The sequence below is a fragment of the Hemitrygon akajei genome, unplaced genomic scaffold, assembly GCF_048418815.1.
Source record: "Hemitrygon akajei unplaced genomic scaffold, sHemAka1.3 Scf000057, whole genome shotgun sequence".
NCBI classification, from domain to species: domain Eukaryota; kingdom Metazoa; phylum Chordata; class Chondrichthyes; order Myliobatiformes; family Dasyatidae; genus Hemitrygon; species Hemitrygon akajei.
The window spans coordinates 257,600-401,778 of record NW_027331943.1 but is presented as its reverse complement, the minus strand read 5'-3'; the positions used below and the strand labels follow the sequence as shown (position 1 = coordinate 401,778).

Sequence of the window (144,179 nt, the reverse complement as noted above, 5' to 3'; positions counted from 1 at the left end):
CCATGGGGATGAATAAAGTATCTATCTATCTATCTATCTATCTATCTATCTATCTATCTATCTATCTATCTATCTATCTATCTATCTATCTATCTATCTATCTATCTAACAGACAGGAGAGATTCCATCGCATAATATGTGTGTTCTATTGTCTACCTACTTGTCGCCGCTATGGTGTAAAGAGGGGTGGTTCATTCTGTACCCACCAATCTCCGGTGCGATGTGAGAGTGGGGAGCGAGTTCATTTTGTAGAAATCAGTCCCTGGTACAGGCTGAGAGTGTGGGCTTCTGTAGGTGTCACTCTCGGGTAAACTGTGAGAGTGTGGGTTTCATTCTTTTGCTGTCAGTCTCTGTTACAGTGTGAGATTGTGGGTTTCATTTTGTGTCTGCCAGTCTCTGTTACGGCGTGAGAGTGCGAGTTTCATTCTTTAGCAGTCAGTCTCTCTTACAGTGTGAGAGTGTAGGTTTTTATTTTGTATCTGTCATTCTCTGCTACAGGGTCAGAGTTTAGGTATCACCTTGTATCTTTCAGGCTCTGCTACAGTGTGAGAGTGTGGGTTTTATTCTGTATCTGTCGGTCTCTGCTACAGTATGAGAGTGTGTGTTTCATTGTTTATCTGTCAGTCTCTGTTACAGTGTGATAGTGTGGGTTTCATTCTGTATCAGTCAGTCTCTGCTACAGTGTGAGAGTGTGGGTTTCATTCTGTATCTGTCAGTCTCCGCTACAGGGTGAGAGTGTGGGTTTCATTCTGTATCATTCGGTCTATGTTACAGTGTGATAGTGTGGGTTTTTATTTTATATCTGTCAGTCTCTGCTACAGTGTGAGAGTGTGGGTTTCATTCTGGATCTGTCAGTCTCTGTTACAGTGTGAGAGTATGGGTTTCATTCTGTATCTGTCAGTCTCTGTTGCAGTGTGAGCGTGTGGGTTTCATTCTGTATCTGTCAGTCTCTGCTACAGTGTGAGAGTGTGGGTTTCATTCTGTATCTGTCAGTCTCTGTTACAGTGTGAAAGTGTCGGTTTCATTCTGTATCTGTCAGTCTCTGCTACAGTGTGAGAGTGTGGGTTTCATTCTGTATCTGTCAGTCTCTGCTACAGGGTGAGAGTGGGGGTTTCATTCTGTATCTGTCAGTCTCTACTACAGTGTGAGAGTGTGGGTTTCATTCTGTATCTATCTGTCTCTGTTACAGTGTGAGAGTGTATAAGTGAGAGTGAGATTATAGAAGTGCGTAAGTAAATTCATGAACTGATAGAAACAGAACCCATAGATGCGGAATGTTTCATGTTCCAGCACCATGTATACAAATAAGTTTGCCTCAACTATTCTAAATTGCTACCTTCACCGAGTATCTCTGCTCTCTTGTTTGCCAGTTATTTTGCACAATTCGTGTGCGCAACTGCATTAGATTATTCGAGTGATGTCCCACTCGTAAATAATGCAATATTAATTTTGATTCTCTTGTGAGCTTCAGACTCGTCTGCATCATGCCTTCCATGTTTTATTGACAAAATAGTTACGGCCTTGTCCTGTGTATTAGTGAGGAGGTTTGTGAGTAGGGTGTGAGGGAAGGTCAGGTTCCACATTTGGAATAATCCAATGAGGTAGGGTGTTATATGGGAGGCAGGGCTTGAGGGTCGGCACAACATTGTGGGCCGAAGGGCCTGTACTGTGCTGTACTGTTCTATGTTCTATGTTCAATGTTCTAAATTGTTTCATGCAGAAATAACACCAGATCCTACTAGGTGCCACCAGATATAAAACATACCAGCTGTGTACACAGACACTCTGTCCAGTTCTCCATCAGCCCTGGGCGACATCAATGTTTACCTCATTTTCATCAGCTTCCCTAGTATAATATTTACTTCCGATACTTTGAATTCCAGAGCTGTCTACATTTCCTTCTATCTTTTAAACTATGTTCTCCATATCTGTAGTATCTGTGTGTACGTGTATTTGTCTTTGTGTGTTTATTTGTTTGTTCGTGTGTCCATGTGTGTGTGTGAGAGTGCATATGTATATGCGGTTGTGGGTACTGAAATACCTGTTATACAGGGCATCGTATAAAGTACATGAATACAATTTCCTATTCGTGCTGTGGATGTTGAAACGGTAAGGTGACGGTCAAAGCCGCTGTTGAATCCACCTGACCAACAGTAAGATGTAGAAATATTATGGTGTTCAGTTAGCTGTAGGAGTATAATGCTCTGGTATGGCTGTCATTCACTGCCCTGTGGGTTACGAGCGCAACCACCAACACGTTTGACTCTGGTGTAAATACCGGCATAATAGTTTCTGTCATTTATAGATTCAACTCCGTAAACAGATGTCATCATCTCCTGCTTTAACATAATATACCAGTGTGTTTGGGATTATCTGCGCTGTGCCCTGGTAGAAATAAATACAGGATCGCCAAATAAGGTCACACATGAAGTACATTCAATTTCGAAACCATAATAAACAGTGACATACACACATACACACATAGACTTTCTCTATCTCTCTCGCTCACATACACTTCTTCCATCTGTCTCTCTATCTCGTTGACTCTCTATCCCTCACCCCTCTCACTCCTTCTCTCCATCTCTTACTGCGAATGTATTTAATTCTTCACTGATGTCCCTGTTCATGTCTTTCTCTTCCTTCACTGAACACGTTAAGCAAGATATTTTACGGCAGAGTCTGCAGACAGATTAAGGGACAGAAAAAAAGAGAAACGACTTGTTGCAGAAAGCGATATTGAAAGGAGCATGAAAGAAAAATGAACAGTAAATAGAGAACAGAGGGTAGTAGCTCAGTCTGCAGGAGAGCAGAGGGTTCAGGATGCAGTAGGTTTCAAACCGAAAATGAAGTGAAGGTTGAATTGCAATTCACATAAAATACAGAGGAGAGACAGAGAACGACAGCAGTGCAGAGACATTGGAAAAAAGGTTGAATTTCCCCATGGGGATGAATAAAGTATCTATCTATCTATCTATCTATCTATCTATCTATCTATCTATCTATCTATCTATCTATCTATCTATCTATCTATCTATCTATCTATCTATCTATCTATCTAACAGACAGGAGAGATTCCATCGCATAATATGTGTGTTCTATTGTCTACCTACTTGTCGCCGCTATGGTGTAAAGAGGGGTGGTTCATTCTGTACCCACCAATCTCCGGTGCGATGTGAGAGTGGGGAGCGAGTTCATTTTGTAGAAATCAGTCCCTGGTACAGGCTGAGAGTGTGGGCTTCTGTAGGTGTCACTCTCGGGTAAACTGTGAGAGTGTGGGTTTCATTCTTTTGCTGTCAGTCTCTGTTACAGTGTGAGATTGTGGGTTTCATTTTGTGTCTGCCAGTCTCTGTTACGGCGTGAGAGTGCGAGTTTCATTCTTTAGCAGTCAGTCTCTCTTACAGTGTGAGAGTGTAGGTTTTTATTTTGTATCTGTCATTCTCTGCTACAGGGTCAGAGTTTAGGTATCACCTTGTATCTTTCAGGCTCTGCTACAGTGTGAGAGTGTGGGTTTTATTCTGTATCTGTCGGTCTCTGCTACAGTATGAGAGTGTGTGTTTCATTGTTTATCTGTCAGTCTCTGTTACAGTGTGATAGTGTGGGTTTCATTCTGTATCAGTCAGTCTCTGCTACAGTGTGAGAGTGTGGGTTTCATTCTGTATCTGTCAGTCTCTGCTACAGTGTGAGTGTGTGGGTTTCATTCTGTATCTGTCAGTCTCTGTTACAGTGTGAGAGTGTGGGTTTCATTCTGTATCTGTCCGTCTCTGTTACAGTGTGAGAGTGTGGGTTTCATTCTGTATCTGTCCGTCTCTGATACAGTGTGAGAATGTGGGTTTCATTCTGTATCTGACAGTCTCTGCTACAGTGTGAGAGTGTGGGTTTCATTCTGTATCTGACCGTCTCTGCTACAGTGTGAGAGTGTGGGTTTCATTCTGTATCTGTCAGTTTCTGCTACAGTGTGAAAGTGCGGGTTTCATTCTGTATCTGTCTGTCTCTGCTACAGTGTGAGTGTGTGGGTTTCATTCTGTATCTGTCAGTCTCTGTTACAGTGTGAGAGTGTGGGTTTCATTCTGTATCTGTCAGTCTCTGATACAGTGTGAGAGTGTGGGTTTCATTCTGTATCTGACAGTCTCTGCTACAGTGTGAGAGTGTGGGTTTCATTCTGTATCTGACAGTCTCTGCTACAGTGTGAGAGTGTGGGTTTCATTCTGTATCTGACAGTCTCTGCTACAGTGTGAGAGTGTGGGTTTCATTCTGTATCTGTCAGTCTCTACTGCAGTGTGAGAGTGTGGGTTTCATTCTGTATCTATCTGTCTCTGTTGCAGTGTGAGAGTGTGGGTTTCATTCTGTATCTGACAGTCTCTGCTACAGTGTGAGAGAGTGGGTTTCATTCTGTATCTGACAGTCTCCGTTACAGTGTGAGAGTCTGGGTTTCCTTCTGTATCTGTCAGTTTCTGTTACAGTGTGAGAGTGTGGGTTTCATTCTGTATCTGTCAGTCTCTGCTACAGTGTGAGAGTGGGGGTTTCATTCTGTATCTGTCAGTCTCTGTTACAGTGTGAAAGTGTCGGTTTCATTCTGTATCTGTCAGTCTCTGCTACAGTGTGAGAGTGTGGGTTTCATTCTGTATCTGTCAGTCTCTGCTACAGGGTGAGAGTGGGGGTTTCATTCTGTATCTGTCAGTCTCTACTACAGTGTGAGAGTGTAGGTTTCATTCTGTATCTATCTGTCTCTGTTACAGTGTGAGAGTGTATAAGTGAGAGTGAGATTATAGAAGTGCGTAAGTAAATTCATGAACTGATAGAAACAGAACCCATAGATGCGGAATGTTTCATGTTCCAGCACCATGTATACAAATAAGTTTGCCTCAACTATTCTAAATTGCTACCTTCACCGAGTATCTCTGCTCTCTTGTTTGCCAGTTATTTTGCACAATTCGTGTGCGCAACTGCATTAGATTATTCGAGTGATGTCCCACTCGTAAATAATGCAATATTAATTTTGATTCTCTTGTGAGCTTCAGACTCGTCTGCATCATGCCTTCCATGTTTTATTGACAAAATAGTTACGGCCTTGTCCTGTGTATTAGTGAGGAGGTTTGTGAGTAGGGTGTGAGGGAAGGTCAGGTTCCACATTTGGAATAATCCAATGAGGTAGGGTGTTATATGGGAGGCAGGGCTTGAGGGTCGGCACAACATTGTGGGCCGAAGGGCCTGTACTGTGCTGTACTGTTCTATGTTCTATGTTCAATGTTCTAAATTGTTTCATGCAGAAATAACACCAGATCCTACTAGGTGCCACCAGATATAAAACATACCAGCTGTGTACACAGACACTCTGTCCAGTTCTCCATCAGCCCTGGGCGACATCAATGTTTACCTCATTTTCATCAGCTTCCCTAGTATAATATTTACTTCCGATACTTTGAATTCCAGAGCTGTCTACATTTCCTTCTATCTTTTAAACTATGTTCTCCATATCTGTAGTATCTGTGTGTACGTGTATTTGTCTTTGTGTGTTTATTTGTTTGTTCGTGTGTCCATGTGTGTGTGTGAGAGTGCATATGTATATGCGGTTGTGGGTACTGAAATACCTGTTATACAGGGCATCGTATAAAGTACATGAATACAAATTCCTATTCGTGCTGTGGATGCTAAAACGGTAAGGTGACGGTCAAAGCCGCTGTTGAATCCACCTGACCAACAGTAAGATGTAGAAATATTATGGTGTTCAGTTAGCTGTAGGAGTATAATGCTCTGGTATGGCTGTCATTCACTGCCCTGTGGGTTACGAGCGCAACCACCAACACGTTTGACTCTGGTGTAAATACCGGCATAATAGTTTCTGTCATTTATAGATTCAACTCCGTAAACAGATGTCATCATCTCCTGCTTTAACATAATATACCAGTGTGTTTGGGATTATCTGCGCTGTGCCCTGGTAGAAATAAATACAGGATCGCCAAATAAGGTCACACATAAAGTACATTCAATTTCGAAACCATAATAAACAGTGACATACACACATACACACATAGACTTTCTCTATCTCTCTCGCTCACATACACTTCTTCCATCTGTCTCTCTATCTCGTTGACTCTCTATCCCTCACCCCTCTCACTCCTTCTCTCCATCTCTTACTGCGAATGTATTTAATTCTTCACTGATGTCCCTGTTCATGTCTTTCTCTTCCTTCACTGAACACGTTAAGCAAGATATTTTACGGCAGAGTCTGCAGACAGATTAAGGGACAGAAAAAAAGAGAAACGACTTGTTGCAGAAAGCGATATTGAAAGGAGCATGAAAGAAAAATGAACAGTAAATAGAGAACAGAGGGTAGTAGCTCAGTCTGCAGGAGAGCAGAGGGTTCAGGATGCAGTAGGTTTCAAACCGAAAATGAAGTGAAGGTTGAATTGCAATTCACATAAAATACAGAGGAGAGACAGAGAACGACAGCAGTGCAGAGACATTGGAAAAAAGGTTGAATTTCCCCATGGGGATGAATAAAGTATCTATCTATCTATCTATCTATCTATCTATCTATCTATCTATCTATCTATCTATCTATCTATCTATCTATCTATCTATCTATCTATCTAACAGACAGGAGAGATTCCATCGCATAATATGTGTGTTCTATTGTCTACCTACTTGTCGCCGCTATGGTGTAAAGAGGGGTGGTTCATTCTGTACCCACCAATCTCCGGTGCGATGTGAGAGTGGGGAGCGAGTTCATTTTGTAGAAATCAGTCCCTGGTACAGGCTGAGAGTGTGGGCTTCTGTAGGTGTCACTCTCGGGTAAACTGTGAGAGTGTGGGTTTCATTCTTTTGCTGTCAGTCTCTGTTACAGTGTGAGATTGTGGGTTTCATTTTGTGTCTGCCAGTCTCTGTTACGGCGTGAGAGTGCGAGTTTCATTCTTTAGAAGTCAGTCTCTCTTACAGTGTGAGAGTGTAGGTTTTTATTTTGTATCTGTCATTCTCTGCTACAGGGTCAGAGTTTAGGTATCACCTTGTATCTTTCAGGCTCTGCTACAGTGTGAGAGTGTGGGTTTTATTCTGTATCTGTCGGTCTCTGCTACAGTATGAGAGTGTGTGTTTCATTGTTTATCTGTCAGTCTCTGTTACAGTGTGATAGTGTGGGTTTCATTCTGTATCAGTCAGTCTCTGCTACAGTGTGAGAGTGTGGGTTTCATTCTGTATCTGTCAGTCTCCGCTACAGGGTGAGAGTGTGGGTTTCATTCTGTATCATTCGGTCTATGTTACAGTGTGATAGTGTGGGTTTTTATTTTATATCTGTCAGTCTCTGCTACAGTGTGAGAGTGTCGGTTTCATTCTGTATCTGTCAGTCTCTGCTACAGTGTGAGAGTGTGGGTTTCATTCTGTATCTGTCAGTCTCTGCTACAGGGTGAGAGTGGGGGTTTCATTCTGTATCTGTCAGTCTCTACTACAGTGTGAGAGTGTGGGTTTCATTCTGTATCTATCTGTCTCTGTTACAGTGTGAGAGTGTATAAGTGAGAGTGAGATTATAGAAGTGCGTAAGTAAATTCATGAACTGATAGAAACAGAACCCATAGATGCGGAATGTTTCATGTTCCAGCACCATGTATACAAATAAGTTTGCCTCAACTATTCTAAATTGCTACCTTCACCGAGTATCTCTGCTCTCTTGTTTGCCAGTTATTTTGCACAATTCGTGTGCGCAACTGCATTAGATTATTCGAGTGATGTCCCACTCGTAAATAATGCAATATTAATTTTGATTCTCTTGTGAGCTTCAGACTCGTCTGCATCATGCCTTCCATGTTTTATTGACAAAATAGTTACGGCCTTGTCCTGTGTATTAGTGAGGAGGTTTGTGAGTAGGGTGTGAGGGAAGGTCAGGTTCCACATTTGGAATAATCCAATGAGGTAGGGTGTTATATGGGAGGCAGGGCTTGAGGGTCGGCACAACATTGTGGGCCGAAGGGCCTGTACTGTGCTGTACTGTTCTATGTTCTATGTTCAATGTTCTAAATTGTTTCATGCAGAAATAACACCAGATCCTACTAGGTGCCACCAGATATAAAACATACCAGCTGTGTACACAGACACTCTGTCCAGTTCTCCATCAGCCCTGGGCGACATCAATGTTTACCTCATTTTCATCAGCTTCCCTAGTATAATATTTACTTCCGATACTTTGAATTCCAGAGCTGTCTACATTTCCTTCTATCTTTTAAACTATGTTCTCCATATCTGTAGTATCTGTGTGTACGTGTATTTGTCTTTGTGTGTTTATTTGTTTGTTCGTGTGTCCATGTGTGTGTGTGAGAGTGCATATGTATATGCGGTTGTGGGTACTGAAATACCTGTTATACAGGGCATCGTATAAAGTACATGAATACAATTTCCTATTCGTGCTGTGGATGTTGAAACGGTGAGGTGACGGTCAAAGCCGCTGTTGAATCCACCTGACCAACAGTAAGATGTAGAAATATTATGGTGTTCAGTTAGCTGTAGGAGTATAATGCTCTGGTATGGCTGTCATTCACTGCCCTGTGGGTTACGAGCGCAACCACCAACACGTTTGACTCTGGTGTAAATACCGGCATAATAGTTTCTGTCATTTATAGATTCAACTCCGTAAACAGATGTCATCATCTCCTGCTTTAACATAATATACCAGTGTGTTTGGGATTATCTGCGCTGTGCCCTGGTAGAAATAAATACAGGATCGCCAAATAAGGTCACACATGAAGTACATTCAATTTCGAAACCATAATAAACAGTGACATACACACATACACACATAGACTTTCTCTATCTCTCTCGCTCACATACACTTCTTCCATCTGTCTCTCTATCTCGTTGACTCTCTATCCCTCACCCCTCTCACTCCTTCTCTCCATCTCTTACTGCGAATGTATTTAATTCTTCACTGATGTCCCTGTTCATGTCTTTCTCTTCCTTCACTGAACACGTTAAGCAAGATATTTTACGGCAGAGTCTGCAGACAGATTAAGGGACAGAAAAAAAGAGAAACGACTTGTTGCAGAAAGCGATATTGAAAGGAGCATGAAAGAAAAATGAACAGTAAATAGAGAACAGAGGGTAGTAGCTCAGTCTGCAGGAGAGCAGAGGGTTCAGGATGCAGTAGGTTTCAAACCGAAAATGAAGTGAAGGTTGAATTGCAATTCACATAAAATACAGAGGAGAGACAGAGAACGACAGCAGTGCAGAGACATTGGAAAAAAGGTTGAATTTCCCCATGGGGATGAATAAAGTATCTATCTATCTATCTATCTATCTATCTATCTATCTATCTATCTATCTATCTATCTATCTATCTATCTAACAGACAGGAGAGATTCCATCGCATAATATGTGTGTTCTATTGTCTACCTACTTGTCGCCGCTATGGTGTAAAGAGGGGTGGTTCATTCTGTACCCACCAATCTCCGGTGCGATGTGAGAGTGGGGAGCGAGTTCATTTTGTAGAAATTAGTCCCTGGTACAGGCTGAGAGTGTGGGCTTCTGTAGGTGTCACTCTCGGGTAAACTGTGAGAGTGTGGGTTTCATTCTTTTGCTGTCAGTCTCTGTTACAGTGTGAGATTGTGGGTTTCATTTTGTGTCTGCCAGTCTCTGTTACGGCGTGAGAGTGCGAGTTTCATTCTTTAGCAGTCAGTCTCTCTTACAGTGTGAGAGTGTAGGTTTTTATTTTGTATCTGTCATTCTCTGCTACAGGGTCAGAGTTTAGGTATCACCTTGTATCTTTCAGGCTCTGCTACAGTGTGAGAGTGTGGGTTTTATTCTGTATCTGTCGGTCTCTGCTACAGTATGAGAGTGTGTGTTTCATTGTTTATCTGTCAGTCTCTGTTACAGTGTGATAGTGTGGGTTTCATTCTGTATCAGTCAGTCTCTGCTACAGTGTGAGAGTGTGGGTTTCATTCTGTATCTGTCAGTCTCCGCTACAGGGTGAGAGTGTGGGTTTCATTCTGTATCATTCGGTCTATGTTACAGTGTGATAGTGTGGGTTTTTATTTTATATCTGTCAGTCTCTGCTACAGTGTGAGAGTGTGGGTTTCATTCTGGATCTGTCAGTCTCTGTTACAGTGTGAGAGTATGGGTTTCATTCTGTATCTGTCAGTCTCTGTTGCAGTGTGAGCGTGTGGGTTTCATTCTGTATCTGTCAGTCTCTGCTACAGTGTGAGAGTGTGGGTTTCATTCTGTATCTGTCATTCTCTGTTGCAGTGTGAGTGTGTGGGTTTCATTCTGTATCTGTCATTCTCCGCTACAGGGTGAGTGTGTGGGTTTCATTCTGTATCTGCCAGTCTCTGCTACAGTGTGAGAGTGTGGGTTTCATTCTGTATCATTCGGTCTATGTTACAGTGTGAGAGTCTGGGTTTCATTCTGTATCTGTCAGTTTCTGCTACAGTGTGAGAGTGGGGGTTTCATTCTGTATCTGTCAGTCTCTGTTACAGTGTGAAAGTGTGGGTTTCATTCTGTATCTGTCTGTCTCTGCTACAGTGTGAGTGTATGGGTTTCATTCTGTATCTGTCAGTCTCTGTTACAGTGTGAGAGTGTGGGTTTCATTCTGTATCTGTCCGTCTCTGATACAGTGTGAGAATGTGGGTTTCATTCTGTATCTGACAGTCTCTGCTACAGTGTGAGAGTGTGGGTTTCATTCTGTATCTGACAGTCTCTGCTACAGTGTGAGAGTGTGGGTTTCATTCTGTATCTGTCAGTTTCTGCTACAGTGTGAAAGTGTGGGTTTCATTCTGTATCTGTCTGTCTCTGCTACAGTGTGAGTGTGTGGGTTTCATTCTGTATCTGTCAGTCTCTGTTACAGTGTGAGAGTGTGGGTTTCATTCTGTATCTGACAGTCTCTGCTACAGTGTGAGAGTGTGGGTTTCATTCTGTATCTGTCAGTGTCTGGTACAGTGTGAGAGTGTGGGTTTCATTCTGTATCTGACAGTCTCTGCTACAGTGTGAGAGTGTGGGTTTCATTCTGTATCTGACAGTCTCTGCTACAGTGTGAGAGTGTGGGTTTCATTCTGTATCTGTCAGTCTCTACTACAGTGTGAGAGTGTGGGTTTCATTCTGTATCTGTCAGTCTCTACTACAGTGTGAGAGTGTGGGTTTCATTCTGTATCTATCTGTCTCTGTTACAGTGTGAGAGTGTATAAGTGAGAGTGAGATTATATAAGTGCGTAAGTAAATTCATGAACTGATAGAAATAGAAGCCATAGATGCAGAATATTTCATGTTCCAGCAGCATGTATACAAATAGGTTTCCCTCAACTATTCAAAATTGCTACCTTCACCGAGTATCTCTGCTCTCTTGTTTGCCAGTTCTTTTGCACAATTCTTGTGCGCAACTGCATTAGATTATTCGAGTGATGTCCCACTCGTAAATAATGCAATATTAATATTGATTCTCTTGTGTGAGCTTCAGACTGGTCTGTATCTTGCCTTCTATGTTTTATTGACAAAATAGTTACGGCCTTGCGCTGTGTAGTAGTGAGGAATTTTGTGCGTAGGGTATGAGGAAAGGTCAGCTTCCACATTTGGAATAATCCAATGAGGTAGGGGCTTATATGGGAGGCAGGGTTTGAGGGTCGGCACAACATTGTGGGCCGAAGGGCCTGTACTGTGCTGTACTGTTCTATGTTCTATGTTCAATGTTCTAAATTGTTTCATGCAGAAAGAACACCAGATCCTACTCGGTGCCACCAGATATAAAACATACCCGCTGTGTCAACAGACACTCTGTCCAGTTCTCCATCAGCCCTGGGAGACATCAATGTTTACCTCTTTTTGATCAGCTTCCCTAAAATAATATTTACTTTCGATACCTTGAATTCCAGAGCTGTCTACCGTTCCTTCTATCTTTTAAACCATCTTCTCCATATCTGTAGTATCTGTGTGTATGTGTATTTGTCTTTGTGTGTTTATTTGTTTGTTCGTGTGTGCATGTGTGTGTGAGAGAGTGTATATGTATATGCGGTTGTGTGTACTGAAATACCTGTTATACAGAGTATCTTATAAAGTACATGAATACAATTTCCTATTCGTGCTGCGGATGTTGAAACGGTAAGGTGACGGTCAAAGCCGCTGTTGAATCCACCTGACCAACAGTAAGATGTAGAAATATTATGGTGTTCAATTAGCTGTAGGAGTATAATACTCTGGTAAGGCTGTCATTCACTGCCCTGTGGGTTACGAGCACAACCACCAACACGTTTGACTCTGGTGTAAATACCGGCATAATAGTGTCTGTCATTTATAGATTCAACTCCGTAAAGAGATGTCATCATCTCCTGCTTTAACATAATATACCAGTGTATTTGGGATTATCTGCGCTGTGTCCTGGTAGAAAGAAATACAGGATCGCCAAATAAGGTCACACATGAAGTAAATTCAATTTAGAAACCATAATAAACACAGACACACACACACACACACACACACACACACACACACACACACACACACACACACACATAGACTTTCTCTAACTCTCTCGCTCACATACACTTCCTCCATCTGTCTCTCTATCTCGTTGAATCTCTATCCCTCCCCCCTCTCAGTCCTCTCCATCTCTTACTGCGAATGTATTAAATTCTTCACTGATGTCCCTGTTCATATCTTTATCTTTCGTCACTGAACACGTTAAGCAACATATTTTACGGCAGAGTCTGCAGATAGATTAAGGGACACAACAAAAGAGAAACGACTTGTTGCAGAAAGCGATATTCAAAAGAGCGTGAAAGAAAAATGAACAGTAAATAGAGAACAGAGGGTAGTAGCTCAGTCTACCGGAGAGCAGAGGGTTCAGGATGCAGTAGGTTTCAAGCCGAAAATGAAGTGAAGATTGAATTGCAATTCACATAAAATACAGAGGAGAGACAGAGAACGACAGCAGTGCAGAGACAATCAACAAACAGGAGAGATTCCATCGCATAATATGTGTGTTCTATTGTCTACCTACTTGTCGCCGCTATGGTGTAAAGAGGGATGGTTCATTGTGTACCCACCAGTCACCGGTGCAATGTGAGAGTGGCGAGCGGGTTCATTTTGTAGAAATCAGTCCCTGGTACAGACTGAGAGTGTGGGCTTCTGTAGGTGTCACTCTCGGGTTCAGTGAGAGCGAGTGGGTTTCATTCTGTATCTGTCAGTCTCTGCTACAATGTGAGAGTGTGGGTTTCATTCTGTATCTGTCAGTCTCTGCTACAGTGTGAGAGTGTGGGTTTCATTCTGTATCTGTCAGTCTCCGCTACAGTGTGAGAGTGTGGGTTTCATTCTGTATCTGTCAGTCTCCGCTACAGTGTGAGAGTGTGGGTTTCATTCTGTACCTGTCAGTCTCTGTTCGAGTATTTCTTGTGTCGGCTCAGTCCTACACCTGTGAGACTCTGACTCAGTGTGAGCGGGTCTATTTATCCTCCTTCTTTCTCGCTATTTCTCAAATTCAGAATATACTCTTAAAATAGATTCTGTATTCACAGAGCTATTTTTAGAACAAGAGTCTCCTGCATTTGGTTTATGTTAAAATTGTGAGAGAGACAGTGCACTGATGAATGATCACGGCTGTATGGAGCATGACATCCTGTGTAATAGAGTCATACGGCAAACAGACCATTCGGCCCGGCATCATTCTGCTTGCATCTCTTGATAACACATAGAACCAATTGAACAGCAGCCGATCCGTAAAATTTCTGTGGTTTGAGAAAACAATCCCTGAAATGTTGAATGAATATATGGAAAATAAATATTTTAATTAATTTAATCAAACAAGTGCATAACTAACTTAATAAACAGATCGAAATAAAACCCATAGAGGCATCGAGCTTTTTGTTTGATCAGGATTTATGAGGGGTGATTCATAAGTTCGTGGCTAAGATAGAAGGAGTGAACTTTAGAAAACCAAACACGTTTATTTTTCAACATAGTTCCCTCCTACATTGACACACTTAGTCCAGCGGTCGTGAAGCGTACGGATTCCTTCTTTGTAGAAGTCGCCGTCCTGGACCTCCAGAAGTGGTCCTCAGCAGGGGTGATTGATAAGTTCGAAGGAGATGAATTATACAGTTCACGTTACATGCACGTGGATTTCAGCTCTTTGAGTGATTATGCAGAAAGTTTGAAGTTAATAACTCATCATAACTCATTGAAAAATAAATGCACCAGGTTTCTAAAGTTGACACCTTCTACATCAGGCCACGAACTTATCAATCACCCCCGCTAAAGACATTTCTCTCACAGTTCTAAATTGCTCCTTCGCCGTGTATTCGCAACTCTTATATTTGCCGATTCTATCACATATTCCTCAATGTGCACCTGACCATGAATTATCCAGAGTTATTTCCCACTGATAAATAATATAATATTCATTTCGATTTTCTTATGACAGCTTCAGACTGCTCTGCAATATGCCATGCATTTTTCATTGATAAAATTGTGTCAGCCTTGTTCCGTGCAGCACTGAAAGCGTTTGTGAGTTGGGATGCGAGGGGAGATCAAGTTTCACATTTGGAATCATCCAAAGCTGCTCACTGCAGCACGCGATTGATAGAAGAATCCTGAGAATTTGGCGTCACTGATTACGTCACTGCACAGCCGGGAATATTTCCACCGTCAGGGACATGATGCGCGGAAGAGTTACTCCTGTGTTGCAGGATACAGTGTCCTATATTACACCCATCAGTGCAGAAGAACGAGATGAATGGGGGTGAATGGACAGAAGATGGTGAACAGACTGATATCACAATGTGAACACATCACCTGGACATGTTGGGATCATGAAACAGTAGAGAACAGGAACAAGCCCTGTGACTCACTATTCCTGCGCTGAACAAGATACCGAATGAGATTAAACTCTGTTGACTGTACATGACCCATCTCCATTCAATCACTGCATGCTCATGTGCTACGCCAACAACGTAATAAACAACAATAAACAACAATGTATTACCGACTGCCACACTTGACAGATTTTCCAGGCACCCACCATTATCTGTGAAACAAACAAACTTGCCCCGCACATCTCCTCTAAGCTACTCTCCTCTCGTGTTAAATACAGACCATCGCCCAGTTGATATTTCCACCTTGGTGTGGAAGAACTTAAGACTCTTTGGATATGCAGGGGTTAACCTATTCGCTTATGAATGCTCTTAAAATTTAGCTGAGCTCTGAGTTGCAAGTCTTAGAATCCAGTCCTTGCTAAAGTGTAAACAAGAATGCTATGGCACCATATTGACGTCATGCTCTTGGTTGTTGAAAATTAGTCCGAAGTTCAAAGTCACGTTGTTTGTTACAATCTAGTACTAAGTTCACAGTCAACCAATGTTATTCGTAAGTGTTGTTAGTCACCTACGCTGTGTCTATATAATGAGCTGGGTCTGCCAGAGAAGCAGAGCCCCTAAGCACCGCTTTTAGGTGGAAGGTGGCTCTCCATCATATAATGCAATAAAGACCTTTAGTCTGAAACAATTCTCTGAGTCGGCCGGATTTATTCTATTTGCTGCTCCTGAGATTTTTCCGCAACATTTGGCCACAACAATTCACCTTCCAGGCCTCTCATAACTCTACCAGGTTCTGCCAGATCTCCCCCAGCCTCAACCTCTGTGTTCAGGAAGGGGAGGTCGAGGGACCAGCCAACAGTCCTCTCGTTGACGGACCGGAAGTGGAAGGAGTGAGCAGTTTCAATTTCATTGGTGTTAGCCTCTTTGAGGATCCATCCCGGCCCAATATATTGATGCAATCTCAAAGAGAGCACGACTGCGGCGATAGTACATTCAGAGTTTGAGAGGAATCGGTTTGTCATGGAGGACTCTCGCACATTTCGACAGACAAGCACCCAAGACACCTTCAAAAGGCGATGCCTCAAAATGCTGTATCCATCAGTAAGGAGTTCACCCCACTCCCCTCGCTCGCCCAGAGGGCACAGGGACCCGACCACACACACTCAGGAGCAGCTTCCTCCATCCACAATCAGATTTGAGAATGGAGATCGATTCGGTGACGAAATTTTCCTCTGTATTTTTCTCTTTCGTTCTGCATGGTATATTTAATTTATTTCTGTACATACTGTAGTTATTGTAATTTACAGCTGTGTTATTCTGTAATGCAATGCTCGGATACCGCATGACGACAAAAGCACGTGACACGCATACGGGTCCTGTCTGACTGCAGCTGTGACAGACAGAATGACCTAAATGACGGGACCTTTGATGACGACGTCACTTTCTTGAGGAGGCGCCTCCTGTAGATACTGCTCACTCCGAGAAGCGATGTGCTTGTGATGAGTTGGTCAGCTTCACTACTTCGTTGAGAGAGTGGGGAGTGAGGGACATCGGGCACTTCGAAGCCCAGAGGCAGAAGCAGGAAGATGTTGGAGCAGGGCTGGGCACAGCTGGACTGTGGCTCCCAATTCTGGTTCCGGCAATTTAGGATGGATGTGGACCTCTCCGTCATGTAGCCGAGAATATTCCTGGGAATAGTTCCACCGGTAAGGGACCTCAGACCCAGATAAGACCGGAAAAGCTGTTATTACTCGTCCTGCAGCAGAGAAGCCGAAAAAGTGTACAAAGGCTGTGGTAAATCTAGTCAAGAAGAAAGGAAGAGCTTACGAAAGGTTCAAAAAGCTACGTAATGATAGAGAGCTGGAAGATTATAACGTTAGCATGAAGGAGCTCAAGACAGAAATTAGGAGAGCCGGAAGGGGCCATGAGAAGGCATTGGTGGACAGGATTAAGGAAAACCCCAAGGCATTCTACAAGTATGTGAAGAGAAAGAGGATAAGAAATGAGAGAATAGAACCAATCATGTGTGACAGTGTAAAAAAGTGTATGGAACCGGGGGAGATAGCGGAGGTACTTAATGAGTACGTTGCTTCAGTATTCACTACGGAGAAAGGATCTTGTCGATTGTAGGGACAACTTAGAGCGGACTGAAAAGCCCGAGCATGTAAATATTAAGGACGAAGATGTGCAGGAGCTTTTGGAAAGCATCAATTTGGATAAGTCACCAGGACTTATTCGAAACGTACAACAGCAACGTTCCCCGAATCATCCAACGCTACATCGACGATTGCATAGTTGCTGCTTCCCGCACTCGTGCTGAGCTGGTCGATGTATTCAACTTTGCCTCCGACTTCCACCCTGGCCTTAAGATTACCAGGTCCACTTCCGACACCTCCCTTCTCTTTCTCCATTTCTGCCTCCACCTCTGGGGACAGTCTATCCACTGGTATATTTAATAAACCTACTGCCTCACAGCAGTCCGGACTGTACCTCTTTCCACCCTGTCATTTGTAAACAATGCCACCCCTTCTTTCAGCTCCTCCGCCCCCTCTGTATCTGCTCACAGGCTGAGCCTTTTCATTCCAGAGCAACTGAGATCTCCTTCTTCTTCAAAGAAAGGGGCTTCTTCTTCCCCAACATGAACGCTGCCTCACCCGCATCTCTTCCATTTCACACACATCTGCCCTTACACCATCCTCCCGCCGCCCCATCATGGATAGTGTTCCTCTTGTCCTCACTTACCGCACCACAATGCACATTCTGCACATAATTACAGATAACTTCCACCACCTCCAACGGGATCCCACCACCGAGCACATCTTCCCATCCTCATACAACTCCCGACCATTTCTGCTTTCTGCAGGGATGACTCCCTGTGTGACTCCCTTGTCCCTCCCCACTGATCTTCCTCCTGGCACTTATCATTACAATTGGAACAAGCACAACATCTGCCCTTACACCCCCCTCCCTCAGGCCCCAAACAGTCCTTCCAGGTGTGGCGACACTTCACCTGCGAGTCTGTTGGGGTCATCTACAGTATCCGGTCGTTGAGAGCTCCTATATATCAGTGAGACCCAACGTAGGTCGGAAGACCCCTCCCCCTCGTCGAGCACCTGCCACAAAAAGCGGTGGCCTCCCATTTCAATTCTGCTTCCCGTTCCCATTCTGACATGCCCGTCCGCGGCCTCCTCTACTGCCAAGGCGGCGACACACAGGTTCGAGTACTGACTCCTTGTATTCCGTCAGGGTAGCCTCCAATATTATGGCATGAACATTGATTCCTCTAACATCTGGTCACTACCCACACTCACCCCCACAACCTCTTCACCATTCTGTATTCATGTCTCCCTTTCAGAACTTCTCTTCTCACCTGATGATCCCCACCCTCTGGTGCTCTCCCCTAACCACCACCACCCCACAAACTTTCCTTTTTCCATGGACTTCTCTCTGTTCGATTCTGATTCCCCCTTCTCCAGACCTTTATACCTGTCACCAATCAACCTCCCAGCTCTTTATGTCACCCCTCCCTCCCTCCACGCACCTCCACGGAGCCGACAAAAAGGCAGACATAGCTGGGCCACCTTGCGAGTGCTCATGGGTACACCTTTTGTTGTAAGGGAGTGGGAGGATCTAAAGGAGAAATTATTGAGAGTGAGGACAAGCTCCGCTAGACGGAGGAGAGTGATGGTGGAATGGAAGTCGTTGGTCTGGTGTCCAAATAGAAATGAGGAGCTTTGGGAACTTCCTTGTGAGGGATGGGGGTGTATAGGGACTGGGCATCGATGGTATATATAATATGATATGGTTCAGGGAACCAGACAACATTGAGATGATCCAAAGCGTGTGAGCTGTCATGGATGTGTATAGGAAGGGAATGAACTACGGGGGTGAAACTGAGAGTGTATACAGATATGAGTTCAGTGGGGCAGAACTATCTGTAACAATGGGTCTACCTGAACAGGCAGGATTGTGGGTCTTGAGTACGAGTTAGAAGCTGGAGACGCCGGGTGCGGGAGCTATGAAGGCGTTGCAGTGGAAGTTGATACCCAGAGCTAATAAGATCAGTGCTGGTGTGGTGGACAATGGCCTGGTGCTCCGCGGTGGGGACCTGTTGGAGGAGTAATCTGGACAAGATGCCTGAGAGCTGACGCTGGGCTTCCGTAAGGTAGATCTGTCTGAACGAAAATTAATATGTCTGAATTTTTAAGCAATTATCAAGATCTGATCGCGCCTAATATTAGAAGTGAATTCCTGATTTCACTACACCTCAAGTTATAAACATACTAGCGATAACTGAACTGAAATTACAGTTAATCTGAACTTTTTGCAACTTTGTTTTTGGATAGGGCAACGTGAAGCAAAGTGGCACGGCATATTGAGAAATTTCGAGATAAGTTTCCTATTCAGGAAATTGTTAACGACTCGTTACTAGTTCAATGTTTTTGAAGTGAGATAGCAACTCTGTATTGTACAGTATGTTTCCAGAAATGCCGAATTAAACCAAGGGGCAATTTTACCGTTGGGGCTCGATACATAATATGCTGCTCTACTGATTGGGATGTGTGTGTAAAGTGATTTGGAATGACATTAAATTGTCCGTTTAAGTGGACACTGTTCACTGTCAGCGCGTCACTTTAATTTTGAGTTACTACTGGGTAGATAGCCTTAAGAAAAGTTAACTGAATTGAATTGAATATATTTGAAAGGCAGAACTGCTGGGAACAACAACGTTTTCAGGAAGTTCAATTCATTCATGTGCTTGTAGAGCAGGTGTGGATTTATATTCGGAATGCGAAAAATATTTGACCCTTTCGACTGAGCGGTATAGACATCCAAAATGTTTCAAAAGTGAAATAGCGGTGGAGGGCAGAAGAGCTTTCAACTGCTCTCTGAATCTGGTCTGGGTCACTCCGTAGATAAATGTATTCGTGCAGCTGCTGAAATTCTGAATCACAGAACCCCAAAACTGTGCCTGAAAAAGCCGAATGGACATTTCCAGGTCTGTGTAGAGGCATCGCATGAGAATGAAGACCAGAGTGGTTGTCGCCCAACAGAGAAGGAAACTCGCCGACAGGATGAAGAGCAGAATGATGGATTGTCTCCGACTCTCTATCCCCAGATCTCGCTGTTTCCCGCAACTTCCCCGTCCCTTCAGCCCCCTGCGGACTCTGCTCGCCGCCAGTATCTGTCTGACGGTCAGAGCATTGAGGGTCAAAATGAGGAAGAAAGGAAGTAGCGGATTCAACAGACGGTCCGCCCAATAAAACCACTCAAACGATTCTGTGAAACTAAGTGCGGGCCTATTGGTTCAGACCCAGTCACCATTTTCCAACAACGCTTCTCCATTCATATACAGGAAATAAAATGCGATGTTTTTTGAACAGAAAACGACAGATACTGCGCCTATCACCAATCCTGCAACTTTGGATATTAGTACTTCGTTTTAAAATTAGCGGAGCAAATGACCACAAAGCCATCGAAAGTGAAAGCGACAGTAAACCACACGGAACAGTCAACGGCCACGTGATACAGGACGTAGTGGACAAGGCAGAACGGAGCGTTGTCCAGGAATCTGTAAAGTCCATATGCTTGATCCATCTGGTAGAACAGGACTTCAATAGTCACCACCATTAGATCCGCCGCGGCCATCGCCACCAGGTACCGCGTGACACATTTGGAGAGACCGCAGTTTCCTCGGCAGAGAACGATAATTGCCACAAGGTTAACTGCAGTGAAAAAATAGACCAAAACTAAGAATAAAGAAAATCAAACGCATTTCTTTTTTTTGGTAGAAATACAGTTATCGTTTGCTCCCTTGAAATAAAACCCATCGTTCATCTCTGCCGGACATTATCGATGGAAGTAAAAAGATACATTGTTCGTTTGAGCGCGTGACCGCAGCATAAAGCGTTTTACAGTAGCGCATGCTCACATTAATCTCTTCACGTTCACCGATGCAGCAGCGATGAGCAGAGTCCAAGAATGATAAATCACAGAAACGGGTCCTTCGGCCCAATATCTTCATGCCGATCGATATGGCCATCTGATACCGGTGTCCGTGATTGGATCACATTCGTCAAACTGTCCATGTGTACTTCAAATATTGTTAACGACTCTGTAGGACCCATTTCCTTTGTCTGGCTGTTCAATATACAGAGCAACTTCTACGTGAGGAAACGTTGCTCGGAATTCAACTGCATTTCTGCCCTCTGATCATAAATTCACCCCCTTTTGTTCACGATACCTATCCCACGGAGAGGAATGACTGTATCTATACATTGTCATGGTTTTATGCACCTCATCCGCCGGTCACCTGCCTTTTGCAATAAAATGCCACTCGGCCGAACCTGTCCCTGTAACTGAATCCCGAGAGTCCCTGCAGCATCTTTGTGAATCCTGTCTGCACTCTTTTCAGTGGACCTCTGCCTTTCCTATAACAGGGCGACCAAAGCTGTTCACAGAACTCCAAGCGCGCTATCTCCAAGGAGAGAGGGAGTGTAATTGACGTGCGCATCTACACTTCCTTCCGAAGGTTAAACTGAACTTACAGCAAACGCACCCCTTCCGCAACTTTTCCTCGGAAAGAGTAACGGTAAACAAAGCGGCACAACATAGGCAGGAATTTCGAGACAATTCTGATATTTCAGTAAGTGGAGACAACTTGTCAAGAACTTAACGTTTCAAAAGTGATATAGCAATTCCGGATTCCGCAATATGTTTCCAGAAGTTCCGAATAAGAGGAAAGAGCAACTTCAAAGTGGGGGCTCAATCAGTAGATGATGTTGCTGCACTGGGGCGTTTTCCATAAAGTGTTTTTCAATGCTATTACATCATTCAGTTAACTGGGCAGAGTTGACAAACAGCAGGTCAGTTTTATTTTGAGATAATTCTGGGCAGGTCGAGGTAAGAACAGTTAATTGATTACTATTTCTCAGATCCATTGTGCTGTACACGCATATTTTAATATAATGGCGGTCAATGTCTTACGAGGGCGCGGGCAGACGGCTGGTTTTCCAGTCGTATTCGCGATAGCCTGTTGATGCGTGGAACATGACGCATAGTGACCGGAGAGAATGTGATTGGTTGAGCGGGAGGCATAGGGCCTTGGAACATGCATGATGTAGTTTATGTCTCACACTAACACACATGGATATTTAATTAATTTGTTAACGAAAAAATCGTGCAAGAATTGGAGTATGTATATCTTCAGTTCAGGTGGAACGTCAGATAGGAGGACACCAGGCGTTTGTGATTTTGGATTTACAGCTTAAAATCTGGAGCAGGTGTTGAAGACTCGAGAAACTGAAGTGATGTGTTGTTAAGTGAGAACGAATTCCATAAACCAGAAGACGCTAGAAGAGGAATTAGGTCATTCGGTCAGTCGATGCCGCCATCGTGGCTGATTTATTATCCCTTTCAACGCTATTCTCCTGCTCTTCCATAACCTTTGAAGCCCTGATTAACCAGAATGCTCTAAAACTTGGCCTTAAATGCAGCCAATGACTTTAGCTACACAACCCACTGTGCCTATCATGTCTACAGATTTACCGTCCCCTGGTTAAAGATTTTTTCCCTCTCGTCTGTGTTCCAAAGGGGCATCGCTTAATTCTGAGGCTGTCATCTCTGTTTCTACACTCCTTCACTACAGGAAACGTCCTCTGTACATCCGCTTTATGCAGACCTTCCGAAGTTTTAGATCTCCACTCATTATTTTAAACTGCCGCGATTACAGATTCGGAGCTATCATTTCACAGTCATTGGTCACAAAGCAGCTCCTTGTGACACGTGACACGGTAGAGAGGCCGCAGTTCAATCCCATCACGCGCAACACCCTGGAAAAAATAATAAAAAACGGGAATGTATAAAACAGGAATATAGCTTCCATGACCGGCATTGTAATGGCTCGCACTCAATGTAGGAATTGAGAAAATACATACTATGAAATTAGTTGAATATATAAAATGGTAAATCTAAATTGCTTATAGCTTTCCTCAAGTTCGACATTATTACCGTGAAGGGGCTGAAATCGTGCTATTTCAAGGGCAATATGTATTTACTATATGAAGTTGGGAAGGTGAACTGATGTGACGTCAAAGCAGAGCGAAGTTGGGCCGAAACAAAATTATAACTCATCTATATTGTGGGCTTCCATTTGCGCTGAAACCAGTAAGCTTCCGCTAGACAGAACAAGGACAACAAACTTCCCAGTAACATGCTGGTACAGCAGCCGAACTGGAACATTAATTAGAGTGAAAACACGGACCAAGGGGGAAAGGGAATGGATGTCGGGATCGGCTGCCATTGCATTATCGCTCCAAAGGTGGAGGTAATGGACAATTAGAGAATGGATCTCGATACTCGGGTGATTTAAAGTGCAAGGTAAAACACATTTTACAGAGGGAAAATTACCAAACAATTTAACAGGAAAGCAGAGTATTTTACTGAAAGAAAGGGAAAGGAATCTGGTAGAAACACAGGTACTACTTGAAAATGGAAAAGTTTTCAGGGAGTTTCGTTTATTAATTTTCTCGGAAAGCAATTGTGGGTTTATTTCCATAATTGTAAATTTATTCGACGCTTTCATCTGAGCTGAATAGTTTTCTAAAACATTTCAAAACTAAGGTAGCGGGGGAGAGCAGAAGAACTTTCACCTGCTCTTTGAATCTGGTCTGGGTCACTCCGTAGATAAAAGTATTTGTGCAGCTGCTGAAATTCTGAATCACAGAACCCCAAAACTGTGCCTGAAAAAGCCGGATAGACATTTCCAGGTCTGTGTAGAGGCATCGCATGAGAATGAAGACCAGAGTGGTTGTCGCCCAACAGAGAAGGAAACTCGCCGACAGGCTGAAGAGCAGAATGATGGATTGTCTCCGACTCTCCATCTCCGGATCTCGCTGTTTCCCGCAATTTCCCCATCCCTTCAGCCCCCTGCGGACTCTGCTCGCCACCAGTATCTGTCTGACGGTCAGAGCATTGAGGGTCAAAATGAGGGAAAAAGGAAGTAGCGGATTCAACAGACGGTCCACCCAATAAAACCACTCAAACGATCTCTTAAAAGGAAGTACGGGCCTATTGAAACAGACCCAGTTACCCTTCATCAAAAATGCTACTCTTTCAATATACAGGAAATAAAATGGTACGTTTTTTAAACAGAAACCGATAAATACTGCGCCAATCACCAAACCTGCAATTTTGGGGATGCAGTATTTCGTTTTAAACTTAGCGGAGCAAATGGCCACAAAGCGATCGAAAGTGAAAGCGACAGTAAACCACACGGAACAGTCAACGGCCACGTGACACAGGACGTAGTGGACAAGGCAGAACGGAGCTTTGTCCAGGACTCCGTAATTAAATCCGTATGCTTGACTCATCTGGTAGAACAGGACTTCGATAATCACCACCATTAGATCCGCCGCAGCCATCGCCACCAGGTACCGCGTGACACATTTGGAGAGACCGCAGTTTCCTCGGCTGAGAATGATGATTGCCACAAGGTTAACTGCAGTGAGACAAAAATGACCAAAAATAAGAATAAACAATCTCAAACGCTGTTTTGCGTGGAAATACAGCCATGATTTGTTCACTTGAAATAAAATCCATCGTTCATCTCTGCTGGACATTATCAGAGGAAATAAAAACAAATACCTGTGTTATGCGGTTTGTTTGAAAACCTGACGGCAGAATCAAGCGCTTTGCAGGAGCACCTGCTACATTCTCTCCTCACGTTCACCGATGCAGCAGCGATGAGTAGAGTCCAGGAATGATAGAGCACAGAAACGCGCCCTTCGGCCCATAATTCCATGCCGACCGCCACGTCCATCTGAGCTGGTCCCGTCTATTCACGTCTGGATCACATCTCCCTAAGGCTTTCACATTTGTCAAACTGCCCAGGTGTATTTTAAATATTGTTAATGTTTCTCTATCGTCCATTTCCTTTGTTAAGCTGTTCAACACACAGAGCAACTTCTATGTGAGAAAACGTCTCTCAGAATCCAACTACATTTCTGCTTTCTGATCGTAAAGTTACCCCCTTTTGCTCACGATTACCCAACCCCGGGGAGATGAATGACAGTATCTATACATTATCATCCGCCAATCACCTGCCTGAAGGAATAAAATGCCACTCGGCCGAACCTCTCCCTGTAACTCAGGTCCTGGAGTCCCTGCAGCATCTTTGTAAATACTGTCTGCACTCTTTTCAAGTCAAGTCGCTTTTATTGTCATTTCGACCATAACTGCTGGTACAGTGCATAGTAAAAATGAGACAACGTTTTTCAGGACCATGGTGTTACATGACACAGTACAAAAACTAGACTGAGCTACGATATAAAATAAAATCACAGAGAAGGCTATACTAGACTACAGACCTACACTGGACTGCATAAAGTGCACAAAACAGTACCGGCATTACAATAAATAATAAACAGGACAGTAGGGCAAGGTGTCAGTCCAGGTTTCGGGTATTGAGGAGGCTGATAGCTTGGGGGCAGAAATTGTTACATAGTCTGGTCGTGAGAGCCTGGAATGCTTCGGTGCCTTTTCCCAGACGGCAGGAGGGAGAAGAGTTTGTAGGAGGGGTGCGTCGGGTCTTTCATAATGCTGTTTCCTTAGCGGATGCAGCGTGTAGAGTAAATGTCCGTGATGGCAGGAAGAGAGACCCCGATGATCTTCTCAGCTGACCTCACTATCCGCTGCAGGGTCTTGCGATCCGAGATGGTGCAATTTCCGAACCAGGCAGTGATGCAGCTGCTCAGGATGCTCTCAATACAACCCCTGTAGAATGTGATGAAGATGGGGGGTTGGAGATGGACTTTCCTCAGCCTTTGCAAAAAGTAGAAACGCTGCTGGGCTTTCTTTGCTATGGAGCTGGTGTTGAGGACCAGGTGAGATTCTCCGTCAGGTGAACCCCAATATCAGCGTACTTCTGCCTTTCCTATAACACGGCGAGCAAAACTGTTCACAGAACTCCAAGCACGGTATCTCCAAGGAGAGAGGTAGTGTAATTGAAGTGCGCGTCTACGCTTCTTTCCGAAAATCTGAGTTACTATTCGATTACAAGGTCAGATTCTGAAACCAAGATCTCGCACCCCAGCCACCTTCCATCCGTTTTATTTTACTGATTCGGGTACAAACCATTGCTTTGAGCAGAACATTGTTACACGGTTTGGAAAGTGTGCGGTACTTTAAGTGTGTTTTTTTTCTTTTTTCATCTATAACATGCATGTCGAACAATGACAAAATATAACACACAACACAAGTAAACGCTGCTAGGCAGTCACCTCTGACAGGGAGTATTCCGAAGTAAAATGTTCTGACTGAACGGCGTTGGTAGCTTCTGTCTTTATTGTTACCACTTTTGACAGTGTTGTAACTTGAAACAATGACGATTCAAATATGTTGAAGCTCTATAAATGTTTCAATGTAAATGTGGTACGTTTAGTATTTAGCACATTTATGGATTATATTCAGTAATACAGTTAACTTCGGTGTATTTCATAATCAAATTAACAAAGATTTGAAAAACAATATTTACCGAGTGACCCATTTCAGTTCTGGCGCATCTGAGAAGGAACAGTGCTGACACCAAGAAACATAGATCCGAATTTATGACTGGAAAAACTTGGGAATTGTCAAAGAGTAGAAAATCTCATAAACGTCCTATAATTGAACAGTGCTGGGAGGGGAAAAATAGAAGGGGAACCTTTCAGAAGGATGGGAGAGAATTTTTTGCTGGAAATTGGTAAATTTGCACTTGGGCGCTCAGCCGCTGGAAGATGCGTGCGGGAGTGTTTGAGGAGCGACAGGAGTCTCTGGATCACAGCCGTGGCGGCGCATCGTTTATGGTGAAATGGAACCCTACCGCACGGCCGCGACATTGGAATTCCTGTCTTTAGACGAGTCTCTTTCACCCTTCCCTAACAAGCCGGCCTCGGTGACGAAGCACACGGCACTACCAAGTTGCTGTAAAGCCTCATTTGTTTCACAAATGTCCTTCATGGATGGAGAATATTCGCCTTTATCTGGATCTTATGTGACTGTAGACACAAGAATCCCGTGGATTGTCACGTTAATCCTCTGTACGGGAAACCCAGGGGGGCCGTAATAATATCAGAATTGCCTGTGATACCCACTTACCGTGAGTCCGAACAGGAAAAGGGAACAGAATTTCACAAGTTGAAATCAAAGCTATTCACTGTGAGTATAAACGCCAATCTACTGCTCACGTGACAGGGTTGGAAGGAACCTCATGACGGGAGGTTTCGATAGACATGGACTGTGTGTGTTACGTCCGTGCAGGTCGAGGTCTCACGTTACAACTGAGAAGACTACAGGCAGTTCCAGTGACAAGTCTGCATGAACCAGGTTAAAATATTAACAGGGCGCAGGAGATTGAGAGGAACGAGGCGGCATTTTAGGGATTTTTAATAAACACCGATTAAAATCACATCAGCAGTAGCTGAGAGCGGCGTGAGGTCTCTGCTTCCGTATAAGTAATTGAAAGGCACTTACCCGGGATGCCGACAATTACAACCACTGTGTAACAAATAGCCCACTCTTCAAGCATTGTTAATCCAGGACTGTGAGTATTTACAGTTCTGTGCCGAGTGTTCCCAATTACTAAATGTCATAAAAGTTGTAAACAGCCAGTAAATAAACTCAAACAGTTATAACAAAGCCCAGAGAGCAAATTTCTTTTACGCCTGTAGAGTAAAACTCTTCACGGATCACACGTTGTTGAGAGTCCACCGCGTCTGGATGTTTCCGTCCTCAATGTAGCTGAAGCACAGAATGACGTACTTTTATAGAGCAATCGGTCACCAATAATGAAAACAACTTGTACAGTGACTGATGCTAATTACCGCTAATTAGTAAAAATATCTCTGGTCTAACGAACCGTAATGCCAGTGGGAAAATAACACGCCTGATTTCATTGAACTGAATGCAACACCTGTCATGAAGCCTCAAGAGACGGCCGATGCTGGGATGGCAACACCACATGCGATGTTGTCAAACTACTCCGTGTAATGACAGGACATTATCTGCGCATCGCTGGTGACGACAGGAGTCTGTAATCCTGTGGGTGAGTCCACCTCATCAGCGCTGATTCCACTCTCACATTGCGAGTGGAGTCTCTGCCTTGTCACTTCGCCGTGATGATACACCTTTCATGTGATTCACTGTCACTTTGCTTGCGGGGATTTATTTTTTACTGGACATTAACATGAATGATTTCTGGCGCAAACCCTCACTGCTTGCACTGTTAGCGGAGTCAGTCGCAAACACAGATGTTGGCGAGTATGCGGCGCGAAATGCAAACCAATGATTCCAGCATTACAGACATTGTCCGCTGCTGTACCAGACAGAGAAAAACAGAAAATATTGTGTCAACATCGGGTTTTATGCAAATAAGTACCAGTAACGATATTACAGAGGCACCAGATGATTTTGGAAGTTAGATTTCAGAAAGAAATTAATTCAGGGAAAACGTACATATTCAGGTGCTAAACAGAGATGAACTGCGCAGTGGAACATCGATACGCGTGCACAGCGAAGAATCAGGATATAGAAAGAGAGCTGTTCCTGAAACACGCTGTTCTCGTATTTAGATAGAGAAACATGGAGAAGCAGGGGACAGGGGTTCTTTGACATTTCATGAAACATAATTTACAACAGGCCAATTGCGTCACTTCCGCTACAGCACATCAGGAATAGAGTGACGGTCCAAGGAGAGACGCTTTTGAAAGAACGCAGCATTATCAACCAGCATCAATAACTGAGCTTTCGGGCGTGCACTGGCTTCAGATTAGATCTGCGCAAATATCTGAGTGCCGGGGAAAGCGGATTGATGGCAAATCAGGGAGGATTCTGGCACTAATTGTCTAACCCCTTTCTATGTGCATGAGAATAAAATTCTGCGTCAATTCAGCCACCGGACATTAGGAACATCCAGGGAGACGCTTTCGAAAGAAAGCAACATTCTGAAACCAGCATCACTAACTGAGATTTTGGCCGTACAGTGGCTTGGAATTCCAGCTGTTTCTATATCTGAGTGCCGGGGAAAGGGGATTAATGGTATATCAGGGAGCCTTCTGGCACTAACTGTCGAACCCCTCTGCATGTGCATGAGAATGAAATGGTTAATTGTGTGCAGCGCTCTCCTCCTCGAGGACAGGTATACTATGGATTCAATGAAAACGAAGATAAGGTGCCTCCACCCAAAAGGTCATCTGTCCATATTCCTCCACTGACACTGTCCACATGACAAGTTCCTCCAGCATCGTGCAGGTTCCTCATAGATTCTTTTACAGGAGTTTCTCAGCTTGTTCAAGGCCAAGTCAGGAGCCGCCGAATTCAAAAGTTAATTCCAAGTAGCTTTGTGGAATAAAATGTTGTTTTGCCCATTCATTGCTTAATTCATTGGCTAGAGTTGCACAAAAATGCGGTAATTATTTCTGGCTACAGCAGACTATGAGAGAAATGGTTAGTGTCCCATACTGATGCCACGCCACACCCAGACTGATGGAAGTACCCTTACCCCGCTGGGGAACATCCCGCAGTTGTATTCGGTAACCGAGTCACAAAGCACAGAATCATGGAGAAGTCCGGCACTGAAACGGGCTGCTCTGCTCATCCGCCAGTGCGGAACTGATACTCTCCCTAGTCCCGTGGACATTGCACCTGGACCACGCCGTCCATTCATGTCGGATCCAATTTACTCTTCAATGTTGAAATCGGTCCCGCATCCGCCATTTCCGTTGGAAGCCCGTTCCACACTCTCGCTGCCTCAAGAAGATGTCCCGCCGCATATTGCCCTGATATATTTCACCTTTCACCCGTAGCTCACTACTCTAGTCAAACCTCAGTGAAATACGCCTGCTTATGTTTACGCTATCCATACACTTCATAAACTGGAACTTCTCTTCCAAAACGTTCCCTCTTCCTCCAACGCTTGAGGGAACCCGAACCTGTTCCTAACCTACTTAATCTTTAGCTCTAACTCCGGCCCTCCAGTCCCGGCATCATCCATCTAACTTCTCTATGTACATTGATGTCGTCCATGCGAGTACGTGTCTAGAACACACATTCAATACTCGATATAGGACATTGCCAACGCCTTAAACAACTTCAACATAGCATCACAGCTCCTGTACACATTACTTTGATGTTTGAAATCAAATGTGTCAGCAGTTCTCTTTACAACCCGATCTGCCTGTGAAGCCACTTTCAGGGAATTATGAATCGGTCTTCCCAGGTCTCTCTGTTATACCACACTACTCAATGCCCTACTTTTTACTGCGTAAGACCTACCACGGTTTGTCTCTCCACCCTCCCCCCCCCCCAAACTGATACACCACACATTTACCTGTATTCAAGACCATTAGCTGCTCTTGCTGTTTACTGCTCATCCAATATTTGTGTCATTTTCAAAGCTGCAGATTCAGTTTATCATCTCATGAGTCAGATCACTGATACATATGACACACAACAATGGACCCAGTGCAACACCTGCGGTACACCAGTAACTACAGGACCAGTTAGAGAGGCCACCGTCTCCCACCACTCTCTGGATTCTGCGTCGAAGACAGGGGTTCCCATTGTTTTTATTGCATGGAGTTCTTTCACCATCGTGCCGGTTGCTCATAGATTCAGTCACCGGAGTTTCTGAGCTTTCTCAAGGCCAGATCAAGAGTCGCCAAATTCAGAGGTTAAATCCAAGTTGCTTTTTGGAATATAATATGTTGTTTTGCCAAATCATTGCTTAAGACTGAATAGAATTGCACAAAAATGCGGTAATTATTTCTGCCTACAGCAGACTATGAGAGAAATGGTCAGTGGTCCCATATTGATGCCTCGCCACACCCAGCCTGACGGGAGTACTCTTACCCCGCTGGGGAACATCCCGCAGTGGCATTTGGTCACAGAGTCATCGAGCAGTACGGCACTGAAACAGGCTCTTCTGCTCATCCTCCAGCGCCGAACTGATCCTCTCCCTAGTCCCATGGACACTGCACCTGGACCATGCCGTCCATATCCCTCCCATTCATGTCGGATCCAATCTCCTCTTCAATGTTGAAATCGGTCCTGCATCCGCCATTTCCGTTGGAAGCCCGTTCCACACTCTCGCTGCCTCAAGATGATGTCCCGCCGCACATTGCCCGAATATATTTCACCTTTTACCCGTAGCTCACTACTCTAGTCAAACCTCAGTGGAAAATGTCTGCTTGTATCTACGCTATCTACACCCTTCATAAATTGGAACATCTCTTAAAAACCTTCCCTCTCACTCCAACGCTTGGGTGAATGCGAACCTCTTCCTAACCTACTCAAACCTTCCCTCCAACTCCCCTCCTCATGTCCCGGCACCATCCTTCTAATTTTTCTATGTACTCCGTCAAAATTATTGATATCGTTCATGCAGGTTGGTGACCAGAACACATACAATACTCGATATTAGGCATTACCAACGTCTTATACAGCTTCATCATAGCATCACAGCCCTTGTACTCGTCGCTTCGATGTCTGAAGGCTGATGTGCCTATAGTTCTCTTTACAACCCTATCTGCCTGCGACGCCACCTTCAAGGGATTATGGGTCAGTCTTCCCAGGTCCCCCGCAATACTGCAGTACTCAATGCCCCCCCCCCCACCTTTTACACTGTAAGTCCTATCACGGTTTATCCTCCCAAAGTGATACACCACACACTGACCTGTATTCAAGACTCTCAGCCACTCTCGCTGTCTACCACTCATCCAATTTTGCGATCATTCTCAAATCTGCAGTGTGAATTTATCAGACTGTCGGTCAGATTGTTGATCTATATAACACACAACAATGGACCCAGAGCAGCACCTGCGGTACACCAGTAACTACAGGCCTCCAGTTAGAGAGGTCACTACCTACTACCACACTCTGGATTCTGTCTCTAGGACAGGGTTTCCAATATTTTTATTGCACGGAGCCCTACGATTAACCGAGGGGTCATTGGATACAAGAAAGGGAACCCCTGTTGTAAGCCAATGTTGCATCAAATTTACTACCGCTTCCACAGTGCCAAAAGACGGAACACTCCGGACCAACCTCTCAGGCCGGAATTGACAAAGGCTTTTTCTAAAATCTAGGCGGACATACACCACCGCCATTCCTTCATCAGCTTTCCTGGTCAGCTCCGCGAAAAACCTTGTAAGATTGGTGAGGAATGACTTCACACGCAGAGACCTATTGAGACCCGGTCTAACCAAATATTTACATCTTTGATCTCGTTGAATATTTGCTAATAATGTACCCACTTCTGACGCCGCGTTCAAGGACTTAGTCCCAGAAACTTTCTTAAGTAACAGAATTCATTTGCAACCATCCAGTTCTCAGACACCTGACCCGTGACAGACCTCGGCAGACGCAAATGCGGTGGAACCAACACGCCGGCAGATTGTGAGAATGAAAGCATGTTGAAATTTGATTTTGAGTTTTACAATAATGAACCGTAAGACGAGGGAAAGCGCACCAATCATCATAGAGAGATCAGATGTAGAAAGAGTGAGCAGCTTTAAGTTCCTGGGTGCCAAGATATTTGAGGATCAAACCTGGTCCCAGCATTTTGATGTAGTCATTAAAAAGGCAAGACAGCGGCTGTACTTTATTAGGAGTTTGCAGCGATTTGGCATGACAGGCTGCATCACTGTCTGGTGTGGAGGGGCTTCTGCCCAGGACCGTAAGAAGCTGCAGGAGGTTGTAAATCTAGTCAGCTCCATCTTGTGTACTAGCCTACAAAGTATCCAGGACATCTTTAGGGAGCGGTGTCTCAGAAAGGCAGCGTCCATTATTAAAGACCTCCAGCACCCAGGGCATGCCCTTTTCTCACTGTTACCTTCAGGGAGGAGATACAGAAGCCTGAAGGCACACACTCAGCGATTCAGGAACAGCTTCTTCCCCTCTGCCATCCGATTCCTAAATGGACTTTGAAAGCTTTGGACACTACCTCACCTTTTAATATACAGCATTTCTGTTCTTTTTTAACAAATTTTTGATGATCCTTTCACTTGTTTATTATTATGTTTTAATTTATTTATTATTTTTATTATTATCTCTGCTAGATTATGTATTGCATTGAACTGCTGCTGTTAAGTTAACAGATTTCACGTCACATGCCGGTGATAATAAACCTGATTCTGATTCTGGTTTGCTAAGCTGGGCTTGGACTGCGCTATAAATCTCCGCACTGAGTGCAGTATTGATCCGGTTGCATGGCGGCCCGGTATGGGAACACCGATGTCGCAGAACGGCAACACCTGCACAAGGTAATGGATGCGTCCCATCCCATCACAGGAAAAGCCACACACACCCGACAGGTGAAAACACAGGAAACTAGCGACACATCTACAACGTGTGACGTCACAATGAAGCAGATGGCGTAAGCAGGAGCGCCCACCTTCCAGGTGATTCTCTTCTACCCCGGCTTCCATCGGAAAGAGACACAAGACCAGGTTTAGGAACAGTTCTTCACTCCGACCATCAGGCACCTGAAACAACGCGGATTACTGATGTGATGTATTCATCTATCAAGTTATCTATTTTTCTGTCTGTCTAATTTTCTATTTACCTATATCTATCTATCTATCTATCTATCTATCTATCTATCTATCTATCTATCTATCTATCTATCTATCTATCTATCTATCTATCTATCTATCTATCTATCTATCTATCTATCTACCTATCTATCTCTCTCTATATCTATCTATCTATCTATCTATCTATCTATCTATCTATCTATCTATCTATCTATCTATCTATCTATTTATTCATTCATTCACCCATTAATTTACTTACTTACTTACTTAAGGTTTTGCATTATTATTGACTCCCTCCGTTGGCCAGTGTGAACCATGGATGATGCGACCGAGTTGTCTCCCTGATACGCAAGCCAATATGCAAAGCCATTGCAACAGGACATGCAGAGCACGTTGTTGCCCCGTAGCTGTTGCGCCGGACTTTTCCTCGTAGTTTGCCACCGAAGCTTTCCCCAGGACTGGGTTTTGTCGTAGGTTTGAGAACAGCATTTTCCATCTACGTGATGTGTGCCAACCCCGGCTGACAAGCCCCATCCGTCCGAAGCCATGGTGAGCCGCCTCTGCTCTTCATCCTGTCAATAGAAATGGTTCCGCTGGGTTTAGTAGTTAAACTTCATGTGATGGTCAGGAGCTGGACTGGTTTAGACGGTGTAGACAACTCAGAGGTTGCTTGGGAAACACACCATTGAGAGAATTTTTATGTACTGGTAGTTAATCAGCATTACCAACCCCGTCTATCTCAAGCATAATGAACTCTTTCATTCTGATTTTTATTTAGTTTTTTTTTCAGCTCAAGCTGGTCCAACTTGCTGTATGTGCAGAGCCGAGGACACTTATTCTGGAGTTGTTTAGTATTGTGGCTTTCTGGAGATTTACATGTCTATTGCTGTGTAAGTCTAACTGTTTAATACTAATGCATGGTGTCATTGGGATGAGACCAGTGATGAATATTACAATTGGACAATGTATACTAGACAATGTCTGTTCGGGAGGGTCTAAGATAATCTGGCGGAGGATTGGAACCGGATTGGTCGTGTAGATGATGGACTGGTCGGTTTACAGAGCCAGTGGGTAGAGAGACTTATCAACAAAGGCTGATCATGGGGCAAAATTGCAGACAACTGGATGTTGCAATGCAGAAGTTGGACAAAATCGAAAAGGGTGAATGCAGGACTAAAGGTGTTATACTTGAAAGCGCACAGTATATGGAATAAGGGAGATGAACTTGTAGCAGAGTTACAGATCGGCATGTAAGGAGTTGTGGGCATCACTGAACAATGGCTGAGAGAAATTTTTAACTGGAAGCTTAACGTCCCAGGATTCATATTGTATTTGGAGGACAGGCAGATAGACGGATGGGTTGGTGTGGCTGTTGGTAAAAACAAAATGAAATCAAATCATTAAAAAAATAGGTGACATAATGTTGAATCATTGTGGGTAGAGCTAACAAACTGCGAAAATAAAGAAAAGACCCTGATGGGGGTTATATACAGACGTCCAAACCAGAGTAAAGATGTGGTTTGTAAATTACAACGGGAGATAGAAAATACATGCCAAGCGGGCAATGTTCCGATCATCTTGAGCGATTTCAATATACAGGTAGATTGGGAAAATGAGGTTGGTGCCAGATCCAAACAGGGGGAATTTCTGGAATGGCTCCGAGATGGCTTTTCGACCAGTTCTGGTTGAGTCTACTGCGGGATCAGCTGTTGTCGATTCGGTGTTGTGCAATGAACGGAAGTACTGTGGTATACCTGTAACTGCAGACCTCCAGTTAGAGAGGCCACTACCTACTACCACCCTCTGGTAAATCCAACCACATGATAGAATTCACCCTGCAGTTTTGTCTTATGCTCTTATACCCTGATCAGTTTCAATAGCATTTCAATCTTCTCCTTTAAGTCAGCACATTGCCGGTGTTTTTACGAAAGTTGTGTGTGTCTGAAATGGCTATAAGTTGTTGTTGGATCAGGTTCTCTCTGTAGTAACGTACGCTGCCTTTTATGGGTTAGCATTTTAAAGCAAGAACTTGGTGAATGACGCTTGCCACCTGATTTCACCTGTATCGGTAATCAAACTGGGTTAATCTGCTGCAGGATCCTCTGCTGCGTTTGATTGTTTCTGCTTTCGCGTGACATTGTCGGCTTGAACTTGTTGTTCTTTTCTTCTGTATTTTATATTGGTTCAGAGTTCACCACCTTGTGTTGCACCGTTCCTGGGAAAGACTCCAACTCTGAGCCAAACCTTCGACGTTTCCTTGTCGACATCGACTCTGTTCAAATCGTGGGGATGTCTTCCACAGAGGGTCATGTTCTTCCATTGGCTAACTCTTTCTTCCGAAGTGATAATTCGTTCATTTTTTTTCTAAATTGTACTTTTATTTAAGTTTATTGATCTGGTATCCATATCAGAATTCCACATGCTCACTAAATCCTGTCTTCCTTGATGAAAAGTTATCTTTCGAGGTTTCATCTGACTAGTGTGTAAACTTATTACGTCTGTTATTCCTCTTCCGCCTCTGCCCGAGGTAAGTGCGCTCAAGTGTATGTAGTGTTTTCTAAAATTTGCATTTCAGTTGTTATTTTTCTTTATCTATTTTTCCAGATCGGTTTTGGAAAAAATATATATAATGTATTTGCAGCAAATCTGTTTGTTGCCTTTGTTATATGTTCACTATTGAGCTCTTTCTGGCACATTTTTTTTAAGTCCTGAAGTGATTTATTTCCATTCATCACACTATGATCCAATTCGTTTGCATTTTGATATCCCAGGTGTTTATCTGTTTCATTTCCATCCATCGGGAGTATCGGACCTTGCTGCTCTACTCGCTCTATTGCACCTTTCACTGTCTTTAATGTTCTGTGGTTGTCCAGTCCAAATGACACGTTTCTCTAGTGTGGGACAGAATTGAAAGATTTTTGGTAGTCAACATAACAACATGAAAGCTTTCAGATATTCATTCGGGCTTCATTTAGAATTACAGAATCTATTATCAGTTATCTTTACATATTTTGACACCGTCACGGCATACTTTCTGCTCTTCTGAAATTATATTGTGATTATCTCAGTGAGTGTCGAATAGCTGTGGGACGCATGATGCTACAATTTTATATCCTGTTTGTAAACAGGTAAATTATTATCAATGGTATTATTGCTGCTGCACGTTTTTATTTCCTTTTGCTCTCAGCTCCGGCTGCTAAACCCTGAGGCACGAGCAAACCTCACACACCTACTTCTCAATTCGTGTGAACTTTCCAGCCACTCTATTCGTGTAAACTATCAAGGCGTTCTGGAGACTGACATCAGTATTGCTGTGTCGGCCTAATTGTTTAATGCTACTGTGTGCTGACTTTTGGATGATGCAGATGTAGCTTTCACAATTGAGACAATGCGTTACAGGTATTACCCATCATCAATAACGATCAGTTAGTTACAGAAGGAGTTTGTATTTATTGACAAGTACCTTTACTGTCTGAGCTAAATCAGCACGTGAATGTGCACAGCCGACTAAGTTTCCATGAACCTGGGTAAACTGTCAAATAAGCGAAACAATGATTGCCGGTGAAGAGTGGGGTTCCACAGGGCCCCATGTTGGAACTGATTCTTCTTACGTTTCATGTCAATGATTTCAGTGATGGAATTCATCGCCTTTACTTACAATGTTTGCAGGCGATTTGAAGACAGGTGGATGGGCAGGGAGCTTTGTGTAAGTAGAGAGGCGACAGAAGCACCGACATAGATTAGGAGAATTGGGTAAAGAAATGGCAGATGGAGGGTAGTACCGTCAGAATTATATAAGCGAAGTCAGAATTAGATCCTGGTTTTCACTGTTGAAAAATTATGATTGACACAACCAAGATAATCCGGACGTGGATTATCCCGTGCGAAGTTCGGGCTATGGGACAAATTTGTGAAAGATAGGTGGAGGCGTTGGTAGTGCTGAGGAAGCAATGTGATTGCAGCAGGACACAGGCAAATTTGAAGAATGAGCAAACATGTGGCAGATGGAATACAATATTGGGAAATATACCATGGTGCTTTTTGGCAAAAGGAACAATAGTGAACTATTATCTGATTGGGGAGAAGGTTCTAACAACAGAAGTACAGAAGGAAATATGAGTCCTCGGGCAAGACTCCCAGAAGGGTAATTTACAGGACGAGCCTCTGTAAAGAAGGCAAATGTAATGCTGGCATTTATTTAGAGTAAAGTAGAAGATATAAGCAAGGAGATAATGCCGGCAGTTTATAAGACCCTATTAGGCCATACTTAAAGCATTTAGGATCCATATCTCGGAAAAAGTGTGCTGTCGTTGGAGAGAGTCCAGAGGATGTTCAAGATGATGATTCCGGGAATGAAGGGGTTAAGTTATGAGGAGCGTTTGCCATCCTTGGGCCTGTACTCCTGCACTGACCTAAGTTTATTGAATGCGGGTGGTGGGGCGGCACATCTCACTGAAACCCACTCAACTCGCCTGTCTTTTACTATTTATATATATGAACAGCTCTTGATATTATTGGCTCACTTACCTTAATTATTCATCTTGTCTCTCCTGTGTGTGTTTTTTTTTTGGTTATGTAAAAGCTTTCCAATGTTCTAGGTTCCCACTGTTTTCTTGCTATTTTACGTGACCCCGCTTTTGTTTTTATCAAAAAACAGGAGAAAATCTGTGGATGCTGGAAATCCGAGCAACACAGACACAAAATGCTGGAGGAACCTCGGAGGCCAGGCAGCATAAATGGGAAATAGTAAATAGTCGTAACCCTAGGTGATTTCTAAAGTAAGGACATGTTCGACACAGCTTTGTGGGCTGAAGGGCCTGTATTGTGCTGTTGACTTTCTTCGTTTCGATGAGAGAGAAGGGCAGTGAGGAGGTATGGATGAGTGAGAGAGGTGCTGTGACTGGTCGGAAAAATTAGACTAACTGTATATTCATCCACAGTGCAAAGGTTGTTAGACGTGGCTAATCACAAATCACTGAGCAAATCCAGGGTGAGATTTCAGTTTTTGGTCTCTGTATTCCACACCAGGAGTTTCACCAGCGTCGGGTGTAAGCGGCTGTCTGGCCTTGCACATTCCACATTCCAGTGAGTGGTCGCTCTGCGAAAATGAAATCCAACCGGTTCAGCATTTCACTCTCATTCCGATGTGACAGCATTCACATTAGTATTCTGATTAACTATTTCTGCTGCAGGGAAGGTCAGCGAATCTGAAAACTGATATGAAGAACAGTACCAATGGTCTCGAAACTGCAACGTTACCAATTACCAGCTTGCTGTGAGTTTCCAGAATTTTCCTACTTTTTCCTTCAGACTCACATTAGCTACAGTTGTCTCTAAAAAATTATTTCATGATTCCTTAAAAAAAACGAGGTTCTGACATTCAGCAGACCATATGACTTGGAGCAGAATTCAGCCTATTGATTCAGCTCCGCCATCCCATCATGGCTGACCCCTGATCCCACTCAACCCCGTACATCTGCCTTCTCACCATATCCTTTGATGCCCTGACCGATCAGGAGACTGTCAACCTCTGCCTTAAATATACCCACAGACTTCACCTCCACTACAGTCTGTGGCAGAGCATTCCACAGATTCACTACTCTCTGTCTAAAGAAAAAAATCCTTTTTTCATTTTTTCTAAACAGTTACCCCTCAATTTTGAGGCTGCACCCTCTAGGTTTGGATACACCCACCATCTTCTCCACATCTACCCTCACCGGTCCTTTCAACATTCCGTAGGTTTCAATGAGATTCCCCAGCATTCTTCTAATTCCAGTCAGTACAGGCCCAAAGCTGCCACATGCTCCTCATATGTGAACCCCTTCATTGCTGGAATCATCCTCATGAACCTCCTGTGGTCACTCAACAATGACAACACATGGTTTCTGAGATATTGGGCCCAAAACTGTTGACAATACTGAAAGTATGGCCCGATTAGTGTCTCATAAAAACTCAGAATTTTCTCCTTGTTGTTATATTCTATTCCCTTTGAAATAAAGGACAGCATTGCATTTGCCTTCTTCACCACAAACTCAACCTGTAAATTAACCTGCAGGGAGTCTTACCCGAGTACTCATGATCTTTTCTACACCTGTGATGTTTGAATCTTCTCCCCATCTAGATGACGGTCCGCACTATTGTTCGTTTTACCAAAATGTGTTATCATACATTTCCCAACACTGTATTCCCTTTGACACTTTTTATCCATTCTTCCAATTTGTCTGAGTCATTGCTTCATCCGCACTACCTATTGCTCCACCTGTCTTCGTATCATCCACAAACTTTGCCACAAAGCCATCCATTCCATTATCTAAATCACTGACAAATAATGTGAAGAACTGTGGTCCTAATACAGACCACTGAGGAACACCACCAGTCACCGGCAGCCAACGAGAAAAGGCCTCTTTTATTCCCACTGACAGCCTTCTGCCTGTCAGCCATTCCACTATTCCAGTAATGCCATAGGATTTTAGCTTGTTAAGCAGCCTCATGTGTGGCACCTTACCAAACGTCTTCTGAGAATGTAAGCAAATTACATCCACTGTCTCCCCTTTGTCCACCCTGCTTGTTACTTCCTCAAAGAACTCTAGTAGATTTATCGGGCAAGATTTCTCTTCACAAAAACCATGATGACTTTGACTTATTTTATCATTAGTCTGCAAGTACCCCGAAACCTCATTCTTAATAATAGACCCCAACTCCTTCCCAACCAATAACATTAGGATAACTGGCCTATAATTTCCTTTCTTTTACAGTCCTCGCTTCTTTTTTTTTTTTTTTTTTTTCTAAATTTTATTTAATTAAATTTTTAAATGATTACAAGTGAAGAAAAAAGGATATGTGACCCTTCCCCCCTCCCCTTAATCCCTCCCCCCTAACTACCCTATATAAAAAAAAACTAAGAAAGAAAGAAAAAAAAGAAAGAAAGAGTGCCTGGTTGTTGGAAGGTCTCCACATGCTCCATGGAGTTCTTAATAACTTTAGTATATGTATTTATTTCTTTCCCCAAGTAGCCATTAATTTTCTCTTCAGAGCACCTATATATTTAATCCTGTCTTTTGTAAATAAGGGCCCCAGATTTTCAAAAATGTTTCATATTTATCTCTTAAGTTATAAGTAATTTTTTCTAATGGAATACAGCCATAGATTTCTTTTTTCCAACAATCTATACTTAAATATGTATCTGATTTCCAAGTAATTGCAATAGCCTTTTTGGCTACAGCCAGCGCAATTTTTATAAATTCTTTCTGATATTTATTAAGTTTGAGTTTTGGTTTTGTCCCTTCAATATCACCTAGTAAAAGTAATATTGGATTATGAGGAAGTTTTATTCCCGTAATTTGTTCCAATAAAAGTCTTAAATTTGTCCAAAAAGGTTGAATTTTAGAGCAAGACCATGTAGAATGTAAAAATGTACCAGTTTCTTGGTTACATCGGAAACACTGATCAGATAAACTTGGATTTAATTTATTTATTTTTTGTGGTGTAATATATAATTGATGTAAAAAATTATATTGCACTAATCTTAACCGAACATTTATTGTATTTGTCATACTGTCAAGACACAGTCTTGACCAATTTGTTTCTTCAATTTTAATATTCAAATCACTTTCCCATTTTTGTCTTGACTTATGGACTCCTTGTTTAGTTGCCTGGTTTTGAATCAAATTATACATACAAGATATAAATTTTTTAATATTTCCTTTTTGAATTAAAATTTCTATTTCTTTAGATTTCGGCAATAACATTGTTTGACCTAGTTTTTCTCTTATATAAGCCCTTAATTGAAAGTAACAAAATAAAGTGTTATTTGATATTTTATATTTATTCTTTAGTTGATCAAATGACATTAATATACCTCCTTCAAAACAATCTCCTATATATTTAATCCCTTGTTGAAACCAATTACATAAAAGTTGATTGTCCATTGTAAAAGGAATAAGTCTATTTTGGATTAAAGATCTCTTTGCTAATAAAGATTTTTTTGTCTCCTCATCAACATTTATCTTATTCCATAAATCAATCAAATGTTTTAATATAGGAGATTCTTTCTTTTCCCGTATCCATTTAGATTCCCATTTATATATAAAATCTTCTGGTACGTTTTCTCCTATTTTGTCCAGTTCTATTCTAATCCATGCCGGTTTATCTTTCTCAAAAAAAGATGCAATAAATCTAAGTTGATTTGCTTTATAATAGTTCTTAAAATTTGGAAGTTGTAACCCTCCTAGATCAAATTTCCATGTCAATTTTTCCAACGATATTCTTGACATCTTACCTTTCCAAAGAAACTTCCTCACATATTTATTTATCTCTTGAAAAAACTTCTGGGGTAATTGTATTGGTAATGATTGAAATAAATATTGTAGTCTAGGGAATATATTCATTTTTATAGTATTTACTCTACCTACTAATGTTATTGGTAATGCCATCCATTTATCAAGATCCTCCTGAATTTTTTTTAAAAGTGGTAAATAGTTTAATTTATATAAGTTTTTTATGTCATTATCAATTCTTATACCTAAATATTTTATACCATTTGCCGGCCATCTAAATTGAGTTATTAATCGACATTGACTATAGTCTCCATTAGTAAGAGGTAAAATTTCGCTTTTATCCCAATTTACTTTATAACCTGATATTTTCCCATATTCTTCTAGTCTATAAGATAATTTACCCAATGAGTGTAATGGATCTGTTAAATAAAGTAGAACATCATCAGCAAATAAATTAATCTTATATTCTTCCTGATTAACTCTAAAACCCTTAATATCTGGATCCATTCTAATTAATTCAGCTAATGGCTCTATTGCCAACACAAACAAAGCAGGTGATAATGGACAACCTTGCCTAGTTGATCTTGTTAACTGAAATGGTGTCGAAATTTGACCATTCGTCACTACTTTAGCTTTGGGATTAGTATTCAAGGCATTAATCCATCTTATAAATGGTGTTCCTAATCCATATTTTTCCAATACCTTGAATAAAAAATCCCATTCCAATCTATCAAACGCTTTTTCTGCATCTAAAGCAACTGCCACACTCATTTCCTCCCTCTTTTGCGCTAAATGGATTATACTAATTAATCGGGTTACATTATCTGCCGATTGTCTATTTTTGATAAATCCTGTTTGATCCATATGCACTAATTTTGGTAAACATTTAGATAATCTATTAGATAAGACTTTTGCTATTATTTTATAATCAGTATTTAATAAAGAAATAGGTCTATATGATGCTGGTTTTAGAAGATCTCTATCTTTTTTTGGCAACACTATTAAAACAGCTGTTGAAAAAGATTCTGGAAGTCTATGTGTTCTTTCCGCTTGATGTATTAACTCCATAAAAGGAGAAATTAATAAATCTTTAAACTTTTTATAAAATTCAGGCGGAAAACCATCTTCTCCTGGGGATTTATTACTTTGAAGTGATCCTAGAGCTTCTTCAACTTCCTTCACTGTAAAAGGCATACCTAATCCCTTCTGTTCTTCCATATCTAATTTTGGAAGAGTTATTTGTGCTAAAAATCTTTCTATCTTAGCATCATCGTTTTTTGATTCTGATTTATACAACTCAGAATAAAAGTTCTTAAAAGCCTCATTAATTTCTAGAGGCTTATAAGTAACCTCATTCACTTTTGTTCGAATTGCATTTATTGTTTTGGAAACCTGATCTGTTTTTAATTGCCATGCAAGGACCTTATGTGATCTTTCACCTAGTTCATAATATCTCTGTTTAGTTCTCATAATTGCTTTTTCTGTTCGATATGTCTGGAGTGTATTGTATTTTAACTTCTTATTGATAAGTTGTCTTCGTTTTTCTTCTGTCATATTTCTTTGAGATTCTTTTTCTAATTTTATAATCTCTTTTTCCAATTGATCTATTTCTATCATATATTCCTTCTTAATTTTAGAAGTATAACTTATTATCTGACCTCTCAAATATGCCTTCATTGTTTCCCACAGTATGAATTTATCATCAACTGAATGTAAATTTGTATCTAAAAAGAACTGAATCTGTTTTTTCATAAAATCACAAAAATCCTGTCGTTTTAGTAAAATTGAATTAAATCTCCATCTATAAATTGATTCCTCTTTATCTATCATAATCATTGTCATTATTAAAGGAGAGTGATCAGACAATATTCTTGCTTTATATTCCACATTTTTCACTCTATCTTGAATATTCGTTGATAATAAGAAAAAATCTATCCTTGAATATGTTTTATGTCTATTTGAATAAAATGAATAATCTCTTTCTTTTGGATTGATTCTTCTCCATATATCAATCAAATTTAAATCTTTCATCAATGATAGAGTTAATTTTACTACTTTTGATTTTGTAGTAGCCTTTATTGATCTATCTAAAACTGGATCTAGACAAAAATTAAAATCTCCACCTATTAATATTTTATCATGTGCATTAGCCAAATTCAGAAAAACCTCCTGTATAAATTTTACATCGTTTTCATTTGGTGCATAAATATTCATAAGTGTCCATAGTTCTGAAAAAATTTGACAATGTATAATTAAATATCTTCCTGCCGAATCAATTAATACATTTTGTATTTTAATTGGTAAGTTTTTATTAACCAATATTGCAACTCCTCTCGCCTTTGAATTAAATGAAGCTGCAATAACATTTCCGACCCAGTCTCTTTTTAATTTCTGATGTTCTATGTCCGTTAAATGAGTTTCTTGTAAGAAAGCTATGTCTATTTTCATTTTTTTAATATATGTTAAAATTCTTTTTCTTTTTACTGGTCCATTAAGCCCATTTACATTAAAACTTAAAAAATTCAATAAGTTAGTCATTATTTTTAATTATGTTACTCCAATCTATAATAATACCTAATCTTTCAACTTTCATGGTATCTTGGGAAATCCTTTTAGAAGTCTCCATGTTGCTATGTGTGTCCCCACCAATCATCCAGGCAAAAAAGTAAAAGAAAAATAGAGTATAAGGAAAAAAACAAAAAACCCCCCTACTAATGTTGTGAAAGAAAAAAAACACAACATTACCCCCCTCTGTTGTACGGGTCATGGCAATCGCCATGATTACACACGTGAATCCCGTAGTAACCGATTCAAAGCTCCCCATCCCCCCCGCAACGTAAAAAGTGTATATATAAGAAAAGGAAAGAAAAAAAAACACATTCTTCTCAATTAACATTTCTAAAATTTTACTTTTCTCCCTTGAATCGTCCTTAAATGTCCATCAATTCCATTCGCTGTCTCTATCTTCGTCTTTAACCATTACATTTATAAGTCTCTACGTTGAATTAGCAAGTAGATGGAAGTTTTTGTGCGAACACCTCCGCATCTCGATAATCGGAAAAAAAAATTTTTCCCTCTTCCAGAAAAACTATCAGTGTTGCTGGGTGGCGCATTAAAAATTTATAACCTTTTTCCCATAAAATTTTTTTTGCTGAATTAAATTCTTTCTTTCTCTTCAAAAGGTTATAACTTATATCAGGATAAAAAAGAACTGGTTTCTCTGCTATCATCAATGGACCCTTTCTTCTTTTGGCACCTTGGGCAGCCGCCCTCAAAATCTTTTCTTTATCCTGGTATCTTAAACATCTTATCAAAATTGATCGCGGATTTTGTTCATCTTGAGATCTTGGTCTTAAAGCTCTGTGTGCCCTTTCAATCTCAATTGAAAATTCTTCCCCCATTTCCAATTTTTCAGGAATCCATTTTTGAAAAAATTTTATTGGGTCTTCTCCTTCGATGCCTTCTTTAAGTCCAACAATTTTAATATTGTTGCGTCTATTAAAATTTTCAAGTTTATCCATTTTTTCCACGAGTTGTTTTCTTTCTGATGTCCAGGCAATATTATCTACTTCCATTTCCTTCATTCTTCCATCCATGTCTTCCATTTTCATTTCCAAATCTGTAATTTTCTTTTCCATTTTTTCTTGTTTCTTTGTCATATTATCAAACATAGCCTCCATACTCATCATTTTTTCTTTCATTACTTTTTGGTTACTTTTAATTACTTTTAATGCATTCAATTTATGCATTATTTGCCTCAAAATCTTGTATATATTTTCAAAGGACTTCTCATCTCCATCTTTACCTGGTTGTTCCAGAGAGTCTGATTCTCTCTCAGAGTCGCTGTCACTTTCAGTTGAAGTCGCTATTGGGATTTGTAGTTTTTGCTGTTGTCGTTCGCGCATGCTCACTCCTGTAAGCTTGCGCAGTTCTCGTTGATCTTTTCCTTTCGAAATGGCCGATGTTGCTGCAGTTTCCTGTTCCATTTCGCCAGTAGCGTATTGTACCTGAGTCCGCGGTTCTTCGGTAGAAGTAGGCCTTGATTCTTTTCGAACTTCAGCTGTCTTCGCGGTAGTATTTTTCTTCGTCCTCTGTCTATGAGGCATAGCTTGAAACAATCCAGAGTAATTTATAAGTAACCTTTTGAAAGTATTGGCTAGTTCTTCTTCATTTAAGTATTAATTTATTGATTTTTTACGGGAGGGCTGGGTTCCAGCGTCTCGATCCTACGTCATCACGTGACGTCCCCTCCAGTCCTCGCTTCTTAAAGAGCGGAGTGACATTTGCAATCTTTCAGTCCAACAGATTTGCAGGTGAAGTGTTGCCTCTCTCTTGGAAGGACTGGCAGGTGTACTATTCTGGCCACCTACAGAGATAAGTGCCAGGAGGCAGATTAGTGGAGAAGGGTCCCTGCAGAAAGCAGAGTGTGTGTGTGGGGGCTGGGAGTGATGGAGGAGTTAAAGATGTGTTTAGTGGTAGGATCCCTTTGGAGATGACCGAAGTTGTGGAGAATGTTGTGTTGATACAGAACCTGGCTGGGTGGTAGTTTATGACAAGAGGAACACTATCACTGTTAAGGCAGAAGGAAATGGAGGAGATTCGGGTGAGAGCAGCATCAGTGGTAGAGGACGGGAAACGACATTCTTTGAAGAAGAACATCCCTGATGTCCTGAAGTGAAAATCCTCACCCTGGGAACAAATCTCAACACCCCCCTCTCAGCACCTCCTTCCCCACGCACACCCCGTCTCTCAGCACCCCTCTCCCCAAGCACACACCCTCTCTCCTAGCACCCCTCTCTCTCCACACCCCCTCTCTCAGCACACACCCCCCTCCCTCCACCCTCTCTCAACACCCCCCTCAGCACCCCTCTACCCGCGCACACGCCCCTCCCTGCGCATCCCCTCTCTCCGCACTCCCCTCTCTCAGCACACCCCCTCTCTCAACACAGCCCCCTCTCTCAACACCACCCTCCCTACATCCATCTCCCTCTGCTACGCACCATCTCCCTGCAAATGTTGCTCTACTATTTCCCCCTGCCGTCCCACTCCCTGCTCTTCCCCTCCCTCACCAGGAGGGGCGGATAGAAAGTGGGGAAAGAGAAGAGGGGTGCGAATGGGATAGACGGGCGGTACCTGGACAGGAAAGAGAAAACGAGGGGTAAAGGCGCGAGAGAGCGGGGAAGGGTGTGGGGAAAGAAGGAAGGGGAGAGTAGGGAAATGGGAAGTAGAGTCCAGCGGGGAGGAGAGAGCATGGGATGAGGAGAGAGCGGGAGGGGGAGGAGAGAACGGGGGTACGTGGGGAAGAGAGAGCATGGGATGAGGAGAGAGCGGGAGGGGGAGGAGAGAACGGGGGTACGTGGGGAAGAGAGAGCATGGGATGAGGAGAGAGCGGGAGGGGGAGGAGAGAACGGGGGTACGTGGGGAAGAGAGAGCATGGGATGAGGAGGGAGCGGGAGGGGGAGGAGAGCTGGGGTAGGTGGGGAAGAGAGAGCGGGGAGAGGAGAGGGCGGGAGGAAAAGTAGACGGGGGGGGGGGTTGGGAGGAGAGCACAGCGGGGATGGGGCGGGTGGGAGGACAGCGAGTGTTTTTGTAATGAGCGACAGACACTATATAACCAAATGATCTCGGGTGTAGCGGCTCAGCATGAAATCTCCATGCACGGTGAGCACACCGTTCACCCGGGAACGCGCTGACTGAAATCCGTCCGGTTTCAACAACACAGTAAGTGTTGTCTCCGATTCTCCAGAATCAGGGAACGTTTTCAACGGCGTTCGGCTTCTGTCGAGATCGGGAGGGAATTCAGTGGGAGAAGGGAACTCTGAAATCTTCAAATTAACGAATTAATTATTGACCAAATGGATTAAAAGAAACGATTGCCTTCAATTACAAACATTCTCCAGTTGTTTTCGACGCTGCAGAAAAGCCTTTCGCACCGACAATGATATGCGAAATGTCGCCACGGGGCAGGGAAATAGTTTCTCTCCCTCTTCTCCCTCTCACCTCTGTCACTCACTCACTGACATACACACGAAATACTATTCGGAATGCAGAGCTACTGTAAGATTTTGCCGTTCGGAACGTCGCAGTGAACAATGCCAGATATATTTATTTAATTAAATTGTGTATATAATATTGTATATATAATATAATATGTATAAGCTCTCGAAGTCTGATCGCAATTCTAACAAGTCGACATTCAGATTGCAGACACTGGTGAACTGGTGTTTTTTTTGGCCTGTAACAGAAATATTTAAATACAGTTAAATGAGCTTTGTTCACAGTTGAAGGTGAGCGCGGAAAGTCGAACTGGTTTGTTTGGTTTCAGCAGAGAAGCCGCTCCCTGCTCTGAGGGATGTCTGTGTGTTGGAATTCGCCCTGTGGACACAGAGAGTCGCGCTGTGAGTTTTCACAGATCAGCAACACCCCCCTTCCCCTCCTCCCCGGTAGCTACTAAATGACCCTCGCCTGACTCTGCTGTAAAGTTAGAATCTACCCACACGGAGAATTAAGGTGAGAATAATTCAGCTTCTGATATTGATTTCTGATCTTTATTTCCAATCGACACGTTCCCTGTGTTTTGGATTAGTGATCAAGAAGTTACTCCCAAACAAGAGAAAATTTACAGATGCCGGAGCAACACACACAAATTGTTGGAGAAACTCAGCAGGCCAGACAGCATCTAGGAAAAGAGTGAACAGACGACGTTTTGGGCCGAAATCCTTCGATAGGACTCCTTTCGGAGATGCAACCTGGCCTGCTGAGTTCCTCCGGGATTTTGAGTGCATTGCAAGAAGTTATTCGCTCTGTTTCAAGTCACTTCTGGCGGTCGTGGTATTTGTGTCCCTGCATTATCCTGTCTGCACGGTTGAGTTTCTCCACAGTTTACGTCAAGGTTAAAAACAGTTCCCGAATTAGGGGTTACGATTCCAAAGCAAGCGTAAGAAAAGCTGTTTAGCCACCACGGCTTCTAATAATAGAAAACAGAACTGTATTACAATAAGTATCTGTTACTAAAAGGTAAATTAAATAAGTATTGCAAAAATGAATTCAGTGAAGTAGGTTCATGGGTTCCATGTCAATTCAGAAATTGGATGGCAGAGGGAAAGAAGCAGTTCCTGACTAGTTGAGTGTGTGCCCTCTATCTCCTGTACCACCTTCCTGGTGATACCAATGAGAAGAGGGCATCTCCTTGGTGAAGCAGATCCCTAATGACTGATGCCGCCATTTTGAGGCATCGCTCCATGACGATGTCCTGGATGCTACGGAGGATATTGCCCATGATGGGGCTGACTGAATTGACAACATTGCTGAGAGTATTTCGATCCTTTGCAGTAGCTTCACCACTTCCCCCACCCCATCATATCAAGCGATGTGCAGCCAGTTAGAACAATTTTTACGGTACAGCTGTAGAAATCTGTGAGTCTTTGGTCACATCCATAATCTCGTCAAGCTCTGAATGAAATGTAATGGCTGCCGTGCATTCTTGGTAACTGCATCGATATGCTGGGCCTTGGATAGATCCTCGGAGATGCTGACACACAGGAACATGAAGTTGCTCACTCTTTTCACTGCTAACCGATCAATGACGATTGGTGTGTGTGTGACCTCATCTTACACAATCAGAAGTCCACAATTAGACCATTGGTCCTACCAATGTTGAGTGCAAGATTGTTGCTGCAACACCACTGATCCAGGTGATATATGTCGCTCCTGTTTGCCTTCTCCTCACCATCTGAAAATCTGCCAACAACAGCAAATTTGTCACTGGCATTTGAGCTGTGCCAAGCTGCACAGCCATGGGTGCAGAGAGAGTAGGGCAGTGGGCAAAGTACATATCCTTGTGGTGCACCAGTATCGATGGCGATGTGCAGGCGTTATATTCAAACTGCACAGATTGTAGTTTACTGTTCAGGATATTGAGGATCCGGTTGCAGAGGGAGGTAGAAAGGCCCAGAGGTTCGAGCCTTTTGATCAGAACTGTAGGGATAATTGCTTTACATGCTGAGCTCTGGTTGAGAAACAGCATTCTGATGTAAGTATTCGTATTGTCAAGGTAATCCAAAGCCGCGTGAGGAGCCGATGAGATTGCATTGTGACCTATTGTGGATACAGATAAATTACAGTGAAGTGGAGAGTGAGAGGTTGAGTAGGGAGAGGGGAAAAGGTCAGGGTGAGGTGGAGAGGGAGCAGCTATGATGAGGGTGTGACAGTGGAGAAGTAGATGGGGTGTGGATAATGGAACAGAATGGGGAGACAGTGGGAGGGAATATGATTGGAGAGAAAGGGACAGGGAGGGACTGGGGAGGAGAGAGTGAGCGAGAGTGAGGGGCTCAAAAGGGGTAGAAAGGGGAGAGAGATCTGGAGAGGGGGTAGGTGAGAGGTGGGAATGGAAAGAAGAGTGAGAAAGGGTAAGACGGAGTGGGAGATGCAGGATGAGAGAGGGAGAGACTGTGAGAAAGGGTGCGAGGGAGGTGGTGAGGGGGTATAGCGTTGGTGAGATAGGAGAAAAAGGTGGACAGGTTGATGGACAGTGGGAGTAAACAAAGGGAGTAATAGGCAGAGAGAGGATGAGGGAGACTGTGAGGGAGTAGAGCGGGAGTGATAGTGACAGTGAGGTTTTGGAGAGGGGAGAGTTGTGATTGGAGATGAGGGCAGGAGGATGAGGAAGGAGAGGCATGGACAAGGGGCCAAGGAGGGATGGGTGAACGAGAGCAGCTACGAGCAAGCAGGGGTCAGTAACGGGATTTGCGGGAGAGGGATGAGCAGGAGAGCCGGCGAGGAGGGAGCGGAGCTGGACGTTCAGTGAGGAGGGAGGGGTGACCGAGTTGTGTGGCACAGAAAGACGAGTGATTGAGAATGTAATCAATGAGGGGGGGTGAGGGAAACGGGTTTCAGGCAGAAGTGGTTTCGAGTGTGGGGTGAGCACGAGGGTTGGTGGGAAAGGATGAGTGAGGGTGATGTGTGGGGAACAGAATGAGGCAAGTGCAGGGGTTGGAGGAGAGAGATGTAGAAGAAAGCATTGGCTCACTACAGGAATGATGTGGAAACCATAGAAAGGGTGACAGGAGATTTACAAGGATGTTGTTTGGATTGGGGACCGGGCCTTATGAGAATAGGCTGAGTGAACTCGGCCTTTTCTCCTTGGAGCGTCAGAGGATGAGAGGTGGCCTGACAGAGGTGTCCAAGATGATGAGAGGCATTGATCGTGTGGATAGTCAGAATCTTTTTCCCCAGGGCAGAAATGGCTAGCATGAGAGGGCACAGTTTTTAAGTGCTTGGAAGTAGCTACAGAGGAGATGTCAGGAGTAGGTACAGAGAGTCGTGAGGGCGTGGAATGGGCTGCTGGTGAGTGGTGGAGGTGGATATGACAGGGTCATTTAAGAGGCTCCTAGATAGGTACATGGAGCTGAGAAAAATAGAGGGCTATGAGTAACCCTAGGTGATTTCTAAAGTAAGGACATGTTCGACACAGCTTTGTGGGCTGAAGGCCTGTATTGTGCTGTAGACCTTCTTTGTTTCTATGAAAGAGAACGGTAGTGAGGAGGTATGGATGAGTGAGAGAGGTGCTGTGACTGGTCGGAATAATTAGACTAACTGTTTATTCATCCACAGCGCAAAGGTTGTTAGACGTGGCTAATCACTGAGCAAATCCAGGGTGAGATTACAGTTTTTGGTCTCTGTATTCCACACCCGGAGTTTCACCAGGGTCTGGTGTAAGCGGCTGCCTGGCCTTGCACATTCCACATTCCAGTGAATGGTCACTCTGCGAAAATGAAATCCAACCGGTTCAACATTTCTCTCTCATTCAGATGTGAAAGCATTCACATTAGTATTCTGCTTAACTATTTCTGCTGCAGGGAAGGTCAGCGAATCTGAAAACTGATATAAAGAACAATACCAATGGTCTCAATACTGCAACGTTACCAATTACCTGCTTGCTGTGAGTTTCCGGAATTTTACTACTTTTTCCTTCAGACTCACATTATCTACATTATCTACAGTTGTCTCTAAAAAATTATTTCATGATTCCTTAAAAAAATCAGGTTCTGACATTCACCAGACCATATGACTTGGAGCAGAATTCAGCCTATTGATTCAGCTCCGCCATTCCATCATGGCTGACCCCTGATCCCACTCAACCCCATACATCTGCCTTCTCACCATATCCTTTGATGCCCTGACCGATCAGGAGACTGTCAAACTCTGCCTTAAATATACCCACGGACTTGGCCTCCACTACAGTCTCGGGCAGAGCATTCCACAGATTCACTACTCTCTGTATAAAGAAAAAATCCTTTTTTCATCTTTTCTAAACAGTTACCCCTCAATTTTGAGGCTGCACCCTGTAGGTTTGGATACACACACCATCCTCTCCACATCTACCCTCACCGGTCCTTTCAACATTCGGTAGGTCCCCCAGCATTCTTCTAATTCCAGTCAGTCCAGGCCCAAAGCTGCCACATGCTCCTCATATGTGAACCCCTTCATTGCTGGAATCATCCTCATGAACCTCCTGCGGTCACTCAACAATGACAACACATGCTTTCTGAGATATTGGGCCCAAAACTGTTGACAATACTGAAAGTATGGCCCGATTAGTGTCTCATAAAGACTCAGAATTTTCTCCTTGTTGTTATATTCTATTCCCTTTGAAATAAAGGACCGCATTGCATTTGCCTTCTTCACCACAGACTCAACCTGTAAATTAACCTGCAGGGAGTCTTACCCGAGTACTCATGATCTTTTCTACACCTGTGATGTTTGAATCTTCTCCCCATCTAGATGACGGTCCGCAGTATTTTCGTTTTACCAAAATGTGTTATCATACATTTCCCAACACTGTATTCCCTTTGACGCTTTTGCCCATTCTTCCAATTTGTCTGAGTCATTGCTTCATCCGTGTAACGTTCTCGCTCGGGTGTGACGTAACGCCGAGGTAAACGTCGAGATAAACCAGAATCAATGCAACGAGGCCGCAGTAAGATTAACCATTTACTGTTTACTCTTCACATTAACGCATGGTGAAAACTGTTGAAAAACAATACAAGATTGGTACAGTGTTTGTTTCCTTCTAAATATCACATTTACATTGTGAATACTTGCAAAGGTAAAACTACAATAACTACATTACATTAAAGTGCAGCATACAATCAGAATCTAGCTGCTCCATTGGCTGCTTTAGATACACTTCAATACAAACTATCCCGACTCTTTAACTGGCGAAAAGGTAAACCTTACCGACCGTCGTTACTTTTAACAGAATCGGTGTTAACATTTTAACTCAAAATATCGATTATCTAATGACTTACAGCGTTGCTTTCACTGTGTCTTTGGTGCATAGAGAGACGCTAGTCGGCGTTATGGCGGCACATGTGAGTGACCCCCACCCTTGCGTGAATCTCGAACCGGTAATTTCCCACAAGACACGGCGAACCCGGATGTGACATCATCGCAGCCGTGATGTATTACAGACAAATCAATTGATTTAAACAATCCTAACTTTAACTAAAAAAATGCTAACAAATTACTACGTGAAAATATTATAAACTAAATAACTGCCATAAAGGCAGCACACTCCCCACTTGACCTTCGTAAGGTCACAATGAACATAATACAAACTTCAGTCTCTAAATCAGTCATTAGGTAGAAGTAGAATGACTTCTGTAACGGGCCTTTGGTAAATTGTCACATCGCCTTGGTCGGTAGTTTTCAACTCGACTTTCCTGACATGTCCATCCCTACTAGGGAATGTGGCAGTGATTCTGGCCATTGGCCAGCAGTTGCCGGCGATTTGCTTGTCCCTGAGCAGGACTAAATCTCCAACTTGAAGGTTCCTTCTCCATTGCTTTGTGTACAGGTCCTTATCGGAGAAGTCCCCTGGTGGAGGGGCAGCTCCTGCCTTCTGCATAAGGAGCATTGATGGCGACAGTATGAAGGGGTTTCCCGGGTCGGAAGACATTGGTAGGAGTGGTCGTGCATTCATAATGGCTGTGACCTCTGCCATTCGTGTGCCCAGTACCTCGTGGGTCGATCGGATGCTTTGCTGCATCTCAGGTCTCCTTTCCGTGGTTTTTTGCAAGGGCGTGAACTGCTTGACTGCCTGCTCTTTGTTGTTTGGCAAGCACTGGCGTGGTTCTCTGAAAGGTAGTGGGGCGACCCCACTATTTGCTTTGTCTCTGAAGACCTTGGTGTCCTCCGTTTTTAAGATGATGGCGTCTTGAGCCGATGGAGCAAGTTTATTATCATGCTCCTTTTGAGCAAAGACAAACTGACCCAGCGTCTCGTCAGTTACTTTGAGCTTGTTAAAGCCTTGTGGTGCTTCCTGGGCGCACATGGAACTTGTGCGGGGTTGAAGAATCATATGGCGGCTACTCTCTAGCGCATTGTTCTTGAGTGTGTTAACCGTTGATTTGTGTTCGTTGGCAGGGCACACCTCTCCTATCAGCACCCAGCCCAGATCCAGGCGTTGGGCAAAGGGGGCGTCGTGTGGTCCATTGATCTGCTGCCTAACCTTGTGTACCCGGAGAACATCCCTCCCTAATAGCAGGAGTATTTCTGCTTCTGGATCCAGCTCTGGGATGTGTTTGGCGATGTGGTGGAGATGTGGTTGGTGTAGCACCGCACTTGGCGTCGGGATCTCAGTGCGGTTATTCAAGATTTTCTCGCACTCTACGAGTGGGGGGAGACAGATGAGGACTTTACCATCCAGGGACTCGATCTGGAAGCCTTCGGCCCTCCTTCCGTAAGTTTTCATGTTGCCTGAGCAAGTTCTAAGGTAGTATGGGAACTGCTCACTCTCAATGTTGAACAAGTTAAAGAACTCTGGACTGACTAGCGAGCGGTTGCTCTGATCGTCCAGAATTACGTAGGCTTTGATGGCCTTGTCTTTGGCTCCCTTAGGGTACACCTTAGTGAGACAGATCTTTGAACAAGAACGGCTTGCCTGAGCTTGACCGCAAACTTCCGTACAGCTTGAGCTGACAACAGTTGTCCTGGAGTGAGCTTCTCCCTCCCCGCCGTCCTGTTGTGGGGGTGAAGGAGCATTGTCGGTTTGCGGTAACGGGCCAGGATGCATGGCCCAGTCGTGATTAGTGCTATTACATTCCAGGCACTTCACGGCGATCGTACACTCTCTCGCACAGTGAGAGGTCGAGGAACAGCATCTAAAGCATATTCCTTTCTCCTCGAGGAGGGCCTTCCTCTCTTCAAGGGGTTTTTCCCTAAACGTTCTGCATCTTTTGAGGGGATGGGGTTTGTTATGCAATGGGCAATTCTTGCTAGAGTCGTTGTTAGTTGTAAGGACTTCAGTCTTAAGCGCTGAGACTGGTTTAGTAATGTTGGAATTATTCGAAGTGGATTTATCTGGCTTGGTGTAAATTGTACTGCTTCCTGGACCTATGAGGCTAGGATCGTTTCGCTTCTTCGCCTCCTTGCACACAAACCTGGTGAAATACTCGAAGGGAGGGAATCGACCTTCGTGTTCTTCCTTGTAATCTGAGGCAACGGACAACCACCTGTCCTGCAGCCCAAATGGAAGTTTGTCCACGAGTTGTCTAATCCCGGTTGGAGTGTCTAGGTATACTAGACCAGCTGAGTGGCCATCTTCTTTGGCGCCTTGAATCTCCATGAGTAAATCTCCGAATTCTCTTAGCTTGGTGTGGTCCTTGGCTGACACCTTAGGAAAATTTCCCAAACGTTGGCATAGCGCCGCCTCAATAATTTCGGGGGCTCCGTAGCCCTCCTGAAGTCTCTCCCATGCTTTCTTCAATGCTAGCTCGGGTTTGTTGATGTACACTGAACGCATGCGTCTCACCTGTTCGCATGATTCTTTTCCCAGCCATTTTGCCATAAGATCCAACTCCTGGGTTGCTCTGAGCTGGACTCCGTCGATAGCGTTGGTGAAAGTGGAGTGCCATGCACGGTAATTTTCAGGTTTATCGTCGAACTGGTATAGTCCTGAAGTGACGAGATCCCGTCGTGCGAATACCGTGCTACGGATTCATCTGCAAGTGGCGTGCGGGCTGAGGGAACACATCTTTGGGTACGCGACTGAGGGCGTACATCTGTTATGGAATTTGCTGGTCTGGACTCAGTCTTTGCCTCTCTTCTCCCCAAATCCGGTAAGTTCGGTGCCGAGAAGTACTTGTCGTGAGCCCTTGCATTCCTGGGTTCATCGCGGAGTTGCGAGGGTAAATTATCTTCCTCGGATGGACGTGATGCCGTCGGGCCTCCCCAAGACTCCTCATGAAGTGGGACGTTATCGAATAAGTAAGGAGAGGAAGAAAGAGTCTTCCATTCTATTTGAGATTGGACATAGTCACTTGTGCGTTCCAATCTGATCTTTTCTGAGGTAGATTTTCCGTCATTCGGATCATGCATTTCTTTGGCATCTTCTATTAACTCTGCTTCCACCTCGGCAGCTGCTGCTTCTCGTTCTAGCTTCAGCGCTTCTAACCGTGCCTCTACCCTTTTCCTTTCCAATTCGTTTTCGGCTTCTCTGGCAGCCGCTTCCTTCTGGTTTTCGGCTTCTCTGGCAGCCGCTTTCATCTTTACTTCTAATTCTTCTTTGGCAAAGCGCGCTCGCACCTTGGCGGCTTCTGCTTTAGCTCTTGCTTGGGTGGCCTTACTTGATGCCCTACTGCCCCTGTCGCAGGATGACGACGACTTTGACAACGACTTGATGCTGGGTCGGGTTGACATGGCTGCACTTTAAACACCTGATAATGCCGCTTTTTCACTGTAATGTTCTCGCTCGGGTGTGACGTAACGCCGAGGTAAACGTTGAGATAAACCAGAATCAATGCAACGAGGCCGCAGTAAGATTAACCATTTACTGTTTACTCTTCACATTAACGCATGGTGAAAACTGTTGAAAAACAATACAAGATTGGTACAGTGTTTGTTTCCTTCTAAATATCACATTTACATTGTGAATACTTGCAAAGGTAAAACTACAATAACTACATCACATTAAAGTGCAGCATACCGTCAGAATCTAGCTGCTCCATTGGCTGCTTTAGATACACTTCAATACAAACTATCCCGACTCTTTAACTGGCGAAAAGGTAAACCTTACCGACCGTCGTTACTTTTAACAGAATCGGCGTTAACATTTTAACTCAAAATATCGATTGTCTAATGACTTACAGCGTTGCTTTCACTGTGTCTTTGGTGCATAGAGAGACCCTAGTCGGCGTTATGGCGGCACATGTGAGTGACCCCCACCCTTGCGTGAATCTCGAACCGGTAATTTCCCACAAGACGTGGCGAACCCGGATGTGACGTCATCGCAGCCGCGATGTATTACAGACAAATCAATTGATTTAAACAATCCTAACTTTAACTAAAAAAAATGCTAACAAATTACTACGCGAAAATATTATAAACTAAATAACTGCCATAAAGGCAGCACAATCCGCACTACCTATTGTTCCAACTGTCTTTGTATCATCCACAAACTTTGCCACAAAGCCATCCATTCCATTATCTAAATCACTGACAAATAATGTGAAGAACTGTGGTCCTAATACAGACCACTGAGGAACACCACCAGTCACCGGCAGCCAACGAGAAAAGGCCTCTTTTATTCCCACTGACAGCCTTCTGCCTGTCAGCCATTCCACTATTCCAGTAATGCCATAGGATTTTAGCTTGTTAAGCAGCCTCATGTGTGGCACCTTACCAAACGTCTTCTGAGAATGTAAGCAAATTACATCCACTGTCTCCCCTTTGTCCACCCTGCTTGTTACTTCCTCAAAGAACTCTAGTAGATTTATCGGGCAAGATTTCTCTTCACAAAAACCATGATGACTTTGACTTATTTTATCATTAGTCTGCAAGAACCCCGAAACCTTATTCTTAATAATAGACCCCAACTCCTTCCCAACCAATAACATTAGGATAACTGGCCTATAATTTCCTCTCTTTTACAGTCCTCGCTTCTTAAAGAGCGGAGTGACATTTGCAATCTTTCAGTCCAACAGATCTGCAGGTGAAGTGTTGCCTCTCTCTTGGAAGGACTGGCAGGTGTACTATTCTGGCCACCTACAGAGATAAGTGCCAGGAGGCAGATTAGTGGAGAAGGGTCCCTGCAGAAAGCAGAGTGTGTGTGTGGGGGCTGGGAGTGATGGAGGAGTTAAAGATGTGTTTAGTGGTAGGATCCCTTTGGAGATGACCGAAGTTGTGGAGAATGTTGTGTTGATACAGAACCTGGCTGGGTGGTAGTTTATGACAAGAGGAACACTATCACTGTTAAGGCAGAAGGAAATGGAGGAGATTCGGGTGAGAGCAGCATCAGTGGTAGAGGACGGGAAACGACATTCTTTGAAGAAGAACATCCCTGATGTCCTGAAGTGAAAATCCTCACCCTGGGAACAAATCTCAACACCCCCCTCTCAGCACCTCCTTCCCCACGCACACCCCGTCTCTCAGCACCCCTCTCCCCAAGCACACACCCTCTCTCCTAGCACCCCTCTCTCTCCACACCCCCTCTCTCAGCACACACCCCCCTCCCTCCACCCTCTCTCAACACCCCCCTCAGCACCCCACTACCCGCGCACACGCCCCTCCCTGCGCATCCCCTCTCTCCGCACTCCCCTCTCTCAGCACACCCCCTCTCTCAACACAGCCCCCTCTCTCAACACCACCCTCCCTACATCCATCTCCCTCTGCTACGCACCATCTCCCTGCAAATGTTGCTCTACTATTTCCCCCTGCCGTCCCACTCCCTACTCTTCCCCTCCCTCACCAGGAGGGGCGGATAGAAAGTGGGGAAAGAGAAGAGGGGTGCGAATGGGATAGACGGGCGGTACCTGGACAGGAAAGAGAAAATGAGGGGTAAAGGCGCGAGAGAGCGGGGAAGGGTGTGGGGAAAGAAGGAAGGGGAGAGTAGGGAAATGGGAAGTAGAGTCCAGCGGGGAGGAGAGAGCATGGGATGAGGAGAGAGCGGGAGGGGGAGGAGAGAACGGGGTGTACGTGGGGAAGAGAGAGCGGGGAGAGGACAGGGCGGGAGGAAAAGTAGACGGGGGGGGGGGTTGGGAGGAGAGCACAGCGGGGATGGGGAAGTGCTTGGAAGTAGCTACAGAGGAGATGTCAGGAGTAGGTACAGAGAGTAGTGAGTGCGTGCAATGGGCTGCTGGTGAGTGGTGGAGGTGGATATGACAGGGTCATTTAAGAGGCTCCTAGATAGGTACATGGAGCTTAGAAAAATAGAGGGCTATGGGTAACCCTAGGTGATTTCTAAAGTAAGGACATGTTCGACACAGCTTTGTGGGCCGAATTGTGCTGTAGACTTTCTTTGTTTCTATGAGAGAGAACAGCAGTGAGGAGGTATGGATCAGTGAGAGAGGTGCTGTGACTGGTCAGAAAAATTAGACTAACTGTTTATTCATCTACAGTGGCAAGGTTGTTAGAAGTGGCTAATCACAAATCACTGAGCAAATCCAGGGTGAGATTACAGTTTTTGGTCTCTGTATTCCACACCAGGAGTTTCACCAGGGTCTGGTGTAAGCGGCTGTCTGGCCTTGCACATTCCACATTCCAGTGAATGGTCACTCTGCGAAAATGAAATCCAACCGGTTCAACATTTCACTCTCATTCCGATGTGAAAGCATTCACATTAGTATTCTGTTTAACGATTTCTGCTGCAGGGAAAGTCAGTGAATCTGAAAACTGATATAAAGAACAATACCAATGGTCTCAAAACGGCAACGTTACCAATTACCTGCTTGCTGTGAGTTTCTGGAATTTTACTACTTTTTCCTTCAGACTCACACTATCTACATTATCTACAGCTGTTCTAAAAAATTATTTCATGATTCCTTAAAAAAAAAAATCAGGTTCTGACATTCACCAGACCATATCAGAATTCAGCCTATCGATTCAGCTCCGCCATCCCATCATGGCTGACCCCTGATCCCACTCAACCCCGTACATCTGCCTTCTCACCATATCCTTTAATGCCCTGACCAATCAGGAGACTGTCAACCTCTGCCTTAAATATACCCACGGACTTGGCCTCCACTACAGTCTGTGGCAGACCATTCCAGAGATTCACTACTCTCTGGCTAAAAAAAAATCCTTCTTTCATCTTTTCTAAACAATTACCCCTCAATTTTGAGGCTGCGCCCTCCAGGTTTGGATACACCCACCATCTTCTCCACATCTACCCGAGCCGGTCCTTTCAACATTCGGTAGGTTTCAATGAGATCCCCCAGCATTCTTCTAATTCCAGTCAGTACAGACCCAAAGCTGCCACATGCTCCTCATATGTGAACCCCTTCATTGCTGGAATCATCCTCATGAACCTCCTGCGGTCACTCAACGATGACAACACATGGTTTCTGAGATATTGGGCCCAAAACTGTTGACAATACTGAAAGTATGGCCCGATTAGTGTCTCATAAAGACTCAGAATTTTCTCCTTGCTTATATATTCTATTCCCTTTGAAATAAAGGACAGCATTGCATTTGCCTTCTTCACCACAGACTCAACCTGTAAATTAACCTTCAGGGAGTCTCCGAGTACTCATCATCTTTTCTGCATCTTTGATGTTTGAAACTTCTCCCCATCTAGATGATAGTCTGCACTATTGTCCCTTTTACCAGAATGTGTTATCATACATTTCCCAACACTGTATTCCCTTTGACACTTTTTATCCATTCTTCCAATTTGTCTGAGTCATTGCTTCATCCGCACTACCTATTGCTCCACCTATCTTCGTATCATCCACAAACTTTGCCACAAAGCCATCAATTCCATTATCTAAATCACTGACAAATAATGTGAAGAGCTATGGTCCCAATACTGACCCCTGAGGATCACAACTAGTCACCGGCAGCCAACGAGAAAAGGCCCCTTTCATTCCCACTGACAGCCTTCTGCCTGTCAACCATTCCACTATTCCAGTAATGCCATAGGATTTTAGATGTTAAGCAGCCTCATGTGTGACACCTAATCAAACATCTTCTGAAAATGTAAGCAAATTATATCCACTGTCTCCCCTTTGTCCATCCTGCTTGTTACTTCCTCAAAGAACTCTAGTAGATTTATCGGGCAAGATTTCCCTTCACAGAAACCATGATGACTTTGACTTATTTTATCATTTGTCTCCAGGTACCCCGAAACCTCATTCTTAATAATAGACCCCAACACCTTCCCAACCACTAACATTAGGGTAACTGGCCTATAATTTCCTTTCTTTTACGGTCCTCGCTTCTTAAAGAGCGGAGTGACATTTACAATCTTTCAGTCCGACAGATTTGCAGGTGAAGTGTTGCCTCTCTTGGAAGAATTGGCTGGTGTAGCATTCTGGCCACTCACAGAGATAAGTGCCAGGAGGCAGATTAGTGGGGAAGGATCACTGCGGAACGGTAGGTGAGTTAGCATTAGTGTTAGGATCCTTTTTGAGATGACTGAAGTTGTGGAGAATGTTGTGTTGATGCAGAACCTGACTGGGTGGTAGTTTATGACAAGAGGAACACTATCACTGTTAAGGCAGAAGGAAATGGAGGAGATTCGGGTGAGAGCAGCATCAGTGGTAGAGGATGGGAAACGACATTCTTTGAGGAAGAACATCCCTGATGTCCTGAAGTGAAAATCCTCACCCTGGGAACAAATCTCAACACCCCCCTCTCAGCACCTCCTTCCCCACGCACACCCCGTCTCTCAGCACCCCTCTCCCCAAGCACACACCCTCTCTCCTAGCACCCCTCTCTCTCCACACCCCCTCTCTCAGCACACACCCCCCTCCCTCCACCCTCTCTCAACACCCCCCTCAGCACCCCTCTACCCGCGCACACGCCCCTCCTTGCGCATCCCCTCTCTCCGCACTCCCCTCTCTCAGCACACCCCCTCTCTCAACACAGCCCCCTCTCTCAACACCACCCTCCCTACATCCATCTCCCTCTGCTACGCACCATCTCCCTGCAAATGTTGCTCTACTATTTCCCCCTGCCGTCCCACTCCCTACTCTTCCCCTCCCTCACCAGGAGGGGCGGATAGAAAGTGGGGAAAGAGAAGAGGGGTGCGAATGGGATAGACGGGCGGTACCTGGACAGGAAAGAGAAAATGAGGGGTAAAGGCGCGAGAGAGCGGGGAAGGGTGTGGGGAAAGAAGGAAGGGGAGAGTAGGGAAATGGGAAGTAGAGTCCAGCGGGGAGGAGAGAGCATGGGATGAGGAGAGAGCGGGAGGGGGAGGAGAGAACGGGGTGTACGTGGGGAAGAGAGAGCGGGGAGAGGACAGGGCGGGAGGAAAAGTAGACGGGGGGGGGGTTGGGAGGAGAGCACAGCGGGGATGGGGAAGTGCTTGGAAGTAGCTACATAGGAGATGTCAGGAGTAGGTACAGAGAGTAGTGAGTGCGTGCAATGGGCTGCTGGTGAGTGGTGGAGGTGGATATGACAGGGTCATTTAAGAGGCTCCTAGATAGGTACATGGAGCTTAGAAAAATAGAGGGCTATGGGTAACCCTAGGTGATTTCTAAAGTAAGGACATGTTCGACACAGCTTTGTGGGCCGAATTGTGCTGTAGACTTTCTTTGTTTCTATGAGAGAGAACAGCAGTGAGGAGGTATGGATCAGTGAGAGAGGTGCTGTGACTGGTCAGAAAAATTAGACTAACTGTTTATTCATCCACAGTGGCAAGGTTGTTAGAAGTGGCTAATCACAAATCACTGAGCAAATCCAGGGTGAGATTACAGTTTTTGGTCTCTGTATTCCACACCAGGAGTTTCACCAGGGTCTGGTGTAAGCGGCTGTCTGGCCTTGCACATTCCACATTCCAGTGAATGGTCACTCTGCGAAAATGAAATCCAACCGGTTCAACATTTCACTCTCATTCCGATGTGAAAGCATTCACATTAGTATTCTGTTTAACGATTTCTGCTGCAGGGAAAGTCAGTGAATCTGAAAACTGATATAAAGAACAATACCAATGGTCTCAAAACGGCAACGTTACCAATTACCTGCTTGCTGTGAGTTTCTGGAATTTTACTACTTTTTCCTTCAGACTCACACTATCTACATTATCTACAGCTGTTCTAAAAAATTATTTCATGATTCCTTAAAAAAAAAAAATCAGGTTCTGACATTCACCAGACCATATCAGAATTCAGCCTATCGATTCAGCTCCGCCATCCCATCATGGCTGACCCCTGATCCCACTCAACCCCGTACATCTGCCTTCTCACCATATCCTTTAATGCCCTGACCAATCAGGAGACTGTCAACCTCTGCCTTAAATATACCCACGGACTTGGCCTCCACTACAGTCTGTGGCAGACCATTCCAGAGATTCACTACTCTCTGGCTAAAAAAAAATCCTTCTTTCATCTTTTCTAAACAATTACCCCTCAATTTTGAGGCTGCGCCCTCCAGGTTTGGATACACCCACCATCTTCTCCACATCTACCCGAGCCGGTCCTTTCAACATTCGGTAGGTTTCAATGAGATCCCCCAGCATTCTTCTAATTCCAGTCAGTACAGACCCAAAGCTGCCACATGCTCCTCATATGTGAACCCCTTCATTGCTGGAATCATCCTCATGAACCTCCTGCGGTCACTCAACGATGACAACACATGGTTTCTGAGATATTGGGCCCAAAACTGTTGACAATACTGAAAGTATGGCCCGATTAGTGTCTCATAAAGACTCAGAATTTTCTCCTTGCTTATATATTCTATTCCCTTTGAAATAAAGGACAGCATTGCATTTGCCTTCTTCACCACAGACTCAACCTGTAAATTAACCTTCAGGGAGTCTCCGAGTACTCATCATCTTTTCTGCATCTTTGATGTTTGAAACTTCTCCCCATCTAGATGATAGTCTGCACTATTGTCCCTTTTACCAGAATGTGTTATCATACATTTCCCAACACTGTATTCCCTTTGACACTTTTTATCCATTCTTCCAATTTGTCTGAGTCATTGCTTCATCCGCACTACCTATTGCTCCACCTATCTTCGTATCATCCACAAACTTTGCCACAAAGCCATCAATTCCATTATCTAAATCACTGACAAATAATGTGAAGAGCTATGGTCCCAATACTGACCCCTGAGGATCACCACTAGTCACCGGCAGCCAACGAGAAAAGGCCCCTTTCATTCCCACTGACAGCCTTCTGCCTGTCAACCATTCCACTATTTCAGTAATGCCATAGGATTTTAGATGTTAAGCAGCCTCATGTGTGACACCTAATCAAACATCTTCTGAAAATGTAAGCAAATTATATCCACTGTCTCCCCTTTGTCCATCCTGCTTGTTACTTCCTCAAAGAACTCTAGTAGATTTATCGGGCAAGATTTCCCTTCACAGAAACCATGATGACTTTGACTTATTTTATCATTTGTCTCCAGGTACCCCGAAACCTCATTCTTAATAATAGACCCCAACACCTTCCCAACCACTAACATTAGGGTAACTGGCCTATAATTTCCTTTCTTTTACGGTCCTCGCTTCTTAAAGAGCGGAGTGACATTTACAATCTTTCAGTCCGACAGATTTGCAGGTGAAGTGTTGCCTCTCTTGGAAGAATTGGCTGGTGTAGCATTCTGGCCACTCACAGAGATAAGTGCCAGGAGGCAGATTAGTGGGGAAGGATCACTGCGGAACGGTAGGTGAGTTAGCGTTAGTGTTAGGATCCTTTTTGAGATGACTGAAGTTGTGGAGAATGTTGTGTTGATGCAGAACCTGACTGGGTGGTAGTTTATGACAAGAGGAACACTATCACTGTTAAGGCAGAAGGAAATGGAGGAGATTCGGGTGAGAGCAGCATCAGTGGTAGAGGATGGGAAACAACATTCTTTGAAGAAGAACATCTCTGATGTCCTGAAGTGAAAATCCTCACCCTGGGAACAAATCTCAACACCACTCTTTCTCAACACCCCCCTCTCAGCACAAATCCCCTCTCAACACAACTGCCTCCCTCAACACCCCACCCCTCCCTCCACCTTCTCTCAACACCCCCCTCTCAACACAAATCCCCTCTCAACACACTGCCTCCCTCAACACCCCACCGCTCCCTCCACCTTCTCTCAACACCCCCTTCTCAGCACCCCCTCCCCACACACACCCCCTCCCTCAACACCACCCCCACTTAGTTACCCTCCTGTCGGCACCCCCCTCTCAGCTCCTCCTCTCTCAACAACCACCCACTCAGCCACCCCCATCTCAGCACTCCCTCTCCCCGCACACCCTTCTCTCAGCACCCCCTCTCCCCGCTCACCCCTCTTTCAGCACCCCCCTCTCAGCACTCCCCTCTCAGCTACCCCCATCTCAGCAACCCCCTCTCAACAACCCCCACTCAGCTACCCCCTCTTGGCACCCCCTGCCACTCATTTTCTCCTCTCAGCACCCCCTCTCTCAACACACCCCATACAGTTACCCCCTCTCAGCTGCCGCTCAACATCCCCCTCAGCACCCACCTCTCGACAATGCCCCTCTCCCCGCGCACCCCCCACAGCTACCCACATGTCAGCAATCCACACTTAGCTCCCCACTCTTAGCACCACCTCTCTCAACACACCCCTCTCAGCAGCCCCCACAGCTACCCCCTCTCAGCACTCACCTCTCAACAACAACCGTCTCAGCACCGCCCTCACTCAGCACCCCCTCTCCCCACGTACACCCTTTCTCTGCGCACCCCACCTCTCCCCGCGCACACCTCCTCTCTCCACATCTCCCTCTCAACACCTCCCTTCCGTCAACACCCCACCCCTCTCTCAATACCACCCACCCTCTCTACCTCCATCTCCGTCTGCTACGTACCATCTCCCTGCAAAAGGTGCTCTACTATATCCCCCTCCCCCCCTTCCCCTGCCTTGTCCCACTCCCTACTCTTCCCCTCCCTCTCACCTCCCCTCACCCGACGGGGAGGATAGAAATTGGGGAAAGAGAAGGATTGTGAAAAGGTTGAGAGAGATGGGTGAAGGGAAGAGGGGTGCAAAGGGGATAGACAGGCGGTGGCGGGGCAGGAAAGAGAAGAAGAGGGGTGAAGGCACCAGAGAGAGGGGAAGGGTGTGGGGAAAGAAGGAAGGGGAGAGAGTAGGGAAAGAGTCTAGCGGGGAGGAGAGTGCATGGGATGAGGAGGGAGCGGGAGGAGGAGGAGAGAGCTGGGGTAGGTGGGGGAGGAAAGCGGGGTGAGGAGAGGGCGGGAGGAAAAGTAGACGGGGGGGGGTTGGGAGGAGAGCACAACGGGGAGGGGCTGGTGGGAGGAGAGCGATTGTTTTCGTAATGGGCGACAGACACTATATAACCAAATGATCTCGGGTGTAGCGGCTCAGACTGGAATCTCCGTGCACGGTGAGCACACCGTTCACCCGGGACCGCACTGAACTCTGTCCGGTTTCAACATTACAGTAAGAGTTTTCTCCGATTCTCCAGAATCAGTGAGCGTTTACAACGGGATTCGGCTTCTGTCGAGGTGGGAGGGAATACAGTGGGAGAAGGGAACTTTGTAATCTTCAAATTAACGAATTAATTATTGACCAAATGGATTAAAAGAAACGATTACCTTCAATTGCAAACATTCTCCAGTTGTTTTCAACTCCGTCGCCGCAGAAAAGCCTTTCACACCGACAATGATATGCGAAATGTCCCGACGGGGCAGGGAAATAGTTTCTCTCCCTCTTCTCCCTCTCACCCCTCTCACTCCCTGTCACTCACTCACTCACATACACACGAACATTTATTCGCAATACAGAGCTACTGTAAGATTTTGCCTTTCGGAACGTCGCAGTGGACAATGCCACAGATATATTTATTTAATTAAATCGTGTGTATATATAACAGATACATATATATCTAAGCTCTCGAAGTCTGATAGCAATTCTAACAAGCCGACATTCAGATTGCAGACACTGGTGAACTTCCTTTTCTATATCATCGGTGGGTTTTTTTTTGGCCTGGAACAGAAATATTTAAATACAGTTAAATTAGCTTTATTTCCAACCGACACGCTACCTGTGTTTGGGATCAGTGATCAAGAAGTTACTTGCAAACAACAGAAAATTTGCAGATGCTGGAGCAACACACACGAAATGTTGGAGAAACTCAGCAGGCCAGACAGCATCTAGGGAAAGAGTGAACAGAACTCCACTCCCACCTGGCACTTATCCAGGCAAGCGCAAATGCTGCACCCGTCCCTACACCTCCCCCCTTACCACAATTCCGGGCCCCAGACAGTCCTTCCAGGTGAGGCAACACTTCACCTGCGAGTCTGCTGGGGTTGTCTATTGTATCCGGTGCTCCCGCTGCGGCGAGACCCGATGCAGATTGGGGGACCGCTTCGTCGAGCACCTCCACTCTGTCCGTCACAATAGACAGGACCTCCCGGTTGCCACCCACTTCAACTCTACTGCCATGATGAGGCCAAACTCAGGTTGAAGGAGCAACAGCTCATCTACCGTCTGGGTAGCCTCCAGCCTGGTGGTATGAACATTGAATTCTCCAATTTCTGGTAATTCCCTCCCCCTCCCCCTTCCCTTATCCCAGGTCCCTCTCTGCCTCTCTCCCCTTTCAACTTTCAGCTTCTTTGTCTCTACAGTTCTGATGAATTGTCTCGGCCCGAAACGTTGGCTACTCTTTTCTCACGGATGCTGCCTGACCTGCTGAGTCCTTCCAGCGTTGTGTACGTATTATTTGATCCACAGCATCTGCAGTTGTATTTTTGTGTGAAGAGTGAACAGACAACGTTTTGGGCCGAAACCCTTCGATAGGACTCCTTTGCTAGATGTTGCCGGGCCTGCTGAGTTCCTCCGGCATTTCGTGTGTGTTGCAAGAAGTTATTCACTCTATTTTAAGCCTCTTCTGTCGGTCGTGGTATTTGTGTTCTTGCATTATCCTGGTTGCACAGTTGAGATTCTCCACAATTTATGTCAAGGTTAAAAACAGTTCCCGAATCAGGGGTTACAATTCCAAAGAAAGCATGAGAAAAGCTGTTTAGCCAACACGGCTTCTAATAGTAGAAAACAGAACTGTATTACAATAAGTACCTGTTACTGAAAGTTAAATTAAATAAGTATTGCAAAAATGAATTCAGTGAAGTAGGTTCATGGGTTCCATGTCAATTCAGAAATTGGATGGCAGAGGGAAGGAAGCGGTTCCTGACTAGTTGAGTGTGTGCCCTCTGTCTCTTGTACCACCTTCCTGGTGATACCAATGAGAAGAGGGCATCTCCTTGGTGAAGCAGATCCCTAATGACTGATGCCGCCATTTTGAGGCATCGCTCCATGACGATGTCCTGGATGCTACGGAGGCTACTGCCCATGATGGAGCTGACTGAATTGACAACTTTCCTCAGAGTATTTCGATCCTGTGCAGTAGCCTCACCACTTCCCCCACCCCACCATGTCAAGCGATGTGCAGCCAGTTAGAACAATTTTTACGGTACAACTTTAGAAATCTGTGAGTCTTTGGTCACATCCACAATCTTGTCAAACTCCGAATGAAATGCAATAGCTGCCGTGCATTCTTGGTAACTGCATCGATATCCTGGGCCCTGGATAGATACTCAGAGATGCTGACACACAGGAACATGAAGTTGCTCACTCTTTCCACTGCTGCCCGATCAATGACGATTGGTGTGTGTGTGACCTCATCTTACACAATCAGAAGTCCACAATTAGAACATTGGTCCTACCAATGTTGAGTGCAAGTTTGTTGCTGCAACACCACTCATCCAGGTGATATATCTCGCTCCTGTTTGCCTTCTCTTCGCCATCTGAAAATCTGCCAACAATAGCAAACTTGTCACTGGCATTTGAGCTGTGCCAAGCTGCACAGCCATGGGTGCAGAGAGAGTAGGGCAGTGGGCAAAGTACATATCCTTGAGGTGCACCAGTATCGATGGCGATGCGCAGGCGTTATATCCAAACTGCACAGATTGTGGTTTTCTGTTGAGGACATTGAGGATCCGGTTGCAGAGGGAGGTAGAAAGGCCCAGAGGTTCGAGTCTTTTGATCAGAACTGTAGGAATAATTGCTTTACACGCTGAGCTCTGGTTGAGAAACTGCATTCTGATGTAAGTATTCGTATTGTCAAGGTAATCCAAAGCCGCGTGAGTAGCCGATGAGATTGCATTGTGACCTATTGTGGATACAGGTAAATTACAGTGGGCCCAGGTCCTTGCTGAGAGAATATCTAATTCTAGCCATTGCAAACCTCTCAATCATTTCATCACAATAACTGTTATTGCTCTGGACAATAGTCATTAATGCAACTCACACTGCTCTTCCTGGGCACTGGTGTAATTGTTAGCCTTTTAAGGGATGTGGAAACTACCAACTGCAGTAAAAATGACCCCATCTCTGAAGCATTCACAGAATACAACTCCTGTTTTTCTGGGGTGGCTGAAATCCCTTGTAAATCTGTGTGACGACAGCACCCACCACTTTCTCACTCTCCGTAAATCGACGGAAACACAAAAAAAAATTCCCACGATGTATTGAAGGAAAGGCAGATGAGCTTCGGTCATGGATCAACAGATGGCATTATGATGTTGTCACCATTATTGAGACTGGCTTGCAGCGAACTGGCAGCTCCGTATTCCGGGGTTCTGTTGTTTTGGACAGGACAGAGTGTGAGGGATTAAAGGGGTAGGGGTGGTTTCACTACTCAGGGAAACTCACGGCAGTGTGCAGTAAGGGCAGATGGGAGAACTCATCTAGTGAGGCTTTATGGGTAGATCAGAGAAATAAAAATTGTTTGAACATGTTAATGGGTCTGTCTTATAGACCACTCAAGAGTCTGTGGGATTTAGGGGAACAAATTAGTAGATGTCCGAGAATATTGCAAGCAACGTAATTTGTTATAATTTGATTTTAACCTTCCACATACAGACTGGAACTCTCATACTATAGATGTACTCATGTACTTGTCAAATGTCTTCAGGAAAGTTTCATTAATCAGTACATCGAAGTCCCAAAGACTCAAGTGTGACACTTGATCTCCCATTAGGGACTGAGACAGGACAGACGTAACAGAAGTCTGTGTAGGGAAACGGTTTGCATCTGGTGATCACAATGCAATCAGATTCAAAGGAAGTATGGAGAACGATAGCTCTGCTCCGTGATATTGAGGCCCTGGTATAGAAAAAAAAACGTTCAAACAAGCTGGATGAACTCAGCAGGTCGGGCAGCATCCGTTGAAAGAAGCAGTCAGTGTTTCGGGTTGAGACCCTTCATCAGGACTAATGAAGGAGGGGGCAGGGGCCCTATAAATAAGGTGGGGGGAGGGTGGAAAACCAGAAGAAGGATCGAATTCTTGAACATCGAATTCTCCAACTTCCAGTAATTCCCTCCCTCTCCCTTCCCCCATCCCACCTTCACTCTGTCTCCTCTTCTTGCTGCCCATCACCTCTCATGACTCTGCCTTCTTCTACTAACCATAGTGCTTTCCCCTTAGATTCCTTCTTCACCTCTCCTGCGTATCCTCTCCCTGCTTCCACTCCCCCACCCTTTGATCTTTCCTCTGAATGGTTTCCCACCCTTCCCCCACTTTCTTTATAGGGCCTCTGCCCCCTCCTTCTTTAGTCCTGATGAAGGGTCTTAACCCGAAACGTTGACTGCTGCTTTCAACGGATGATGCCCGACCTGCTAAGTTCATCCAGGTTTTTTGTACGTCTTGATTTGACCACAGCATCAGTAGTGTACTTTGTGTTTAGAAAAAAAATAGATGCATAACAGGTGTAGGCAGGTAGGAAAAAATTGAGGTACTTGTGGAGTTGAGAAAATGCAAGATAAGATTGAGGAAAGAAACCAGGAAGGCTATAGGGTGGCATCAGTTTGTCCTAGCAGACAAGGTGAGGGATCATACAGATGTTTTAAAAGCAAAAGGATTTCAGGGGACACAATTGATTGTCCGGATTATCAGAATGCCAATGTATGCATGCAGCCAAAACAGATAGAGGAGTTCTTAAGTGGATTTGGATTCTTGCTTCTGTGTTCACTCGTGAAAATAATCTATCTAAGTGAGACAAAGGAGAACTGAGGCCACGGATGTTATACAAATTACGGATGAGTTAAATATTTGGGGCAAATTGGGCAACTGCGAGTGTATAAATCCCCAGTGACTGAGAAGATCAGTCCTTGGACCCCGATGTAGGCGGATGCAGACATTGCAAGGATGTTACCGTTATGTTTAAATTATGCTCAAAGACAGGAGAGCTAATAGAGGATTGGAGGATAGCAAATTTTGATCCATTGTTTAAAAAAGGCTCCAAAATTAAACCAGGAAATTATAGGCCGGTGCACTTGACATCAGTCGTGTGAAGACATTGGATATAGGAGTATTTAAATAAACAGGACTGATTAGGGACATCCAACATGACTTTGTGTGTCCTAGACAATCTATAGAGTTTTTCAAAGAGGTTACAAGGAATTTTACCAGGAAAGTTGATGAAGGCAAGGCTCTAGATATTGTCTGCATGGACTTTAGCAAGGCATTTGGCAAGGTCCCGCATAGGGTGTTGACCAATAAATTTCATTCTCTTGGCATTCAATTTGAGTTAGTAAATGGGAGTAGACATTAGCATAGAGGAGGAAGGCAGATAGTGGTAGCAGATGGTTGCCTCTCTGACTGGAGACCTGTGACTTGTGGATTTCCACAGTGATCAGTGCTGATATCTGTTGTTGTTTGTCATCTATATCAATGATCTCGATGATAATTAGATTATCCGGATCAGCAAATTTGCGGATGACACCAAGGTTCGGGGTGTATTTGACAGCAAGGAAGACTATCGGAGCTTGCAGCGGGATCTGCGCCAGGTGTAAAAATGTCTGATAATGGCAGATGGAGTTTAATGCAGGCTTGTGAGCTGTTACACTTCAGTAGGATCAACCAGGGTGGGACTTACACAGTGAAGGGTTCGGCACTGAAGGGTGCGGTAGGACAAAGGCATCCGGGAATACGGGTCCATAATTCATTGAAAGTGGCAGCACACCTAGATAAGGCAGTAAAGAAACCTTTGGCACATTGGCCTTCATAAGTTAAAGTATTCAGTACAGGAGACTGCATGATATAAGGCAGTTATGAGGCCTAATTTGGAGTATGTTTGCAGTTTATATCACCTACCCACAGGAAAGACGTAAATAAGGTTGACAGAGTAAAACGAAGATTTACAACAATGTTGCTGCGATTGGAGGACCTGAGTTATTGGGGAAGATTGAATAGGTTACGACTTTGTTCCTTGGAACGCAGAGGATTTGGGGCAGATTTGATGGAGATTCACAAAATCATGAAGGGGATAGATAGGGTAGATGGGGTAGAGGGATGAGGGTAGTGAGGGTCAGGGGATAGAAGGGAGTGAGGCAACTATTTTTAATCGGCAAACAACTCCCCCCCTCCCCCATGCTCATTTCGATCAGTGCGTCCTTCCCTCCCTGTCGACCATTTTAACGTATGTGACAATTTTTAGTGAATGAGTCACTCCATCCCTCGGTAAAACATTTGGCCATTTGGAATAAATGACTTTTAAGAGAAATAAATTCGACAAGTATTTCCGGCGGGGTGTGGAATGAAACCGTGAGCGAGGAGGGTTCTTGTGACAATAGTTGTCCGGATGGAAATGCAAACATCTCTCCCAGTTTTTTTCCAGTTAGTGGAAATATATAGTCGAACGTGTTTGCTTTAATTTCAGCAGAAATGCGGCTCCCTGTACCTGAACAGGCGAGGGAGGTTTGAGCTGAAACTCTGTCCATGTCAGGCAGTCTTTCTTACACAGAGGGCGGAGCTCAGACCTTCCCAGAACCCGGGCTGGATCAAATCCGCAGCCTGGGACTCGCTGAGTTAAACAGAGAAACTCCGCCCCACTGGTTGCGATGAAAGAAAAAGGAGAGATCCACACGGAAATCCGGACAGAAAGGTTAACGCAGCCTGTTTGTTTTCCTCTTCAGGGTTGCTACATTGATCCCACTCCCGCCTCCTCCTGCTGTCAGACTCGTCCTGAGCCGGTGAGAGTTAGTGTGACCCGGACTGCTGCAGTCCCGCTCTACCCCGGCTCACCCGGCCCTGTCCATCTGTAATGAGCGACGGACACATCACAGCCGAGTGGCCTCAGGAGAAGAAGCTCAGACTCAACTCTCCGTACAGGGTGAGCACACCAGTGCAGGACCATTGTCGATCACCCGGGCAGTCAGACTGTGATTTCCCGGGACCATACTGAACGCCGTCCGGTTACAACATCAGAGGTAAGTGTTGTCTATGATTCTGCACAACTATTCAGCACTTAGAGCGAGGCTCGGCTTTGGTCGAGATAGGGAGTGAATTTAGTGGGAGAAGGGAGTACTGACATGTTCATGTTAACGAGTCAATTATTGTCCAAATGGATTAACAGAAACAACGTCTTTGCCGTCTACCAGAAATACTCTCCTGGCTGGTTTCTACTGAGTGTGAGCAGAAAGCATCTTTCACCCCGGTAGTGAGATGTGAAATATCCCATGGGGCAGTGACCCGTCGCCGATCTCTCTCAAACAAGAGAAATTCAGCAGATGCTGGAAATCCGAGCAACACGCACAAAATGCTGGAGGAACTCTGCAGGCCAGGCAGCGTCTATGGAGAAAAGAACAGTCGACCTTCGAGACCCCAGCTAATGGATTTTACATCGCGTCATTGGTTCTATCGCTCTTCCCTGTACCACAAAGAGTTAAACTTTCTTCACGCTTGAATGACAGTGTTTTCACTGGAACACTGGAATTTAGGATGAGAGGGGATCTGATTGAAACATATAAGATTATTAAGGGATTGGACATGCCAGAGGCAGGAAAAATGTTCCCCAGGCCAGAACAAGAGGCCACAGTTTAAGAATAAGGGGTAGGCTATTTAGAACAGAGATAAGGAAAAACTTTTTCACACAGAGAGTTATGGATCTACGGAATGCTCTGCCTCAGAAGGCAGTGGAGGTCAATTCTCTGGGTGCTTTCAAGAAAGAGTTAAATAGAGCTCTTAAAGACAGCAGAGTCAAGGGATATGGGGAGAAAGCAGGAACGGGGTACTGATTGCGGATGGTCAGCCACGATCACATTGAATGGCGGTGCTGGCTCGAAGGGCCGAACGGCCTACTCCTGCACCTATTGTCTATTGTCTATAAAACTGCACCCTCTGGCACCAACAAACATTCCACTCTCAAAATCACTGAGATCACATTTCATCTCCATGGTGATGTTTGTTGGAGACAGAACGTAACCTGTACTAAGGAACAGGATAAGGAGCGAACCACTGATAAAGCTGTGGGTTTAGTTAATGATTATCATCAGGAGCTGACTGAACATTAACCAGAGTGTGTTCATTACTTACAGAACCCGTAACACAGCCTTACTGGGACAGGGTGGTAACAGAACCTGGAACCGCGGTACACAGTAAGAAGGTAAGAAGCTCTATATACTGAAATATAAACATCATAAAGGCTGTTAGCCACTTTTATGAACACGAATGGGATTGATAACGTATTGTGTTGATCGACATTAGAACTGTAGCCAATCGCTTTTAAATGAATTAATAATTCCCTTCAGCTAATTGAATGCATCGACTTCCTGTGCATGTCCCGGGGGAAACATGTGTAGTTGGAGGTGTTATCGGAAACGCCGCACTTTCAACCCAGCTGTGATTCATCAGCAAAGGCTCGGGAGGTGCGAGCTTCCCGAATCTCGGAACTGTCCCCGGGCTACTGCTTGCAACAGCAGGAGGCCGATCCGTCCACACTCGGGGATTTACTGATCCCCGACCGAGGGAATTCCGAATTCGCTTTGCTTATTCCATCGCAGGAGGGGTCGACACTATCTGTCTGCCCTTTACGACATTTCGGTAGGTAGCTGCTGGGAGAGGGCAAAATTATGAGAACTACTCACACTGCAGTTTATAGCGGGGGAGTGGACGGCGTGGAAGGGGTGTAAAGATGTGATTGTTCCATTAAATAGTCGGCTGGTGAAACCTGTTGTGTATCACCGTCTACAGTGTTGGTTCCCTTCTGTCAGAAGTGTGTGGGTAGGTGGGAGATCAAAAGAAGGTTTGACAGAGAGACACACACAAAATGGTGGTGGAACGCAGCAGGCCAGGCAGCATCTATAGTGAGAAGCACTGTCAACGTTTCGGGCCGAGACCTTTGGTCAGGACTAACCGAAAGGAAAGATAGTAAGGGATTTGAAAGTAGGAGGGGGAGGGGAAAACGCGAAATGATAGGAGAAGACCCGGAAGGCGTGGGGTGAAGCTGAGAGCCGGAAAGGTGATTGGCAGAAGGGATACAGAGCTAGAGAAGGGAAAGGATCATGAGACTGGAGGCCAAGGGAGAAAGAAAGGGGGAGGGGAGCACAAGAGGGAGATGGAGAACAGGCAGAGTGATGAGGCAGAGAGAGAGAGAAAGGGAGGGGGAAATTAAAAACTAGATATCAGATTGAACTGAAAGCAGGCACCACCAGTTGGCAATTGAAATGTTCTCTCTCTCTCTCTCTCTCTCTCTCTCTCTCTCTCTCTCTCTCTCTCTCCCTCTCTCTCTCTCCCCCTCTCTCTCCCCCTCTCTCTCCCCTCTCCCTCTCCCCTCTCCCTCCCTCTCCTCTCTCTCCCTCTCCCTCTCCCTCTCCCTCTCCCTCTCACCCTCTCTCTCTCCCTCCTCCCTCTCCTCTCCCCTCTCCCCTCTCTCTCTCTCCCTCTCTCTCCTCTCTCTCTCTCTCTCTCTCCTCTCTCTCTCTCTCTCTCTCTCTCTCTCTCTTCTTCTCTCTCTCTCTCTCTCTCTCTCTCTCTCTCTCTCTCTCTCTCTCTCGTCTGATTAGAATGGCCTCCTCAATATTCAGGAGAAGCAGATTATTACAATTAATTCTGTAATCTCTGCAGTGTAGTGGTCTTTGAAGGACATGTGAGTGAGATGTTACAGTTGCGAAGCAGGAGTAAGGGCGCGGAGATCACAGACAGACCTAGATCAGTCACAGTAAATTCAGCATGTGAATTTTATTAAATCTCCTTTGGCTGACAAAACACATCCAGTGAATTTAATGTTAAAGGGATTTTCATCATTCAGTAAAGTGAAACAGCTCAGCTATTTGTAAAGTATGAGTGATAGCGAGGAAACACACCGACGGGGAGTAAAGTAAACAGACCCATTAGTCATAATTTTATCTGATCGATCAGGTTACTTATTTCTAATAAGTGAACACTAATTTCAACGTGAAATATATTCTTACCTTGCAGTACTCATTAGGGAGTGGTTATCACCAGTTTGTAATCTCGACACAGTTGCTGCCCTTGCCCCATTATTGTAATGGCCCCAATTGTGGACAAATATTGAAGTTTGCTTTATCAAAGGTCTGTCTCTGTGATCAGTGGAGCTCCAGACATTTGTGGCACAATCTGGCGAAAGGGAATGTCGGATGTTCAAAAGAAAATATTATTCCAAAATCATAACTTTTCACCAGAGTTGACAGCCGCCCCTCCTGCTGCTGTGCTTTTCCTATAAGCTCACAGGGATCTTTGCCCTCAGCTATCGCTACAGTTTATAGTCTGAAAATAAATTACTCCCCAAATATACAATAAATTAATGCCAAGAGAAAATCTGCAGAGAAGCTGGAAATTCAAGCAACAAACACAAAATGCTGGAGTAACTCAGTAGGCCAAACAGCATCTACAGGAAAGAGTACAGGCGATGTTTCAGCAAGAACGGACAAAAAAAGAGATGATAGGGTCAGAGCTAGAAGGAGGGGGAGGGGAGTGGAGGATGAGAAGGAAAATGATAGGTGAAACTGGAAGGGTGAGGGATGAAGTAAAGTGCTGGGAAATTGATTGGTGAGAGATGCCGGGGCTGGAGAAGTGGGAATCTGATAGGAGAAGAACAGAAGGCCATGGAAAAGGAAAAGTGGGGAGAAACACCCAACGGAGGGCGATGGACAGGTAAGGAGATAAGGCCAGAGAGGGAAAGGGGGATGGGGAATGGTGAAGGGGTGGGGGGGGGCGCTATTACCTGAAGTTTGAGAAATTGATATTCATGCTATCAGGTTAGACGCTAACCCAGACGGAATATAAGGTGTTTCTTCTCCAGTCTGAGTGTTTCCTCATCACGGCAGCTGAGGTGGCCATATATTGACATGTCAGGATGTGCATGGGAAGTGGAATTAAAATGGCCGGCCACTGGGAGATACCGCTTTTTCTGGCGGACGGAGTGTAGGTGTTCTGGAAAGCGGTGCTGCCGAAAGGTCTCGGCCCAAAATGTCGACTGTCTTCTGTAGATGCCTCCTGGCCCTGGCCCACTGAGTTCCTCCAGCATTCTGAGCGTGTTGCAATGGATTAGTGTGTTGTCACCAACTGAACGGAGCCGGGATGCGTGTCGCGGTTGCTCCCTGGAGCGGATCGAGTTGTGGACAGATACTGGATGTAATCTGTGTCACCGGGCACCTGAGGCACAATAGGAAGCCTGGACCGAACAGCCCAGTAGAATCGTTTGCTTGAATCAGCTTTTGTGTCATATAAATGTGCTGTGGAGCAGGGTGTGGAATTACATGCTGACTGATGTGAAGCCCTGGTTTATATGTGTGTTATCAACTGAATCTCGCTCACGGTGTGTTCACTTACTGTTTGCACCCACTAAGTTCAGATACTCGGATTCGCTGGAACAGAAACAGAAGCTCAGCACCAAGTACACACAGAGACCGTACTGGGTGGGGAACATTGTCGTGTATCAATACGTCCCTCGTCAGGAGAGGATTTCCAGTGTTTCTGCCTGTTCAATATCGTCTTTAAAACGGTGTTGGCATTACGGACATGGATGCTTTTTTCTGTGTGTGTGTTTTTAAGGAAAACAAGCATACATCTGGCAGTAAAACTTGCTGTACTGAATTTCAGTGGGTGTTGATACAAATGTCAAATATCAGTCTGGTCATTCTCCTCTAGACTCTCTCATAACACGGCATTTTCCCATACAGAACTGCAACTCATTGGATGTTTCTTCTTTGTATTTCGCACCATTGCCTGTAAATTGAGACAGTTGTGGGTGACAATCCCAGAGATATTCACACTACACCGTCCGGAATCAACAATCATTCCACTGTCAAAGTCACCGAGGTCACATTTCTTTCCCAATCTGATGTTTCGAACAACAGCTGGACCTCTTGACCATTTCTGCATGTTTTTATTAACGTGACTGAGCTGGTGCCACGTGATTTGTTGATCAGCATTAATGAGCTGGTGTACAGATGCACTTCGTAAAATTGTCACTGAGTTTATTTCTGATTTAGAGAGCCCACTCACCCCCCAACTCGGTGTTATCATGAATGAGATCTGGATCTATTATTGATCCCCCGTTTCCCACAACTGGATGGCACAACAGCGAACTAAAAAATTGTCATGATGACAAGGGTGGGTTAATAGAAACATAGAAAACCTACAGCAAAATACAGGCCCTGTGGCCCACAAAGTTGTGCTGAACATGAACCTACCTTAGCAATTACTAGGCTTACCCATAGCCCTCTATTTTTAAAGGTCCATGTACCTATCCAAAAGTCTCCTAAAAGACCATATCATATCCCCCTCCACCACCGTTGCCGACAGCCCATTCCACGCACTCACCACTCTCTGCTTAAAAAAAATCTTATGCCTGACATCTCCTCTGTACCTACTTCCAAGCACCTTAAACCTGTGTCCTTTTGTGGAAACCATTTCAGGCTTTGGAAAAACCTCTGACTATCCACACGATCAATGCCTCTCATTATCTTATACATCTCTATCAGGTCACCTCTCATCCTCCGGTGCTCCAAGGAGGAAAAAGCTGAGTGCACTCAATCTCTTTTCACAAGACATGCTCCCCCAATCCAGGTAAGATCCTTGTAAATCTCCTCTGCACCCTTTGTATGTCCTCCATGCAGAATATGACCCGTCTACAACCACTCTTTGCCTTCAGTGGGCAAAACAGTTCTGGATCCACAAATAATGTCCCCTTGGATCCCATGCCTTCTTACTTTCTCAATAAGCCTTGCAATTACAGATTGTAACAGCCTGAAAGCCATATACACTTCAACTATTGCTCTTCCTTCATCAATGTGTTTCGTCATTTAATCTTAATTTAACATAAAATCCTGGAATCTATGCATAATAATCATGAAGAACAAATGCATTTGAACTTGGCACAGTATTCAACTTCCCTCTAACAGACGGGATATTGAGGCTGAAAAGAGAAACCAGAACTGTTTTATCGGCGACACACGGGCATCATGGAAATGGTAATGTGTAGCACACAAAAACTGAATTCACCTCGTCAGGGGAATTGTACTGTGAGGGTATCAGGCTCAATTACATTACTATTCAGAATTAATGTGATCAATGAAGACGTAGAAGATGTGCTGTAGATCTGTTGTTCAGTAGACAAATTGGAGTGGACCAGGTCACTGTTCATACAGGAGCTGATGCTTCAACACCAGCCTCTCAAAACACTTCAACTGTGGATGTAAGTGCCACTGGGTGATAACCATTGAGGAATTTAACCACACTCCTCTTGGGTACCGGTATGGTTTAAGTTTTCAGTTCGAAGATACAAGGAATTAGTTACCCTGAGGTTGCAGGAGGAAAGTAACTTGGTGACTGTCGGCAGAAAGATAGCGAAATGAGCAGACAGTGCAGACTAGCCCCGTGGACGTGCTCCTAAATAATGTATACCACTTTGAGTATACACCTAGTGAGAGGGATGACCTATCAGCTGGAAGCACAACCTCTGGGTCTCTGGCTCGAAAGAGAACAGAAGGGAAGAGGTCTACAGTGTGTATAAAAGATTCCATAGTCAGAGGAACAGAGACGAGATTCTGGATGTATGTTGCCCTCCCAGGTGACAGGGTCAGGGATGTCTCAGATCGGGTCCATGGCATTCTATAGGGAGTGGGTGAGCAGCCAGATGTCTTTGCGCATACTGGCCACCAATGTCATGGGTAGGAAAAATGAAGGGGTTCCTGTGAGATAACACAGGAAGCTAGATAGAAAGCTGAGAAACAGGACCTACAGGGTAGTCATCTCTGAATTGCCTGCCGTGCCACGTGCTAGCGAGGACAAGCATAGAATGATTTGGCAGTGGCTGATGAAACTGGTTGCAGCAGGCAGAGGGTCAGATATATGGACGATTGGGATATCGGCTGGGCAAGGTATGACTTGTACAAAAGGGATGAGTTACACCAGAAACCAGTGGAACCAATATCCTTGCGGGCAGGTTTTCCAGAATGATTCAGGAGGGCTAATTTTGCAGGGGGGATGTGACCTGGAGTTATAATGCTGAGAATGATGTAGATGGTTCACAAACAGAGGCAATGTGCCGTGATACTGTTAGAAAAGGGAGGCTGATGATGGGGCAAAATTGCAGTCAATGGGATGAGCTGCAATGTAAAAGACAGGCAAAATGGGAAAGGGAGAGTACAAGACTGACGGTGTTATAGTTGAATGCGAGCAGTAAATGGAATAATAGACGAATGCAGCAAAGTTACAGATTGGCAAGTATGACATTGTGGGCGTCACTGAATCGTGGCTGAAAGGATATTACAGCTGGGAGTTTAACATCCAATGATACACACTGTATCGAAAGGAAAAGCAGGTCGGCAAAAAGGGTGGCGTGACTCTTGGTGAAAAATGTAATCAAATCATTAGAAAGAGGTGCCATAGGGTAGGAAGGATTTGAATCATTCTGGGTAGAGCTCGGAAAATGCAAGGGTACAAAGACCCTGATGGGGATTATATACAGACACCCCACACAGTAGTAATGACGTGGTCTGAAAATTACAACGGGAGATAGAAAATGTGTGTCAGAAGGGCAATGTTACGATAGTCATGGGATATTTTAACATGGTAAAATCGGGTTGTTATGGTGTTTTATTAGCCCACTTGTCACCCTTTCTGCCGACCTGCCTGTCCTTTCGATACAGTGTGTATCATTGAAGATGCGTGTTTTTTTTTAATTCTGTGTAAATTTGTGAGCAAAGACGGTGTATATCTGGCAGTGATATTTAAAATAAAAAATCCTGTAGTAAATCTCACTGGCAGTTGTTAAAATTATGGACGTCTACACTCAGTGGGCAATTCCTGTACCTAATAATATGGCCTCTGAGTGTATGTTCGGAGTTTACCGCGGCTGTACCCCGTCCAAATCTGATGTTCGGCGTTCAGTGGACACTCTTCTGCATCCTGGCTTTTGGACCACATGGCCATTTAAATTACTGTCACCTTCCTGCCAGATTTAATCAGTCTGGTCAATCTCCTTGATGTCTCCCATTAACAAGGCGTTTTCACCCTCAGTACTGGTGCTCACTGGATTTTCTTTCGTTTTGTTTTCGCACATTCGCTGTAAACCGAGCGAATTGTGCGTGAAAATCCAAGGAGATGATCAGTTTCTGTAATGCTCATGCTACACTGTCTGGCACCAGCGATCATTCCACAGTCAAGGTCAATTAGACCACATTGATTCCAGATTCGGATGCTTCGTCTGAACAACAACTGTACCCCTTGACCATATCTGCATGTTTTATCCTTTGAGTTGCTGCCACGCGATTAACAGATTCCCATTAATGAGGCGGCTGTACAGTTGTACCATGGCCATTTAGTGCATTTACCATTTAGATGGGCCCTCAACTATCTCGAATTTGAATATGGGTGAGATTTGGTGCTGAGTTTTGCGATTTTTCCTGTTTCAAACAACAGGTTGTCGCTGAAAAGGCAGTTTGGGTTAACCTGGAGAGAGAGCGACTGTCACTGTTCCTTTTGAGCTGCGCCGGTGTGCGGCTGCGCTTTAATTAAAATGCTCACGTCACGGAGCCTTTTTTGCAGCGCAGATGGGTTAAAACACAGCTGGAAAAAAGTTCATGAAGTCTGAGAGTTTTTCTTTGTTGCACTATAATTTATCATATCCTTCCATTAATAGATAAAGGTAAAAGTATATATTTTTTTGTCAGTCCATTCTAAATATTTCATAGATGCGCATTACTAAAAGGAACATATCAGAGATGCAACGCTTTTTTCAGGCCGTGTGAAAATTTCTGGCTCAGAGCAATGGCTGATCAACGCAATGGCAAAGATAGCAATTAGTGGGAATATTGGGGACCGGACAATGTTAGATTTTATGCATATTAATCACGATTGAATGTGATAAATTACAGTGCTTCGTTATGAAACTTTATTTTGGTATCTTATTTTATATCATTAGCTAGCTTGCCTTCATATTTCACCTTTTCTCTGCTTATTCCTTTTTATATTGCCTTCCTTTGATTATTAAAAGCTCCCCGATTCTCTAGCTTCAACTATTTTTGCTATCTAGGATGATATCTTAAATCAGGACGTAGATAGTCCAACAAAAGCAGGAGCTGTACTGAACTGATGTTGGGTAATTATGCTAGCTAGATACCCGACCCATTTGGTGGGTGAACGGTTAGGGCAGAACTCCTGAAGATTAAGAGAGCTACAAAGAAGGAAAGTGTAGACTTTGCGAGAGAGTAAAGAATTGGATTAGGGTAAATTACGAATTCATTAAGCAATAACTAGGGAGAGTTAATGGAAACAACTGTTTCTGTGAAGTCCACATCTGACATGTGGAGGGTGTTTATAGTCCATCTGTACGGAGTATAGGACGGGTATGTCCCTGTATGAAGAAATGACGAGATTGGCAGCGTCAGCGAACCTTAAATATCGTGAGAAGTGATGAATTTAGTCAATCAAGAAAAGGAAAAGTATGCAAAGCTCAGGAAGGTAGAATCAAACAGAGCCCTGGAGAATGTGTGTGGGTCCTTAATGAGTAACTTACATCAATATTTACCAAGGAGTAAGACAAGGAGAATAGGGAGATCAGTGCGGAGAGTACAACTATACACGGGCATTTTGAAGTAAAGGAGGAGACAGTGTTGGGTCTCTTAAAGTGCATCAAGGCGTATAAGTCTCCAGGCCCTGATGGGATATACCCCAAGTTACAGAGAGAGGCACGTGAAGAGATTGCTGGGGCCTTGACCAATATCCTTGTGACCTGCCTAGCCACAAGCAAACTCCTGGAGAACTGGCTAGTACCTCATGTTGTTCCGTCATTCAAGACGTGATCCAGGGAATAATCCTGATGAACATTGAAACTGCCGAGATACGGTCGGATATGAACCAAGTGCTGATAAATGGGACCAATGTAGACTGTGAGTGGATGGTCAGAACAGGTAAGGCCTGCCAAAGGCTGTTCCCATGTTTTGTGATCCACCGCTCCGAACACGCTAAATTAAAGATTGTGGCACCACAAGGCATTGATTTCAAAACTCCACACCCCTCCGCAACCTGAAATAACCAGACTGAACCCCTTTGTCACCACTGGAAATAGCTGTTTCTGTCAAGGAAAGATACAGATTGGACACTTCAGCTAAACAACTGGCAATTGATGAAGTTCCTTTCTCTTCTTCCATTAATGTTGCTTCCTTACAGCAAAACTAACCCTCTCACTGTGTCAGAATCAGTGATTAAATCAGACCCCAAACACTGTGCTTTCATCCCTGCACGTTGTAACTGGAACCATCTCACTGAGGGTCTGATGGAGATACAACCCCTGCCCTCAACACATGCGATCACATCGCCCCTGCTTCTGACATTTCCAATTGCCTCAGAATAGTTTTCTGATTCAGTCTGAAGGTTATGGTAAATTCAACTCGTTTTCAGCTCTGACAAACCGTGTCTTCCCACAGCCAGTTCCACCTCTTTCCTCTATCTCCAGGGAAGCTGCATTTCCATAAGACCATAAGACCTGCAGCCAATCAAGCACTGATTTATCCATGCTAGAATCTTTCCTGTAATACCATGGGCTCGTAGCTTGTGAAACAGCCTCGAGTGTGGCACCTTGTCACAGGCCTTTCGAAAATCCAAGTACCCAACATCAACGTATTCACCTCTCTCTAACCCGCCTGTTATTTCTTCAAATAGAAATAGCGGAATATCCAGCTACTAATTCAATATGCCAGCAACAACCTTCGCCAAATAAGAGACCCCGTGAATTTAATGTTTCGAGTTTTTCCATCGCTCACTGATGAAAAACGGTTGATGTATGTGTAAAGTAAATGCTATCAGGCAAATTCACCAGCGGGAAATAGTCTAAATTTCATATGATGGCGCAGTGATCCTGCAATTTGTTCCAGTAAGTGAAAAATAAATTGAAGGAGAAGGGCGTCCTTATCTTGCTGACGACTTTGACTGGTGGTTATCTCTGGGAAATGGTAATCTCGGAACAGCCGCTCCCCACTTGCCAATTACCCTAATGTTATAACTGCGGACAACTGTCAAAGATTGCTTTTAAAAGGACCAATTTAAAATCAGTGCAAGTCCAGGCTGAGGGGGGCACTGTAAAATCCGGAGAAAGGGAATGCCTACTGTTCAAAAAGAACATTAATCCAAATGCATAATATTCCATCAGAGTGGAGAGCGCCCTTCCTTCTGCTGTCTCTGTGCAATAAACCCACAGCGATCTTTGCCCTGAGCTGTCGCTGCAGTTTATAATCTGACAATAAACTTGTCCCAAGGTGCATAATAAATCCAAGCGACGGCACCAACAGAACAGATCCAGGATGCGGGTTATGATTCCTCTCTGGAGGTGGTAAAATTTCCCGCACTGAAGTACTAATTCTGATTCGGACCACAAGTTAGAAAGACTCATTGAAGCAAGGTGAGTCTTTGTGTGGTTTAACACAAGCGTTGTGGAACAGGGTGTGGTGTTACATTCTGAATAGACTAAAGTTCAGGTTTATGAGCGTGTAATCAACTGAACATTGCTCAGGGTGTGTTCACTTACTGTTAGGGCCAATAAAATTCAGATGCTCGGATTCACGGAAACCAGACCCGGGAGTTCTGCATCAGGTAGGAACATGGACTGTATTCGGCAGTGTAATGGAGCTTTAATAAGCCCGCTTGTAACGGCAGTATTTCTAATGTTTCTACCATATCAAAAAAAATGGAGGGTTACGGGGTAGTGTGGGTTTAGTACTTTTTTAAGGATTACACGAGTCGGCACAACATGGAGGGCTGAAGGGCCTGTACTGTGCTGTGGTGGTGGTGTTCTTTGGTTCTATCAATATTGTCACTGAAATCGCACGGCTTTACGGATCTGGGTGCTCGATTATTCTGTATATGTTGTATACGGTGTTTTAATAAGCCCATTTGTAACGGCAGTATTACTAATAATTCTACCATATCAATATTATCATTGAAATTGCACGGCTTTACAGAAAGACGAGGTAGATCCGGCAGTGATATTTATATTAACAGATATTGTGGTAATTCCCACTGGCTGTAGATAAAAACAGCAAATTCTACACTCATTGGGCACTTTACTCTGAACCCCCTGTATCTAATAATGCGACCACTGAGTGCATGTCCGGGGGGCTTCCGCTGCGATTGCCCATCCGCTTCAACGCTGACCACTGCGCTGTATTCGCTGGCATTCGACTAAGACGGGGAGTGAATTGCATTCGCTGTTATTTAGGAGGTGAGATTTTTTCCACTGGTGGTTAGATCCATTGAGTTGAGCCCTTGCTGGGGACATTGAATATCACGCGGAGTCTGGACAGGAATGTGGAGAACACGTTTGCTACTGTAGGGGGAGCTGAAACAGATGAAGATAGATGAGGTTATTTTTCTGAGTTGGAACGAGTGTCTCTTTGAAATTCCCTTCCTCAAAGGAAAAGAGAAGCAGAGCTTTCTTTCAATGTGTTTAATTCTGCCGAACACAGATTCTGGACAGACAAGGGAGTGAAGTGTTGCAGGCGGTCGCAGGGATGTGTCACTGAGATCACAGTCCTGCTATGTCCTGCTGAGAATGGCGGAACAGGACTGACGGGCCGAATGACCTGTTACTAATTCAACATACCAGCAGCACACTCTGAGAGATCAGAGACAAAGTGAATTTAGTGTTTGGTGTTTCTCCATCGATCTCAGACGTGGAACTGTAGATGTATTTGTAAAATAAAGGCAATGCCTGCCAAATAGGCCAGCGGGATATGGTCATAATTTCATCTGATTCTACGTTGCCATGGCAACGTGTTTCCAGTAAGTGAGCAATAAACTGAAGGGGAAGGGCGTTCATATCTCGCTGTTGACTTTGACCGGTTGGTATCTCTGGGAGATGGTTATCTCGGCCCAGTTGCTCCACAATCGGCCCAATACTGTAATGGACCAACTGCGGACTTCTGTTAAAAATGGTTCTTTCTGAACAGGCTGAACTTCAAGTCAGCTCCAGGCAGCCGGGACACACTTAGGGAATGTCAGTGTTCAAAAGGAACCAAAATATAAATGACTTCAAATGCAGAATATATTACAAGAGTTGACAGCGCCCTTCCTTCTGCTGTCTCTGTGCAATAAACCCACAGCGATCTTTGCCTTGAGCTGCAGCTGGGGTTTATAATCCGACAATAAACTGGTCACAAGGAGAACAATAAATCAAAGGGACGACACCAAACGAACCGAACCAGGATGCGGGTTGTGCTCCCTCCCTGGAGCAGATCAAATTTTCCAGAGAAAGGTCGCACACTGAAGTCGTACTTTTGGCTCGAACCACATGTTAGAAACGAGTTTCTGTGTTTTTCACCACAAGCGTTGTGGAACAGGGTGTGGCGTTACATGCTGAATAGGGTGAAGCTCAGGTTTATGAGCGTGTTATCAACTGAACATTACTCAGGGTGTGTTCACTTACTGTTAGGGACATAAAATTCAGATGCTCGGATTCACTGAAACCAGACTCAGTAGTCCAGCACCAGGTAGGAACAGGAACTGTACTGGGCTGTGTTAGGGTGCTTTAATAAGCCCACTTGTCACGGCAGTATTTCTAGTATTTTTACCATATCAATGTTGTCTTTAGAATCGTGCGGTTTTACAGATCTGTGTGCTTTATTATTCTCTTAGGAAAGATGAGGTAGATCTGGCAGTGATATTTATATTAACAATATTGTAGTAATTCCCACTGGCCGTAGATAAAAATAACGAATTCTACCCTCAGTGGGCACTTTCCTAACAACCTCCGGTACCTAATAATGTGGCCACTGCGTGCATGTCCTGTCCCTTCAGCTGCTGTTTCCCGTTGACCACGTTCGCTGACTTAGTAGACGTAGAGGTAGCATGTTTTTATCCTCGGATACTGGATGAATGGGTGAATTTGCCTGTATTCGCTGGTAATACATAAATACAGGAGGTTGATTTGTATTCGCTGCTACCTAGATGAAGAAGAGGAGATTTTTATGTATATCAGCCGGTCTTTAGATAAATGAATTGAGCCTTTGCTGGGGACATTGAACATCACGCGGAGTCTAAACAAGAATTTGCGGAACGTTTTGGCTGCTGTTATGAGGTTATTGTTCTGAGGTGGTAATAGTGTGTCTTTGGAATTCTCCTCCTCAAAGGAAAAAGGAGCATCTTTTTTTTCCCGATGTTGTTATTTCCGCAGAACACAGGTTATCGACAGGCAAGTGAGTGACGCTTTCTAGGCGGTCGCAGGGATGTGCCACCGAGATCACAGTCCTGCTGTGATCATAGAGAATGGCGGAACAGGACTGAGAGGGCGAATGTCCTGTTATTAATTCAACCTACCAGCAGCACACTATGACAAAAAAGAGATGCTGTGGATTTAATGCTTGGTGTTTTTCCATCCTTCTCTGACGAGGAACGGTAGATGTATTTGCAGAATAAGTGTGGTGACAGACAAATTCGCCAGCGGGAAATGATCATAATTTCATATGATTGCTGCTGTGATGTGCTAACTTTTTTTCCAGTAAGTGAGCAATAAACGAAGGAGAAGGGCGCCCTTATCTTGCTTTCGACTTTGACCGGTTGTTATCTCTGGGGAGTGGTTATCTCGGAACAGTTGCTCCCCAATCGGTCCATTACTGGAATGATCCAACTGCCGACATCTGTTAAAAATGGCTCTTTACAAACAGATTGACCTCGAAGTCAGTTCCCGACAGCTGGGGCACAGTTAAATCAGGAGAAAGAGAATACACCAAAAATACCCCAAATGCATAATATTTCATCGGAGTTCACGGCTCCCTTCCTTCTGCTGTCTCTGTGCTATAACACCCACAGCAATCTTTGCCCTGAGCAGTTGCTGAAATTTATAATCTGACAATAAACTGGTCTCAATGTGAACCATAAATCAAACCCACAACACCAAATGAACCAGACCAGGATGCGGGTTGTGATTCTTCTCTGGAGCGGATGAAAATGTCTACAGAAACATTGCCATCAGCACTGGCGCATTAATTCTGTTTCGGATTACATGATAGAAAGACATATTCACGAAAAAGGAGTTTTTGTGTGTTCAAACACAAGCGTTGTGGAACAAGGTGTGGCGTTACATGCTGAATAGGGTGAAGTTCAGGTTTATGAGCGTGTTATCAACTGATCATTGCTCAGGGTTTGTTCACTTACTGTTAGGACCATAAAATTCAGATACTCGGATTCACTGAAAACGGGGTTCTAGCACCAGGTACGAACAGAGGCTATACGGGGAAATGTTCTGTTGTTTTATTTCACTTACTTGTCCAGGCAGTATTCCTTCTGTTTCTACCAGTTCAGTATTGTCCTTAGGATTGCGTGGATTAACGAATATGTGTGTTTTATTTTGTTTGTGTATTTTGTTTTAGCAAAGACGCTGTATATCTGGCAGTGATATTTAAGATAAAAATTCCTATAATAAATCGCACTGGCAGTTGATAAAAGTATGGAATTCTACACACAGTGCCCGCTTTTTATGCAACTACTGTACCTAATGATGTGGCTCTGAGTGTATGTTCGGGGTTTACTGCGGCTGTACTCCGTCCACATCCAATGTTCGGCGTTCAGTGACGCCCTTCTGCACGCCGCTGTTGGAGCGCGCGGTTATTTGAGTTGCTGCCGCCATCTTGTCTGATTTAATCAGTCTGGCAAATCTCACTGATCTCTCTCATTAACGAGGCCTTAAGAACTGCCGCTCACTGGACTCTCCTTAGGTTTGCTTCCGCACCATTCTCTGTAAACCCAGGGATTTCTGTGTGAAAATACAAGGAGTTGTTCGGTTTCCGTGATACCCATCGCGCCCCGTCTGGCAGCAGCGATCATTCCACGGTCAACGTCACTTACAGCACATTGATCCCCTATTCGGATGTTTGGCCTGAACAACAACTAAACGCTATTGACGTTTCTGTATGTGTTGCAGTCACATGATTAACAGATTCGCATTCATGAGCCGCTGTACAGTTGTACCTAATAAAGAGGCCATCTAGTGCATTTCACATTTAGACAACCACTCACCCATCTCGAATATAAACACGGACGAGATCTGGGCCTGATTATTGCCGACTTCCCTCTTTCCAACAACAGGTTGTAAATAAAAAGTTTCCGCAGTCGGGAGCCTTTGTTGCAGCGCATATGGAATTGAACTCAGCTGGAAAAAAGTTTACGAAAACTGAAATCTTTGCTTTTTTTCTACTGTGTTTTATCATATCCTTCAATTAATATCAAAACATATGACTTTTATTCAATTTCCATTCTAAATATTCATAAATGCATATTACAAACACAAACACACACACACACACACACACACACACACACACACACACACACACACACACACACACACACACACACACACACACACACACACACACACACACACACACACACACACACACACACACACACACACACACACACACACACACACCCCAAATCTCTTGAACTACATCTTTAAGAACCCTGTGGGGTATTAGCTCTCCCATTATAGGTAAGAGCAAAGGTGATTGCTGGGACAAATTTCGCAATTAAACTTTCAGCAGATTAGGCAGTCCCAGTTCCGATCCTGAGTCTTCTAGCGTTTCCACCGATCCAATCTGATGTACCGAGCTCCCAGCACTTTAATTTCAATGTTATATTAAAAACATTGTTTTTATTTATTCATTTACAGTATGTGCGCGTCACCTGCTCGGCCAACATTTATTACCCATCCCTAGTTACCCTGGAGAAAGTGGCGATGAGCTGCCTCGTCGAGCACCTACTCTCCGTCCGTCACAATAGACAGGACCTCCCGGTTTCCATCCACTTCAACTCTGCCTCTCATTCCCATTTGGATATGTCCATACATGGCCTCCTCTACTGCCATGATGAGGCCAAACTCAGGTTGGAGGAGCAACACCTCATCTACCGTCTGGGTAACCTCCAGCCTGGTGGTATGAACATTGAAATCTCCAATTTCCGGTAATTCCTTCCCCCTCCCTCTTCCCCTATCCCAGGTCCCTCTCTGCCTCTCTCCCCTTTCAACTTTCTGCTCCTTTATCTCTACAGTTCTTTCATGCTTATCCCCTCCCCCCTTTATCTTTCCTCTGATTGGTTTTCCACCTGGCCCCTCTAGGCCCTACACCCTCCCCTATCTCTATTACTGGGCTTCGGCCCTCTCTTCCCCCCCCCCCCCCCATTCCTGATAAAGGGTCTCGGCCCGAAACGTTGGCTACTCTTTTCTCACGGATGCTGCCTGACCTGCTGAGTTCTTCCAGCGTTGTGTACGTATTCTTTGATCTACAGCATCTGCAGTTGTATTTTTGTGTTCTTGAATAGCTGTACTCCCTGAGGTGCAGATACAATCACGGTGCTGTTAGGAAGGGAATTCAATGATTTTGACCGAGCGACAATGAAGTATCGGCGGTATGTTTCCCAGTCAGGATATTGAGTGACTTGGAGGGGATTTCCAAGTGCTGGTGTTATTACTTATATCTTGCTGGAAATGTGATGGCCAATTGTGTCGGGTAATATGTCATTTAACAAAATGTGTTCAGTTTTGCTGCTAAAGACGATGTGATAGGTGACTCAAACCCAAGTTACCCAGCCCGATCTCTGTCCCAGTCAGAGGATCAACCGGTTGCCGTCCTGCCGCAGGATGGTGTCGGGGTGTTAGTTTTTGAACTCTGAATGGCCGAGACACTGCAGCATGTTAGTGGCAGCAATGATTTCAGGAAGAGTTGGTGCTTGGTCCATAATGCTGGGATGGGGACTTCGGGAATATGGAGCTATCAGAGACTGGGATTTGTCTCATGCATGAACTTCTACAGATTGGGCTCGATATTCCTCCTTCCGCAATGAAGCAGAAGTCTCTGGTGGCTGGACATTGGTTGGGGCAAATTACTGACTACACCACTCAGTGTGAGACTTGGGGATGATGTGTAAGGATTTTGGGATGTGTATGTGACAGATTCAGCTGTGTTCCTATGAGGTTGTGTCCTGTGATATCACAGTTTTCGACCCAAATAATGTGAACCCAGTGATCAGGCCTCCCAGGTTTATGATGTGTTGAACAAGTGCTGCATTTGTTCTGAGAGGTGTTTGTTTCCGAGATTTCCTTGGAGGCAATGATTACTAATCTGAGGAGAGAATGAATTCCCATTCCAACCCTCACAGAGAGAGAAACTCTGATTGTATGGGTTGATCCGTGTTTGCAAGAATAGGATTGGACACAGGGGTTCAGCGTTCAAACCGTGTTTGGAAATTCCCCCTCACCGTCACGTGTCTGTCAGGCAGAAACTCGAGATGCTTGAGATCTGCAGTAAAAACTGAAAATGCTTGAAGCCATTCTGACAAAAGTTCGTTATCCCGAATCGAGTAACTTACAGCTCTCCAATACCTGTTCCTTACCGGCTGGACGATTTTTAGTAAATCCACTTTCGTTTTTTTAGATTCACCCTGCAGTGGATTCAATCTCCTAGAAATAGAAAGTGCCCAAAATCTCGTTTTTTTCTCTTTTTTTTTAAGCAGTAGAACATTAAAGAAAACAGAACATTTTTCCGGAATGCATTCAGTACTTATCTAAGTTCAAAGTATATTTATTTTAAAAATGTATATCCTATATATAGCCTTGAGATTGGTCATTTTACAGGAAACCACAAAACAAAGAAACTCATAGAAGCCATTAAAAAAGGATGACCGTCAAACACCCAGTGTGTAGGGCACAAATTGTGCATACAATAAAAATAAGCAAATTTCATTCAAAAGCGATGTTCAGGAAAGTGTGCCAAGACGCCGGTCATCAGAGCAGCCGCTTCGGTTCACCGCTGAGATGAGTAAACCTCGCAGAGCAATGAGCTGAACCGGGCAGTCCTTCGCCTCCCACACCAACATCACGACTCTTTCAATTTGGCCGCGTGCTGAAATCAGCCAAACGCGGAGTCGTTCCTTGCTCTAGAATGTTTCAAACCTACAGAATGCTGAGAACAGCAACACACACAAAATGCTGGTGGAACACAGCAGGCCAGGCAGCATCTATAGGGAGAAGCGCTGTCGATGTTTCGGGCCGAGACCCTTCATCAGGACCCTGACCCTGACCCTGACGAAGGGTCTCGACCCGAAACGTCAACAGCGCTTCTCCCTATAGATGCTGCCTGGCCTGTTGTGTTCCACCAGCATTTTGTGTGTCCAGCAGCATTTCGTGTGTGTTGTTGTTTGAATTTACAGCATAAGCAGATTACCTCGAGAATGCTGAGAAGCCTGGATGCTGTAAACGTGAAGAGGGTGTTTCCATCTGTCCTAGAGAATGGCAGAGAATAAATAAGCATTCCTTTAAAACTGTTTTTTTTTCCTCAGCCAAAGCTTGGTTGATCCATGGAATTTGTTATCATACATGTGGTGCAGGGTGTATTTGGGTACAGTTATGGCAAAGTTTGATACAGTCATGACTGCTAAGCAGCTTGAGTGTTACGGGAGGAAAGCAGAATGAAACAGAGCGTGTGGGCGGGGATCATCAACAGTTATTGAATGGTAGAGCAGACCAGATGGATCGAGTGACCGTTATCCTATATCTTAGGTCCACACAATGACTCCTCTGTATCCCATATCAGCTTTTGTGACGTGTGAGGGTTAATTACTGCTTTGTTGACTGAGATCATTATATTCGTCTTCGATGTTTAAATTTCGGTGAGTCTATGTTTTTCAGGGTCATTGAGCAGAAATGTTTTGTTCTCCTTTGTATTGTTAACGTGCTTCATTATCTCTCCGGTTAAAGTTAGACCTGCGGTGAGACATTTATTGGAAGAACAACTCACAACTGGAAGTAGGCCACGACTGAAGACGAGGTAACAACAACAAATGACCCAGCCCGAGGACTGAGAGCACCAACTGGAGTTAAAGCCTTCTGACTCAGAGATTCCATTGATTCAGCCAGGAGAAAGTTTGGTGAGTCTCATTTACTCAAACACTGGTCCTTTAGATGTCACAAATAAAGATAGGGAATATTTGGAATCAGACTGAATATGCCTAGAAGTGCCAGTTATGCCTCTGTCAGACCCAGCCGTTATCACTCCTGGTCTGGTGGTCTGTTGTTAACAGCGTGGCTCTTCAAAGCCACTGAGAATCCTTCACAGTATTTGCTCATTTCAAGGTCTTGCATCTTCTGAAGTAGCTTTCGGTCAGTTCTGATGATTGGCTGTGTTACGTCACGACGTGCAATTGCGGAAATTATAGAATTACTACGAACTGCAGCAACATGTCATTGACTCCTCTGACTGTTGCAAGCTGCATTGATTTACTTACACTTACCTAATATCACCAAACGGATGGTTATGTGCTGTATGGTTCTCTGTTCTCTGGTGAAAGCGTCTCGGTACATTGAGACTGCTATATATTCTTCAAATGGTAACCTTTGTTGGGAGTTTCCTAACTTTCTAAAATCAGTTCATGCTCAATTCATGTTACTTTGCATGTTTTAAATTCAGTGTTTCAATTGTTTCTGTCCTACTTAAAATTAACCTTTATTTGGAACATTCCCGTGTCAGGGATCAGGTAGAGAGATGATACTGGGCAGGGTGTAAGTAGATGTCATGACAATGTGAACTGATCTTTACTAGAATTTGTTTTCTTACAGTCAGAATCAGGATAGAGACTGATCAGAGCTGATTGGACGGGAATTGTCCCCGCAGCCCAAAGTAAGGACACATAACATGTTGTCCGGTATTATGGTGTTTCATCCCATTGTCCCTGTATTTGCGATTGCAAACACAGATATTCAAATTTTACCAAAATACGTTTTGAAAGTTTTGGAAATGAAACCAACGTAGGACTTGATTTATGAGTGGTAGGGAGGTAGATAGAGTAATGGAGCACAGGGCCCTATGAGTACAGGGCGGGTTTAAAGATTTTTTCTCACCGGCCGTTATCAGTCTGGATATACAGTACAGGCGTTGCGACATCACGTGGAGTTGAGGCTGTGCTTGGAGTACCACTGCAGAGTTTGTTGCGCTGTTACAGAAACGTTGTGATTAAAGTTTAGAGAAGATTTCCGATGATATTGCCAAGACTAAAGGCCCAAGAATGAACAGTGACTTTACAGAAAAGTTTACAACTATGAGAGTCAGAGATAAGGTCAGTGCTAAGTCTTTCCCTGAGGGCAGGGGAGACCAGTACTATGGAAATTGATTTTGTAAGTGAGGGGAAGTTTTAAAAGAGATATGAGCAGCAATGATTTCATGCAGAGGTTGGTGATTATTTGCAGTGCGCTACGAAAGGAAGTGGAAGAGGCAGGTACAATATTATCATTTACAGGACAGTTGTGATTGGTGGATGGAGTGAAGGGATCTGGAGTGATATGGACCCATCACAGGAAATTGGGACCATCTCAGTAGGCACTGTGATCGGCATGATTTCGTCAGACTGAAAGGTTTATGTCCATGCTGTATTGCTCTGTGATTCTATCAGTAGGAAGCACTTCTGGACAGACATACCGAATGGTATGGACGTTGATGTTAACGGGAAATGTTTAATCCCTAAGCCAACTACTGCTCTGATACAGGGGACCGATATACTCTCTTATTTACAAATTCATACTCTCTCTGACTCATTGTCTCCTTCTGTGTTGTTCAGTGCATCACCAGTAGGTGGAGCTTTCCTGCACCGGGACCAAAGTTTAAACCAGAAGGCGACGTTCAACAATCGTCAGTCACAATCAGAATGGACACAGGTATGATTACAATTAGTCATTATAATCGTTTTAATTAAACTGCTCCACATGGTGTACAATATTTCAAATGAAGAAATTTATGCAGGCGCGCAGAAAGTTTTAATCAAACGTGGTCATGGATACCAGTGGTAAAACAGACTTGAGTTATAGATCAATCCAGCAGTCCCAGGGCATGGGCCTGACACCGGGACTGGTCAAATCACTGCGTTCACCATGCAAAGCTTCACTTGAGTGAAAGGAACAGGTTGTCCTTAATCAGGTGTTCGTGAGTGAAACACAGACAGGAATGTGACAGCAGTCTTGTGAGTGATGTGACAGTCCAGGGAATAGTCAGGGTCTGTTTCACTACCATACAGGCCCTGATGTGGAAGACTCTTCCAACTTTCATCTATGAAATCTAGCACCAGATTGGTGGAGCAAGAGTTGTGGGATTGAGCGATTATGAGTACAGTTCAAATTTTGGAAGGGCAATTGCCCGCAAACTTTTGGGGCTGTTGCTCAGTGGAGATGTGGGGAGCTTCCTATAGTCTATTTTCTATGGACAAGTTGGAAAATACTTCCAATGGTTGGAGTGGTTCATTATAGATACATAATGGTTATAGATTTAAGCTTTGCTATAACGTTTTAATGCACTGATGAACATGAGGTCTGCACATGCAGGAAACCCAGAGAACCACAAACACAAAACTCAGTAGGTCAGGCAGCATCCGTGGAAGTGAATAAACAGTCTACGCTTTGGGTAGATACCCTTTATCAGAATTGACTGACGATGGTCAGTTCTCATGCAGTGCATCGACACTTTGTAAGGTCCATTCACACGGCCGTACATTTACTCCCAGCAGACAGGCAGAGAAAAAGAGCACGGCGCCTGTCGTAAGGACCAAGAAGGCATGGTCAAGGGAGTCGGAGGTTCACTTACAGGACTGATGAGTTGGACTGTAACCAATCACGGGAGGGCAGCATAAATAGGACCAGTTTTTCAGTCAGGCCCGGAATCAAGATTTAAAAAACAGAGCTTTGTTGCTGTTTTTCGGAGCTGGGTTGTGAGCAATCACCGAGAGGGTTTCATTAGAAAGGGCAAATAAAATAACACAGGTGCAGTGGCTATTCTTTTGAACGCGCGAGTGGTTTTGGCTCATCAGGCTTAGGCAAGATCAGACTTGGGCGAGGTAAACTACCTGCTAAGTTCCTCTCTTTTTGTTCCGACTTGTTCATTCCTCGCCTATTAGTGTTCGGTGGTGTAGCCCATATGGCTCCGGGGCAGTATGTGGGACACCGGAATTCCGGGAGAACTCCAGGTTCCCAGATAAATATATCTGCATTAGCAGCAGCTCCTGGCTGAACGTATTGACAATGACCTTTGACCCATACAGGGTAACGAGGAGGTGACAGGAGCTGCGGCGAGGTAGTCACGCCTAGGTTGCAGGAGGCAGGTATTTTGCAGCACTCGGTGGAGTTGTGGAAGTTAGTAATGTGTGGCAAATGATGCAGTACAATATTGACCGGTTATAGCAGAGAAACGGCAGGTGGACTGTAATGTGGCAAAGAGTGAGGAGATGCACATTGAGAAGCCAAATATAAGAAGAAGGTTCAAGACCATAAGGCACAAGACCCTGAGGAGAATTGATATATAGTATCGAAGAATTTAGGGTACAAGTGCATATTTCCGTGAAAGAGGCAACACATGTAGATGGATCGTAAAATCAATCTTCGGTATTGGTCGAATGTTGAGCCGATATGTGGGAAAGCCATAGTGTCGCTGTAGGAAACTTTGATCAGGGCACAATTGTGGTTTGCGTGCAGTTCTGGTTTACACATTACAGAATAATGTTGTGTCTCTGGATCTGGTTCAGAACCGAGTTGTATGGATTACAGAGTATCGTGTGTAAGGGGAAAGGCTTGGATTGCATTGACGCTCAGTCACTTAGTGTGGAAATGTCAAATCTAGAGGGCATGTACTCATGTGAAAGGGCGGATTGAACAAAGGAGAGTTACGATGTAGGCTTTCCACCGAGAGAGATCAGTGCCGGGAACGCGCTGCCAAGGACGAGATTGTATCAGATACGATTGCAGCCTTGAAGAGACATTTAAATGGACAAATGGACAGGCAGGTACTGGAGGTATATAGACCATGAGCATGTAGATAGGATTGTTTCACCTTGACATCATGGTTGACACCGGCATGGTGTCACGAAGGGTCTATTCCTGTGCTGTACTGTTCCATGTTCTATCCCTGTTTACAGATCTGAATTCCGCTATCTCCACCTTCCTGTCACATTGTGACGATCACCAACTGTTCCGGTTGACGAGATTCTACATGGAGCGGCTGGAGCAGGCGATTGAGGAGGGTGTGGAGGGAGTCAGCTTCACATTAATGGGCGAGGATCACTTCACCGGGCAAGAGTATCACGTAAGTGGAAGGGACACGGACTGAGTGTAGATCCTTCTGAAGCTTTCACAGAATTTAAAAAAAAACAAATGTAAAGAAACAGGTATGTGTGGGTCAACAAAACAGCTGTTCTCTCTCGCTGAGAGTTTATTTAGCAGAGACAAGCTCTGGCAGGATTCTCTCCAGTTGTGTGAACACATTAATTATTAGTGTTACGATACAGTCAGACATTGACTACCGACTTTAGTGATAGGACATGTTATGGGTACTACCAATGGACAGTGAATAACATTATTATTAATCTGTTCATCTTTCTACCTTGTTTCCAATGTTTGACCTCACTGGCCATTGAACGGAGTTGTCTTGAAGCTTCTGGGGTCCCATAATTCATATTATCTGTTTTGTCTTTCTCCACGCATTTCTGCGGTCTCCCTTCACCCGTCATGGGACCCCTCTGCATCACGTGAACAGACAACACTTGACTATTGCCTTTCCTTTGAACTACTGATGTTCTTTCATTTGATCGAGTATCTCATTATGCCTCATGGTTAAGGTACTGTCTGTTGCACGTGATTGTTCTATTTGGAGTTTCTAATGACTGCAGCAGATAATGTTAACTCTGAGAGTTTCAACATTAGTGTCATTGAAAATATTCCAACAGGGAGATACATTTACAGTGGTCTTCGTGCTCCTGGGCACACTCACCTGTTGCCACCGAGACTGAATTGTAGCAAGGAAACACAAATACCCCATGAGGCAGCTGACAGTCTCACTCCAAATTTCCTTCTAAGCATTGCTACCAGTTGACTTTGGTCTCTCATGCATGCACAATAGTCGTGGAATTGCTGTCTGCTCCTCACCGCCAGTTCCCAGCTGTAGGCTGACACTGGACCCTCATGGAGCCTGGCAGTGAAGTGTAATCCTGCTGTGGTTCACCAGCAATTAACCCAGGGAAAATCAACAGTGACCCTGTCACAGTTTGACCTAGCCATAGTCATCAAATTCTACAGTGCAGCAACAGGCTCTTCTGCCCATCTAGTGTTCACTGACCTATTATCTGCTTAGTCCCATTGATCTGCACCCGGACTGGAGACATCCAAAACTCCCCCATTGAATGAACTCATCCAAATTGATCTTAAATGTTCAAATCGAATGTACATTGACTAATTCCAATAGCAGCACGTTCCACACTCTCAGCAACCTCTAAGTGAACAAGTTCCCCTCATATTAAACACGAAGTACACTGCAGATGCAGTCAGGATTCGGCCCGAAATGTTGACTGCTCATTTCAATGGATGCTGCCGGACCTGCTGAGTTCATCCAGCTTGTTTGCAAGTGTTGAGTCCTCCTCATATTGCCTTGAACAGTTTAAGAATAAGGGGTAGGCCATTTAGAACTGAGATGCGGAAAAACGTTTTCACCCAGAGAGTGGTGGATATGTGGAATGCTCTGCCTCAGAAGGCAGTGGAGGCCAAGTCTCTGGATGCATTCAAGACAGAGTGAGATAGAGCTCTTATAGATAGCGAGGTCAAGGGATATGTGGAGAGAGCAGGAACGGGGTACTGATTGTGTATGGTCAGCCATGATCACAGTGAATGGCAGTGCAGACTAGAAAGGCCGAATGGCCTACTCCTGCACCTGCTGTCTATTGTCTATTGTTCACCAGTCATCATTACCCCATGACTTCTAATTCCAGTCGTACCCAACCTCAGTAGAAAATGCCTTTTCACACTAACTCTCTCTATACCTTTTATAAACTTGTATAGCTCTATCACATCTCTCTTGGTCCTCCTACACTCTATGGAATAATGTCCTAACATATTCACACTTTCTCTATATCTCAGGTCCTTGAGTCCTGGCAACAATCTGTATTTTTTTCTATACTCGTTCAATCTTATCGATATCCTTCCGAGAGGTAGGTGCACACATTGCTTCAAATTAGCCTCTGCAACATCAATTTCGACACAATATCCCAACTTCTCTATTCAATATTTTGACTTATGAAGGCCGATGTCCTAAAAGCTTTACAACGCCATCTACCTTCGACAACAATTTCAAGAAATTTCAGATCTGTATTCCCTGATACCTTAGTTTAAGCGCACTGCTCAATGTCCTACCACTCAATGTCTTAGTGGTATCGTGGTTTGTCCTCAAAAAGTGCAACATCTCTCACGTGTCTTCATCAATTCTATCTCCCAATCTCCATTCTACCTTTTTCTAGCTGTTCCATGTCCCGCTGCAAGCTCTGATAACCTTCTTCGCTGTCACTACCTTGGTGTCATCCAGAGATTTGCTGACCCAGTTTACCGCATTATCATCCGGACCGTTGATATATATGACAGACAACACCAGACCCAGTACAGATCTCTGCCGCACACCACTAGTCATAGACCTCCAGTCAGAGAAGCAAACCTCTACTGCCACTCTTACCTTCCCACGCGAATCCAATATCTAAACTAAATTACTACCATGTCATGACTGCCAAGCAAATTAATCTTATTCACCAAGATTTCATGAGGGGTCTTCTCAAAGGCCTTGCTGAAATCCATGTGGATATCATTCACTAACTTGTTTTCATTATTTGCTTGGTAACTTCCTCGAGAAGCTATAAGATTGGTTAGACGGGATCTACAGGGCACAAATAAGTGTTGACTATCAATAATTAATCCTTGGCCATCCAAATACTCATATTCGGTCCCTTAGAATACCTGACAAGTAACTTTACCACCACGGGTGCAGGCTCACCAGCCTATAATTCCCTGGCTTATTCTTACAGCCTTATTCAAACAGCAGAACCCTCCAATATGTCCGCATCTGACTTTTTAAATAGCTTTAAATACTCTTAAATACCTTTGCTGGAGCACCTGCAATCTCTGAACTAGCCTCAAACGAGGTACGAAGGAAAGTCCTATGGATTTATCCACCCTAATCTGCTTCAGGACAGCAAATACCTCCTCTATAATCTGTATAGAGTCCATGATTTCATTGCTGCTTTGCTTCATTCTCAAGAATCTGTATATCTCCTGAGTAAATATGAATGCAAAAAAAAAATCAATTTAAATCCCCCCCCCCACCATTTTCAGCTTCATGCATAAAGTCCTACTCTGAACTTCAAGAGGACCAATATTGTCCATTGATATACTTCTGTTCTAAATACATTCGATGAAGGGTTAGGGGTTCTCTTTTCCCTTGACCGTTAGAGCAAACTCATGCCATACTTCAGCCCTCCCGATTTCCTCCTTTACTAATTCTTGCATTTCCTGTATTCATCAAGTACCTCATTTGATCCTTCGAGTCTGTACTTGCTATGTGCTTAGGGTCTGAATATATCCCAAAACCTAAGGTTCCCTAAATATCTTACCCTTGCCTTTTATTCCGTCATGAACATTCAAACTCTGTACTTGTGGCCACTTTTGCATTCGAACTCTGTACTCTCAAATTCTCAGTTTTGGAGGCCACACACATGGCAAGCACATCTGTACCAGAAAACAACCTGTCCAATCCACTTTCGTCAGATCCTTTCTGATACCATTAAAATTGGCCTTTCTCCAATTTAGAATATTAACCTGAGGACAAGACCTATCCCTTTCCATAAAAGATCTTTAAACTAATGGTATTGTGATCACCAGATCTATCTGTACTTGGAAACAACTGGTCCCAATCCACTTTCGCCAGATCCTTTCTGATACCATTAAAATTGGCCTTTCTTCAATTTAGATTCTTAACCCGAAGACCAGACCTAGCTTGTTCCATAATGATGTTTAAACTAATGGCAATAGATCCAAAGTGTTTACCTGCACACGTCTGTCACCTGTTTTGTTCCCTAATAGAATTCCAGTAGGCACTGTCATAGTTATGACCTCAATATATTAATTACAAAAACTTCTTTGAACTTATTTGACCAGCACTGTCGCATCCAGCCCTTTACAATATGGTTGTCCCAGTCGATAAATGGGAAGTTAAAATTATCTATCATCATAACCTTCTTTTTCTTGCAACTGTTTGTGATCTCTCTACAAAGGTGATCCTCTAAATCCATTGACTGTTGGGTGCGCTATAATATAATCCCAACCATTTATTGATCAATTTCACCCATGCAGTCTCAGTAGACGAGACCTCCAGCAATGCAGGGACATTTTTCCTGACTAGTTATGCCACCTCTCCTTCTTTAATTCCTCCCGCTCGATTGAATCAGTTCTAATGCAACGGAACGCTCAAATGCTGAACGGCCAGTCCTGCACCTCTTCCTACCAAATCACATCAATGGTTACTATGCTGTAATTCAATGTGCTGACCGATGCTCTAGGCTCATCGGCCTTTCCAACAATAATCCTTGCATTGACATAATACGCAACTCAGAACATTAGCTTCAGAATGTTTAGTGTCCTGACTCTGTATGTCAGCTTAACAACGTATTTCCCACACAGTCATCCATTATCGACTCTGGTTCTTCATCCTCCTGAAACTCTAGTTTAACACCTCCCCCATCCCTACGCCGCGCTAACAGCCCTTTCTGCAAGGGTATCAGTACCCCACTAGTTTGGGTACAAAACAATCACGTGTCTCCAGGTCCCATCTTCCTTGGAAGAGAGCTCAATCATCCCAACATCTGAAGCCCTCTGTAATGCACCATCTCATCAGCCACACATTAGACTGCATTATCATCCTACTTCAGGCCTCACTCGCACGTTTTATGGGTAGCAATCCTGAGAACATAGCACTAGAGTACCTGCCCTAGTAACTTAGCCCGAACCCCATAAAATCACTTTGCAGGACCTCATCACAATTCCTACTCTTGTCATTGGTACTGACGTGAACCACGACCTCTGGCAGCTCATCCTGTCCTTAAGAAAGTTTCAGACTCGATGCAAGATATCCCTGACCTTGGCAACACACCATCCAGACATCTTGTTCTCATAAATAGAATCACTTGTCTGTTCTCCTAACCATTGAATTCCCCCTGTCAGTACAGCTCAGCTCTTCTCACCCTTTCTGAGCCACAAAGCCAAACTCAGAGCCAGGGGCATAATCGCCGTGATTTTCCTCTACTAGGCAATACCCCGAAACAGAAAGCTGTATATCTGTTACAGAGGAGTTCCCTGCAGTGGCTTCCTATCCCCTTTCCCCCTCCTGATGGTTACCCAATTAGTTGTGTCCTGCGCCTTCTGTATAGCTCACTTCCTGTAAAGTCTGTCAGTCAACATTTCAGCCACCTGAATGATCCTGGTTTCACCCAGATCCAGCTCCAATTCCTGAGCACAGTCTGTGAGAAGCTGCCGCTGTATGCAATTCCTGAAGGTGCAGTTATCAAGGACACTGGAGGTCTCCCTATCATGCCACACAGTATAGGAAGAGCATTCCACTATCCTGCCTGGCATTCCCACTGCTCTAACCTTGAAAAAGAGGAAAAAATATCACCCAAAATCTACCTAAAGCCTCCGCCTCTCCTAACTGAACCCTCTCTGACACAAAGCCTCAAGTCCCCACTCTATCTCCAGCTCACTCACACTATGTCTGCTCCACTTAAACCTTGCCAAGTGGATAATTACCTTGCCATCCATGGCGCAGTCTGACCTTGTTCGCTTTTTTTTTAATCTTTCTCCCGCTATGAACACTTCAATGGCTCTCAGTGATCTGTGGTGAGCTGGGTCAGTCCATGTTCAGGGTAGATTTGTACCCATCCCTCCGCTCCTCAATATATTCCTCATTGTTCATTACAGAGCGTGACTGAGCTCGCGGAGAAGGGAAACCGAGCGGGCGCTTCCAAACTCCTCCTGGACCTGGTGATGGAGAAGGGCTCCGGGGCACGGAGGGTGATGTGGGAATCCTTTGTGAAACTACATCATCATTTACCGAAGCTGAGCAGAATATTGAATGAAATACAGGAACGTGGTAGGGTGAACAATACACTGTGTGTTACAGATGTCAATGCTGATGAATTTACAGTATTACACAGAACAGACTTCATGCAGGTTAATCTGTTTGAACAGGTGACGGCCAGTTCGCCTACATGGACACTGAGCGGGGTTTATCTGAAGTGCCCGCGCATCTGAAAGGTAAGTGATGGACTGGAAAGCTCAAAGCCTTTATTTCACTCTGAGAGTCTGAATACGTGTCTTTAGAGGCCTGTTTAGAGACTATCAGAGTCTGGGAGACAGGTTTTTGTTGTTATTTCACACTGAGAGTCTGAATACATCTCTTTAGAGGCCTGTTTAGAGACTGTCAGAGTCTGGGAGACAGGTTTTTGTTGCTGTGGCTGGAGGATAGGAAGCAATTTGCATTTGTCACAACACCCGGCACCTTCCCGGTCTCGGGATCTTTACCCAGTGGCCTCTATGAGTTTGATAAACAGACATTCCCGTCGGCCTCTGTTCTGTTGCAATCGCTGTACCTACCTCTCCACCTATCTTTGTATCATCCGCAAACTTTGCCACAAATACATTTATTCCATCATCTAAATCATTGACAAACAATCTGAAAGTCAGCGGTCCCAATACTGATCCCTGAGGAACACCACCAGTCACTGGCAGTCAATCAGAAAAAGGCCCCTTTTATTCCCACTCGCTGCCTGTCAGCAATTCCGCATCACGTGCCAGTATCTTTCCTGTGACGTCATAGATTTTTATCTGGTTAATCAGGTTCGTGTGCGGCACCTTATCAAATGCCTTCTGAAAATCCAAGTAAATGGCATCCACTGACTCCTTTGTCCACCCTGCTTCTTACTTCCACCGTGAAATCTAACAGAACCATTGCTAACTTATATTGTCATTAGTCTCAAGTACCTCGAAACCTCTACCTTAATTAAAGACTCCAACTCTTTTCAATCGCCAAGTTTTAGCTATCTGGCCTATAATTTTCCTTCTTTTGCCTTTCCCCCTTTTAAAGACTAGAGTGACAATAGCAGTGTTCCAGTCCTCCGGGACCATGCCCGAATCAAGTGATTCTTCAAAGATCATGACCAATCCATCGGTCATCCCTTCAGCAACCTCTCTCGGATCTCTGGGATGTAGCCCATCTGGCCCAGGTGACTTTGCACCTTAAGGGCTTTCAGTATGCCGAGAACTTTTCTCTTTTGAAATAGCAATGGCACTCACTCCTACTGCCTGTCACTCGCAGACCACTGCACGCTGAGCATCTTCCATAGTGAAGATATATGCAAAGTACACATTAAGTTATTCTGACATTTGTTTGTCCACTATTACTATCACACCAACATCATTTTCCAGTGTTCCAGTATCAACTCTCACCTCCCTTTTACTCTTTATATAACTGAAAAAAGTGTTTATTATCCTGTTTTATATTATTGGCTTTTCTGCCCTCACATTTCATCTTTTCCCTTCTTATCGCTTTTTTAGTTGCCTTTTGTTGGATTTTAAAAGTTTTCTATTTATCCAACTTTCCCTCACTTTTGTTATCTTGCATGGCCTTTCCTCGGCTTTTATGCAATCCTTAACTTCCTTTGTCAACCATGTTTGCCGACACGTGACACTTGAGAACTTCTTCCTCCGTGGGCCGTATCTATCCTGCAAATTGTGACCTATTCCCGGAAGCTTCAACCATCTCTGCTCTGCCATCATCTCCACTGGTATCCTTCTCCAATCTACCTGGGAAAGCTTCCCTCTCGTGCCTCTGTAATTCACTTTATTCCATAGTGATACTGATACCATAAGTTATGCTTCTCCCTCTCAATCTGCAGTATGAATTCACTCATATTATGATCACTACCAGTTGAGGGCTCTTTTACATTAAGCTCCCTTATAAGATCCGAGCTATTACATAACACCCAATCAAAGACAGAATTTTCCTGAGTAGTTTCAAAAAAACTAGTTTGTTTGATTTTCCAATTCCCCGTGCAAATTGAATTATGTCATCACCTTGATGACACGCCTTTCCCAGCTCCCTTTGCAATCTCAACCCCACGCCCTCGCTACTATTTGCAGGCCGATATAAGATTCCCTTAAAGCTTTTTTAAACCCCTGTAGTTTCTTATCTCCACCCACAAAGATTCAACATTCTCTAACCCCATGTAACCTCTTTAACAAGATGTGATTCCATCTTGAACCAACACGGCCACACCACCACCGCCTATGCCTTCCTGCCAGTCCTTTCGATAAGACGTAAATCTTTTAACGTTAAGCTCCCAGCTATGGTCTTCTTTCAACCACGACATGGTGATGCCCACAACATCATACCGACCAATCTCTAATTGCGCCAAAAGTTTGTCCACCTTATTCTGAATGTTGCGTGCATTTAAGTGCAATGCGTTTAGTCCTGCATCTCCGCCCTTTTGAATGTTGTCGATGTGGTACAATTTAACAGTTTGCTCTGTCTGTATTTGAACCCAGTCATTGGCTTGTCCTTAATTACATTCATGTTAAACCCATCATCTACTTGTAAAACTGTTGGTTCATCCACAGCTCTATCGTCCTAGTTCCAGTCCCCCTGCCATTTTAGGTTAAAACACTCCCAACAGCTCCAGTAAATCTGCCCGTAAGAATATTGGTCCTCATCGGATTCACGTGCAACCTGTGCCTTTTGTACAGGTCCTACCTGCCCCGGAAGTGGTCCCAATTATCCAGAAATCTGAATCCCTGCCCCCTGCTCCAAATGCTCTGCCACACATTTCTCTGCCACCTCATTCTATTCCTATTGCCACTGTCGGGTGGCACAGGCAGCAATCCTGAGATCACTACTTTTGAGGTCCTGTTCCTCAGCTTTTTTCCTAACCCCCTGTGTTCTGTTTTCCAGACCTCCTCCCTTTGCTTTTCCTATGTCGTTGTTACCAATGTTTGTCACGACTTCTGGCTGCTCAACCTCCCTTCTCAGGATATTGTGGACGCGTCCAGAAATATTTCGGACAATGGCACCTGAGAGGCAAAGTACCATCGGTGTCCACAGAATCGCCTACCTGTCCTCCTGACTTTAGAGTTCCCTATTCCCGCTGCCATCCTCTTCGGCTTCCTGCTCTTCCACACATCATCGGGGAATTGCCAGGGTTCATGTACCGGCTCCTCGGAGAATAAGAGACTGTAGACCAGTGCGGGGTGTGTTACATCGTGACTGGCTCAGCCTGGGAAATTCCTTTTCTGTGGCTCAGTACTGACAGTTTAATCCTAAAGGAGTGTCAAGAACATGGGGTCCATTGTGAGAGAAGGAAAAGTCAGTAGAGCAAGTAAATGCCCCCCCCCCCCACTGTTACCCTCTGCAGGGTTGCACAGTTCAGCAGAAGCTGAGCAGTGAAAGCAGTGAAACCACCCGCTCCACACAACACTCCCCTCTCCAGAATCACGTGTGCACTTGGTGCTCGCTGGAACACCGGGGAATCTGCAAACTACCGACAGAGGGGAGAGTGGAGCCTTTAACAGCGGATCTGAATCAGATCAGAAATGTTTCTGGGCCGTCTTTCACTTTCAGACACTCTATTCTCTGATCACCCGATTTCACACAAACAGTGTCTTTAACGAGTATTTTTTTATTAAAGAAAATATGTTGTGAGCTCCATGTTCATCAGATCAGGCATTGACAACCTATTTCTGCCCGTCCTAAGATGTTCGAAGGAAACACATGGAGACTCTGCGGACACAGACTGAAACACTGAGAGTGAACACGATCCTGATGAGGGAGAAGGTGAAGGTTTTCCAGCTGGTTGATCGATACGCTGAGCTCACGGTCATTTCTACTGTTCGAGATCGGAGACTGGTGGAACATGAGCTGCTGGCAAGAGGCAGAGACCACGAGGAGTGGAGAGAAAAAGATCTCAGTGGTAAGCTGGAAAAAATCCGGACTGATCAGTTATTCAAGAAGAGCTTTGTTCAAAAATTGAAAAGATCTGTCTTTAGAAACAAATTCGGGATGTCTGCAGCAGTGGCCGGAGTCCCAGGGATTGGGAAAACAACAATGGTACAAAAGATTGTTTATGACTGGGCCACGGGGAAGATATACCAACAATTCCAGTTTGTCTTCAGTTTCAAATTCCGGGATTTAAACTCCATTAACTGCAGAATAAACCTGAAAGAACTGATTCTGCATCAGTATCCTTACTTTGGGAATATTCTGGGAAAGGTCTGGAAACACACAGAGGGACTGCTGTTCATATTTGATGGATTGGATGAATTCAAGGACAAAATTAACTTTGTTGATGGTCGGAGAGACACAGAATCACAGTACACAGATCCTGAATTCAAGTGCAACGTGTCTGACATTGTGTATAGTTTAATCCAGGGCAAGCTGCTCCCAGGGTGTTCAGTGCTGGTGACCACCCGCCCCACTGCGTTACATTTAATGGAAAAGGCAGACATCAGTGTCTGGGCTGAAATCCTGGGATTTGTTGGTGAAGAACGGAAGGAATATTTCATCAGGTATTTTGAAGATCGGACGGTGGCAGAAGCTGTTTTCAAACACGTGAAGGAGAACGAGATCCTGTACACCATGAGCTACAACCCCTCCTACTGCTGGATCCTCACTCTGGCACTGGGGCCCTTCTTCACACAAAGAGTCAGGGACCCACAGCGAGTTCCCAAAACCATCACCCAACTGTACTCCTACTATATTTACAACATCCTGAAAAACCACGGCCGTGAGATTGAGAGCCCCCGTGATGTGTTACTCAGGGTTGGTCAGATGGCCTACAGAGGAGTGTCTGAGAAGAAGATTGTGTTTACACATGGAGATTTGATCAACTACAATCTGCAGCCTTCCCAGTTCCTGTCCGGATTCCTGATGGAGCTTTTGGAGAGAGAGGATTCTGCCCAGAGTGTGGTGTACACATTCCCACACCTCACCATCCAAGAGTTTGTAGCTTCAGTCGCACAATTCCTGAATCCACATCCCGGGGATATCCTGAAGTTCCTCACTAAAGCCCACAACACGACAGATGGGCGATTTGAGGTATTTCTCCGTTTTGTTGCTGGTCTCTCCTCCCCAATGACAGCTCGGGGCCTGGAGGAGTTTCTGGGTCCATTTCCTCATCAAACAACCTGCCGGGTGATTGACTGGGTGAAGGAGGAGGTTAAACGCCAGAGTGGAAACACGAGGAATGAAGCTGGTAAAAGGAGCCTCCTGAACACATTGCACTACCTGTTTGAGTCTCAGAATCGTGGCCTGGCTCAGGCCACACTGGGATCTGTGGAAACACTTTCATTCAGTGGAATGACACTGACCCCGATTGACTGCGCGGTCCTGTCTCATGTCATCGGACTCTGTGATACAATAAAACACCTCGACCTGCAGGGCTGTCACATTCAGTGTGAAGGAATCCAACGGCTGGGACCCGGGCTGCACAAGTGCCAGGAGTTGAGGTAACTTGATTTATCTCTCACTCTGAACTGTGAAACTGTTCCATTGTGTTGTTTCAATGGAAAGGAATTTCGGTAAATTTGTAGTAAATCAGATTGTGAAGAATTATGACAAATGCCCAGGGGATCGGTCAGTAATTCCCCAAGGAAAGGAGGGTTCTTTGGTTCCTTGTGAAGGGATGTTGGAGACTTCATCAGATCAGTGAACAACGACCATTGCTTTAATGGTAGTAAATCACAGGAATGGCCGTGTTTCTCGCTGCCTGTGACCCGTCCATTGACAATGTTCCTTCTCACTGTTACTGACACCCAGACCGACACTGACTGCAGCAGGTGGGTCAGAGATTCACACCCCCTTCCCGGTGAGGGACAAGAGACTGTCAGCAGACTGTCCCAGTGAGAAGGAAAGAAATACCATTGTGAGATTGTCCTCACCTGCCCTTCCCCGTGTGTGACTTTGCTCACTTCCAGATACGCAAAGAGCGAGGGCGCATCTCCTCTGGGCCTCTGTTCAGACCCAACACACACATACAAAAAATTTCTGCATCTTCTCGTCTTGTAGGATTATCGTTTACCCTTGGAATCCTCCCGTGGGACCTCTCATCCCAATCCCCCTTCCATTCTTTGGAATCTTGCACACACCCCCATTCCTCCTGTAGGCTCTCTATTACTCTTTCCTCATCCTCCTGTGGGATGTCTTTTCCACACAACCCACACACCCCCCCGCCTTCCTGTAAGATCTCTTCTCCCCATCCCCCTTTCATCCTGTGGAATCTCTCTTCCCCATCCCCGTTCCCCGTGTGGGATCTCTCTTCCCCATCACCTTCCTCCTGTGTGATCCCTTCCTCCTTTGGGTTCTCTCTTCCCCATCCCTCTTCCTCCTGTGGGATCTCACTTCCCCATCCCCTTCCTCCTTTGTGATCTCTCTTTCCCATCCCCATTTCGCCTGTGGGAACTCTCCTCCCCATAGAATCATAAAATCATAGAACACTACAGCACAGAAAACAAGCCATTCAGTCCTTCTAGTCTGTACCAAAACCTTATTCCGCTAGTCCCATTGACCTGCACCCAGTCCATAACCCTCCAGTCCTCTCCCATCCATGTATCTATCCAATTTATTCTTAAAGCTTAAGAGTGAGTCCATATTTTCCAAATCAGATGGCAGCTCGTTCCACTCTCTCACCACCCTCTGAGTGAAGAAGTTCCTCCTAATGCTCCCCCTAAACCTTTCCCCTTTCACACTGAAGCCATGTCTTCTCATTTGTATCTCTCCTAATCTATGCCTATTCGCATTTACCCTGTCTATACCCTCATAATTTTGTAAACCTCTATCAAATCTCCCCTCATTCTTCTACGCTCCAAGGAATAAAGTCCTAACCTGTTCAATCTTTCCTTGTAACTCAACTCCTGCACACCCAGCAACATCCTAGTAAGTCTTCTCTGCACTTTTTCAAACTTACTGATATCCTTCCTACAGTTCGGTGATCAGAGCTGCACACAATACTCCAAATTTGGCCTCACCAATGCCTTATACAACCTCACCATAATATTCCAACTCCTATACTCAGTACTTTGATTTATGAATGCCAGGAGGCCAAAAGCCTTTTTTACAACCCTGTCCACCTGTGACGCCACTTTCAGGGGCTTATGTATCTGAACCCCCAGATCCCTCTGTTCCTCCGCACTCTTCAGTGCCCTACCGTTATTGTGTATGTCGTACCTTGATTTGTCCTTCCAAAATGGAACACCTCTCACTTGTCTGCATTAAATTCCATCTGCCATTTTCTGGCCCATTTCTCCAGTTGGTCCAGATCCCTCTGCAAGCTTTGAAAGCCTTCCTCGCTGTCCACAACGCATCCATCTTAGTGTCATCCACAAACCTGCTGATCCAATTTATCAAATTATCATCTACATCATTGATATAGACAACAAACAACAATGGTCCCAGCACAGATCCCTGAGGCATACCACTAGTCACAGGTCTCCAGTCTGAGACCAATCATCCACTACCACTCTCTGTCTTCTCCCACACAGCCAATTCGAATCCAGTTTACAACCTCTCCATGGATACCTAGTGTCTGAACTTTCTGAACTAACCTCTTACGTGGGACCTTGTCAAAGGCCTTACTAAAGTTCATGCAGACAACATCCACAGCCTTTCCTTCATATGCATTCTTGGTAACCTCCTCGAAAAACACTACAAGATTCATTAAACATGATCTACCACACACAAAGCCATGTTGACTATCTTTAATCAGCCCTTGGTTGTCCAAATCCTTGTATATCCGATCTCTCAGAACACCTTCTGATAATTTACCTACTACTGATGTCAGGCTCACTGGCCTGTAATTACCTGGTGTACTTTTAGAGCCTTTTTCAAACAACAGAACTACATGAACTACCCTCCAATCCTCCGGCACCGCACCCGTGGCTGAGGACATTTTAAATATTTCTGCCAGGGCCCCTGCAATTTCTACACTAGTCTCTCTCAAGGTCCGAGAAAAAATCATGTCAGGCCCGGGGGATTTATCTACCTGTATTCACTGTAAGGCAGCAAGCAACACCTCCTCTTTAATCTCTATATGTTCCATGACACTAATGTTTGTTTGCCTTAATTCCATATCCGCTATGCCAGTTTCCTGAGTAAACACTGATGCAAAAAACCTGTTTAAGATCTCCCCCATCTCGTGAGGCTCCACACATAGACGACCACTCTGATCTTCTAGGGGACCAATTTTGTCCTTTACTAACCTTTTACTCTCAATATACTTGTAGAAACCCTTTGGGTTTACCTTCACATTATCTGCCAAAGCAACCTCATGTCTCCTTTTTGCCTTCCTGATTTCCTTCTTTAGTATTCCCTTACATTTTCTATACTCTTCAAGTACCTCATTTCTTCCTTGTTGCCTATACCTGCTAAACACCTACTTAACCAGATCACCAATATCACTTGTAAACCAACGTTCCCTATGCCTGTTAACTTTGCCTTTAATCCTGGCAGGAACATGCAAACTCTGCACTCTCAAAATTTCACCCTTGAAGGCGTTCCACTTACTAAACACATCCTTGCCAGAAAACAACTTAACCCAATCCACACTTCCCATATCCTCCCTCTTTTCCACAAAATTGGTCCTTCTCCAATTCAGAACCTTAACTGGTGGATGAGTCCTATCCTTATCCATAATTATCTTGAAACTAATGACATTATGGTCACTGGACCCAAAATGTTTGCTTACATATACTTCTGTCACCTGACCTGTCTGGTTCCCTAATAGGGGATCAGGTACTGCACCCTCTCTCGTTGGTACCTCAATATATTGATTTAGAAAACTTTCCTGAACACATTTGACAAACTCCACGCCATCTAACCCTTTCTCAGAGTGGGCGTCCCCGTCAATATGTGGAAAGTTAAAATCCCCTACGATTACAACTTTCTGTTTCTTACATTGGACTGCTAACTCTCTACAGATTTGCTCCTCCGATTCTCTGTGACTATTGGGCGGTCTATAATACAACCCTATTCGTGTGGTCGCACCTTTCCCGTTCCTCAGCTCCACCCATACGGCCTCTGCAGACGAGTCCTCCGGGCTGTCCCATCTACGCACAGCTGTGATATTCTCCCTGACTGGTAATGCCACTTCTCCCCCTTTCATCCCTCCGCCCTATCACCTCTGAAACAACGGAAACCCAGAACATGAAGCTGCCAGCCCTGCCCCTCCTGCAAACCAAGTCTTACTAATAGCAATAATGTCGATATAATTATCGTGCCAATCTACGCCCTAAACTCATCTGCCTTACCTACAATACTCCTTGCATCAAAATAGATGTACCTGAGAACATTTCTATCACGTACAAACCATTGATATCTGTCTATACAAGCAGTCCTCGCATGACCCTTATCCTCCTACACCTCACTATCTGCTCTAACACTCTGCCCCCTCCCCCTGCAAACTAGTTTAAAACCCCCGGAGCAGAACTTGCTAACCTACCGGCTAGGATGTTAGTCCCTCTCCAGTTCAGGTACAAACTGCCCAATTCGAACTGGTCCCACCTCCCCTGGAAGAAAGCCCAATTGTCCAGAAACATGAACCCCACCCTCATGCACCATCCCCTCAGCCACGTATTTAGCTGCATTATCTACCTAATTCTAGCCTCACTAGCACGTGGCACAGGTAGCAATCCACCTGTGGGATCTCACTTTTCCATCCCCCTTTCATCCCCTGGGATCTCTGTTCCCACTCCACCTTCCTGCTGTTGGATCTTTCCTCAGCATCCCCCTTCCTCGTGTGGGATCTCTCTCCCCCATCCCCCTTCCTTCTGTTGGATCTCTATTCCCCATCCCCCTTCCTCCTGTTGGATCTCTCTTCCCCATCCCACTTCCTTCTGTGGGATCTCTCATCCCCATCCCCCTTCCTGCCGTGGGATCCCTCTTCCCCATCCCCCTTCCTTCTGTGGGATCTCCCTTCCCCATTCCGTCCTGCTGTGGGATCTCTCATCACCATCCCCCTTCCTGCTGTGGGATGTCTCTTCTCCATACACCTTCCCCCTGTTGGATCTCTCTCCCCCATCGACTTCTTCCTGTCAGATCTCTCTTTGGCATGCCCCATTGTCCTGTGGAATTTCACTTCCCCAACCCCCTTCCTCCTGTGAGATTTCTCTTCCCAATCCCACATCCTCCTGTGGGAACTCTCTTCCACATCCCTCCTCCTCCTAGCCAATCTCTCAACCCCTTCTCGCGTCATCCTGTTTAATCTCTCTCTATATCCCCTTCCTCCTGTGGGATCTCTCTTCCCCATCCCCCTTCCTCCTGTGGGATCTCTCTTCCCCATCCCCCTTCCTCCTGTGGGATCTCTCTACCCCATCCCCCTTCCTCCTGTGGGATCTCTCTTCCCCATCCCCCTTCCTCCTGTGGGATCTCTCTTCCCCATCCCCCTTCCTCCTGTGGGATCTCTCTTCCCCATCCCCCTTCCTCCTGTGGGATCTCTCTACCCCATCCCCCTTCCTGCTGTGGGATCTCTCTTCCCCATCCCCCTTCCTCCTGTGGGATCTATCTACCCCATCCCCCTTCCTCCTGTGGGATCTGTCTTCCCCATGCCTCATCCTGCTTGTGGGATCTCTCTTCCACACTCCCTTCCTCCTGTGGGCTCTCTGTTCCCTATACAACTTCCTCCTGTGGGATCTCTCATCACCTGCTCCCTTCCTCCTGATGAATCTCTCTTCCCCACTCCCATGCCTCCTGTGGGATCTCTCTACCCCATCCCCCTTCCTCCTGTGGGATCTCTCTTCCCCATCCCCCTTCCTCCTGTGGAATCTCTCTTCCCCATCCCCCTTCCTCCTGTGGGATCTCTCTTCCCCATGCCTCATCCTGCTTGTGGGATCTCTCTTCCACACTCCCATGCCGCCTGTGGGATCTCCCTTCCCCATCCCTCTTCCTGCTGTGAGATCTCTCTACCCATCTCCCTTCCTCCTGTGGGCTCTCTGTTCCCTATATAACTTCCTCCTGTGGGATCTCTCATCACCAGCTCCCTTCCTCCTGATGAATCTCTCTTCCCCATCCCCATTCCTACAGTGGAATCTCTCTTCTCCACCCCTCATGCTCCTGTGGGATCTCTCTTCCGCATCCCCTTTCACCCTCTGGGGCCTCTGTTCCCATCCCACTTCCATCTGTTGGATCTGTCTTCCCCAACTCCCTTCCTCCTGTGGGATTTAAACTCCCCACCCCTTTCTTCCTGTGGGATCTCTCTTCAATATCCCATTTCATACAGTGGGATCTCTCTTCCCCATCCACCTGACCCCCGTGGGGGCTCTGTTTCCATCCCTCCACTTCTTACGGGATCTTGCTTCGCCATTTCCCTTCCTCCTATACATCTCTCTTCCCCATTCCCCATCCTCTTGTGGGATCTCTCTTCCCCATCCCCCTTCGTTCTGTGGGATCTCTCTTCCCAATCCCCTACATCGGATGGGATCTCTCTTCCCCGTCCCCCTTCCTCCCGTGGCATTTATTTTCCCCATCACTCTTCCTCCTATGGGATCTCTCCTACTCATCCCCCAACCTCCTGTATGATCTCGTTTCACCACCCACTTCCTCCTGTCTCCTCTCTCGTCCCCATGCCTGATCATCCTATGGGATCTGTATTCCCCATTCCCATTCTTTCTGTGGGATCTATTGTCACCACCCCCTTCCTTCCGAGGGATTGCTCTTCCCCATCCCATTTCCTCCTGTGGGTCATCATAATGCCCCCTCTTCCTGTGGGATCTGTCTTGTCCCTCCACATGTATCTCACAAGCCCATCCCACATCCTCCTGTCAGATCTCTCTTACCCATTCTCCTTCCAACTGTGGGATATCTCCTCCCCACCATCTTTCTCCCCAAACCCCATACTTCTGTGGGATCTCTATTCCCCATCCCCTTCCACCTGTGCACTCTCTGCTCCCCATCAACATCCTGCTGTGGGATCTCTCTTCCCCATCCCCCATCCACCTGTGGGATCTTCCTTCCTCATCCCCCATCCTCCAGTGGGATCTCTTTTCCCCATCCCCCTTCCCCCTCTGCGATCTCTTTTCCCCATCCCCCTTCCTCCTGTGGGATCTCTCTTCCCCATCCCCTTTCCTCCTGAGGGATCTCTCTTCCCCATCCCGCTTCCTCCTGTGGGATCTCTCTGCCCCATCCCCCTTCCTCCTGTGGGATCTCTTTTCCCCATCCCCCTTCCTCCTGCGGGATCTCTCTTCCCCATCCCCCTTCCTCCTCCGGGATCTCTCTTCCCCATCCCCCTTCCTCCTGTGGGATCTCTCTTCCCCATCCCCCTTCCCCCTGTGGGATCTCTCTTCCCCATCCCCTTACTCCTGTAGGGCCTTGTTTCGAAGACCTGCCAATTCCTGTCGGATCGCTCTTTGGCATGCCCCATTGTCCTGTGTAATTTCTCTTCCTCATCCCCCATCCTCCAGTGGGATCTCTTTTCCCCATCCCCCTTCCCCCTCTGGGATCTCTTTTCCCCATCCCCCTTCCTCCTGTGGGATCTCTCTTCCCCAACCCCCTCCCTCCTGAGGAATGTCTCTTCCCCATCCCCCATCCACCTGTGGGATCTTCCTTCCTCATCCCCCTTCCTCCTGTGAGATCTCTTTTCCCCATCCCATTTCCTCCTCTGGGAACTCTCTTCCCCATCCCCCTTCGCCTGTGGGATCTCTCTGCCCCATCCCCCTTCCTCCTGTGGGATCTCTTTTCCCCATCCCCTTACTCCTGTAGGGCCTTGTTTCGAAGACCTGCCAATTCCTGTCGGATCGCTCTTTGGCATGCCCCATTGTCCTGTGTAATTTCTCTTCCCCATCCCCCTTCCTCCTGTGGGATCTCTCTTCCACATCCCCATTCCTCCTGTGGGATCTCTCTCCCATCCCCCTTCCTCCTGTGGATTCCCCAATCCCCATCCCCCTTCATCCTGTGGGATCTGTCTTTCACACCCCCCTCCTCCTGCGGGACATCTCTTCCACATCCCTCCTCCTGGCCGATCTCTCAAACCCTTCCCCCTTCATCCTGTTTAATCCCTCTCTCTTCTCTCCCCTTCCTCCCATGGGACCTCCCTTCACCATCCCCTTCTTCCTGTGGGACCTCTCTTCGCCATCCCCTTCCTCCTGTGGCATCTCTCTTCCCCTTCCCACATCCTCCTGTGGGACAACCCTTCCCCATCTCCCTCCTGTGAGATCTCTCTTCCTCATCCCCCTTACTCCTGTGGGGTCTCTATTCCCCATCCCCCTTCCTCCGGTGGGGTCTCTCTTCCCCATCCCCCTTCCTCCGGTGGGATCGCTTTTCCCCATCCCCCTTCCTCCTGTGGGGTCTCTCTTCCCCATCCCCCTTCCTCCTGTGGGATCTCTCTTCCCCATCCCCTTTCACCCTGCGAGTTCTCTCTTCCCCTTCCCACATCCTCCTGTGGGACATCCCTTCCCCATCTCCCTCCTGTGAGATCTCTCTTCCCCATCCCCCTTACTCCTGTGGGGTCTCTCTTCCCCATCCCCTTTCCTCCGGTGGGGTCTCTCTTCCCCATCCCCCTTCCTCCGGAGGGATCGCATTTCCCCATCCCCCTTCCTCCGGTGGGATCTCTCTTCCCCATCCCCCTTACTCCTGTGGGGTCTCTCTTCCCCATCCCCTTTCCTCCGGTGGGGTCTCTCTTCCACATCCCCCTTCCTCCTGTGGGATCTCTCTTCCCCATCCCCCTTCCTCCGGTGGGATCGCTTTTCCCCAGCCCCCTTCCTCCTGTGGGATCTCTCTTCCCCATCCCCCTTCCTCCTGTGGGGTCTCTCTTCCCCATCCCCCTTCCTCCGGTGGGATCGCTTTTCCCCATCCCCCTTCCTCCGGAGGGATCGCTTTTCCCCATCCCCCTTCCTCCTGTGGGGTCTCTCTTCCCCATCCCCCTTCCTCCTGTGGGGTCTCTCTTCCCCATCCCCCTTCCTCCTGTGGGATCTCTCTTCCCAATCCCCTTTCACCCTGCAAGTTCTCTCTTCCCCTTCCCACATCCTCCTGTGGGACATCCCTTCCCCATCTCCCTCCTGTGAGATCTCTCTTCCCCATCCCCCTTACTCCTGTGGGGTCTCTCTTCCCCATCCCCTTTCCTCGGGTGGGGTCTCTCTTCCACATCCCCCTTCCTCCTGTGGGATCTCTCTTCCCCATCCCCCTTCCTCCGGTGGGATCGCTTTTCCCCAGCCCCCTTCCTCCTGTGGGATCTCTCTTCCCCATCCCCCTTCCTCCTGTGGGGTCTCTCTTCCCCATCCCCCTTCCTCCGGTGGGATCGCTTTTCCCCATCCCCCTTCCTCCGGAGGGATCGCTTTTCCCCATCCCCCTTCCTCCTGTGGGGTCTCTCTTCCCCATCCCCCTTCCTCCTGTGGGGTCTCTCTTCCCCATCCCCCTTCATCCTGTGAGGTCTCTCTTCCCCATCCCCCTTCCTCCTGTGGGATATCTCTTCCCCATCCCCCTTCCTCCTGTGGGATCTCTTTCCCCCATCCCCCTTCCTCCTGTGGGGTCTCTCTTCCCCATCCCCCTTCCTCCTGTGGGATCTCTCTTCCCCATCCCCTTTCACCCTGCGAGTTCTCTCTTCCCCTTCCCACATCCTCCTGTGGGACATCCCTTCCCCATCTCCCTCCTGTGAGATCTCTCTTCCCCATCCCCCTTACACCTGTGGGGTCTCTCTTCCCCATCCCCTTTCCTCCGGTGGGGTCTCTCTTCCCCATCCCCCTTCCTCCTGTGGGATCTCTCTTCCCCATCCCCCTTCCTCCGGTGGGATCGCTTTTCCCCATCCCCCTTCCTCCTGTGGGATCTCTCATCACCAGCTCCCTTCCTCCTGATGAATCTCTCTTCCCCATCCCCATTCCTACAGTGGAATCTCTCTTCTCCACCCCTCATGCTCCTGTGGGATCTCTCTTCCGCATCCCCTTTCACACTCTGGGGCCTCTGTTCCCATCCCACTTCCATCTGTTGGATCTGTCTTCCCCAACTCCCTTCCTCCTGTGGGATTTAAACTCCCCACCCCTTTCTTCCTGTGGGATCTCTCTTCAATATCCCATTTCATACAGTGGGATCTCTCTTCCCCATTCACCTGACCCCCGTGGGGGCTCTGTTTCCATCCCTCCACTTCTTACGGGATCTTGCTTCGCCATTTCCCTTCCTCCTATACATCTCTCTTCCCCATTCCCCATCCTCTTGTGGGATCTCTCTTCCCCATCCCCCTTCCTCCTGTGAGATTTCTCTTCCCAATCCCTCATCGTCCTGTGGGAACTGTCTTCCACATCCCTCCTCCTCCTGGCCGATCTCTCAACCCCATCCCCCTTCATCCTGGTTAATCCCTCTCTCTCCTTCCCCCTTCCTCCCATGGGATCTCTCTTCCCCGTCCCCCGTCCTCTTGTGGGATCTCTCTTCCCCATCCCCCTTCCTCCTCTGGGAACTCTCTTCCCCATCCCCTTTCCTCCTGTGGGATCTCTCTGCCCCATCCTCCTTCCTCCTGTGGGATCTCTTTTCCCCATCCCCTTACTCCTGTAGGGCCTTGTTTCGAATACCTGCCACTTCCTGTCGGATCGCTCTTTGGCATGCCCCATTGTCCTGTGTAATTTCTCTTCCCCATCCCCCTTCCTCCTGTGAGATTTCTCTTCCCAATCCCTCATCGTCCTGTGGGAACTGTCTTCCACATCCCTCCTCCTCCTGGCCGATCTCTCAACCCCATCCCCCTTCATCCTGGTTAATCCCTCTCTCTCCTTCCCCCTTCCTCCCATGGGATCTCTCTTCCCCGTCCCCCGTCCTCCTGTGGGATCTCTCTTCGCCATCCCCTTCCTCCTGTGGGATCTCTCTTCCCCATCCCCCTTCCTCCTGTGGGATCTCTCTTCCCCATCCCCCTTCATCCTGTGGGATCTCTCTTTCACACCCCCCCTCCTCCTGCGGGACATCTCTTCCACATCCCTCCTCCTGGCCGATCTCTCAACCCCTTCCCCCTTCATCCTGTTTAATCCCTCTCTCTTCTCTCCCCATCCTCCCATGGGACCTCCCTTCACCATCCCCTTCTTCCTGTGGGATCTCTCTTCGCCATCTCCCTTCCTTCTGTGGGATATCTCTTCCCCTTCCCACATCCTCCTGTGGGTCATCCCTTCCCCATCTCCCTCCTGTGAGATCTCTCTTCCCCATCCCCCTTACTCCTGTGGGGTCTCTCTTCCCCATCCCCTTCCTCCTGTGTGATCCCTTCCTCCTTTGGGTTCTCTCTTCCCCATCCCTCTTCCTCCTGTGGGATCTCACTTCCCCATCCCCTTCCTCCTTTGTGATCTCTCTTTCCCATCCCCATTTCGCCTGTGGGAACTCTCCTCCCCATAGAATCATAAAATCATAGACCACTACAGCACAGAAAACAAGCCATTCAGTCCTTCTAGTCTGTACCAAAACCTTATTCCGCTAGTCCCATTGACCTGCACCCAGTCCATAACCCTCCAGTCCTCTCCCATCCATGTATCTATCCAATTTATTCTTAAAGCTTAAGAGTAAGTCCATATTTTCCAAATCAGTTGGCAGCTCGTTCCACACTCTCACCACCCTCTGAGTGAAGAAGTTCCTCCTAATGCTCCCCCTAAACCTTTCCCCTTTCACACTGAAGCCATGTCTTCTCATTTGTATCTCTCCTAATCTATGCCTATTCGCATTTACCCTGTCTATACCCTCATAATTTTGTAAACCTCTATCAAATCTCCCCTCATTCTTCTACGCTCCAAGGAATAAAGTCCTAACCTGTTCAATCTTTCCTTGTAACTCAACTCCTGCACACCCAGCAACATCCTAGTAAGTCTTCTCTGCACTTTTTCAATCTTACTGATATCCTTCCTACAGTTCGGTGATCAGAGCTGCACACAATACACCAAATTTGGCCTCACCAATGCCTTATACAACCTCACCATAATATTCCAACTCCTATACTCAGTACTTTGATTTATGAATGCCAGGATGCCAAAAGCCTTTTTTACAACCCTGTCCACCTGTGACGCCACTTTCAGGGGCTTATGTATCTGAACCCCCAGATCCCTCTGTTCCTCCGCACTCTTCAGTGCCCTACCGTTATTGTGTATGTCGTACCTTGATTTGTCCTTCCAAAATGGAACACCTCACACTTGTCTGCATTAAATTCCATCTGCCATTTTCTGGCCCATTTTTCCAGTTGGTCCAGATCCCTCTGCAAGCTTTAAAAGCCTTCCTCGCTGTCCACAACGCATCCATCTTAGTGTCATCCACAAACCTGCTGATCCAATTTTTCAAATTATCATCTACATCATTGATATAGACAACAAACAACAATGGTCCCAGCACAGATCCCTGAGGCATACCACTAGTCACAGGTCTCCAGTCTGAGAAGCAATCATCCACTACCACTCTCTGCCTTCTCCCACACAGCCAATTCGAATCCAGTTTACAACCTCTCCATGGATACCTAGTGTCTGAACCTTCTGAACTAACCTCTTACGTGGGACCTTGTCAAAGGCCTTACTAAAGTTCATGCAGACAACATCCACAGCCTTTCCTTCATATGCATTCTTGGTAACCTCCTCGAAAAACACTACAAGGTTCATTAAACACGATCTACCACACACAAAGCCATGTTGACTATCTTTAATCAGCCCTTGGTTGTCCAAATCCTTGTATATCTGATCTCTCAGAACACCTTCCGATAACTTACCTACTACTGATGTCAGGCTCACTGGCCTGTAATTATCTGGTGTACTTTTGGAGCCTTTTTCAAACAACGGAACTACATGAACTACCCTCCAATCCTCCGGCACCGCACCCGTGGCTGAGGACATTTTAAATATTTCTGCCAGGGCCACTGCAATTTCTACACTAGTCTCTCTCAAGGTCCGAGAAAAAATCATGTCAGGCCCGGGGGATTTATCTACCTGTATTCACTGTAAGGCAGCAAGCAACACCTCCTCTTTAATCTCTATATGTTCCATGACACTACTGTTTGTTTGCCTTAATTCCATATCCGCTATGCCAGTTTCCTGAGTAAACACTGATGGAAAAAACCTGTTTGATCTCCCCCATCTCGTGAGGCTCCACACATAGACGACCACTCTGATCTTCTAGGCGACCAATTTTGTCCTTTACTATCCTTTTACTCTCAATATACTTGTAGAAACCCTTCGGGTTTACCTTCACATGATCTGCCAAAGAAACCTCATGTCTTCTTTTTGCCTTCCTGATTTCCTTCTTTAGTATTCGCTTACATTTTTTATACTCTTCAAGTATCTCATTTGTCCCTTGTTGCCTATTCCTGCTAAACACCTACTTAACCAGATCACCAATATCCCTTGTAAACCAAGGTTCCCCATGCCTGTTAACTTTGCCTTTAATGCTGGCAGGAACATGCAAACTCTGCACTCTCAAAATTTCACCCTTGAAGGTGTTCCACTTACTAAACACATCCCTGCCAGAAAACAACTTATCCCAATCCACACTTCCCATATCCTCCCTCTTTTCCACAAAATTGGTCCTTCTCCAATTCAGAACCTTAACTGGTGGATGAGTCCTATCCTTATCCATAACTATCTTGAAATTAATGACATTATGGTCACTGGATCCAAAATGTTTGCTTACACATACTTCTGTAACCTGACCTGTCTGGTTCCGTAATAGGAGATCAGGTACTGCACACCCTCTCTCGTTGGTACCTCAATATATTGATTTAGAAAACTTTCCTGAACACATTTGACAAACTCCACGCCATCTAACCCTTTCTCAGAGTGGGCGTCCCTGTCAATATGTGGAAAGTTAAAATCCCCTACGATTACAACTTTCTGTTTCTTACATTGGTCTGCTATCTCTCTACAGATTTGCTCCTCCGATTCTCTGTGACTATTGGGCGGTCTATAATACAACCCTATTCGTGTGGTCGCACCTTTCCCGTTCCTCAGCTCCACCCATACGGCCTCTGTAGACGAGTCCTCCGGGCTGTCCCATCTACGCACAGCTGTGATATTCTCCCTGACTGGTAATGCCACTCCTCCCCCTTTCATCCCTCCGCCCTATCACCTCTGAAACAACAGAAACCCAGAACATGAAGCTGCCAGTCCTGCCCCTCTTGCAAACCAAGTCTTACTAATAGCAATAATGTCGATATCATTATCATGCCAATCCATGCCCTAAACTCATCTGCCTTACCTACAATACTCCTTGCATCAAAATAGATGTACCTGAGAACATTTCTATCACGTACAAACCTTTGATATCTGTCTATACAAGCAGTCCTCGCATGACCCTTATCCTCCTCCACCTCACTATCTGCTCTAACACTCTGGCTCCCCTGCCCCTGCAAACTAGTTTAAAACCCCCGGAGCAGAACTTACTAACCTACCGGCAAGGATGTTAGTCCCCTCCAGTTCAGGTGCAAACTGCCCAATTCGAACTGGCCCCACCTCCCCTGGAAGAAAGCCCAATTGTCCAGAAACATGAACCCCAGCCTCATGCACCATCCCCTCAGCCACGTATTTAGCTGCATTATCTTCCTATTTCTAGCCTCACTAGCACGTGGCATGGGTAGCAATCCACCTGGGGGATCTCACTTTCCCATCCCCCTTTCATCCTCTGTGCTCATTGTTCCCACTCCACCTTCCTTCCAACTGTTGGATCTCTCCTCAGCATCCAACTTCCTCCTGTGGGATCTCTCATCCCCATCCCCCTACCTGCCGTGGGATCCCTCATCCCCATCCCCCTTCCTTCTGTGGGATCTCCCTTCCCCATCCACCTTACTCCTGTGGGATCCCTCTTCCCCATCCCCCTTCCTCCGGTGGGATCGCTTTTCCCCTTCCTCTTTCCTCCTGTGGGATCTCTCTTCCCCTTCCCACATCCTCCTGTGGGATCTCTCTTCCCCATCCCCCTTCCTCCTGTGGGATCTCTCTTCCCCATCCCCCTTCCTCCTGTGGGATCTCTCTTCCCCATCTCCCTTCCTCCTGTGGGATCTCCCTTCCCCATCCCCCTTCCTCCTGTGGGATCTCTCTTCCCCATCCCTCTTCCTGCTGTGAGATCTCTCTACCCATCTCCCTTCCTCCTGTGGGCTCTCTGTTCCCTATACACCTTCCTCCTGTGGGATCTCTCATCACCAGCTCCCTTCCTCCTGATGAATCTCTCTTCCCCATCCCCATTCCTACAGTGGAATCTCTCTTCTCCACCTCCCATGCTCCTGTGGGATCTCTCTTCCGCATCCCCTTTCACCCTCTGGGGCCTCTGTTCCCATCCCACTTCCATCTGTTGGATCTGTCTTCCCCAACTCCCTTCCTCCTGTGGGATTTAAACTCCCCACCCCTTTCTTCCTGTGGGATCTCTCTTCAATATCCCATTTCCTACAGTGGGATCTCTCTTCCCCATCCACCTGACCCCCGTGGGGGCTCTGTTTCCATCCCTCCACTTCTTACGGGATCTTGCTTCGCCATTTCCCTTCCTCCTGTACATCTCTCTTCCCCATTCCCCATCCTCTTGTGGGATCTCTCTTCCCCATCCCCCTTCGTTCTGTGGGATCTCTCTTCCCAATCCCCTACATCGGATGGGATCTCTCTTCCCCGTCCCCCTTCCTCCCGTGGCATTTATTTTCCCCATCACTCTTCCTCCTATGGGATCTCTCCTACTCATCCCCCAACCTCCTGTATGACCTCGCTTCCCCACCCACTTCCTCCTGTCCCATCTCTCGTCCCCATGCCTGATCATCCTATGGGATCTGTATTCCCCATTCTGATTCCTTCTGTGGGATCTATTGTCACCACCCCCCATCCTTCCGAGGGATTGCTCTTCCCCATCCCAGTTCCTCCTGTGGGTCATCATAATGCCCCCTCTTCCTGTGGGATCTGTCTTGTCCCTGCACATGTATCTCTCTTCCCCATCCCACATCCTCCTGTCAGATCTCTCTTCCCCATTCTCCTTCCAACTGTGGGATATCTCCTCCCCACCATCTTTCTTCCTAGGGATATATCTTCCCCAATCCCCTTACTTCTGTGGGATCTCTATTGCCCATCCCCTTCCACCTGTGCACTCTCTGCTCCCCATCAACATCCTGCTGTGGGATTTCTCTTCCCCATCCCCCATCCACCTGTGGGATCTTCCTTCCTCATCCCCCTTCCTCCTGTGGGATCACTTTTCCCCATCCCCCTTCCTCCTGTGGGATCTCTTTTCCCCATCCCCCTTCCTCCTCTGGGATCTCTTTTCCCCATCCCCCTTCCTCCTCTGGGATCTCTTTTCCCCATCCCCCTTCCTCCTGAGGGATCTCTCTTCCCCATCCCGCTTCCTCCTGTGGGATCTCTCTTCCCCATCCCCCTTCCTCCTGTGGGATCTCTCTGCCCCATCCCCCTTCCTCCTGTGGGGTCTCTCTTCCCCATCCCCCTTCCTCCTGTGGGATCTCTCTGCCCCATCCCCCTTCCTCCGGTGGGATCTCTCTTCCCCATTCCCCTTCCCCTGGTGGGATCTCTCTTCCCCATCCCCCTTCCTCCGGTGGGGTCTCTCTCCCCCATCCCCCTTCCTCCTGTCTGGTCTCTCTTCCCCATCCCCCTTCCTCCTGTGGGATCTCTCTTCCCCATCCCACTTCCTCCTGAGGGGTCTCTCTTCCTCATCACCCTTCCTCTGGTGAGATCTCTCTTCCCCATCCCCCTTCCTCCTGTGAGATCTCTCTTCCCCATCCCCCTTACTCCTGTGGGGTCTCTCTTCCTAATCCCCCTTCCTCCTGTGGGATCTCTCTTCCCCATCCCCCTTCCTCCGGTGGGATCGCTTTTCCCCATCCCCCTTCCTCCTGTGGGGTCTCTCTTCCCCATCCTTCTGTGGGATCTCTCTTCCCCATCCCCCTTCCTCCGGTGGGATCGCTTTTCCCCATCCCCCTTCCTCCTGTGAGATCTCTCTTCCCCATCCCACTTCCTCTGGTGGGATCGCTCTTCCCCACCCCCCTGCCTCCTCTGGGATCTCTACTCCCCATCCCCCTTCTCCTAGTGGGATCTCTCTTCCCCACTCCTCTTCCTCCTGTGGTTCCTCTGTTCCATGTCCCCACTTCCTGAGGTATCTCTCCTACTCATCCGCCTTCCTCCTGTATGATCTCTCTTCCACGTCCCCTCCCCCTTCCTATCAGATCTCTCTTCCCCATGCTCCTTCCTCCTGTGGGATTTATCTTCCCCACTCCCTTTCTTCCTGTGGGATCTATTTTCCCCATCCCACTTCCTGCTATGTAATGTCTCTTCCCTGTCAGATTTATCTTCCCCACCAGCTTTCTTCCTCTGGGTACTCTCTTTCCCATCCTCTTCCTTCTGTTGGACATCTCTTCCACATTCCACTTCCTCCTCTGGGCTTTCTTCCGCAACAACTTCCTGCTGTTGGATCTCCCTTCCCCATCACCTTCCTCCTGTGGGATCTCTATTCCCCTTCCCCTATCCTCCAGTGGGATCTCTCTTCCCCATCCACCTTCCTCCTATGGGATCTCTCTACCCCATCCCCCTTCCCCCTGCGAGTTCTCTCTTCCCCTTCCCACATCCTCCTGTGGGATATCCCTTCCCCATCTCCCTCCTGCGAGTTCTCTCTTCCCCATCCCCCTTCCTCCGGTGGGATCTCTTTTCCCCTTCCTCTTTCCTCCTGTGGGATCTCTCTTCCCCTTCCCAAATCCTCCTGTGGGATCTCTCTTCCCCATCCCCCTTCCTCCTGTGGGATCTCTCTTCCCCATCCCCCTTCCTCCTGTGGGATCTCTCTTCCCCATCTCCCTTCCTCCTGTGGGATCTCCCTTCCCCATCCCCCTTCCTCCTGTGGGATCTCTCTTCCTCATCTCCCTTCCTCCTGTGGGATCTCTCTTCCTCATCTCCCTTCCTCCTGTGGGAGCTCTCTTCCCCATCCCCCTTCCTGCTGTGGGATCTCTCTTCCCCATCTCCCTTCCTCCTGTGGGATCTCTCTTCCCCATCCCCCTTCCTCCTGTGGGAGCTCTCTTCCCATTCGCCCTTACGCCTGAGTGAACTCTCCTCCCCACAGCCCTTCATAGCATCATAAAACACCAGCGCACAGAACACAAGCCATCTGGCCCTTCTGCTCTGTACCGAAACTTTATTCCGCTTGTCCCAGTGACCTGTACCCAGTCCATAACCCTCCAGACCTCCCCCATCCATGTATCTATCCAATTTATTCTTAAAGCTTAAGAGTGAGTCCACATTTTCCACATCGGATGGCAGCTCGTTCCACACTCTCACCACTCTCTCAGTGAAGAATTTCCCCCGAAACCTTTCCCCTTTCACCCTGAAGCCAAGTCCTCCTGTAATTTATCTCTCCTAATGTCTGTGGAAAGAGCCTATTCTCATTTACCCTGTCTATACCCCTCAGAGTTTTGTCAACCTCTTTGAAATCCCCCCGCATTCTTCTGCGCTCCAAGGAATAAAGTCGTAATCTGTTCAATCTTTCCCTGAAACTCAACTCCTGAAGACTCGGCAACATCCTAGTAAATCATCTCTGCACTCTTTCAACCTTACTGATATCCTTCCTATAGTTCAGTGACCAGAACTGCACACAATATTCAAAACTTTACCTCACCAATGTCCTTTACAACCTCACCATAATATTCCAACTCCTATACTCAGTACTTTGATTTATGAATGCCAGGATGCCAAAAGCCTTCTTTACAAACCTGTCCACCTGTGACGCCACTTTCAGGGAATTATGTATCTGAACTCCCAGATCCCTTTGTTCCTCCACACTCCTCTGTGCCCTACCATTTACTGTGTATGTCCTACCTTGATCTGTCCTTCCAAAATGCAACACCTCACACTTGTCTGCAATAAAGTGGTGACTAGTGGTGTGCCTCAGGGATCTGTACTGGGTCCAATGTTGTTTGTCATATACATTAATGATCTGGATGATGGAATGGTAAATTGGATTAGTAAGTATGCAGATAATACTAAGATAGGTGATGTTGTGGATAATGAAGGTTTTCAAAGCTTGTTGTTTAAAGATTTAGGCCAGTTAGAAGAGTGGGCTGAAAGATGGCAGATGGAGTTTAATGTTGATATGTGTGAGGTGATACATTTTGGTAGGAATAATCCAAAAAGGACATACATGGTAAATGGTAGGGCATTGAGGAATGCAGCAGAACAGAGTGATCTAAGAATAATGGTGCATAGTTCCCTGAAGGTGGAATCTCATGTGGATAGGGTGGTGAAGAAAGCTTTTGGTATGCTGACCTTTATAAATCAGAGCATTGAGTATAGGAGTTGGGATGTAATGTTAAAATTGTACAAGGCATTGTTAAGGCCAAATTTGGAGTATTGTGTACAGTTCTGGTGACCGAATTATAGGAAAGATGTCAACAAAATAGACAGAGTACTAAGTAAATTTACTAGAATACTACCTGGGTTTCAGCACCTAATGAACAAGTTAGGTCTTTATTCTTTGGAGCGTAGAAGGTTGAGGGGGGACTTGATAGAGGTATTTAAAATTATGAGGGGGATAGATAGAGTTGACATGGATAGTCTTTTTTCCATTCAGAGTAGGGGAGATTCGAACAAGAGGGAATGAGTTGAGAGTGAAAGGACAAAAGTTTAGGGGTATCACAAGGGAGATCTTCTTTACTCAGAGAGTGGTAGCTGTGTGGAACGAGCTTCCAGTAGAAGTGGTAGAGGCGGGTTCAATTTTGTCATTTAAAAAAAATTGGATGGTAATATGGACAGGAAAGGAATGGAATGGGGGGTTATGGGCTGAGTGCAGGTAGGTGGGACTAGGTGAGAGTAAGCATTCGGCACAGACTAGAAGGGCCGAGATGGCCTGTTTCCGTGCTGTAATTGTGATATGGTTATATGTCATATGTTCTAAATTCCATCTGTCATTTTCTGGCCCATTTTTCCAGTTGGTCCAGATCCCTCTGCACGCTTTCAAAGCCTTCCTCACTGTCCACAACGCCTCCATCTTAGTGTCATCAGCAAACCTGCTGATCCAATTTATCACATTATCATCTAGATCATTGATATAGACAACAAACAACAATGGTCCCAGCACAGATCCCTGAGACCCACCACTAGTCACAGGTCTCCAGTCTGAGAAGCAATCATCCACTACCACTCTCTGTCTTCTCCGACTCAGCCAATTTCGAATCCAGTTTACAACCTCTCCATGGATACCTAGTGTCTGAACCTTCTGAACTGACCTTTTATGTGTGGGACCTTGTCAAAGGCCTTACAAAAGTCAATGTAGACAACATCCACAGCCTTTCCTTCATATGCATTCTTGGTAACCTCCTCGAAAAACACTACAAGATTCATTAAACATGATCTACCACATACAAAGCCATGTTGACTATCTTTTATCAGCCCTTGGCTGTCCAAATCCTTGTATATCCGATCTCTCAGAACACCTTCTGATAACTTACCTACTACTGATGTCAGGCTTACTGGCCTGTAATTACCTGGTGTACTTTTGGAGCCTTTTTCAAACAACGGAACTACATGAACTACCCTCCAATCCTCTGGCACCGCACCCGTGGCTGAGGACATTTTAAATATTTCTGCCAGGGCCCCTGCAATTTCTACACTAGTCTCTCTCAAGGTCCGAGAAAAAATCATGTCAGGCCCAGAGATTTATCTATGTATTCACTGTAAGGCAGCAAGCAGCTCGTCCTCTTTAATCTCTATATGTTCCATGACACTACTGTTTGTTTCCCTTAATTCCATATCCGCTATGCCAGTTTCCTGAGTAAACACTGACGCAAAAAACCTGTTTAAGATCTCCCCCATCTCGTGAGGCTCCACACATAGAGGACCACTCTGATCTTCTAGGGGACCAATTTTGTCCTTTACTATCCTTTTACTCTCAATATACTTGTAGGAACCCTTTGGGTTTACCTTCACATTATCTGCCAAAGCAACCTCATGTCTCCTTTTTGCCTTCCTGATTTCCTTCTTTAGTATTCCCTTACATTTTCTATACTCTTCAAGTACCTCATTTCTTCCTTGTTGCCTATACCTGCTAAACACCTACTTAACTATATCACCTATATCCCTTGAAAACCAAGGTTCCCTATGCCTGTTAACTTTGCCTTTAATCCTGGCAGGAACATGCAAACTCTGCACTCTCAAAATTTCACCCTTGAAGGCATTCCACTTACTGAACACATCCTTGCCAGAAAACAACTTATCCCAACCCACTCTTCCCAGATCCTCTCTCATTTCCACAAAATTGGCCCTTCTCCAATTCAGAACCTTAACTGGTGGACCAGTCCTATCCTTATCCATAATTATCTTGAAACTAATGACATTATGGTCACTGGACCCAAAATGTTTGCTTACATATACTTCTGTCACCTGACCTGTCTGGTTCGCTAATAGGAGATCAGGTACTGCACCCTCTCTCGTTGGTACCTCAATATATTGATTTAGAAAACTTTCCTGAATACATTTGACAAACTCCACGCCATCTAACCCTTTCTCAGAGTGGGAGTCCCCGTCAATATGTGGAAATTTAAAATCCTCTACGATTACAACTTTCTGTTTCTTACATCGGTCTGCTATCTCTCTACAGATTTGCTCCTCCAATTCTCTCTGTCTATTGGGCGGTCTATAATACAACCCTATTCGTGTGGTCGCACTTTCCCCGTTCCTCAGCTCCACCCATATGGCATGTGTAGACGAGCCCTCTGGGCTGTCCCGTCTACGCACAGCTGTGATATTCTCCCTGACTAGTAATGCCACTCCTCCCCCTTTCATCCTTCACCCCTATCACGTCTGAAACAACGGAAACCCAGAACATGAAGCTGGCGCTTTTAAGGAATATAAAAGTGGATAAATCTCCGGATCCTGACAGGATATTCTCTAGGACCATGAGGGAGGTTAGTGTAGAAATAGCAGGGGCTCTGACAGAAATATATCAAATGTTATTAGAAACGGGGATGGTGCCGGAGGATTGGCGTATTGCTCATGTGGTTCCATTGTTTAAAAAGGGTTCCCAGAGTAAACCTAGCAATTATAGGCCTGCCAGTTTGACGTCAGTGGTGGGTAAATTAATGGAAGGTATTCTTAGAGATGGTATATATAATTATCTGGATAGACAGGGTCTGATTAGGAAAAGTCATCATGGATTTGTGCGTGAAAGGTCATGTTTGACATACCTTATTGAATTTTTTGAAGAGGTTACGAGTAAAGTTGACGAGGGTAAAGCAGTGGTTGTTGTCTATATGGACTTCATTAAGGCCCTTGACAAGGTTCCGCACAGAAGGTTAATAAGGAAGATTTGATCGTTAGGTATTAATACTGAAGCAGTAAAATGGATTCAACAGTGTCTGGATGGGAGATGCCAGAGAGTAGTGGTGGATAACTGTCAGGTTGGAGGCCGGTGACTAGTGGTGGGCCTCAGGGATCTGTACTGGGTCTAATGTTGTTTCTCATATACATTAATGATCTGGATGATGGGGTGGTAAATTGGATTGGTAAGTATGCAGATGATACTAAGGTAGGTGGCGTTGTGGATAATGAAGTAGGTTTTAAAAGTTTGCAGAGAGATTTAGAACAGTTAGAGGAGTGGGCTGAACGATGGCAGATGGAGTTTAATGCTGATAAGTGTGAGGTACTGCATTTTAGTAGGAATAATCCAAATAGGACATACATGGTAAATTGTAGGGCATTGAAGAATGCAGTAGAACAGGGTGATCTAGGAATAATGGTGCATAGTTCCCTGAAGGTGGAATCTCATGTGGATAGGGTGGTGAAGAAAGCTTTTGGTATGTTGGCCTTTATAAATCAGAGCATTGAGTATAGGAGTTGGGATGTAATGTTAAAATTCTACAAGGCATTGGTAAGGCCAAATTTGGAGTATTGTGTACAGTTCTGGTCACCGAATTATAGGAAAGATGTCAATAAAATAGAGAGAGTACAGAGAAGATTTACTAGAATGTTACCTGGGTTTCAGCACCTAAGTTACACAGAAAGATTGAACAAGTTAGGTCCTTATTCTTTGGAGCATAGAAGGTTGAGGGGGGACGATAGAGGTATTTAAACTTATGAGGGAGATAGATAGAGTTGATGTGGATAGGCTTTTTCCATTGAGAATAGTGGAGATTCAAACAAGAGGACATCAGTTGAGAGTTAGGGGGCAAACGTTTAAGGGTAATATAACGGGTAATTTCTTTACTCAGAGAGTGGTCGCTGTGTGGAGCGAGCTTCCAGTAGAAGTGGTAGAGGCAGGTTCAGTATTGTCATTTAAAGTAAAATTGGATAGGTATATGGACAGGAAAGGAATGGAGGGTTATGGGCTGAGTACGGGTCAGTGGGACTAGGTGAGTGTAAGCATTCGGCACGGACTAGAAGGGCCGAAATGGCCTGTTTCCGTGCTGTAATTGTTATATGTTTATATAGTTATTAGTCCTGCCCCTCCTGCAACCAAGTCTTACTAATAGCAATGATGTCGATATCATCATGTTCCAATCCACGACCTAAACTCATCTGCCTTACCTACAATACTCCTCGTATGGAAATAGATGTACCTGAGAACATTTCTATCATGTACAAACATTTGATATCAGTCTATACAAGCAGTCCTCACATGACCCGTATCCTTCTCCACATCACCATCAGCTCTAACACACTGCACCCTCCGCTTACAATCTGGTTTAAAAACCCCTGAGCAGAACTTGCCTAACCTACCGGCAAGGATGTTAGTCCCCTCCAGTTCAGGTGCAAACTGTCCAATTCGAACTGGCCGCACCTCTTCTGGAAGAAAGCCCAATTGTCCAGAAACATGAACCCCACCCTCATGCACCATCCCCTCAGCCACGTATTTAGCTGCATTATCTTCCTATTTCTAGCCTCACCAGCACGGGGCATGGGTAGCAATCTACCTGTGAGATCTCCCTTCCCCTTCGACCTTCCTCCTGTGCAATGTCCCTTCCCCGTCCCCCTTCCTCCTGTGGGATGTCCCTTCCCCGTCCCCCTTCCACCTGTGGGATCTCACTTCCCCATCCCCCCTCCTCCTGTGGGATCTCTCTTCCCCGTCCCCCTTCCACCTGTGGGATCTCCCTTCCCCATCCCCCTTCCTCCTGTGGGATCTCTATTCCCCATCCACCTTTCTTCTGTGGGGCTTCTGTTGTCATACCCCACCCTTCTTGTGGGTCTCCCTTCCACATCTTCCTTCCTCTTCAGGGATCTATCACTTCCCCTTCCCCCTTCCACCTGTGGGATCTCTCTACCACATCCCCCCTCCTGTGGGATCTCTCTTCCCCATCCCCCTTCCTCCTGTGGGATCTCTCTTCCCCATCTCCCTTCCTCCTGTGGGATCTCTCTCCCCCATCCCCCTTCATCCTATGGGATCCCTCTCCCCCATTCCCCTTCCTCCTGCGGGATCTCTCTCCCCCATCCCCCTTCCTCATGTGGGATCTCTATTCACCATCACCCTTTCTCGTGTGGGGCCTCTGTTCCCATCCCCCACTCTTCTTGTGGGATCTCTCTTGCCCATCCCTTTAGCTCGGGTGGGTCTATTTCACTGTGTCCCATTGACATTTCTGCTTTTCTGTCAGGAACGTTTTGTTTAGCCATCGGGGAATGGGACAGAATATGTGGAGTTTACAGAGTCACACCGACAGACGAAATTACCGACATTTGGTGAATACGCTGGAGCTGGTCAGTGAGGGACATTGATAGTGATGGGAACTCCGATCAGTGATTTACTGAAGGGTTTAATGTTTCCTGAAATATCCAAGTGAGAGAAATTCCCCCAGACCCACGGTTTGAATCACTTTGTTCATCAATCTGTCTCTTTGTGTTTAGACTCGGGGGGAATGACCTGGGAGATTCAGGAGTGAAACTGGTGTCTGCGGCTCTGAGGAACCCGGAGTGTAAAATACAGAAACTGGGGTAAGTACCAGACTGTGGGAGATTGTGTTTACAGTCACTGGGTGTCTGACACTGAACATTAATGTGATCAGTAGAAACAAAGAAACATAGAAAATCTACAGCACAATACAGGCCCTTCGGCCCACAACGCTGTGCCGAACATGTTTCTACTTTAGAATTACCTCGGTTTTACCCATAGCCCTCCATGTTCCTAAGCTCCATGTAGCCTTCCTGGAGTTAAAAGATCCGATCGTTTCCGTTTCCACCACCACCGCCAGCAGCCCATTCCACGCACTCACCACTGTCTGTGTAAAAAAACTTACCCCTGACATCTCCTCTGTACCTACTTCCAAGCACCTTAAAACTATGCCCTCTCATGTTAGCCAGTTTAGCCCTGGGGAAAAGCCTCTGACTATCTACATGATCAATGCCTCTCATTATCATGTACCTCTCTACCAAATCACCTCTCATCCTCCGTCACTCCAAGAGAAAAGGCCAAGTTCACTCAACCTATTCTCATAAGGCATGCACCACAATCCAGGCAACATCCTTGTAAATCTCCTCTGCACCCTTTCTATGGTTTCCACGTCCTTCCTATAGTGAGGCAACCAGAATTGAGCACAGTATTCCAAGTAGGGTCTGACCAGGGTCCTGTATAGCTGCAACATATAACCATATAACAATTACAGCACGGAAACAGGCCATCTCAGCCCTCCTAGTCTGTGCCGAACGCTTACTCTCACCTAGTCCCACTGACCGGCACTCAGCCCATAACCCTCCATTCCTTTCCTGTCCATATACCTATCCAATTTTACTTTAAATGACAATACCCAACCTGCCTCTACCACTTCTAATGGAAGCTCGCTCCACACAGCTACCACTCTCTGAGTAAAGAAATTCCCCCTCGTGTTACCCTTAAACTTTTGCCCCCTAACTCTCAAATCATGTCCTTTTGTTTGAATCTCCCCTACTCTCAATGGAAAAAGTCTATCCACGTCAACTCGATCTATCCCCCCTCATAATCTCTCAACTGTTAAACATTACCTCTCGATTCTTAAACTCAATCCCACGACTGATGAAGGCCAATACACTGTATGCCCTTTTAACTACAGAGTCAACCTGCATAGCATCTTTGAGTGTCCTATGTACTCGGACCCCAAGATCCCTCTGATCCTCCACACTGCTAAGAGTCTTACCATTAATACTATATTCTGCCATCATATTTGACCTACCAAAGTAAACTACTTCACACTTATTTGGGTTGAACTCCATCTGCCACTTCTCAGCCCAGTTTTGCATCCTATCAATGTCCCATTGTAAACTCTGACAGCCCTCCTCACTATCCACAACACCCCCAAGCTTTGTGTCATCATCATATTTACTAACCCTACCCTCCACTTCCTCATCCAGGTCATTTATAAAAATCACAAAGACTTGGGGTCCCAGAACAGATCTCTGAGGCACTCAACTGGTCACCGGCCTCCATGCAGAATATGACCCGTCTACAACCACTCTTTGCCTTCTGTGGGCAAGCCAGTTCTGGATCCACAAAGCAATGTCCCCTTGGATCCCATGCCTCCTTACTTTCTCAATAAGTCTTGCATGGTGTACCTTATCAAATGCCTTGCTGAAATCAATATACACTGCATCTTCTTCCTTCCTTCATCAATGTGTTTAGTCACATCCTCAACAAAATCATTCAGACTCGTAAGGCACAACCTGCCTTTGACAAAGCCATGCTGACTATTCCTAATCATATTTTGCCTCTCCAGATGTTCATAAATCCTACCTCTCAGGATCTTCTCCATCAACTTACCAACCACTGAAGTAAGACCCACTGGTCTATAATTTCCTGGGCTAACCCGACTCCCTTTCTTGAATAAGTGAACGAGATTCGCAACCCTCCAATCCTCCGGAAACTCTCATGTCCTCATTGATGATGCAAAGATCATCGCCAGAGGCTCAGCAATCTCTTCCCTCGCTTCCAACAGTCGCCTGGTGTACACCTTTTCCGGTCGCGGTGACTTATCCAACTTGATGCTTTCCAAAAGCTCCACCACATATTTCTTAATATCTACGTTCTCAAGCTTTTCAGTCCACTGCAAGTCATCCCTACAATTGCCCAGATCTTTTTCCGTCATGAATACTGAAGCAAATAGTTCATTAAATATCTCCGCTATTTCCTCCGGTTCAATACGCTCTTTTCCATTGTCACACTTGATTCGTCCTATTCTGTCACGTCTTATCTCTTGCTCTTCACATACTTGCAGAATGCTTTAGGGTTTTCCTTAATCCTGTCCGCCAAGGCCTTCTCATGGCCCCTTCTAGCTCTCCTGATTTCATTCTTAAGCTCCTTCCTGCTAGCCTTATAATCTTCCAGATTCATATCACTACCTCGTTTTTGAACCTTTTGTAAGCTCTTCTTTTCTTCTTGACTAGATTTACAACAGCCTTTGTACATCACAGATCTTGTCCCCTACCATCCTTTCCATGTCTCATCGGAACATACCTTCTCAGAAGCCCACGCAAATATCCCCTGAACATTTTCTACATTTCTTCGGTACATTTCCCTGAACATCTGTTTCCAATTCATGCTTACAAGTTCCAACCTGATAGCCCCATAGTTCCCCTTACTCCAATTAAAGGTTTCCCTAACTTACCTGACCCATACCTCTTTAAAGGTGTGGTAAAAGAGACAAAATTGTGATCACTATCTCCAAAATGCTCTCCCACTGAGAGACCTGACACCTGACCAGGTTCATTTCCCAATAGCAGATCAAGTACAACCTCTCCTCTTGTAGGCTTATCTACATATTGTGTCAGAAAACCTTCCTGAACACACCTAACAAACTCCACTCCATCTAAACCCCTCACTCTAGGGAGATACCAATCAATATTTGGGAAATTAAAATCTCACACCTCAACAACCCTGTTATTAAAACTCCTTTCTAGAATCTGTCTCTCTATCTGCTCCTCGATGTCCCTGTTACTGTTGGGTGGTCTATACAAAACACCCAGTAGTGTTATTGACCCCTTCCTGTTCCTAACTTCCACCCAGAGATGCCGTAGTGTCCTCCTTTTCTGTAGCCATGACACTATCTCTGATCAACAGTGCCACGTCCCCACCTCTTTTGCCTCCCTCCCTGTCCTTTCTGAAACAATTAAATCCTGGCACTCGAAGTAACCATTCCTGCCCCTGCACCATCCTAGTCTCTGTAATGGCCACCACATCATATCTCCGAGAACTGATCCACGATCTAAGCTCATCCATTTTATTCATCATACCCCTTGCATTAAAATAGACACATCTCAAACCATCGGACTGAGTGCCTCCTTCTCTATCACCCGCGTATCCTCCCTTTCACACTGTCTCCAAATTCTCTCTATTTGTGAGCCAACCTCCCTCTCCTCCATCACATCAATTTGGTTCCCTCCCCCCAGCAATTCTTGTTTAAACTCTCCCCAGTAGCCTTAGCAAACCTTCCTGTCAGGATATTGGTCCCCCGGGAATTCAAGTGCAACCCGTCATTTTTGTACAGGTCACACCTGCTCCAAAAGAGGTCCTAATGATCCAGAGATCTGAATCCCTGCCTCCTGCTCCAATCCCTCAGCCACGCATTCATCCTCCACCTCATCCTAATCTTATTCTCACTGTCACGTGGCGCAGGCAGTAATTCCAAGATCACTACCTCTGAGGTCCTGCTTCTCAACTTCCTTCCTAACTCCCTGTAGTCTACTTTCAGGACCTCTTCCCTTTTCCTACCTATGTCACTGGTACCAATATGTACCATGACCTCTGGCTGTTCTCCCTCCCACTGCAGGATATCTTGGAAGTGATCAGAAACATCCCAGACCCTGGCACCTATGAGGCAAACTACCATCCGAGTTTCCTTCCTGCCACCACAGAATCATCTGCCTGACCCCCTGACTATAGTCCCCTATCTCTGCTGCCTTCCTCTTCCTTTCCCTGCCCTCCTGAGCCACAGGGCCAGACTCTGTGCCAGAGGCATTGACACTGATGCTCCCCAACCCATAGGCCACCCCCCTCCGGCAGTACTCGAACAGGAGTATTTATTGTAAAGGGGTACAGCCACAGGGGTACTCTCTAGTACCTGCTTCTTGCCCTTCCTTGTCCTGACTGTGACCCACTTCTTCAGTCTCCCGTGGCCCCGGTGTGACCACCTGCCTGTAACTCCTCTCTATCACCTCCTCACTCTCCCTGACCAGACGAAGGTCATCGAGCTGCATCTCCAGTTCCCTAACTCGGTCCCTAAGGAGCTGCAGCTCGACACACCGGGTGCAGATGTTGCCGTCTGGGAGGCTGGGAGTCTCCAGGATCTCCCACATCTGACACCGAGCACAGAAAACCAGCCTCACACACATACTCTCTGTCTGTATTGTAAACAGATAACCTACCTCGCCTCGACCCTTTATCGCCGAAGCCCCGTTGATCCAAAGCCTTCCTACTCCCATCTCCCGCTCCTCTGACACTCGCTCTGTAAATCTGTCTTCCTTTTAAACTCTTCTCACTCTTCTCACTGGCCGACTTGCGCAGTCGTGCTGAGGAAAATAATCAGTAATTGTGTTACTGAGAAACACTGGGGATTTGTACCGTCTCCTGTCTCCCTGTGTCCTTCACCCTCACTCTCTCTCATCTCCAGGCTGATCAATGTCGGTCTCACAGATTCTGGTGAAGAGGATCTCGTCTCCGCTCTCAGTACAAACCCATCACTGACAGAGCTGAACCTGAGTGGTAATAAACTGGGAGATTCAGGAGTGAAACTGGTGTCTGCGGCTCTGAGGAACCCGGAGTGTAAAATACAGAAACTGTGGTAAGTACCAGACTGTGGGAGATTGTGTTTACAGTCACTGGGTGTCTGACACTGAACATTAATGTGATCAGTAATTGTGTTACTGATAAACACTGGGGATTTGTACCGTCTCCTGTCTCTCTGTGTCCTTCACCCTCACTCTCTCTCATCTCCAGGCTGGACAATGTCGGTCTCACAGATTCTGGTGCCGAGGATCTCGCCTCCGCTCTCAGTACAAACCCATCACTGACGGATCTGAACCTGAGTGGTAATAAACTGGGGAATTCAGGAGTGAAACTGGTGTCTGCGGCTCTGAGGAACCCGGAGTGTAAAATACAGAAACTGTGGTAAGTACCAGACTGTGGGAGATTGTGTTTACAGTCACTGGGTGTCTGACACTGAACATTAATGTGATCAGTAATTGTGTTACTGATAAACACTGGGGATTTGTACCGTCTCCTGTCTCTCTGTGTCCTTCACCCTCACTCTCTCTCATCTCCAGGCTGAGGGGTGTCGGTCTCACAGATTCTGGGGCCGAGGATCTCGTCTCCGCTCTCAATACAAACCCATCACTGACGGATCTGAACCTGAGATTAAACTCGCTGACAGACCGATCTGTCCCCGGTCTCCGCCGCCTCATACTGACCCACCCGAGTCTGGGGTGGATCGGGTGAGTGTTTGTGTTAATGTTCAATGTGATAAAATATCAGCGGATCTGCGGGTTTTCTGGTGATATTTGTCTGTGAGTGTTGTTGAAACATTAACCCCGGTCCCCTGTTACTGACACTGTTGTGTGATCTGTTTATTTCATCTGTTTCAGGCTGGTGGGGAATCGGTTCAGTTGGACCGGGTGGAAGGAACTGAGATCTCTGCAGGAACTCAAACCCGAACTGAGAGTGGATCTGTGAACATCTGAATGTGTGAACATCCCCGCCCGCGGGATGGGGACATTTGACCGACTCCCCGCCCTCCCCTTTAACTCCCGCCCTTACCTTTAATGGCCGCGCGCCGGGGCTGATTCCCAACGGTTTTAACGGAACCGGCTCGGGTCTCGCGCTGTGTCCGTCGCTCGGAGCGGTCCCGCAGTGACGTGTTTCCGCCTGTTGTCCGGCAGGGCAGCTTCCGCCGGATGTGCCTGTTCGAGACTCCCACGTGACACCCCGGGGAATTACCCGGACAGGAAGAACCCGGGGGTCCGGGGCTCAGTCTGGGAAACCGGTATCCCGGGGTGGGGGGGATTATCCCGGGAGAGAATCCTTTTGCTCCCTTTGCTGAGGACGGTGCATTCGGCAGTCTGGCCGATATAATGATGTTAAATTGACAAATACCTGGACATTAACCCTGGATCTGCAGCGACCTCGGACACGGCCCTGAAGTGTGATTTTATAATCATCGGTTCCCCGATGCAGAGTGACGGTGAGAAACGGGACTGATTATTCAACCTGTCACTTGTTGTCGCCGGACAGTTAATTGTGTGTGACTGTGAGTGAGTCGGGAGCAGCTTATTTATTCCCGCAGGTCAGCAGCTCACACATTGTTTAATTTACATTTGTCATGATGAAATCAATAAACCGCTGTAACTTCCTGTCCTGGTGCCGGACTCGAGTTTTATTTGAGGTTTCTGCTGCCCCCCGCACCCTGTGCACTGCAACAGTGGGTCGGAGCTCCTCACACTGACACAGTAGCGTCTCAGCTCCAGGCTGAGGGAGGTCGGACTGGCAGAGTGTGGGTGCCCGGGATCTCATCTCCACCGAACTCCCATTCTGGCTATCTGCCCCCCGATTGAAAATGGTGAATAGGGAGGGAACGACAGAAGGATTTAGAATGATCACTGAGGAGGGAGTGAAAGGTTGACTGAAAATGGTCTCCGGGGAGAAAGTGATGGGCTGAGTGACAATGGGCGCCAGGGAGGGGGCGATGGGCGGAATTAAGATGGCCGTGGTTACCTTGTTTCTCATGGCCGGCAGGGAGGGAGTGATACACTGACAAGAGAGTGGGAGTGACAGGCGGAGTTAAAATGACGAACAGGGTGGGGATTGTGCACTGACTGAAAATTATCACGGGGTGTGGGGAGTTACCTGCTGATTAAAATAGGATTCTGCATTAAAGCCAGAATATAAAATTATTACCGGGGCAGAGTTTTGCGCCGAGATAACATTGTCACCAGGGAGGGGGTGACGTACGCATTGAAAATGATCACCAGGGAGGGAGAGATGCACCGGGAAAAATGGCCGAAATGGAGACAGTGGCACATTGAGAAGAGAGAGGGGGTAATGGGTCGATGTAAAATGATCTAATGGAAGAGAGTGACGCTCTGACATAAAATAGCCGTTGTTTCGCTTAAAATGTCTGACGGGGCAGTTTAGGGTTCGTGATACCTTGTTTAACGTGAGCGCCGGGAAGGGAGGGGGTGAGACTCCGATTGAAAATGACCTCCACCATCGTTTATTCTGTTGAGACAAAGGGAGAGATGTATTGACTGAAGGAGACCCCGCTCGGCCGGGTTGAAACGGGACCAAGGAGGGAGAGATGTGGTGACTGAAGGAGACCCCGTTCGGCCGGGTTGAAACGGGACCAAGGAGGGAGAGATGTGGTGACTGAAGGAGACCCCGTTCGGCCGGGTTGAAACGGGACCAAGGAGGGAGAGATGTGGTGACTGAAGGAGACCCCGATCGGCCGGGTTGAAACGGGACCAAGGAGGGAGAGATGTGGTGACTGAAGGAGACCCCGTTCGGCCGGGTTGAAACGGGACCAAGGAGGGAGAGATGTGGTGTCTGAAGGAGACCCCGTTCGGCCGGGTGGAAACGGGACCAAGGAGGGAGAGATGTGGTGACTGAAGGAGACCCCGTTCGGCCGGGTTGAAACGGGACCAAGGAGGGAGAGATGTGGTGACTGAAGGAGACCCCGTTCGGCCGGGTTGAAACGGGACCAAGGAGGGAGAGATGTGGTGACTGAAGGAGACCCCGTTCGGCCGGGTTGAAACGGGACCAAGGAGGGAGAGATGTGGTGACTGAAGGAGACCCCGTTCGGCCGGGTTGAAACGGGACCAAGGAGGGAGCGACGCCTCGGTTAAAGTGAGCGGCAGAGAAGGAGTGAAGGACACGTTGACTTCAAATGGCCGACGCTTCACTTGAAATGGCCGCTGGGGAGGGAGTGACGGCTTTGGTAGAAGTGAGCACAAGAGAGGGAGGGACGCGCTGATTTAAAATGGGCGAATCCTTGGTTAATGTGGCCGCCAGGGATGGAGTGAGACACTGACTTACAATAGCCACTGTCACACTCAGAATCTATGGCGAAGGAACATGCGGTGCCCATGGATACAATCCCGGGATCGAGTGTGTTATTAATTGTAATAACAGTATTTTAATTTGTGTTTTATATAGTCTTGCGTTTTGTATATATGTTCTAATTCTAATGATTCTGTCATTGAATAAACTAATGTATATATCTCAGATATTCACACATACACATATACATGTGGGTTTTGGGGAGGAGGGGTGAGGGGTTTGGGAGGAAGAGGAGTGACGGGACGAGGAGTGGACTGATGAGACGGTGAGTGTGGCGAAGTCACTGACTCAATAGGGGACGGAAAGGGGAGGGGCGAAAGTTCCTGTCACAAACTGGTGACCGACATGGAGAAGATAAAGACGGGGTGAGGAGAAGTGAAACGACAGGAAGGGAGCGGGAGTGATGGGACGGGGAGGGAGGGGATGTAATGGGATGGGGAGGGAGGGGATGTAATGGGACGGGAGGGAGTGGTCTGATTGGACAGGTTGTGGAGGAATAGGATGGGGAGTGTGGGTGGAATGACTTTTTCAATAGTGGAGGATGAATGGATGGTGATATTTCCTTCGCAAATAAAACGAGCTGCAAGAAAGGGGGTATGCTTGGAGGAAAGGTGGAGCGGGGGCTTCGGGGTCGCGGTCAAGGCTGATGGGACGGAGAGTTGAGTGTCGCAACAGAAGGAGAGGGGAGCGACTCACTCAACGACGGAGGGACGGGAACCTGAGGGGGAGCGAAATTTCCCCATCAGAAAATGTTCACCACCCAGGATGTGGTGGATGGCGGGAGAACGCGCAAGAGGCCAGTGAGGGTAAAGTGTGTCAGGAGTGACGGGGTGAGTAGGAGAGTGACTCACTGGGTAACAGAGAGAGAGAGGGCGACGAGGAGAGGCGAAGATTGGCATCGCAAAATGGCAGCCAACCAGCATAAGATGCAGAGCATCGAGGTGGCGGGGAGAGGAAAGCGAGGGGGAGGAGGGAAGGGGTTTGCGAGTGAGGGGATAGGAAAGGGTTTGACAAGATGGTGAGTGTCAGGAAGTGACACACTTCGTGGTGGGGGAGGTGGGAGGGAGGATCTCACAGTGTCACAGAATGGCTGCCGGCAGAAGGTTAAAAGGAGAGTCGGGAGAGCGAGGAGGGACGGAAAGGAGAGGAGGGATGAGGAGATGAGATTGAATAAACAGGGAGGGAAGTGAGTGAAAGGTGAGGAAAAGGGTGTGCCCCATTCTATGATGCTGGGAGAGCGGTTGCCAATGGTAACCATCACAAAATGGCCGCCGACCAGGGTGAGATGGGCGGTGATAGAGGGGAGAGCGAGTGGACAGAGCGCGGAGTGTTTCACGAGTGACGGGAGCCGAGGGTGGGAGAGGGCGGCTCGTAACAAGGGAGCTGGAACTGAGGCTTTCCCACGGGGAGGAATGTGACTGGTACCGCTACCCTCCTTCCCCCTCCGTCTCCAAAATCCCGCCCTGATATTTCTTTCGGGCTGAGCGTAGAGTAGGGGGACGTGTCGTCACTGGGGCCCGTCAAAGGCAGGAGTGGGCGCCGGCTTGCCGGAGAAGATGGAGGCGAGGTCTGGCGGTGCGCACTGGGTGGTGTGGACCACCACCATTTTCTGCGGGGGAGGGAGAGGGAGGGGTCAGATTGAGGAGGGGAGGGGGAGAAAGGTGAGGGGATGAGTCCCAACACCCACACGCTCAGCCTCTCTCTCCCTCAGTCACTTCCCTCCCTCCGGGTCCCGTCTTCTCTCTCCATCTCTTCTTCCAACCCTATCCTCCTCTCTCCACCCCTCTCCCCACCCTTTTATCCCTTTTCTGCCCCATCTCTCTGAACTGTCTAGTCCATCAGCAATAACAGGAACGATTCTCTAATTCCCTATAAAGTATGAAATTACAAGTATTATCTCGGATAAATTCCCCCGAGGAAAAGACAGTGATGTGCGAGTTTGCATTTGAACAATCGTTGTCAGACGAAAAATACAGATGTTGGCAATAAATTATTCCATTTTAGGGTAGCTGGCAATCAGATGTGCGGTACCGGACAGACGGATATCAGATGAAATTCTTTACCGCTCGTGAATGGCGAATCATTGGATTCCGATAGCAGTGAATCTGAGGTTAACAGTAACTCAACCTTACCCGTGATGGGTAGACGAGGGCGATTAAGTTGGGGTTTCCTGACTGCGAATCATAATGTTTATGTCATTCGTTTCTCTTTCTCCAGTGAATTTAGTGGCGATTGTGATCCTGTCCCGGGGAAGGTGCGGCCTCTCCTTCTGCACCACGCGGTACCTGGTGGCCATGGCAGCGGTGGATCTACTGGTCATTATCACTGAGGCAACACGAGTGAATCTGCAGATGCTGGAAATAAATAAAAACACAAAATGCTGGCAGAACTCAGCAGGCCAGACAGCATCTATGGGAGGAAGCATCCTGATGAAGGGTTTCGGCCCGAAACGTAGTTACTTCCTCCTCCATAGCATTCTGCTAGCATTTTGTGTTTTTAATTATCACTGAGGTCGTTTTATATCAACTCAATTATCATTATTTTCCCGTTTGTTTCCTGAACGTCCCCTCTGTGTGCACTGTTCTCCGTGTCCTGTCCCGCATTGCCGTGAACTGTTCCGTCTGGTTCACCGTCACTTTCACCTTCGATCGGTTTGTTGCCATTTGCTGTCAGAAACTGAAAAGGAGAACGGCGGCCGTTGTTCTAGCGCCATCTAGCGGTCTGTTCTGTCTGAAAAACGGCCCACTCTACTTCACTTACAGAGAGATCATTCACAATGGACCATGGTTCCGTTATCCGAAGCCAAGTTACTTCACTGAACCGGCGTGGGTGGCGTATGACTGGTTTGATATCGTTTTAACTCCGTTCCTCCCATTCGGCGTAATTCTGCTGCTCAACGCTCTGACAATCAGGCACATTTTAGTGGCCAGTCGGGTCCGTAGGGGGCTAAGGGGTCAGAGCAAGGGGGGAAACAGCAGTGACCCGGAGATGGAGAGCCGGAAGAGGTCTGTGGATTTACTCCTCACCCTCTCCGGCAGCTTCATCCTCCTGTGGATGACGAAAGTTGCAGAATTTATCTCCAACTATCATCACCGGGATAGGAACACAGGGGAATGACTCGGAAATTATTTCCGCCTGTGCCGGATATTTGCTAAGGAATTTCAGCTGCTGCACGAACATATTCATTTACGACGCCACTCAGTCCAGATTCCGAGAGCAGATGAAAAGCGCGGTGAAATATCCGTTCATTTCAGTACTCCGGTTCATTAACAGAGCAACCCCCTAACGAAGCACAAACCTGCTCACAGTCAGACTCGTGACGCTGTATATCCATCTCCCATCGAGTTCTCATTCCCCAGGTCAATGTGTCGGGTGAATGACGTCATCCTGCAATCTCCGGGTATGAGCAGTAATGTCACCCCTCCTCCCCTTTTCCTCCCTCTCTATCCCTTTTAAAGCACTGAAATCCAGGAATATTGAGAATCCATTCCTGCACTGGTGCCAGCCAAGTCTCCGTAATGGCCCCTACATCATAATTCCAT

The 144,179-nt window shown here is 45.8% G+C and overlaps 1 protein-coding gene across 1 annotated transcript; it reads left to right on the top strand.

The window, feature by feature from the left end:
• Positions 1–65,891: 65,891 nt before the first annotated feature.
• On the top strand, positions 65,892–138,532 carry LOC140721549 (NACHT, LRR and PYD domains-containing protein 3-like). Its single transcript, XM_073036373.1, has 13 exons — positions 65,892–65,973; positions 72,508–72,801; positions 73,909–73,976; positions 92,583–92,752; positions 94,436–94,532; positions 96,776–96,942; positions 102,642–102,813; positions 102,912–102,977; positions 106,469–108,218; positions 132,474–132,560; positions 137,527–137,697; positions 137,853–138,020; positions 138,171–138,532. Exons 5-13 carry the CDS (start codon positions 94,523–94,525, stop codon positions 138,256–138,258), a joined length of 2,679 nt encoding a protein of 892 aa, XP_072892474.1. The 5' UTR covers positions 65,892–65,973; positions 72,508–72,801; positions 73,909–73,976; positions 92,583–92,752; positions 94,436–94,522; the 3' UTR covers positions 138,259–138,532.
• The last annotated feature ends 5,647 nt before the right edge of the window (positions 138,533–144,179 follow it).

What these genes read in the sequence shown, in the direction of transcription:
- LOC140721549 (XM_073036373.1), top strand. An exon ending in CACAAGTGCCAGGAGTTGAG is followed by an intron (nt 108,219 to 132,473) that starts GTAACTTGATTT and finishes CTTTGTGTTTAG; the next exon opens with ACTCGGGGGGAATGACCTGG. An exon ending in CCGAGTCTGGGGTGGATCGG is followed by an intron (nt 138,021 to 138,170) that starts GTGAGTGTTTGT and finishes CATCTGTTTCAG; the next exon opens with GCTGGTGGGGAATCGGTTCA.